The sequence below is a fragment of the Prinia subflava genome, chromosome 13, assembly GCF_021018805.1.
Source record: "Prinia subflava isolate CZ2003 ecotype Zambia chromosome 13, Cam_Psub_1.2, whole genome shotgun sequence".
Taxonomy (NCBI): Eukaryota; Metazoa; Chordata; class Aves; order Passeriformes; family Cisticolidae; genus Prinia; species Prinia subflava.
In genome coordinates this window covers 5,585,595-5,729,773 of record NC_086259.1, presented here as the reverse complement: position 1 = coordinate 5,729,773, position 144,179 = coordinate 5,585,595, and the positions used below count along the sequence as shown (strand labels likewise).

The following is a 144,179-nucleotide window of genomic DNA, read 5'->3' as shown; positions in this document are numbered from 1 at the left end:
GGCCCAAGGGAAGATCCTTCCCAACTCCCATCAACGCTGGCCTCAATACTAAAAATGTTTCATATAACAATTGAAATATATTGAATAATATTGAAATATTATTTCAATATTTACATCTCTGATTCTATCTGGAACAGTTGTACACTTTCACTACATAAAAAAACTTGAGTTTAAAATACTCATTTTGATTCTTGCAAACTTTTGTTTTCTACCATAGATTGTATTGAGGTTGATTACATTTATATAAGGAAAAAAAAAGAAATCTGAAACTTCCTGTACCTGTTCTGAAAGTGCAACCATTATTCAACTTCACTGAATAACTAATTAATCTAATGGTTAGGAGAAGCATATTTAAAGTGCAATTTCTTTCATTTACACTATTTATTATCAATATATGTCTATCGTGTTCTATTGTATTGTCTGAATGCAGTGACACAGTGTTCATTCTTCCCTGCATCATTTCTCAGTACTCCTAACAATTCTCAATACACCTGCAGTATTTTCTCTCAGAATAAAATGTAGTCCTATTTCATAAATAAATAACACAATATCATTTTTCCTAATCCATGTTCTTACCATGCTTCTCTCATTCTGCATTTTCCTAGATTATGCAGCAGATTTGCAAACTTCTGTATTCAGAGGGTCAAAATGTCCCCTAGGGCTCCATTTCACAGGAAGGGTTCCCACAATGTCAGTCTGATCAATCAAAGTACTTGCACAATACCTGTACACCTATGTGAAAATGTGTAATTCTTCCATAATGTTCTGAGGAACCAAACATTTCATTTTTCATATGATAGTGAACTGTATCTTACACACTCTAAAATTCTTTTTACCCAGAAACAAGACAGCTATGAGCAGATACAGACAATATGAAATGCATTCTGTCAGCCAAAAAGAATTTAAAAAACTAAATCCAGGCTTCTGTGTTGTAGTTGGTCTATAAAGACAGCAGAAAAATCCCTAATTGCCAACAATACTGTAATGCAACAGCAAATTCCACCTTTTTATGGTGGATCTACCTCTCAATAAAGGTCAATTCCAGGCTACCAAGAACTGAAAATGAGGTGAAGTATTAAATTAAAATTCTCCTTCTTCTCATGCCACTCCAAGTGCTCACCCAGCACTCATGGCACTGTTCATCCAGGAAGGGATGCACAGCCAAAGGCTCCCTTCCAACCAGGGCTCCATGCAAGGCTCACTTCTGTTGTACACAGAGCTACAAATCAGTTTATTTAATGCCCACTCAATAAAGTCAGGGACTCCAGTTATATAATACTTTACAATAATGTGAAAATTATAAAGCTTTAGGAATGGTTTGGGAACTGCCAGGCATGAAAATGCAGAAAACTCATGGGCTAAATTGGATTTTTCATTGACAATTATATAACTCATTGCTGGTACAAGTCATTAATGAAAACAAGCCTAATTGTTCATTTGATGACTGAAAAGAGTTTCAAGACTGAGGCCACAGAGACTAAACAGGCACCTTACAGGAAAGCTGCTACATGTAGATTTCTGTTATTTTAGAAGTGTACACAAAAACCTCTGCACATTTTGCATGTTTTCACTTCAAGATTGCATCTCTGCTGATATAACTCGAAATTCACCTGGTGTTTCTAGGCTATGTGTTACTCTTTTAAATTAAGCTTATAATGTTTACCATAAAACTCATGCCACTGACATTCTGTACATATTTACAGTACTTAGGAAGCAATTTTGTATAAACTTTTACAAAAACATCAACATTCTAAGCATATTATCCCCAATACAAGAGTCTCATCTCTACTGCTCAGGGAGAGGTGCCTCATCCAGATTTCATTTGGTTTCGTGTCTCCTTCAACTTGAAAGCAATGAAAATGAAAAATAGGAAAATAACTTTGTGAATTAAGAAGCCTTTCAAATTAATGTAAAAGTGTAAAATCTAAATCTGTCTTTTTGTACAATCATACCTGCACAGAGAATGAAATCTCTAACTTAGTCCAGGTTTAATTACAACAGAGAAAAATAACAGAGTGTTATAGAGATGATTACTCATTATCAACCCAGTATTTTTAATTCAGATCTATCAGATCCCAGCATATTTTGATTGGGAAAAGGAGGGTGAGAGTCCTGGATCTACAAAAGTGATTCAATTCAGGTAAGTGGTTAATTAAACTATGAATATACAGACGTAGAAACAAAGCTTTCAAAGCAACAGGGTACAAGAAAAATAATAATTGTCTATGAAAAGGCTCTACTTAATCCAGCAGAAACAGCTGAAACAAGTTGCCATTATTATTACTACTACCTTTGACACTTTGATGCCATACAGTTTAAAGTTTTACTTTTATTTTCTTTAAATGCATTTAATAGGTGTTAAGAAGATAGGTTGTATCCTTGCATTTTCCTGACAGCAATTTATTTTTAATAAAAAGTCTTATCAAAGGCTTACCAAGTTTTTCTTACCAAGTCAGAGATTGTAGGATAGGGCTTGAATTGTCTTAAAACTTTATATAATTAATCAAAGCTACATAATTCAAGGAGTCAAAGAGAAAAAGTAAAATTAGAGATTTTGAAAGGATGGTCAAATCCGTCTCTTGAATACCTGATTTGACAATATTTTGAAAAGATCATATAATTCAAAAATACCATATATCTATGAAACAATATAAAATCATTAACAAATGTGTCAGCTGTGGGAGGTAGTGACTTTGCAAAAAGTTTGTAAAATTTTATCAGATCCCTCCAAATCCAAATCTCAACATCAATGCACTTCAACCCCTGTTCTGGAAATGAAGATTGGATTTTAGTTGCCATCACCCAGCCACTTCTGAAATCACTTCTGAAGCTGATGATTCTCCTGACTTTTCAGTCTATAGGAAATCTCTCAAATTCACCACATGTAACACTCCTGGTACGCAGCTCCCAGGTAGCCCCTGACATGCAGTGTATACATAAAACTCTGAATTTCTGCCCACTTAAAACTGCTAACTTCTTCTTGATAACTTCAGACCCAAAATGTGGAGGTTGTTGAGTTTTTAACTACAGGTGTTTACCATTGAAAACCGTGCTGGAAAAGCCATCTTTTGGGAGAATCCACAAAGTTTGGAGCACACGGTGCTGCCAGGCTCGGCCCTGGCTATGGGATGGGGAGTTCTGGGCTGACAGAAACCACATCCCATCAACAGCGGAGCTGCAGGGGCAGCACTGGAGACTGACTGAAGGCTCAGTTCACCCGGACAGCCTGGGCGGCCCTGGGACACAGCGGGGCTGGGACACAGCGGGGCTGGGACACACCGGGGCTGGGACACAGCGGGGCTGGGACACAGCGGGGCTGGGACACAGCGGGGCTGGGACACAGCGGGGCTGGGACACACCGGGGCTGGGACACAGCGGGGCTGGGACACAGCGGGGCTGGGACACTGCAGGGCTGGGACACTCCAAGGCTGGGACACAGCGGGGCTGGGACACAGCGGGGCTGGGACACACCGGGGCTGGGACACAGCGGGGCTGGGACACAGCGGGGCTGGGACACAGCGGGGCTGGGACACAGCGGGGCTGGGACACAGCGGGGCTGGGACACAGCGGGGCTGGGACACTCCCCCGCTGGCACACACTGGTCCTGGCTCCTGCCCCGTGTCACCCCCGGCCTGTGACACACACACACAGAGACACAGACACAGACACACAGACACACACACACACCCGTCCCCTGTTACCCCGGCACTGTATCACACACAGATACACACAGACGCACACACACAGACACACACACACACACTCCTGCCCCGTGTCCCCCCGGCCCGGTGTCTCTCTCTCCCACACACACACACACACACACTCCTGTCGCCTGTCACCCCCGGCACAGTGTTTCACACAGACACACTGACACCCTCCTGTCCCGTGTCCCCCCTGCCCTGTCTCACACATACACACACACACACATACACACACACATACAACACACACACTCTCACACTCTCTCCTGTCCCGTGTCCCCCCTGCCCTGTCTCACACATACACACACACACACATACACACACACATACAACACACACACACTCTCACACTCTCCCCTGTCCCGTGTCCCCCCCCACTCACGGTCACTCCCCGTCTCCATGGCAACGGGAGGCGGCGCTGACGCGGGGCAGCGCCCCCCGCCGGTCACCTGACCCGGGCCCGCGGGTCACGTGACAGGGGCTCCATCGCCGCCATCTTGAAGCGGTGGCCGGAGGTGAGGATAGCCGGGCTGTTTCCCCGTTATTACCGGCCAGCGGCCGCGCGGGGTGGCCCGCGGCCAGCGGGCGGCAGCGGCGGCGCCGGGCGGGCAGCGCCGGGCCGCCGGGTGTCAGGCCGGGTGCCAGGCGCGGCGGCGGGCCGGCCCCGGGGCGACGCGCCGCAGCCCATGTGCGGAGCCGCGGGCGGCAGCGGCTCCCGGCGGAGCCTCCCCGGGCCTGGGGCTGCCTCCATTCCCTCCCCTCCTCTCCCCTCCTCACCGCCTCGCCGCTCCGGCGGGCCAGCTCCTCGCTGCTCTCGCTGCTCTCTGCCCCGCGCCCGGAGCGCTGCCGGAGCCGCGCTGGCGGCACCTGCGGGCAGCGGGGCACGGGGAGGGCACGGAGCGAGCAGCGGGGCTCGGGGCGGGAGCGGAGCGGGGCGAGAAGCGGGGCTCGGGGCGTGACGGGCGGCAGGGCTCGGGCCGGGCACGGAGCGGGGCTCGGGCCGGGCACGGAGCGGGGCTCCGGGCGGGCGGTGGCAGCGTGGCCGGCCGGGAGTCTCCCTGCCCTCGGGAGCCGCGATTCCATCACACCGCTCTCTGCCAGTCACTCTGTGCGGAGCGCGCTCGCTTTTCCTGCCCGGAGGCGTTCCGCCCTGCCTGGGCGCGCTGCTCGGCCGGGTTGCAATGGGCAGCTCGGGGCTTCTCCTCGGGGCTGTACCTTCCCCTCCGCATCCTTCTGCCATTCCCAGACGCTACCTTTGAATCATTCCGTGGGTGGCTTGCCCAGCGCTCTCGGGTACGTGTGACTCTTGGGGATGGTCCTGTGCAGGGACAGGAGCTGGGCTCGATGATCCCCGTGGGTCCCTTCCAAGTTATTCTGTGATCATTTGTGTGCAGTTCTTACCGTCTCTCTAAAAATCAAAGTATGCAACAGTAAGCATTAAACTCTAAGCAAAGAGTGGCCTAACACATGTATACCAGAATTATACATCTGGTACCGGGGATCAGCTCCAAGCATCCCACATCAATACAGGTGAAGGGACTCTCTCTGTTCGCCTTTTTGACATAGCAACAGTATATGGCAGCATATTTCTTTTATGATCTTTTGTCAAGGATTTTTCCTCCTAGTTGTTAAGCTGCTTTCAGGTGTTTTCAGGTAGGGAAAATATTTGCCTATTTAGGATTACTTTACAAAGTTTTAAAAGTCCTGAGGATAATTTCAGGTAGCACAAATTTTCCTAAAGTTATTTGCAGATTAAATTGAAATATTTCAAGTAGACACTACTCCTTTGATCATTCCATTAAATCTGCTTTCAGGGGGAAAAGCAGGTTTGTTCACTTTACATAATGATTTTGAAACATGTTACAGACGATTTGAAACAAACAGCAACGTGTTTTTATGTAACTGAAATCAGATGGTTTTCAAATAATACTTTTTAACTTGAAATATTTAATATGAGGTGCAGATGATACTAAAAAATTAACATTGCTTATATTGATAGCTCTGATGATAATGTGAATTGTAAGTTGAATGGCAGAGGAAGGTAATTTGAGTGGTTCTGTCCAGAATTTTTCTGTACTGGGAAAGGGGCACCACAGACCTGGCTCTCGTATGTCTCTGCATTATAATGCTGTCACTAAATCCATAACTAGAAAGAGTGGATTTCATGGGGTTTTAGGACCAGTTCTGGAAATTCTTTTTTAGCCTCTTTATCTTAAAAAAAAAAAAAAAATCCACGTGAATTAACTTGGCATAATTTTTTCAAGGATGACTGATAAATATCCCTCATCCCTTTATGTTCTCAGTTTTATACATAATATATAAAAACTTTGTACAAAATATGTGTTTGTATATGTAGTGGCACTTGAATAGGTTATTTCTAGACATTTTTTCAGAAGTAAATTTAACTGTAAGACCTTTGTCCAGCTCCTTCACCCCCCACCACAGCTCTGCCCACATCACAAGGTATGTTTTCATGAAAGTTTTTGTATATTGGCTTCTAATTTGACCTCCAACACTCACATTATTGCCTGTGGTTTATGGTTTGATATTTTTCAAGGAGGAGTAATTGGAAATAGTAACTGCCTGTAGCTTTCCCTCAAAACATAAAAGAATTGCTCTTTATGATTTTAGTACTACTTGATTTTCCCTACAATAAAAAAATTGTGGCAACAGCTGCAATTAGTAAATATTCTAGAAAATTACATTTATAATGAGAAGCATGATTTGAAATTTGAATGGTCTTTAAAATAGTCATAGTGGAATGACTAGTGCAAATAAATGCCAGAATTACTGTCTTCTAACATTTCAAGGAAAAAACTGCTTATTTTTGTAAATTATATTGTTGCAGATTGTCATTTGCTTTAGGGGCATCGGTGTATCAAAGTACACTGGGAATATATTTTCATATTATACTGTGCTTTTAAACATCAGTACACCAGTTACTGTCAATTGATATTTTAGTGTTTGGCATTCAAATGTATGATGCTTGTAAAGAAGAAGGGAATAGCTGTAATGCTTTTCTTCAGCTCACACTTGAAAATACTTGTCTTGCCTTTATACACCTTGGGGACAGCCTGTTGGAGGCTCTCCTGGAATTATTCTCTCCAGCTGTATTGAACAGCAGCCACAGTATCCACTAAAAGTCCCCAATATCTTTGACTATTTTTGTAGCCATCTGAAGATTTTTAGAAGGTTAGTGGAATTGGGCTTCTGTGTTTAGTAGAAAGAGAAATGTAAATAGTACTGGGCTGTATTTTGCTTCCTGTGCAGGTATAAATCTTTATTTTTCATGACCCCCATTCTTCTAGGTATTATGGAAGAAGGAAGCAGCATCGCAGTATTGATGCCAAATCTCGGGGAACAGGAGGCTGTGCTGATTTCTGAAACAGTCATTGGCCCAACCCTGCAGAGCAGCGAAGAGCAGAGAAAATGTCAAACTGACCCCCTGATCCACGTTATCCAGAAGCTGAGCAAAATAGTTGAAAGTGAGAAGTCTCAAAGATGCCTTTTAATAGGGAAGAAACGCTCCCATGCCGATGCTTCTGCGCAGTCCTTGGACGCAGACGAGCTTTGTGAAATCCCAGCTAAAGCAATCGAGCTCTCCGTGATTGCTACTCAAAAGACTGAAGAGTTACAGGCAGATTATTTTGTGAGTGAATGTCTTCCACAAAGCAAAAAAAAGGTGACATGCTACCAATGTGGTCTCTGTAAGTTTCTATCACCTTCGCTCTTAGCTCTGCAAGAACATATAAAACAACATGGGCAGAAAAATGAGGTGATATTAATGTGCTCAGAATGTCATTTTGCCTCCAAAAGCCAAGAAGAACTTGAATCCCACTTCCAAAATCACCACGAGAACAGTGGTAAAAACACCATCCAGACAAAAGTGCAGCAATGTGTCAATGTCACCAGTTCATTTCTGCAAGGGCCAGCAGAGGGAAGTGTCAAATCAGGGACTGATCAGACAGGAAATCTGGAATGTAAGGATACAGCTCAGTCTGCTCCTGTGCCTGAAATGGGCAGGAGGAAATGGTACACCTACGAGCAGTATGGCATGTACAGGTGTTTGATTTGCAGGTACACCTGCGGTCAGCAGAGGATGCTGAAAACACACGCTTGGAAACATGCAGGGGAGGTGGATTGCTCCTACCCCATCTTTGAGGAAGAAAATGAAACCACCAGCTTGTCAGAGACAGTTGTAACTCACACACCTCATAGTGTGGATACAGTTGTCCTTTCTTTGGAAAACAATGAACTTGATATCCATAGTGAGCCTTCTCTTCAGCTTCAGATTTGCAATTCTGAGCAAGTGTCATGTAAATCACCCGTAGAAACAAATGTGAAAGAGGAAGAGATATTAAGTGAGTCTGTGGTGCATTCTCCTACTACAGAGGTTGTAGAGGAGACCGTATCAGACACAGAACCAGATAATTTGATAACGGACAGCCTGCTGTCATCAGCACAGAAAATCATCAGTTGTAGTCCAAATCAAAAGGGTCACGTTAATGTCATAGTAGAGCGTTTGCCAGGTGCTGAAGAAAGTGTTTTACAAAAGCCATTCTCAATGAATACTGACATTGAAACAGAAAAAAAATTGATCTCAGAGGAGTCCTCTGTTACCTGTGAAGAACCTGATGAAGTTTATCATTCAGATGCAATTCAAGAAGTAATAATAGAATGGAATAATACCGAGAAGAAAGATAACGAATTAAGCGCTAATAAAAATGTAACAGCTGACGAAAATGTGCCTCCTGCACGAAGGAGGACAAATTCAGAGTCTTTGCGACTGCATTCCTTAGCAGCAGAAGCTCTTGTTACAATGCCAATCCGAGCTGCAGAGCTGACACGGTCCAGCCTCAGGGCTCTCACTGGAGAAGATGCTGTGAATGCAGGGGCAGGACAGGGAGGAGCTGATGGCCCATGCGTGGCTCATTCTAAAGTGGTGTCCTCACTTAAGGATCCTTCAGAGGAGTTCAGTGGCTTAAACCAAAGTGAATGTGCAATAGTCGAGATTAAGAAAGACAGACCAGAGTTATCGGAAGCACCAATTAAAATGGGCATCAGCATGTCACTGCTCACTGTCATTGAAAAGCTGAAGGAGAGGACAGACCAGAACGCCTCGGACGATGACATCCTGAAAGAGCTGCAGGACAACGCGCAGTGCCAGAGCGCGGGCGCGGCGGCCGTGGCGGGCAGTAACCTGGTGGAGTTCATCCCCAGCGCCGAGCGGCCCTACCGCTGCCGCCTGTGCCACTACAGCAGCGGCAACAAGGGCTACATCAAGCAGCACCTGCGCGTGCACCGCCAGCGCCAGCCCTACCAGTGCCCCATCTGCGAGCACATCGCCGGCGACAGCAAGGGCCTGGAGAGCCACATGATCAACCACTGCAAGGCGCGCATGTACCAGTGCAAGCAGTGCGACGAGTCCTTCCACTACAAGGTGAGGCTCTCTCCAGAACCGCTCAGTAACCCACTCTGCTGCCTTTGTAACTACTGGGGATCTCTCTCTGGCTTGATTCAGTCTGACACCCTGGCTTCGTTGTAATTATTGCCAGCAGCACGTGCTGAATATACAGTTCAACTGTAATTATTCTGCTTTACCCACTGAAATAACCTTGCTTCCTCACGTAACTTTTTTTCCTGAGGATTATTTTAGGGACTTAATAATATTGTGTTGTTTTTCTGCCCACACATAGCAACTGCAGGAAGAAATGGAAACATCAAAGAACTTAATAGCTGAAACTTTAAAATGCTCAAACTTGCTTTCCTGTTGTGAGTGTAGCAGTTGGGACTAACGTGAGACACATTGAAGCAGAATTTTTTTTTCTTTTTTCCATTGTTGTTTTGCTCTGGATGTTCTGTAGGACTTAGATTTGAAAGATTACATACCAGAGCAGAATAGTACACTTCTGCCGTTTTCCTAATTGCTATTTTAAGCATTAGTGAGTTCCTATGTAGTCAGCTCAGTACTCAGGAATACAGAATAGATTGCATCAGTATCCAGCTGTACAGCTGAAACTCTGGGAAGCAGTAGTTGTGCAAATTTTCCCATATTTATTGTCATTTACTCCTAGTTTGAAAAAATATCCAGGTAGGGTAGCAAAAGGCCCTCTCTTCTTTCTCCTCCCTAAGCAGGTCAAAACAGGACTGGTGTATTCTTAACTCAGTAGGCAGTATGAAAATCAAGTAATTTTCACACAAGCCTCTAATCTCATACTGCTTTTGGAGTACAGTAATTTTGGAGGAAGAACTGTGGCCACTTGCCTGTGGGAATGGGGAAAGAACTATTTTCTAAATAAACACAAATCATAGAATCCTCTCAGTCACTCTTATCAGTCCTTTATGTTACTAATTCATGATATTTACTTGTTTTGTTTGTAGTAAAATTACCTAAGAGGTAATCTGTATATATGCTAACATACATTTCCTATCAGTTGTCATTAAAGCTTGAGTAACAATGTCACAGATGATTGCAATGTTCCAAGTGATCACTGTATGTTTGTAGTGTATATTTAAACATTAGGAACTGTTTTTTCAGAGCCAGCTGCGGAATCATGAAAGAGAACAACACAGTCTTCCAGACCTCTTCTCTACAGCTACAGCTAACAAACTAATAGTCTCCAATGAAGCAGATGATAGAGAAGGTACTGTTTATATTTACACTTGAAATTACAAAGTCATTCATAGCATTAGTTGTTTGCTGTATTTGTGTAACTGGATTTAAGATCTCTTGTGATGAAATGTTTTCATGCCTGTTCGTAACCTTAAATATATGTTCTTTCCAGAGGGCAAAATTTACCATAGTCAGTCTTGAGGTGGTGTTTATTGTTGGGTGATATATTTTTAGCCCCAGTAATTAAACCCTGCATTTCTTCTTGTGAAAAACAACTGATATGCAATATTATTCTGGATTTTTAAGATGAAAATATTTTTTTCTTTCCTTCAGCAGCTACAGTATTTTCCAAATGACCTAAACAAAAGAAAGCCTTTTTTTTAAAGTCACCATGGTAATGTAGTTTCCTGTCAGCATATGCATACAATGCCATCCCTTCTGAGTTTAGAAATTTCTGTTTAATTATGGTAATGTCCAAAACGAGTCATTTATTTTAGCCCTAGTGAGGCAAATGTAAGACATTCTAAATATGCAACCTGTATCTGTAAGAGTTGCCAGGGTAACAGTAGGTATGCAATTTCATAGAGACAGAGAATGGTTTGGGCTGGAAGGGACTGAAAAGCTTCTCTCTTTCCAAGCCCTGCCATGGGCAGGGACAGCTCCCACTAGACCAGGTTGCTTAGAGGCTCATGTTTGTTTAACTGTGTATCTGCTTCTAATTTAATAGTGTTTGCTTTCTAAAACATAAACAGCAACAAAAGAACAAAACAAAACCAAGCAAACCCTTGATGCATAAAGGTAATCAAATAGGGGGAAAAATAACCAAATTCTGAGGTTTAGGAGAAAATGTAGCCTTAAAATCTCCTGGGTGTTCTGGAGAGCCACAATGTATCATTGCAGTGTGAATGCATCCTCTTCACTGGTGAGTTACAGCTTCTGAAAATATTTACAGCATTTTTATTTTGAAGGCAACACTGTAATTATTAGCATTTTGCAATTTTAGAGCATTATGGGATAAATAGTAGTAATTAGATAGTCTCTGAACAACTATGAGCTGAAGTATTTCCATTTTGTGCACAAAGCTCTTTTCTGTCCTAACTGTGGTCTCTTGTTTGTTTAGACAGCAAAATGTGCACCCTAGTAGTACTTAGGTTGCAGTAGAAATTTCTGGGTCCTACTCTTTCCTCTACAGCTGCTCAGTGAGTGCACAAGTTGTTGAAATGGATGCAATTTCTTGTGAAACAAGGCACTGACTAGCACGAGCCAGGGAGGATGGGCAATGGTTTGCCCAAAACAACTTTGTACATGTCAGAACAGAATGAGTGCCCAACTTTGCCTTCTGCTCCCTTAGCTCACACTGCCTCCTTTTCTGGCTGTCAGTATGCAAGTTAAATGTTAATTACCTTATCAACCTCAGGTAGAATGACCCTTCCCAGCTCCATTTTGCTCTCAACAATGCAGAAGGCATTTAAATTCAGGAAACTGAGCTGCAGTGCTCAGGACCTAAGCCTGAGAGAGCCATTCAAAGCCAGAGGGAGACAGGGAAATGGCATGGGGATTCTGCTGGGAATAGGAATGTTTCCTATAGTGGGGGTTTTCTGCAGAAGCAACAGCATAAATGTTTTCATGGAAGTGATAGGAAATAAAACATTGTTAATTTAGCAAGTTACAAATATTTACAAGCACAGCTTGGACTATTCTGACAGTGTTTTGTTTGCTGTAAACCAGTGTTCCTAAAGATGTCGTGATACAGGGGTAACTACCTTGCCATGCCTGAAACATGTCAGGTTTGAAGAAATACTGCACTTTTTGAGCTCAAGTCCTGGTAACATGACTGGTAATGTGAAAATCAATAGTCCTATCTGCTTTTGAAATTAGGATATTTAATGAGGTTGTTTTACAGTTTGTATCCTGATTTTGTAATTTAACTTCCATGAAAGGGAAGGCCCTGATCAGGAAATCTGCCGGCTTTTAATTAATTTAGAGATGTTTTTATAAATATTTTTCTCATTATTATCTTATACAAGTGTTCTAGCCACGCACTTTAATTGATTGTTTACCCTACATGAAATTTAGTAATGTGGCTTGAATGAAAACAGTTCTCCTTTTAAACTTTTATTAACTCATCCTGTGGAATGCTTAAATTATTTCAGAACCAATTTATAATCAAATTGCAGCACCACTGCAGTACAGCAATCTCTTGTCAAACAGATGTCATCCCTATAAAGCAACACAAAACAAAGAAGTTTATGGCATAGCATCTGTTTATGTGAAAGATGCCTGAGCTGGAACAGTTTCATTTCTTGTTTATGAAATAGTTAGTCCTAAAAGTCTCTTTATTCATCATGGTTGTACCATAAATTAAAAGGAGCATTATGACACTGGATATGACCGGATTGTAAATGCCTAATAATGAAGGAATAGGGTAATAAGCAGCATCACAGGAGCACCTGTTACTGCTGCTGCAACAAAGATCTGTCATTTCCAGATTCACTTGTAGGAGACCTGATATTCTCCATCCAGAAAGCAAAACAGGCCCCAAAACCACAAGAAATAAACCAGTGGAGGGGCTGAGGGACACGAGTGCTATTTTGTAACAGCAAGAGATTATGTGATGTATTATAATTTATGTGCATTTTGTGGAAGGGATAAATATAAAGTAGTGATTGGTATAAATAATTGCTCCTAAGTGTGTGCTGCTGGGTGTGAGCCTCTTAGAACTGTGCTGTAGCTAATATGTTTGCATAATGCTTTGAAAATCTCATTAGATACTGTTGGTTTTAAACTGCCTGCCCACTGAAATACCAAATTCATAACAGAAAATACATTTGGAAGCTGTTTATTCTAAAGCTGCAGAATTTAAGATGGAAAACCCCTTCAAGCAGAGCACAGCCCCTGCTCTTCCATGGATCTGCAGCCCTGTGAGTGTCCTTGATCCACTTGAGGTCTCCTACATGATTGTGTTTTCATAAAAGGATAATGCAGAAATATAAATACCAAAGTCTTCAAATAAATAATTAGGATTTTTTTGATAATTTTTACATCAAAGGAAAAACAAAACTAAAAAATTTTACTCTATGAGCATATAGTAGGAAAAGTTCCAATATATTTTGCTTTAAGGTTGACTTGCAAAGACTGCCTTTTACATATTACTTGCATAAGAAATAATATTTCTTACAAGAATGCTTAAGAGTGAGCATTGTGTCATGTTTTAAAATGAAATATAGAAAATATATTTTCAGTTATCTTGATACACACAGAAATACTCCAATTTTATTTCACTGTCTTTGCATTCAGAGTGCTATTTTATATGATATACCATATATTCTTCACAATAACCCTCTGGGATTATCAGCCTTACCTAATTACTTTGCATCTTGAACCAAAAGTGCTAAATTTTGGAGTGAAAGTTTAATTAGTTGTAATTTTCCTTTACTGTTGAAGTTAGCTGTCGACTGTATTCATCAGAATAATATATCTAGAACCCTTTTTGGCATAATTCAGTGCCTGCCTGTGGGAAAAGAAATGTCTCCTTAAAAGAGTTTTACCATCATGACTCTTAATTGTTTTGATAATGAGAAAATTCAGCCTAAAAAAAAGTCCATGAGGTACAGCATGATAGGCTGGAATGGGAAAATTACCTGCATAAAAAATGTCATCCCTCTTCCCAAATGTTAATATCTTAACCCAATCAGTCCCATTATTCAGTGAGGGAGCAGGAACAGGGCTGTTGAAGTGTATACACTTAATTCTCAAAAATATTCCGACTGTGCCCTTGTGGGCACACATTTTCCTGTGTTTAAGGAGTCATTAGCCTTTGTCTCTGCAACCATTAATTTTTCAGGAGTCTTTTTCATTCTGGAAGGAAAAAACCTACTTTTGTTACAATTGCTTTTTGGTAATTTGGAGACGTTCCAAATTATTTATTAAGACATCTGGTCAATATCTATTTTTTTTATCCTCTCATATCTTTCAGAAAGTGTGAGTATGTGTGGATGATAAAGAGGATTTAGAGGCTTTGGGAGGTCTTTTGCTTCTCTTTTCTGTGTTTGCCAGTTTGAAACTCATCCATTCTCAGCCCCCATTTTTTCCTTTGATTTGATGCATTCTGCAAAGCAGTGAAACTGCTGGGTTCAGCAGTCCCACATTTTATCACCTGCTGCTGTAACACAGGATTTTACCCAACTGCAGGGAGAAGGGAAGTGTCCACATAGAGAAAAAGAACATGTTTTCCTAAATTTATAATAATTCCTGTAAATGGCAGGGCAAATGCAGAACAGTATGGTAAAATAAACTATACCTTTATTATCTCTATGTCCATTGCCTGTTTCATACTTTAAAAGTATTGAATATTTACAGACATTCAGAACTGCTTTAAAATCTTAATTTGTGTTTCATAATTCTGTTGCGATGAAATTACAATCTGAGAATTCCTCACCAGCTCTCTAAATGATGGCTTTTGTTTCACTAGGAAGCAAGTCCTCCGTGCAGAAGCTGTTCAGGTGTGACGTGTGTGAGTACACCAGCACCACGTACGTGGGCGTGCGGAACCACCGCCGCATCCACAGCTCCGACAAGCCCTACAGGTGAGTGCCCAACCCTGCCAGGGCTGCTCCTGCACAAGGGGAAGGAGTGGTGAAGGACTGCAGGTTCATTCTTGGACTGCAGATTACTGAAGGAGCCACAATGCTGGCTGACTCAAACTGTGTCATTAAGATTTGCTAATTTTTCCAGAATGCATCTTTTGCTGTGGCAGTCTGCTGCTTGTTTTCGCTTTAAAGCATTCACATGTGGAGAGGAAGATAATTATGTTACAATACTGGACTTTGGCCAGCAGTAATAATATAGTTCTCAAAATCCTTGCACACCTAACTTCACGTTGGATTTGCTTTATTGCAAAATGTTCTCCATTGTCATATTACTGCTTTATACATTGGCTGCTACAGAGTGTGGAAAAATTCTGCCCTTGTCACAAAGGTGCCTCATCTTTTTCACTGGTTTCTAACAACAGTAACATAGTCAGGATCATATTTTATAATTTTTCTACAAGGTTATTATATGGATTTATATAGGAACTTGGGTACCTAAAATCACATGTAATGCTACAGCTGAGGTCCCCAGCAAAAAAATAAATCCTGCATTTTTCTATTGGTTGCTGCATGAATTCCCCCAAATTCAATCTGTGCTCATTCACTGTGGATCTCTGTCCCTCTCTAGTGGCTAGAAAATAGATCTGAGTCAATAGATTTTTTTTTTTGAGCTGATCCTTAATGCAAATTCTGAAAACTCAACACCTTGAAATGCTGAGCTAAGCCAGGGACTTTCTCTTCTGGATAAATAAGCCCTGAAGACATGTTGTATTTTGATTTGTGCATTATGATGATATCCCATAACACCGGCAAAAATTCACAAGATGTTTACTCAGAGAGCAAATGTGGAATACAAATAAATTGTTTTCTCCTCAGAACCTTCACTATTACCATTATTTATGACTTAGTGAGGTTGGAGCAGCAGATAGTGTAGAGTGTCTTGTACGTGGTAATTTTCAAATTGGTGTTAGCAGCCTGTTTTGATTTAGGAACCCTTGGAAATTTTCCATTGGTGATACAGACTGCTGCATACTAAATACAAACCGACCCATCTGCCTTGCTCCTCTTATTATTTTTTCATAAACCCCTTAAACAAATCTGCAAACCTGGCAGGATACTTAAGCCACAGTCTGAAAACCATAATGATCCAGTATTTATGGTATTTCTCCTTCTGAAACATGAATTCCTCAAGCCTTCCATAGTATCAAACAACAACCTACTGTATTGCTGCCATTTTGAGAGCTGTAAACATATTTTATTATTTGTTTGACAAAACTTGCTGGAAACTAAGCTGTAGGGCCTTAAATGATATGTTTTTGTAGATTTGATTTGTTCTGGATTTTATTACTACACAATTAAATCCTTTCAAAAATACAGTGAGTATTCTCAGGCTAAGTATCCTGTAGTCTCAAACTGTTTCACACTATAGATCAGACTTGATAACTTGACATTTTACCATTTAAAAAAAAGAAGGAACACCTAAAGTTCAAACAAATACGTAAAAGTTTTAGCTGAGTTTGATGGTTTCTGTTTTAATATGGTAAATACAGGAAGGTTGTGTGGTAGTATATTGATATTTATGAATAACAAGGAATTTGTGTAATACTTTGGGATCTAAATCCATGGATCTGAATTTAGATCCAGACTGCTTTATGTATTGGTTTTATACAAAGATATTGGGACAGAAGTAAAAAAAATAAAAATTTGAATGGCATGATGTGACACGCTTAGGGCACTTAAATCTGAGTATGTTGATCTTGTCACTGACTTGTTTTTCAGCAATAAAGCCCTGGAACTTGGTGTCTTATTACTGGTTTGGCTTTTACAATGTCATGAGAACATTGCTGGTGCATTAAGTAGAGCAGATATTCTCCCCTGCAGCTCGTAGAGGGGCATTGTGCCTTTGGAAGGGCTGCCCCCAGCCACCTGCATCCTCACCTCCCTTGCACGTAGTGATGCTTACCCACATCAGGAGAGGGCCACGAGAGAGATTTCAGGAAGAAACACAATCTGGATGCCTAGTGATGCGTGCTGAAAGGTGGAGGCTTTCTTGGGCTGCAGAAGATTCTCACTGCCCAACAGCAGATTAATGTCATAACTCGGAGCTCTGTAAATACTGTTAGTCCTCAGCTGGAATCTTTCTAGGTACCCTTGCATTCTGTAGCTGGTGGGGTTTGGAGCAGTGTCAGCAGGGCATTGTCAGGTCAGTTCACTTGTTGTTGTCTCTTCAGATGTCGCGTGTGTGACTTCGCCACCACAAATATGAATAGCTTGAAGTGCCACATGAGGCGGCACCCCCAGGAGCACCAGGCAGTGCAGCTCTTGGAACAGTACAAGTATGTAATGGGCTCACCTGGCAAAAAGCTCTGCCAGTGGGGGTTGTGCTACGTTAAAGCAGGGTTCAGGTTCTCCTCCCTTCCCTCCTAGAGTCCTTCTTTGTTCCTGAGAGTTGTTTGGGGTTGTTTGGGGGTTTTTGATGGATTTGCCATGGCATTGCCAGGCAGTGCTTCTGCTGGCTGATTAAACATGTCCATGACTTCCCTCTGGGACAGTGTTCAGCTTTTGCTCTCCAGAATGTGGTGGTTGCACACAAACTGCCTATTGCAATTAGTTTCTGGGCCGTGTTAATTACCTAAGCATGCCTGGAATTTTTCAGGAGATTGTATGAGCCAAAACCATGCCATGGCACTTCTAACATTTAACATTACAGATGGGCAAATTCCAGTATCCGGGAATGTTCCCTGGCTTTGTTTAATATCCCAGTCCAGGCAGAGCCTTGGCATGGACGTGTCAGCTGGAATCCAGGTTGGCATCACCTAGTTGAGATTTAGTATGAATAGTCATGAAGTGATGAGTTTTCCTTTTAGTCTGTCCATAGATATGTGTGGTCTATAGATATATGAGAAAGTTGGCACAAATATGTGTAATTGTCTACTGCTAATTTGCAACAAAAAATAGAAGTTGGGAAGGGAAAGGAAAGAAAATCTGGAATATTCTGAATATTTTAGTGTGAGATTTTAAGGGCAATATGAAGAATCCAAATTAAGCACACTCACAGAGAGATTTCTTCTCGAGAAAAGCTGTTTCTGCAACTTAAAAGTACTTCCAATGCATATTCCACAAAATGTTCCTAGAAGCATTAAGTTCTATTTGCCCAGCTGTCATACTTCCCACAGTATTGCTGAGTGCTCTTGGGATTACCACAGGTTACTGGAAACCTCCACACTTTGGTCCCTGATCCCCCAGGAATTAGTTTATCCAAAGCTGCAAGGTATTTGTTTCCTCAGTACATCAATAGAGAATACTCTTAACCAGTGAAGTTTAATAATTCAGCACAAATCAAGCACTAGGGCAGGTGGAATGGAATTGAAAGGCTTCTACTACTAAACTCAGTGGTAAATGATTTTGTTTCTCTGAGAAAGTGATGAATATACTGTAAGTTATATGATCATTAACTGTAGTGCAGCATGCTAAAAGCTGTTGGAGTTTCCGTGTCTGATTTGAACTGTATGCTAAAATAGTCAACAGTATTTGGCTCAAAAGATTCTGTTCTCAGCAAAGTGAAATTTATTCAGGTAAATCACCTGAGTAAATTAATGAGCTTCAAAAAATGAAAGTATTTAAAAAGGGCTAAACTGGACACTGGGCTGTGGCTTCATCGATTGTGTTCCCAATTGTTGTGTTGTGTTCCAACACTGACCAAGCAGTGTTAGTGGCACAGAAAATCATATGTATGGTGAGACTAGTGGGCAAATTAAATAAAATTAAGAGTATTTGTTGATATTTGTGTTTTACAGAAAAAATTGTTTTGGCCTAATTTTATCAACAAATTAACTACAATGTCTGCCTTTTATCTAATGACATTTTGTAACAACCTTATTAGAGATCTTAAGATTCCCAGCCTGAGAATACGATCACCTATCTTTGAAAGCATCCACTCTCTTTGTAAGGTTCCAAATTAGAAGGAAAAGAGACAAATAGGATCCTGCATTCCAAATCAGTAGAAAAAAGTGAGCTAAAAGGACAAATGTGTTGTTCCCCAGCAGGACAGAATTACCTTGCTCCATAAGCTAGGTAATGTACTGTGCTTTGACTTAACTTGGGGGATTTCTGCTGTTCTCTGCAATATTCTGCTAAGCAGAAAGTTTCTATGATTATTTGCAGGACATTTTGGACTATACCCTACTGTCATTAAGAAAAGTCATAAAACCTGACTGAATTGTAATGTATAATGTGGTTTTATGTAGGCCTTCCTGTGTTTCCAGGTTACATTTCTGAACAGGTCTTAAAATTTACAAAAACTGATTTGCATTGTAGTAATTTTAACAGACTCATCATAGTAACACACTGGGATCACACTGCTTGAGCAGAGATACATTCCTAGTTTTAATTTATTAGCACAAGGTCACCTTTGATTGGTTCTGATCTTTTCCATGGGATTTGGGGAACTGAAGCCTTCCAAAGTAGCAGGCAGCTGAGCAAAATAGCTTTTTTATCCAAAAGACAAAAAGACAGATCCTGCTCTGAAGTGTTGTCATGGAGTATCACTCATCTGCTTCATTCTGAGGTGACTAATTTATCATCATAAAAACCATGTAAAAAAACCTCCTCTGATGTATATTCCTGCATGACAAGGGTTATACAGGATTTGATCAGTCTTGGGTTATTCCTGTCCATAAATAGACACTAGATCTCCCTGTAAACAGGATTTATTCTTCAAGGTTTTGTTCTTTACTGTATAAGATGGTGTTCTACAGGGAAATAGAGACTTTAGTCTTGTGGTACTGGAGCTGATGGAAAACTCTATGGAGAAAATGATCACCTGTCTGAATCTTGATTTGTGAATATATTCAGAATCTGCCACTGCCCTCAGCAACCTGTTGATCCTGCTTGAGGGGCTGGATTGGACTGTGTGACCTCGAGAGGTCCCTTCCAACTTCAATAACTCTGTGATCCTTAATAAACAAATACCTGCTATACCAGGAAAGACTTATTTAGTTCAATTGACGTAATTAGGGCTAATTAAACATGCCCTGCTTGGTTCAGAGCATTGGCAGAGAGAGCTCACTACCTCCCTGCCAGATGCCATGTTTCTGCACTCAGCAGAAATACTGCATTTCTGCAGTGTTTAAACAGTTTTATCAAGCCAAACAGACAAAATTTCAATTCAGTTGTTTGGGAAATCAGAAGAATTAGGTTGAAAAATTCTCAGACCCTAAAAAGTCTTGCATTTCAGGATGAAACTTTGCAAATATGACCCAGTTATGAAACTGAAAAGGGGGACCAAGAAGAAGGTTCATATGCATCTCTCTGCTTACTCATCCTTTTGGAAGAAGTCTAAACCATTACTAAACTAATTAAATTTAACTTTTAAATGTTTCTCTTTTTCCTTCTCCATTTTTCCCCCAGATGTTCTCTCTGTGGATATGTATGTAGCCATCCTCCATCCCTGAAGTCCCACATGTGGAAACATGCAAGTGACCAAAATTACAACTATGAACAAGTGAACAAGGCCATTAATGATGCAATTTCACAAAGCAGTAGGTATGTTGATTTACTGTCAAGCCCTGTTATCTTTCAGAAGACCCAACCCTGACCCAAAATAAAGTTCCTATCAAAAAGCAACAGCTGTATATTTTAATATTTGTTTTGGTTTTTATTATTATTTCAGGTTTCAAGGGCAGCTTACTGACAAAACCTTACTAGAAGGCACAGATGAAAGTACAGTACCTATACTAGGAAGTTCAGACAACTTGGTGTCTTTTACAGAGTCAATTAACCAGACTACAAATGAAATTTCAGGTTCTGATGAAAATGAAAAACCTACCTTGATGAATACCTCATGCAGTTTAGAAAAGAACTCCACTCTACCCCATCTTGGCACAGAATACTGTGTTCTTCTCTTCTGCTGCTGCATTTGTGGTTTTGAGTCTACCAACAAAGAAAATCTGCTGGATCATATGAAAGAACATGAGGGTGAAATCATAAACATCATTCTAAACAAAGACAACAACACGGCTCAGAATACCAACTAGGTGAAGCAGTAAGTTAAGAGAGGATTTCCTAGAGTGAATATTTTCTTTCTTTGCTGATTTTTGCCTGAGAAACTTGCTAAAGAGAAGAACTGCAAGCAAAACTTGATTTCCCATCCTGAGTTCTTGTTTCAGTAGGAGTACAGTTGTTTTAACCAGGGTCCGATGAATCATTTAAGAGATAAATATAAGGTGTGGAGAATAGAACCATCCATTTTAACCTGTTACTTCTTCATATGGTGCCAAGAATGTAGGATTGTTGGTTTTTTCTTTTCCTGTCAGGTACTAGTCAGGAATAATGCATTAGCACAGTACTTTAAAACCCAAAGGTGTGAAAGCTTTGAATCACTTGAAAAGCTTTTCTCTTCCTCCCTCTTTGTTGTTTTCCAAGTAATTCAGCAAAGAAGGTTTTTACCCTCTTTTTTGAAAGATGATCTGGCAGCAGATCAGATAAAACTGTTACAATATGATCTGGTAAACCCCCCTGCCTGGCTTTTGGGCAGGTGGGCAGAGGGGAGGTGGGCCAGGGCATGGGTGTGTTGTGTGCACACACAGGAGTTCCATTTTTCCCAGTCTATTTTTAAGGCTTTGAAACTCCCAAGTCATTTTCCAGCAAAGCCTGCCATCCTTTCCATTGATTTAGAGCAGCAGGAGGTGAAGGGCCTAGAAGCATTTTGTTAATAACTATTTGTTTGATTGGATCCTAGCTACAAAACTCCTGTCTTTTCAGATCATAGTGTGTAACAGATTATTTTTTTATAACAATAACCTGTTGTTGCTTCATGGTTTTCTTGACACATTCAGACGAATTATTTTGAAAAAGAAAAGGTTATCATGTCACTTTCCATTTGTGATGATTACTTTGCAGTATGGATGAGCAATGTTTTTAATGAGAACAAGATATTAACAATAATTGAGAGATTTAGATTAAATCCATGTTTATTCCAAAAGATGTAGGTGAGCACAAATGGGAATTTTCAGAAACACCTACGTTCTTTGGCAATCTTTGAAATGCCACTGGCTGGCCAAATTTCCCACTTGTCTGTCAGAGCTGTAACTGTAGAAATAATGAGCTGAAAGATAATCTTCCTGTAGAAAATCGTATTTAAAAAAAGAAATGGCAAACAACATCTTAAGCCAAAACTGTATCCAGTCCCTAACTGAATAAATTTTATTAGTGCCTATAGTATATATTATTATTATATAGTATATATTATTATAATATATAGAATATATATATTATTATAGTATGTATTATAGATAAAGGGAATTAGAGATTATTTTGTTGTCTAAGAAACACATAAAAATCTCACCCTTTTAAAACCTTCAGCTTCTAAAATTACAGTGTGGGGGGTTTTTTGTTTGTTGTTTTTACAGTTACAGCAGTTGGCAGTAGAAGATGCTCCTCTGTATATCAATGTGGAATATTCTTATAGTGGCTCATTACCTGGCAACTTTCTTGAGGTTATTGATTAAGTTGGCTACTTAATTTTTTGGAAGATTCATTAAGTGTAGTATCACCTCCAAAGAAGCCCTTTGGCAGCCAGATTTAAACTCCTAGTTCAGGCGTGTGTTAATTCCTGCTTTTGATGAATGGTAGATGCACAGCACAGCCTGGTGCTGACACGGGCATGCAGTGACCTGATTTTTAGTAGCTCAATTCTTACAAAGTTCCCTATTCTTGGGAAAACAGTGGTTTCTGGTTCCTTTATTTACACCCTTGTGGCAGCAGAAATGAGCTGCAGCTGGAAAAGTGAGAGGCTGGCACATGGAGTGTCTGTATTGTGCTAGCACTGCCTGGAAGTGGCAACCAGGAAAAGAAAACAGTAACAGAAGTCACAGCTTCATGAAGCAGCACAAATTGTAGAGGTCAGGGTAAAAAGCACTAAGACTTCAAATATATTTGGTATTTGTTTTCAAGAGATTTCCTCAGTTTGACTTCTTTTGGGTTAAATAGGTATTATTTTGTTAATAAATTAGATAGCAGAAAGTACACATTTGACTTGAAGAATTGGTCAGGATATAAGGTCAAAGTGGTTTTGTGCTGAATTTTTGAGATACCTTAAATACCTATGTGAAGTTAATTATACATTATTTTCAGTTAATAGTTATTTTTCATATTCCTACAGATGGATTTTACATTTGAAAAACACATTATTTATTTACATGATCCCAAATTCCAGTGGAGATAGTGAACTTTTAATGGGATATTCATATTGTCATACTGACACTGCTCTTTTACCTTCAGTATGGAATTAATGTGAAAGTACTACATCATCTGGACTATATCTCAACTTTCTCACTCAGAAATCCCATTTGTTGGAAAAATTAAAGGACAGTGAGATCCCTAGTAGTGCTAAAGTACCAATCAGCATTCACAGAAACAATACTTACCCCACTGTAATTTTTGTGTAATTATGTTAAAGTTGCTGAAAGATAAAAAAGGAAAAACTTGCATTCATAAGCTAAGAAGGAGATGGCAGTGAACCAAAATCTCAGAAGCCAATAACCTTGAATCAAAATGAGCAGCTCTGGTGTGTGTGGAAGCCACGCTTGCAGCGTTCTGTGCAGTGCAGGAATCAGTGTCACAGGATTCCCAAGCAGGATGTGTCTGTTCACAGTTGTTTTTGCCATCTTGTTGCTTTGTTCTTTTTGACCATGTGTTCCTGTAAAACAAGGAAAGCTACTTGCCTCTAAAAACCATTACCAGTCCTGACAAATGCCAACAGAGAGTTCTTTCCCATATGCACAGAGATTTACTTTTGCTTTTTTTAGCTGTCTCCATGCTGCTTGCAATTAGTTACCCACTCACAATTCCCAGGGACTTGTCAGAAGTCCTGCATGTGAAATAATTATAGACTTAGTTTTCTGAAAGCAAGTTGTTTCTCAGGTTATCTGCTTTCAAAAGTGTATGGCTGGCTTGGTTGCATGTTTTGTAAGGGGTTTTAAGCATATTTCAAAGTCATTAACACTGCAAATTTCCCTTTTTTTTTAAAGCTTTTAAACTATTTTTGTCTCTTCGGTCACAGCACTACCAGGTGATCAGCTATTCATGTGCTGTTTGTTTAAATTAGATTTTATTCTGTGATACAAACTGTAACAGCTTTGTTTGCAATGCCTGCACTTCCACTAAAGAGCAAACTTCATTCATACTTGGCTGTACTGAAAAATGGGTGCATATTTCATCTTCCTGATTTATGCTTGACCTGGAAAAATAGAGTGGGATTCAGTTGGAGTTATTGTATTTTCCTCTTTCATAAGCACTTATTTAATCATTTGAAGAAATGTACAGTTGGTGCTCAAAGTAACATTTGTTAAGATATATTTAATAGAAATTTACATTTGCATTTGATATTCATGGACATGGGTACATGTATTTTTTTAAGAAAAGGTATTGTAACACTATGGCACTGCTTTTATAGCCAAAGTATAAAAAAATTTAGAAAACTGACATGTAAAGACTGCATTTAATTCTGATACTGTATCTTATTAAATAGGATGAGTTTTGTTTTATAAAGTTATCCAGCACATTAAGCTGCATGCCTTAAGCTCTCTCTAGGATTGTGTTCCTGATAGGCGACTCTTTGGAAGGATGAAGCAAAGTCTGTAGTACTACTTTAACTACCTTCTGGAATACTGTACAATGGTAGAATAATTTATTTTGCTTTACAGGAGTTTGTCACGTATTGACTTTAATATTGTATTTTGGTAATAAACTTTTTTTTGTTAAAATGCTTTAGTCACTTTTATTTGGCCTCTATGAAATATGAATATGGAGAATCCAAACACTGAACCAGTGTTTGGAAAGAGGGAAATCTGTTTGAGTCAAAAAGTATTTGACATACTTTACTACCATTTCTTATTCTTGTATGAAATTATTAGTATTTGTTGTATTAGCAGTTTAAATACTGCTAATACAAGTTTAAGAAATACGAAACTATTAAGTCAAAATATTTTTAAGCCTGCATGCAGTTAGCGTGGCACCATGCTGAAGGAAAGAACTGCAAATTCAAAATTCATAATGAAACTAGTAGGAATTTTTTTTCCCTCATTTAAATAGGAGTGAAAGCTTTAAAGAGCTTTATTTCAGGTGATTGACTTTTGCTTTCCCATCACATAAGCTAAAACGTATCTTGAAACCTATTTTTAAATATACAGCATATTTCATGGCCTTGCTGGAGCTTTTCTTCTCATCTTTCTCAGCAAAAATTAAGTCAGTTGGTGTTGCTGGGGAGAAAAGAGAGAGTATGGCCAGGATACCCACTGCTGCTATCAGCATGGTTTACAGTTACATAAGCAGGCAATCTTTTGCCATTTTCTTGTTATTATTAGGGCCCTGGGCCAAATATTTTGAAATAAAAGCCAGAACTACAAATGGGTTTAGATGCAACACTATAGAACGCTGTGTCACGCAGCTTTTTCACATTTTCTCTAATGCAAAAGCTGGGAAAAAAGCTCTTTGTAGTAGGATGTGGCATCCAGGTATGATCCTGCTCACTGGGCTAAAACACCTTCCTCACTTCAGCTGAGTGAAGCACAAGAGCTGCAGCAGTTTCCTCCCCCCAGAAATACCCTGGTCCTATCACAGACAGGACTGGACACGGGGCTGGCTGGGGCGGAGCAGCACCCAGGGCTCCTGGGATCATTGTAACACCCCTGGGAATTGGGGAAAGGAGGAGAGCCCTGCCACACAGCAGTGGGATTCAAACTCTGTCCTGGATCCTTGGCAAGTGCCTCGGGTTGGAATTGCAGACAGCTGATGCACCACGGTGAGCTCCTGTTCTGCATCCCTTCGAGGCATGTTGGAGAAGAGCTGTCACAAGGAGCCACTCAGGAAGGGACACACCAGTGGAACTGACCTAAGATTAGCTCGGTAATGACATTCACAACTGGGAAAATCAAGGGGAGTTTCCCCAAAAGCAAAAACTTCAGGAGCCTGAAAAGCTTTAGAAGTTCAGAAAAGTGAGAACCCAGAAATTTGCCATGTACAGCAAGGCTGCTGAACAGCAACTCAAAACATTGCAGGTTGAGACTTAAAATTTACTGGGGTAGAACTTGAGTCCTCCTGCTTTTCTAGTTCATGGTAGCTCTTTCTACAGTACTGAGTGGGACAGTCCAAGAGGAAACGCAAATAAATGGAATTTAAAGTTTCTTCCAACCATTTCCTGTACACAATAGTTTGTAGATGTTTGGCATTTGCTGGATTATGGGTAACTTGATACTAACATGAACACTCCACTGCTTCAATCTAGTTGGAACAGAATGAGCAAGCAGATTATTGTTAAATATCCTTTTGTTATTTTGGCAAGTAAGAAGCCAGCATTGCAACAGTATTATAACAATCTAGCAATGATATAATCATCAGTATTAGTGATTGCAAGCTACAGTTTGGTGACTTTTAATTTACATTTCATAATACAATTTTCAGATATTAATATCCATCTGGAAGCTCTTCAGTTCTTCTGCATTCTCATAACTTGAAACATTAAATTTTTATCAACAGACATGTTGCCTAAATAATAAATTGTTTCAGTGAGAATATGTTAAATAATAACTTCATTTTTTTTCCTAGTGTTGTACTTAAACACTTATTGCAACAGGAAATGACTTGTTAAAATATACAGAATTGAGGAAAAATGCATTTTTATTTCCCCTACTATCTAATCTTCTGCTATTTGAAACTTAAACAGTCAGTGTTAGTATTTCAGAAGGAAGGTGACAGCTGAGCATTTAGATACATTAACAACTGTGTAAGGCTGTGTAACACTTTTATATTAAGGAAACTTTTTAGTTCTAATAACACAATTCTGCGTAGGTTGTGTTAGTACTTCAGGAATGTCAGTGAGATTTGTACTGCTGGTTCCACAAAATGGAAAACTTCAGCTGAGCACAGTGACTTATGTACAAACCCATTGCATCCGTGCACGGGGTCATAAAACACAGGAGAATTAGGACAACTCCCCCTTCTCAGAGACTTTGAAAGCTCTTCACTGATTATATTTTCTAAGCCATTTCCATAACTGCTTCTTGTAGAATTTACTTTGCATTGACCTCTTTACAAGTAGTGCATAAGTAGAACTTCTATTCCAGGAAATATCTTCCACAGCATCCCCTTTCTCAGAAATGTAAGTACATTATCTGCTTTACACAAAAACCTACACGCACTCAAGGTGTTTATCTACACTGTAAAATTTCTTGTATGGATACAATGTGTTCATTTCAACAAACACTGGCATCTCTGATGTGGCAGTGGTAAAAGGAAGGGAAATCTTATGGTCATGGTAAAGCCCATATTTATTTTAATTCTTAGTTTAAGCATTCCTCACAAATGTATGACCTGCCTTACTGCTCAAAAAAACCAAACCCAGAAGAAGTATGGCTGTAAACTGGTTTACAGTAGAAATGTTTAACTATTTGGAGGGCTTGATCAGAAGAATATAATCCTGCTGGTTCTAAATATACTTACAAAACAAAATTAGCATGCACAGTAGATACTGAAAAAATTCCTGACTTTTAGTGTCAATGGCTTTGAAGTTCAGAATGGCCAGGATGATTACTACATAGTTTTCTTGGTGTCTGAGCATGCTTTCTATGAATTTCATGGCTCTTCCTACTCAAAATACTAAGTTTTTCAATGAACCAAGGTTGTGGAATGAGAAAAAAAAAATAAAAGTATTGCTGTACTATAAAATTGTGATGGAAAATCAAAAGAATATCGTCCTGCAGAAGTGATCTTTCTCCCTGCCAATTCCACAGAAATTATATGGATTATTGGGAAATCGCCCCTCTGTGAGAGGAGCTGGTTTGTTGGTTATGGCTTCATGGGGCATGGTTTTTTCTACAATTCCTAAAGACGGTGCAAATAAAACTTATAATAAGGACTTACTGCAGGGGTAGGTTGTACCCATTAAGTAGAACAAAGTCTGGTATTGCCGTAATCTTCCAGCTACAAAAGGTCTTTTCCCCCTTTAAACCTTTATGGTGCAGTTAAGCAAGAAATACAGTGGTGCTTATAAGGCGTTGAACAGAACATGCAGCTCTAATTTCAATTTTAAAATCACACATATATATGCGGGGGGGGGGGGGGTGAGAAATACATTAAAAAAAAAAAAAAAAGGCACTACAAATAAATTCTAGAGCATTATTTTAGCAAAGCGTCCTCCCCATCTGCTGAAGCCCGGCGGGACAGCGCGACCCTCGGGGGGATCGGGCCGCGCTCCCGGCCCCACAGCCACCCTGCCACCAAGGCATGGAGGGATGGAAGCCCTGGCTGTGCCCCCATGTGCCGGATTTCCGCCGCCCGCCCGCCCGCCCTGCCGAGCTCGAACCAGCGCTGGAGACGCCGCCGGGCCGGGGGCCGGGCCTGTGACGGGCGGTGTGCCCGCCCCGGCTCCCGGTCTCCGCCCGGCAGGGCCGAGCACCCGGCGCCGCGCCCGCCCCTTCCCCTTTCCCTTCCCCTTTCCCTTCGCTTCCCCTGTCCCTGCCCGCGGCGGGGCCCGGGCGGCTCCCGCAGCAGCAGCGGCCGCAGGTAGCGGGGCCGGGCCGGGGGAGGCGGGCGGGGGGAGCCGCGGCGGGGCGGCGCAGGCCGCGGGGAGCCCCGGGCCCGGCCCTGCCCCGGCCCTGCCCTGCCCCGGGCTCGGGCCCGGCCCTCCTCGGCTGCGGGGCCGGGCTGGGACGCGCCCGCCCCGGCGGAGCCGAGCCCTGCGGCAGCGGCGTGTGAGGAGCGGCTGGCACCGCGCACAGCGAGCGGGGTGGGGATGAGCACCTTGCCTTTGTTAATTAATTGTCAGGTGTGCTGCAAACCGCCTCTTCCGAAGCGTGAGCTCGCCTCGCTCCCCGTGTGTTTCCCCAGGTGTGTGAGGAGGAGGCGAGGCTAATCCGCTGCAAGAGCTTTAAACAAAGTTGTGAGATTGAGGCGTGTTCCTGCAGCGTTGCCAGCAGCAGCAGCCACGTACAGCAGTGGAGCACAAGGAGCAGCTGTTGCTGCTGGGATGGAGAGGTTTGTACCTCAGGGGGGGAGCGGGTTTGGGTTTGTACCTCAGGGTGGGATGGAGCGGGTTTGGGTTTGTACCTCAGGGTGGGATGGAGCAGGTTTGGGTTTGTTCTCCAGGTGGGATGGAGCAGGTTTGGGTTTGTTCTACAGGTGGGATGGAGCGGGTTTGGGTTTGTTCTGCTGGTGGGATGGAGCGGGTTTGGGTTTGTGCCTCAGGGTAGGATGGAGCGGGTTTGGGTTTGTTCTGCAGGTGGGATGGAGCAGGTTTGGGTTTGTTCTGCAGGTGGGATGGAGCGGGTTTGGGTTTGTGCCTCTGGGATGGAGCGGGTTTGGGTTTGTGCCTCAGGGTAGGATGGAGCGGGTTTGGGTTTGTTCTGCAGGTGGGATGGAGCAGGTTTGGGTTTGTTCTGCAGGTGGGATGGAGCGGGTTTGGGTTTGTGCCTCTGGGATGGAGCGGGTTTGGGTTTGTGCCTCAGGGTAGGATGGAGCGGGTTTGGGTTTGTTCTGCAGGTGGGATGGAGCGGGTTTGGGTTTGTTCTGCAGGTGGGATGGAGCGGGTTTGGGTTTGTGCCTCAGGGTAGGATGGAGCAGGTTTGGGTTTGTTCTGCAGGTGGGATGGAGCGGGTTTGGGTTTGTGCCTCAGGGTAGGATGGAGCGGGTTTGGGTTTGTTCTGCAGGTGGGATGGAGCGGGTTTGGGTTTGTTCTGCAGGTGGGATGGAGCGGGTTTGGGTTTGTTCTCCAGGTGGGATGGCACTCTCTGCCAGGTGCAGAGTGGCGGGGTGGGTGTCATTCTGTGTATGGACTGTGCTCAAAGAGCCGAGAGCACCTGGCAGTTGACAGGGCAATGACTGGCTGAGCTTTCTGTCTTGTGATGTTCTCAAATTCTATGGTGTGTAAAACATCAAGTATTCTTTTAATGCTGTCTCCAGTTTTTTTATAACACAAGTGTTCTCTGGAATCATTTTTGCATCTTTTGGCCGCTTTTTTGGGGATTTTCTGAAAGCCAGGATTTAAATGACTGGTTTCGTATTTTAGGCACCCAGCTAAAATACACTGAAAAGACTGGTTTTTCTGTGAAGGGCTTAGACTTTTTAAAAAAGGGGAGCCTGGTGTGCATTTTGAGTCAAGGGCTAAAAAGTGAGGGCAGTCAAAATAATGAATCACTCTGAAAACCTGTTCCAGAGTATGTAAAATGGTGAACATTAGTCTTCATAGTTCCAAGATAATTTTTTCTATACTTTCATTTGCTGAGGGGTACAGATTAAAGGAAAAACTGTGCATTTAGATAAGATAGACTTTATGTTCTGAAGTCAGTCTGTGATGTAGTAAGATGTGGTTTTACATTCACATATTTCATACAGTATCAAGTGACTGTTTGGGTAGGAAGATGCATTGCCTGTGTGTGTCCATTTAGGAGTCAGGCTGAAGAATAATGAATTAAAGTGACTGACATCATGACAACCATAAGACAGAGAAGGGTTGGAAAAGGCACAGAAGCAGCTGAAGATCAGCCTTCAGAGGAGACAAATGTGAAGCCTGATGGGAAAATTCCACCTGGTGGGTAATAAAAAACAAAGTGACATTATGACTTCTTAGTAGTGTTTTGGTTTTGATCTGTCCTAAGCACAGCTCAGAACTAGGTATGTGCCAAATGCATTTCCATTCTTTAATATCACCAAAATCAATTGGATGAGACAGAGGGTCTCATGCAGATTGCTGCATGTCCATTTGTCTCTGTTTTAAAATCCTAATATGAATTGTTGAGAACAATTTTTTAAATTTATTATTGGTGACACACATCAGATTGTACGTAGCCATCCAAAGTTATTGAAAGAATCCAAATCAAAATCATTGCTAACATAAAAGGATTTGAAGACAACTGATAAAATTTGCTTAAAAATAGGCAGGTTGCATATAAAATCTGAATTTAACTACAAACTTTTGCTTTTTAATCTATAGGACATTGGTTAGGTAAATTTAAAAGCGAGTCATTAAGTATCTTAATTCCAGGATCTGTTTAAGTAATGAAATTCTGACAACATTTTCATATGGAATTACATCTTTAAAGCTGACAAAATTCCTTGTTTTTTGAGGGATTTTTAGATTAACTTGTTTTAAGGGATACTTTGATCTAAATTCTAAATGTTTGCCTGCATTTGGGCATATGAAAGTTCCACTGTTTCTGCACAAACCAACTTAGGCTGTGCACAAAAAGAGCAAGTGATCCTAGTTCTCCTGCAGCCCTCAGTTCCATGGAACTGCATCGTTGGAACCCGTAAGTAGATGTCACACACAGTATAAAATGCTCATTTCAAAGATACAATTCCAGATGACTAATCCATCTCAAACCTGATATTAACATTGTAAATACAAAAACCCCAACACAGCCCCGGGCATGTAAGTGCAGAGCGGAGGCCTGGAGGTCCCAGCACAGTCCTTCCTTTGCCATGGTGCCATCCCTGACCTTGCTGTGGTGGCAGCAGGAGCCCATCTGCAATTCAGAGCATGACACCCTCATCAAAGGCTGCTTTGGCTGCTGTTCAGGCTCTTTGTGGGCATTCAGTGAGGCTTTCGAACCTTCACTGTTTTTTACAAAACCAAGCAACCCTCCCCAAAAAGGCAGCTATTTTTAGACCTGTGAAGGAGATGTGACTTTCTTACTTTGTTATCAGTCATGCTGTATTGCTGGAGTTTGGAAAGTTCTGGAAGATATTCCAGTTCAGATTTACAAATTAGTTATGGCATTGAGCTAAACTTGTATAGGATCATGGTGTTCTTAAATTTAAAGTACACCAATTAAGGCACACTTTATTTCACTTTGTATGTAAATAAATTACTCGGATTTTCCTATATGAGAAAATAAAAACCTCCATAAAGATGTGTTAAAGCCAGGTGTCCTGTTACCTGCAGAATGTGAACTGTACATAGGCAATGGATAAATGGCTTTCCAAAAATCCCTATAGGTTCAATAATGTGTTACAGACTGAAATATTTTTCTTCCAAGGTCCTCCAGGTGGAAAGCTGTGGAACATACTCTCACTAACCATTGGTGGAATTGTTGCCATCTCCCTTGGACTTCTTACTTCTGTTTATGTGGCTACACTACATGAAAATGACCTGTGGTTTTCCAATATCAAGGTAACAGTCATTTTTCTAGCTTCATCAGTAGTTTTGTGGAACATTAATATGAGTATTAGTTGAAATTTCGATTTTTTGTGTATTTGTCTTGTAACCTGCTCAACATCCGAATATTTCATTTTTAAAAATTCAATTTAAAAAAAGCTGTGCTTCCCTTCCCACCATACTTCATCGGTTCTATAAATACCTGTCCCCAATTTTTTCTCTAAAAATATTGCTGGAGAGCTCCTGACTGAGTTGTAGCTATGGTTCTTCCAAAAATTGATCTTTATCTACAATAGAATTTCAGCACTTTACTATATGTTTTTCTATAGTCATCTTACTTTTATCCAAAGCAATCTAAAATTAAAACAAAACCCAACTCTTAAAAGAAACAATATGCAAAATCCTGGCATGCAGTTCTTGAATTGTATTTACACTGTGATATTGTAGTACAGTTTAGGGACAGTCTCTTGGTATTCAATACTAATTTTATATAATGTCATTCTAAATGTGTAAACCTCAAAACATATTTCTGCCATTCACTAATGCAAACCCAACCATTCCCACGACCCAGGACTGACTAGGTTTTTTGTAGAATCACTGCAGAGAAAATAATACAGCTGTACCCACAGCTAAATTTAACCAGAGAAAAGAACAGGTGAGTCATTTCCCTTTCAAATGCCTAAAATCCATTCTGCTAGGTCTGTGTATTGTGTTGTTCAAAGAGTGCATATATTTAACTGGAATACTTGCCTTGCAATATGTCTTTTCTATGCTACACACTTTTTATAGGCCAGAAACATTTATATTCCTCTAATGCAAATAATTTGCATTTACTGCAACAATTGCTGTTGTATTTTTTGTACATACTGTGCTGTACCCACCCTTATCTTCCCTTGATTATATAAAGATTGTACACAATATATTGAACCCAAGGTGCATCTTGGGTTTGCCTTTTCCTTCCAAAAGCAAGTAGTGAATAATTTCAAGGTGTTGTATATTTTGAAGTACAAGCAGGCATGGGCTTGTGGCAATGAGGATGGATACATATTTTTTATTCTGTGAGACTGAGCCAGAGAAGCACAGAGTTCACTGAATTAAGCAGTTTCGTAGCTGTAATAAAGTTATCCTCTCAGTGGGTGAAACCATAGTTTTATTTGATAATTATTGTTTTCATTTATAGTACACTGTCATGCCACTAGATATCAGAACTGAAACAAACCCCTCTAGTTTTCTGTAGTCTGGTTTCTGTTGTCTCTGTTGCTGTTATTTCATCCCACGGAGGTGATGGATAGCTGGTAACACTGCAACAGGAACAATTTCAGCCAATTTGATGAAAGATTCAAAAAGCATTAAGTTCATTTACCAGCAGGGTAAAGGACAAAGAGCTGCAGACACTCTGTGATCTCACAGTGCCCCTCCTTCAGTGGGATGTGATCTCCACCAGAGCATGCACGTGGTGCTCATTTTAAACAAAATACTGCTTTAGGAGTAGTATAGGAAGAGAAGACTGCATATGAAGAGTCTGAAATTTCCTGCAAATCTGAGGCAGGAAGGCTCATCCCAATATCTGTAAAACAATCCACAGATGTCTCTGTGCCTGTGTGTAGGAGTGTAGTCTCTCCAGGGGTATGTACATGTTTTCCAGCACTTCTGAATTGGTTAATCTTTTCATTACAGCACATACTATATCTTAAGAAAGACAAGACCCTCAAAAATTACATGGAAAATAAGTGGAAAATTTGCTTTTTTCTTTAACATTTTATAGTTTGGCCAAAGCATTTATTTTGCAGGTATTAACTGAACTTTCCAAAAGTTTGAAAAGAGTAAGTGTTATTTTAGTTGATACCCCTGCCCAGATTCTCAGAAGGGAGAACTGTAGTCTAATGCTTGCCCCACAATTATTGCATGCCTTGCTTAGTGAAATGCAGAGTGATCTCATTTAATGATATTTTCAATAAACATAACATAGAATAAATGGATGCATTACAAATGCACATGCAGTGTTTTATTAACCCCCATGCCTGTGAAATACACTAGAGCGTCACCACGTTGCTCTGCAACGTAGAAAAGAAAAATTCTAAATCAGTTCGGTTTCCATGTTTTAAACTGCTAGCTTCAGTGACCCTGAATTGGCTGTAAATGGGGCAAATTTGAGGATTTGTGTTGCTGAAATCTGATACAAAAATTATATAACAGTGCATTATTCTCCTGAACTTCATTCCTTTCATCCAGTAAGCTACAATTAGTCAGATGATAAAAATTCATGCCCACAAGGATCTGTGTAGCAACTTAATGAACACAGAGATGTAATGGGAGACCTATTTTGTCATTTTTTTCTTTTATATGGAAGTGCTCTTCTATTTGAAGATCTGCAGTGTTTTTCTGGCACTTTTGCACCAGGCAAAAAATAGATGTTTGTACCTGCATCTTTTAGGCGCAAAAGGTGGAATTTTTGTTCTGAAGACCCTACTGATACATAAACACCACAAGTGCATAGTATGGAGTTGTACTCAACTCTAAAAATTGGAAGTAAAAAGAGTTCATTATGCAAAGTCATGACTCCTAACTCCTAAATAATTGGAGTCAGGACTTGCACACACACTTGCAATGATTGCCTTTCTGTAATTTCAATTGCAATTCATGAAAAGGCAGTTCAGTTTTGGGTGTCTTCCAGCAATGGTTCACCCAAGTAGAAAAACTGTCTGGTCGTTGTTAAACTGTTTTGCTGTATTTTGAATATGGCTTTCAACAGTGCATTGATTTCAGCTGCTGCTCTGTGTGTGAGTCTTGTTCTTGTTTGCTGGTAAATGTGCCTGCTATTATCAATTAGCCATGGTCACAGGAGAAAGATGTACAATTGTTTTCTTACCAGAAAAACTGAAAAAGCACATCTTGAAGAGTGGCTTATGCAATGAAGGAGGTACACAATTGGTATTTTTTTATTTGAAGACTTCCTGAAAGAATGACACAAAAAAAAAAAAAAAAAAAAAAAGAGATTCAGCATATCATGACACCTAGCCAGAAGCTGTGTTTGTCTCCCCTTCCAGCAGAGATCACAGGTTATAATCACTTATCTTGTTCAAATAACTTTGAAGAAAAAAAATTGAACCCCTTCTGATATACGTTAAACCAACAAACATTTCTGTTTGTGATGGTGGAAGTCAAAACAGATTTCTTATCCAAAAATCCCTTCTCAGTTTTCTGTAAATGTTCTGGCATAACACATCTGAAATGGCTTGTCTATTTTCAGTGATTTTCAGTAGCACTTTAGTGGCTGCCCCTTCAGTGCAGCATTTTTTGGGAACAGAATCTGCTATGCAAATAACAAAATGGGGAGCCACCTCTCCTGTCAGCCATTGCATTGCTTGTTCAACTGCAAATTCTGAAGAAACTTTGAACAGGAATGAGCCAAGGCCATGTAGCAAATTAATACTGTAAGAAAAACAAACTTCAGAGCATTCATTTCTTCTCTACCCCTTCTGAGTAAGCATTTAGATACTTGATTATTGATTTTTCCTGTAATAAAATTGCTGCTTGCAGGAAGTGAGGAATGAAAATATAAGATTGTAAGTCTTTCATGATGAGAATACCAGGATTTAGTCTGTGAGGTGCTCATACTTTACCTTTTTACATTTTGAATACAACCCAAAGGTCATTGCCCAGAGCAGCTGTGGCTGTCCCTGGATCCCTGGCAGTGCCCAAGGCCAGGTTGGACACTGGGGCTGGGAGCGGCCTGGGACAGTGCAGGGGGTGGCACTGGATGAGCTTTAAGGTCCCTTCCAGCCCCAAACATTCAAAGATTCTATGAGGAAAAGCAGGGAGACAGGTAATGAGACCTGCACAAAGTGAATGCTCAGGCATGAAGGGAGGGAGGGCCCCCAGGACTTTGGCAGGACTTTTCCACAGAAGTGCCTGTTGAGGTGTTAGGGGTGCTTTTACTCTGGATCAGATCTGATCTGGAACACTCAGACAGATGGGCTCGAGGTTACCCAGCCAGGAGAGCTGTCCAAGCATTAAACAGCTTTGCTGAAGGCTTGTTCTAACTGGGAACGTTGACAGCAGCTCTGTGTGTTGAGTTTCCACCTGTACACTTGAGAAGATTTTCAAATCTTCCTGGTCTTAAATTGAAAAACTAACAAATAGTTTCAACTACACAAATTTTGTTTTAGCTGTGTCAAAAAAGGAAAAGTAGTTGGAGCTTTATTTATGCTCATTATTTATAGAAAAACTCAACTCAGACTTTGGCTGCTTGCTCAGCATTCTGAAGGACTTGCTTAAGGAGTCTGAGGAATCATAAGCTCTAAATTTTTGCACTGCCCTTGAGAGAAAGTCCTTTGTATTTGGTTGTGAATGCTTAGTATTATTAGGATACAATTGCATAAATTGAAATCGTAAGCAGCTCTGTGTGTGTCCCAGAGGACAGTGTTCTTTATTTTTCCCTTGCAGCAGTGATAACTTCTTTGTTACAACCTCACAAAGTGAATACACAGACAGATAAGCATGTGCTCTCACTATGTTTATCCACAAGTCTGCATGTTTTTATTGACATGGAATGCTAGGAAAAGTATAAATTGCAGTAGAACTGGAAAAGTATTTTGAGTGAATAAAACAGATGTTATCTTAGCATGAAACAGATGTAAAACTCACTACTATTTGTCTCATAAAGTATAGCATTTGGTTGAATACAGCTGGTGCCAGGATTACAAATTAATCATGTTTGAATGCATTTTTGCTAATTAGATCCCCCTCTGTGATTCCTCTCTCCCCCTTAATAAATTCCAAATGTTAGCATTCCCATTTTTTTTTATGAACATTTAAGAGTCAGCCATCTTTTGGTACTGGAAAACTTTTCAGTAGTGATGAATTTGAAACTAGAGCTTCTTCAAAATCCAAGACTCTCGTTTTGCTAAGTGTGTGGGTTTTGGTATGATGATTTATACTCACAGGGCAGCTGGAGAGTTTAGTTGTGAACTTAAATTGAATCACTTGTGGTTTTATCTGTTGACTCTTCTCAGACCAGAATATTGGTTTGTCAACAATTGACTTCAATAAAATACATGATAAGATGTGTTCTTTGAGATAAGCACCTTTCCTGGGCAGTAGAGGAGAGAAGAACATGATTTTTTTGTCGAGCTTTTTATGTTAGCTCTGACACAGAATTGATTCTGCTCCAGCATAAGAGTTGGGACTGTATAAGAAAGTTGGAAGTCTTGGGGTTCTGTGCAAGGTTGTATTAATAAGAATGGCATCCATAAAAGACACTGAAAAAGCAATGTTCTGTTATTTCAGTAACATTCTTTGTACTGAAAGATGAATTCATAAGATTATTTTTAGCAATGACACATTTTTTAATGTCTTGCATTTACCACATAAAGGGATTTCACTGGATTTTCAAATCTCAATATAAACTTTTCCTAACTGGATAGAGACGTTTTCTAACTTCCTGCTTAGGAGATACATTTGCTGGGATGTTATTTTACAAACTACTAAAAAGATCACTAATAGTAGAACAATTCTGTATAAGAGGATTGCTAGTTCTCATCAGATTGGTTGTTCATGCCATTTTTGTTTTAATGTGCTTGCCCAAAGCAGTGGGTTTGTTAAATTTCATTAGATCTTCACAACTAATGAGGTAACAAAAGGAAGTGCATTCCAAAGCAAAGAGCTTTCTGATCTTACTGGACTCCATCTGCTGCAGTATCAGCCAAGAAAAAGGCATAGTTTGAAATGTGCCTGGTTCAAAGTGCACCTCGTTTAAATAATTTGAACATTTCTAATCAGAAATAAGGAGTTCATCTGGCCCTAAAAGCCAAGTCCCTTTTCCTTTCACCTCTAATCTGAAAGTGAAGACAGCTGGCTTCCTGTAAGAAGCAGTGTTGAACAAGTGGGCAGCAGCATGCCCTGCCAGCTGAAATATCCGTGGCATTCTGGTGCAGCCCCCACATAGCACACTGAATTAATTGAGCCTTGAGCTGGCAAAGCCATGGACACAATGGGATAACTACATCTGGGAGAAAAGGTTAAGTGCACAAAGCAGGGATGTGCAGCTTTACGGTCCAGCTGTGGGCCACTGTGCCAAGCTAAGCTTGTCATATTACGAAAAAAAGAGTGAAATACCCAAAATATTTCCAAGCAGCATATCAGAATCACAAAAAACATATACATTTCCCCAGTTAAAATAGTCATATACACCCCAGCCATTTGCTTCTCACCCTTTTAGTTGAACTAAGTTGCTTAGAATATGAAACCCAAAGACTGAAGCCTCTCTGAAACTCAGTTTCCCTGGTGCAGCAGGAACTGGGAGTTGAAGGCAGCCTTGGATGATGGTGAAAAGCAAATGGAAAGTGAATTTACTGTTGAATTTCACTTGCAGGAGGTCGAAAGAGAAATTTCATTCAGAACTGAGTGTGGACTTTATTATTCCTACTACAAGCAGATGGTTCAGGCTGCTTCCATACAGCAAGGTATTGTAAACTGTAAAGTAAGTTTTTTGCAGCTGACTATTTGTAGGTTTGGTTGGGATTTTTTTTCACATATAATTGAGAACAAGGCATGCCATAACAATGAAAGATAGTGTAACAATTGTACTGGAGACAGATTTATTCTGTTCTATGCCAGGGAGCCCCTGAGTTATGGACATAATAAATTTCACAGTGATGCATTGGTTTCTGTGCCACACCTTCACATGCTGATGAAGGCAGTCACTTTGAGGGACAATTTTTATATGTGTTAGGGTTTCAGTTTGGTGGTTTATTCAGTTTATTACTTTTATTTTTATTCTTCTCTTGTTTAATTTGAGCTATGAGCCATTTCTGGGAAGAGGCAATTTTTTTGCTCTATTCCTGGACAGTGACACAAGGAGCAGCTTCCAAGGAAGTCGTGTACAGGGATGGGGCTTTCTCAGACAGTCTCATGTTTTCTAGATATTTAGCTGTTGCTCCCTAGCAATTTTGCTTGTACTACACATTTCTCAATATTAACTTCACCTGTGATTAAAGCAGTGCCAGGAACAGTTCTCAGGATCCAGAATGTACCACAGATTCTATGCTGGGGATGGAAGTATAAAAATAAATGTTTTATACACTACTAAATATACAGTACTTGAATTAGCACTGTGAGTCACATTTCAAGCAGGGAAGCTGAAGACCTCAGAAGGTCATGTTGATTCAGAGGTAATCTGTTCTGAATCATTGACTCAAAGTTTGCAGTTTCTGATGAGAGATCCTAAAATACCTTTGAAAAAGTTATTCACTGTTCAAATGAAGATGGAGGGGGGAAAATGACAATCTCCTATTTCAATTTCTCTTTATCATTAAGGTTTACATGGTTTAGTATATGACAATAAAACTGAATCTGTGAGGACAATTAACATACTTGAAAGAATGAATGTTTACCAGGAGGTGTTTCTCAGCATTCTGTATAGGATTCTTCCAATTCAGGTAGGCATTTATTTATGGCTTTAGATTGTAAGTGCATTATGAAGATTACAGTGAATCATAGCTCCCCTTTGTAGATATTTTCTAATTAGAAATATTCCTGATGTCTTTTTAATTTGTAAAAGCAAAACCTAATTCATACTAAGTATAATCTCCCCCCATGAGTGTTTTAATGTCAACATCAGTATTCTTGTGTTTTACAGCAATACCTAGAGCCTGTTTATTTTTATATCTACACTTTGTTTGGACTTCAGGCAGTTTATGTCATTGCTCTGTATGTAACAAGCTGGCTTCTTAGTGGAACATGGCTTTCAGGGTTGTTGGCAGCTTGCTGGTATATTACAAACAGGTAAGTGAGATTAAACATTCAATCTTTCTGAAATTGTACCTAGTTTCAAAGGTAAGGCATTGAAGCTTTAACTGCATGATTAATTGGACAAAACATTAAACTAGAAGGCCTCTCTCCAATTAGCCAGAAAGTAGAAAAAATGTTTAAACAACAAAAAATAATTAGAAAACAGTCAGAAATGAGCTGACATGTCAGACTGGGTTTTTAAAGGTTCAGGAAGTTTGAGTAGAAAATTTTGTCTTAAATTGGTCTCTGAAAGTGGACTACATCTTTGAGGTGTGCCTGGAGCTCCAGGTGCTGTACCCTGTCTTCTCCAGCCTAGGATCTCTCAGGTGTTAGAGACACCTGCATGGAAGCCCTTCAGCTGTCCCTCACTACCCCACACCCCAGGGGTTCCTTCCACAACCTCAGCTCATTTGATGTTCAGCTCCTCTCTCCCCTTATTCCTGTAGCCATCTCCAGCACTAAGCCTCAAAGCAAAAACGTGGTAATTGAGCTGTTCTAGTGCTTTATCACTGGAAGAATTATCAGTTTGGAGATAAAACCCTAAGAACTGGCTTTATGCCAGAATTCAGCTGCTGGCAGGAAGCTAAAATTGGTGACATTGGCTGTTACCTGTAAATTACTCAAGAAAATAAAAGTACAGTCTTGGTTCTACCAGAAACGTTTGATATGTTAATGAGCAGCTCTAAAGGAATTTGTCTGCAAGCACATCCACTACAGAATAATTACAGGTGTATGGAGGCAAGATGTTTCTTTCTCCAACTATAAAAGTAATTAAAAGCCACATGCAGTGTTTCACACGTTTCTTTCATGAGGTCATCTCTTCTATTTGCAGAATATTTGGAGCAAATTTGTCCATCTTTCTAATGCTGAAGAATGAGCGTTTTTTTTCTTTATGCAATATAATAAGTGCATGGAATGGATTTGGATAAAGACTTTCTGTGCAGATGAATTACTTCTGAGGCCACTGAGTAACTGCATTTAAACACGTTCTTCCTGCAGCTGAGCATGTCTCAGATATGTTGCTTACTGGCCTTTTTAGCAAATATTTTCTCTACACCAGGAAAAAGAGAATTATTCTTTGTTTTTAACTTTTAAATCAGGCTTTGCAAATGACTGGTTTTTAGGGAATTCTTCCATCACATACTTCTTATGTTCAAAAGCTTCAAAAAATGACCAAAAAGCTCATAAGCAATTAAACTGTGTTCAAGCTCAAGTCATTGGGATCACAGTGAAAATTATATTCTGTTTATATTCTGTTTATATTCGCACATGTGCATTTGCAAACCAAAAAATGAAGTAAAATGACTTGTCATGTTGAAATCCACACGCTGGATTTTGGAAGTGCTTTTAGTTTGGGGTGTATTTGTCATTTCTAAATTACCCAAGCTGTGCTTCATAAATAAGATGTAATCCATAGTATATTTTTTTTACAGTTAGTGAAGCTGAAGTACATCATTTGAGATGCAGAAACAATGGATAACTTGCAGAACCTTCATAGTGATTTATTTTCAGAGCCAGGTGTGTTGAAGGAACTGGAGTGTAGAGCCTCCATTTTTATAAATAAGGAGTTGAAATAGCACAAAGATGCCTGTCATTGCCAGCTCTCTGTCTCCAAGTGACTGCATGATTTTCAATTTGTGAAACTCTCTGTTTTGTACAGAGTAGATACTACAAGGGTAGAATTCACCATTCCTTTAAGGGAGAACTGGGCACTGCCATTCTTTGCTGTTCAGATAGCAGCCATCACATACCTGCTCAGAACCCATTTACAGCCTGCTCAAGAAGTGAGTATTTCTGACAAGTATGACACAATAAACTTAGTAACAGAAAACTGTCCTGATCTGCAAGAATTAAAGCAAAGGGGTGATACAGTTTCTTTGACCAACAGTTCTTAAGTTAGTACTCCTTATCTTGATCAAGTCACTGCTATTTATACCACAGTAAAACAGGTATTGCCTTTCAGTCTGGGGGCTGAAACTGTCTGAGATCTCACTGTTTTCTTGCAAATGGTATTACAGTGATAAAACACAGGCATAAGTCAAGAATTTGTAACTAATGAAATGTTTGTTATCCTCCGAGCTGTTAATTGTAGTTAGAAAATTCAGTGTTTTAAAAGTGGTTTTAAAATAAAACCAGATTAAGGTGGGCTTTGGTTGGGTTTGTTGAGATTTCTTTTTGCTTGATTTTTTGTGTTTTAACAAAGGAAACTATAAAGTAAAATAAAACTTTCTTCCCTCCTTCCAGAGGCTCACACTCATTGCTATATTCATAGCAACGTTTCTCTTCAGCCTGACTTGGCAATTTAACCAGTTTATGATGCTGATCCAAGCATTGGCATTATTCATACTGGACTGCTTGGACATGATTCCCACAGCAAAGGTAACTTTCTCTTTGGAAATAACCTACTTTTGTCTCTTTGCCTTCATAAAGCCAACAGTTGTGAAGATGTTTTCCTCAGCAGTGGCCTGGATGCCCAGAGTAATACAGATTATCTAGTGTGCCTTGTGCTTTGAAATGATCACAGGGTATGTACCCTGCAAGAGTAAAAGTGAATGATGCAAACACCATTTCTGATTTTTGTTCACTTCAACGTAGTTCATGTCTATTTAATTTTTGTCTGCTTTTGTTTAGACACTGTTTGACACTTCCAAACACCATCCTAGCAGTTGATCTGATACAACAGCTTTAGCATGGCCTCTCAAAGTTGCCAGAAGGAAAAAATCCCCCAGGAAATCTTTGTGTGACTTTGTGAAGTCAGAGCAGTGTCTGAATTTTGCCTCAAGCATTGTGCATCCTCTCATCTGCCAGTCAGGGCCAAGCTCTGAGCACAGGAGGAGGATGCAGAACACCAGAACAGCTGGGGAGAAGCAGCTGTCTTGTCTGCATTGACATTCACCCCAAAATAACAGCATTGCCCCTGCTGTGTTGCTGAGCTGGATAAGCCAGAAAATAAAACCAGTCTTACTAAGAAGGTCAGGGATCATTGACAGTCAATCTTACAAAACAGAAATGTGCTCTAGAAGATGATGACACTGTCTTTGACATTAGGGTTGCTGTGAAATTCTACCAAGACCATTTTAGGCACAGTGAAACTTACACTGGTTGAAAAAGGTTCTAACTTTAGGAAAGGTTATAGGAGGATGAAGGAAAATTCATGTAAATTCATTTTAAATTTGAAGCAGACTTGAATTTTACTGATTGTATTAATTTAACTGAAAATGAGTATGGTGCCTGCATATCAAGATAAATGTGGCTTACTTAAGTTTCTGAACTCTTCATTATATCTGCAACTGCAAACTGAAGTCAGTATTTAATGTGACTGGTCAGGTACCTTAAAAGTCAGTAAATTACCAGCTTCATCCTGAGTTACTCCAAAACAGACTCACCACACCACTGTGTCTGTACTCACTTTCAAAAAAGCACTGCTTAGAATTCCTGGAGTTTGTTGGGCTCTTTGATACTGATTTACACCATGGCTGTAATACAAGACTGAACTTGGGGTCTTTGTGTGAGGTAAATTACATCCTTTGGTACCCCTTTTGGTGTCAGAAAGTCAGCTGAGGTTTAGTGTTTACATTGAGCTGAACACTGATAATAGTTTAGCATAGCCCAAAAGGGATTAACTGAACTCTTACTGAAAAGCTGGGGAAGGCAGGGGATGTTTGGTTGCTGAACTGCACTGAGCCATAACTCTTTAGTCGTAAAAACATCACTGAGGCTACAGAAACACCTCTTGGACTAAAGAAAATAAAACCGTCTTCCAAATATTAAGTAATTAATATTTTCCTCACACTGCAGTTATCTGCTTGATTACAGGATCAAGCTTCCTTAAGTATAAAGTAGGCATAAAATACTAACCTAAGTAGTTCAGGACATAAATATAAAAGGGATACAGTCATGACTTTAAATGTAATGATCTACTGCAAGATGATGTGTTCTTTGCAAAAATAATTGATGTTGTAATAAATTATAAAGCATACTCAGAGAAAAGCAGCTATGACTATAAAGTTTTGTAGACATAAAAATCTCATTATTGTTACAGGTTACATGGCTCTATATCATTCAGATTTCTGGGTTACTGCTGGTCTGTGTCCTACAGTTCTTCAATTCTATGATTCTTGGATCATTGCTTATAAGTTTTAATGTTTCTGTCTTAATAGCAAGAATAATCCAGGTAGGTACCAAAATATGTCTATAATACTAAATAAAGAGTATTTATATATATATATGTGGGTGTGTGAATGAGTAATTTAGATTCATTACAATTTTCATTTACTAATACTAATTAGAGGAATTACTATAGCGTACAGCAACCCAAATGTTGCCTGATCAAATAATGAATCCCATTACTCTAACTGCAGCTTAGCCAAGCACATCAGACATCATAATTCCACGATTTCTATTAACATTAATGATTGTGCAAGCTGCAGTTTGGACCCTGAAAAAAAAAATGGCACAAATGGACTTTACACCTGTTCCAGCAGGACTTGAATTTGTGGATCTGCCTCCAACAAAATAATCTGTAACAACTAGGACAACTAGGCTCATGTCGAGTTCAGCTTCCTGAAATCCATTGTTTCTTTCAAAGATCAGGTTTTTTAGTGTAGTTACAGTTCTCTTTGTTCTGGTTCTGGCATTGGTGACAGCCTCTGACCACAATAAAGGTGTTTACAGGGCCATTCCTATTGTCTGCACCTATTCCCAGTTGCCTATGGGCAGCTCATCTGGAGCTTGGAATGGAAAATTGCTCAAAATCCTATCAGAAGATCCCTTTGCCATGTTTAGGTGGAAGATGTAATGAGTAGGTATTTCAAAAGGCACACAGAGTTATGGAAATTAGGGAATAAGTTCTGTAAAAGAACTGCCAAAGAAGGGCTGTTTGGCTGCTTCCAAAACTCTGCCAGATCAAAGCTTTTATGACATTGTCCCTTCAGGTCTGTGCAAGAGGTATATCTTTATTCTGGGTACTTGGTTCTGTATCCATTTTTGCTTACGTGAGCCTAATACAGATTTGGTGCTGCTCAGGACTAGCAGATCAGCTGTTTCAAATGGCCTGTGATGTTTTTGTTCCAAATACATTAAAAAATGACTGAAATACTAATATTTTCTTCTTTGTAGAAAAATCTAAAAAAGGGTGGCTTGCTTAATAGGCTTGGGAAACTTATCCTCCATGTTCTGCTAGTCTTGTGCTTGACTCTCCTAATAAATAAATTCATTAAGGTAGGCAAATAATTTTTGGTATCAAACATTACACAGTGTATTATGTTAAAAGCTATTTGTTAACCATCTACAGGAGTATCATTAAATAAAAACTGCAGTGAGATTTCTCTGCATCTCAGAAACTGCATTTTAGAAATCAAAGTTTGTTTTGCTATTCTTTGATATATGGATTTGAAAACTCCATAAATTAACACCAAATAATTGGTGTTAACTCGAAGCTCACCTGTAATTTTATATCAGTTGTAGATCTATACTGTTGAGCATTTGCAAAGTTTTTCACTGAATTTTCTTTTCAATGAATGCAGTTAAAAGTGAATGCTTCTGTGATTGCAAAGCACCCATCTTAGTAAACTTATGTTCTTTGCAGTTACATTTAAATGACAAAAAAGCTGTTTACTGTGCAACATTTTTCATATTTAAAATATAATTTCCTTTCTCTTTCCACACTCTGTAGAAAATTCTTAATCTTGAGTCAGATGAACATATATTCAAATTCCTGAAAGCAAAATTTGGATTTGGAGCAACAAGGTATGATTTAGCTGTAGTTTTGCTTTTTGTTTGACTTCTTTCATGAAGCCTTCAAGTTGTCCTTATTTCAAATGTGTGCAATAAATCACAGAGTTTTACCTCATGTTTCTGTCGTACTTGCCCTAAGTGTAATCTGCACAACTGTGACATTGTAATTTGTTGGGAAAAAAGTAAACTTCTGTCCTTTTTGACATCAAGTTATGAAATACATGATGGACAAAGATGTTTCTTTTTTTTAGAGATTTTGATGCTAACCTGTATCTTTGTGAAGAAGCCTTTGGTTTACTACCTTTAAACACTTTTTCAAGACTCTCCAGTACGTTGCTTTTTTACATCTATGGATTTGTTCTGTTCCTTCTGACAGTAGCAGCTGTCATTGTTGCCTTTCGGAACCTCAGGTAAATACAGTTTTAAGGTAATTCACATTTTTATCAATTTTCTTCAGCTGGCTGAGGAACTCAGAGGTGAACACAGCAGCAGTACAGGATTGCTTTGCACATCTGCTGAGGAGGAGGGTGTGTGACAGAGAAATCAGGCAGAATAATTAACTTTCTACTGAAGCTAAAAACGTAAACAAAGAAATATCTTTCCCAAGATTAAGTCAAGCTCTTTGCTGTTGAAGTTTTGCAGTATGTTTAATGTTGGTTGGGTTTTTTGGGATGAGGGAAAGCAGGGGAAGGATGTCTTTATCTAAAATAAGTTTATTTTCTTTAGTTCATCCCACTTTCCCTGTGCAAAGCAGATTTCCCAGGTTTTATCCTCAGACTGCCCAGAAATGAGGCGGAGTGGTCTGTGCTGAACTTTGTGATCTGTGTGAAGGAGCAGGAGCTGTAACTGTGCATCACTGCTGGCATTTCCCAGAGCTAAACTCTGGCATTCTGAGGGATCTACAGAACACAGAAAACGAGATAGAACTGCTATTCAAACAAAATGATTCATTAGAGAGCTCTCAGTTTTACATGTACAACCTGGGCAAAAAGTAGAAGGGATCTTATAAAATTGATTAAGCAAAAATTCAAGGAGTGTCTCCTGATTAGTGCCACTAATTAGGGAAGACTGGATAAAAAGGAGAGAGAGCAAGAGAAAGGGAGAGTATCCAAGACATTCCAGAACTATGTTATGACAATTACATATTACAATAGTAATTTCAAATATCAGTCATCTGTAAATAATTTTGGTACTATTCAGCCAGCCTCTTTGTAAACTTACTGCATCAGTCAATTTCAAAAAATAAAGATTCTGCAGCTCTTATTTTCTGCAACCTTAGATGTAATCCCACACGTCTCTAATTTTTAATGCTTTTATCTCACTTATCCCCTGCCCTGAAAGAAATGGGAAAACCCCACACACTCAAGCAGCTTCTTCTGTGTTTTTGAAGGGCCCTCCACATATTCACAATGGATTCAAGCAATGGCCACTCCTTTCAGGGCTCATTTTCCTTAATTCTGCTTCCAATCTATGGCTCTAATAGCATCCAGATAGACCAGCACAAGCCCACAAATCACAGTTAAATTCTTCACTCTCATCAGAAGCCCTCAGAACATGGAAGTAGCTGCATCCTTGCTGTAAACAAATTTATCTCATTCTAATCCAGCTCATTTAACCCATTGCATTCCCAGAAATCTGCCCATTGAAAGAAATACCTGATGCTGCATCAACTTAGTGGCATCAGGCTAAATTATATAGTAAATGCAATAGAAGATTGTGGACTTGTAGCAATGGTTGTTGTTTCTGACCCCAGAAGGACTTGATGCTTTTTAAAATGCAAATAATTATATGAAATATGGTACAGAACTTAATATAACACTGTTTTTTTCTTCAATTAGTGGTTCAAATCAAGTCCAGTTAAAGGAAAAAATGGAAGAATACACAGTGACACTGAAGCCTGATGCTGCCTACAGCTTAGTTCACACAGTTCTTTTTGGATGTCTGGCATTAAGCACAATGAGGTATATTTTTTTGATTCTACTAAGGGCTTGTTTAGATGATTGAGTATATTTTTTGTAAGAGTGTAAAATATGTTGGCCACAAACTGATAGGGTCATGAACCTTCTTTCTCTCCCTGGTGTGTTTCTGCTTGTGGACTGAGGCATGTCCCAAAATTCTGCCATAAAGAATGGAAGTTTGAGAACAGAGATGTTCTCAAGAGCACATAGCAAAGTGCAGTGTCAGTCCTGTACTCAGTTGTTTCAGAGGCCTGGCAGTCCAAGAGCACTGTGTTCAGAATTTCTCTAGACATGAACTGCTCTCAGAGGCAGCTTTGCAGAGCTCCAGATGATGATGCAAAGCCTGTGTTCCTCCAGGATGAAGTACCTCTGGACATCCCACATGTGTGTGTTTGCGTCCTTTGGCCTGTGCAGTGCAGAGGTTTGGAAACTGCTGCTGAGGTGTCTCCATCTCTACACGTCCCAGAGGGTGAGCCCTGTACTCACAGCATTTCACCCCCGGGCTTTGGGCTGTGTCTGAGCCAGGTCAGGGCTCAGGGCTGAATTTGGTTTGTAGTTCTCTCAGACCAGCTATGTCTCCTCTACATTTGTATCAATTTAGTAAGTAAAATGGATTTTCTGGTGGTTTCTATATTAAACAATTCCATTGGAATACACTAGATGGCAATGTAGATGTGGCTATGAAAAATAACCACAATTTTACTAAAAAGTCTCCATGTTGAGAAATCATCAGCAGTCTGAGAAGACCTTTGCAGTCAATTATATTGAATGACAGTGTTTTCCACCTTGTGCAATATAGATCTAAAGATATAATTCCATCTTTTGTGATGGGTCTGTAATTAGGGTTTTACTTGAAAATAAAATCAGAATATGGGCTTAAAATTCAGTCTCTTAAATTGCACTACATGTTAAATATTTCAGATATCAATACATTAAAATTAAATTTATTAAATGTATCATCAAACTGACCAATTTTTTTTTTCAATTTCTTGTAGGCACAGGTGATTAAGTATTCTGTACCAATAATTACATTACTGTACATTTCATTTAAGGTAAGAAATCTTTTTCTCAACGTTTTGGCATTTTTTTAGTTGCATGAAATTTTTCCTTTCTCCTAGAAGAGTGTTGTCTTATAAGCAACTACATACAAGAATTGTAACTGAATTTTAAAAATGAGGATAGCTGTGCCTGTGAAATTATCTGTGAAGGATCAGTTGGGCTTATTTGATCCAGAGTAGTTGTTCATAGACACAAATGTTTATCTGACTGTATGTGTAACTACCAGGTGTTATTTAAATGCATGATGTTATGGAAATGGGAGTTGCCTCTTTTGGTTTTAACTAAGTTGTGGATAATATGCAGATTGTCACATTGTGTAATGATTTATTGGTGGAGCAGAAATAATCATAATCTTTACTGCTGTGCCTCATCTCATGTGTTTTAAAGTGCAGAATTATTAAATAGTCAAGTTCTGTCTGTTCCAGAAGCCAAATATTATTATTGTTAGACACTTCAATGTACATGCATCAATAAATCAATAACAGGTATAAGATTATCAGTCTGTCACAGCAGTGAGATTTAGAACACTCATTTAGTGGGCAAACCATTCTTTTAATCTGAAGTCACAAAGACAAAAAATTCAGAGTCTGCTTTGATGGAGAAGTTGTTTCTGCAATAACTAGTCTGAGATGAAAATATGTCTGCTAAATAATTCCCTTCAGGAAAACACAAGAATAATTTCATTGTTACAGTTCAAAAGGCAGTAGTGAAGCAATTAAGAAAGCTGCTAATAGAGTTCACTCCAGTACTGTGTTCCTCCCTCTAAAACTGAAACAAAAAGCAAAAAAATACTGTTTTCCACTTAAATTGTCTTATTGTTCTGTTGGAGGACTTTTTTTGTCCTCTGATGTGATGGTTAGGAAGTCATTTGCCATTTTCATCATCTCTGCATATGACAGAGACAATGCCATTTCTTTTGACATGGGGGATACCAAGAGCATGACATTCTGATAGTCTAATGTGACAGATCACTAGGAATAATTTTCCTCCCACTCTTCATGAGCAGATGTAAAGTTCCTAAATCCTGTCAGATTCAATTCCAAAGTCAACAGAAACCACTGATTTCATGGGCTTTAGAGCAGTCATTAGTTGTGCTCAGTCTGCCTGAAAACCATCATTTTTGTATTTCTTATAAATAGAGGAAATAATTTTTATTGACATTAAAAATCCCATTTTTCACATCTCTCAGTAGGAATGAGAATATCATCACCTCTCAGTGTTCTTTGTCCTGAGTCAGTTCTTGCAGTTGAGCTTCCAGAAGAGTGGATCTCTCTGGGGTCTTTTCTGCAAAGCTGAAAGAGTTGATGAGAAGCCTGAGGCATCACAGAATATTCTGAGCTGGAAGGGACCCACAAGGCTCTGCCCTGGCAGTGGTCAGATGAGAACTCCTACAGACACATCCAGGAAATACCCATTGCTTCTGTGAGAATGTGGTTTAATATTCTCCCTCTAAAACCCTGTAAACAGACAGTGGAAGGAGATTTTTGGAACAGAGACTTACCTACCTTTCTCTTTTCCAGACAAGAATTTATCTGTTCAGTCACTGACTGCTCAGATTGCAGGGACAGTTTCTCTGTACACCACAAAGTTAAATTTGGGTTGGCCATCAGGGCTGGTTTTCTTGAATTTGTAGGAGGACAGTTTGGTGTTTCATTATCTGTTACATTTGTCAGAACTATTCTTCAGTGCAGTTCCTCAAAATAGGACTTTTATGGGATTATTAACCTAATCCTGAATAAGCTAATGAAAGCCTCTTTTGAGGCATGTGGTTACTACAGCCCCAAATACATCACTTGAACAATGATTTATTGAGATGCAGATGCAGCTACAATGCTGGCTTTCTTTCAGATTTCAGGTTTTGAGACCAGTAAGACATTTGTATTCCTGTTTACATGTGGTTTTTTGTTATTATAGTGCAAACAAACATCTCTCAGATAAAGTGAAAATGCTGAAGTATTTCCATGCCTACTTTCATTTTCCAGGCCTATTTTCATGTTGTGCTGCAGATAAAACAACACATACATAAAGCAGTACCAAGTAGTATTTATGTTTCACTTCTTACATTTTGCAGATAGATTTCACCTTTATATGTGTTCATTGTGTTTTAACTTCACAAAAATGCTCATCAATTTGTGTTTGCATGTCAATAATTCCTGAATAAATTGTTGGTACTTAAGGTGAGCTCTTGAGTTTAAGCATTCTAATTCCAAGAATTGCCAAGTAATCTTGATTTCTCTCTAATAGTAAACTCTCTAGTCCTATTATTTCTCCAGCTGCATTTTTATCTTCATCATGGCCAAGTCCTTTTGCTCCAAACGTGGACATTTATTACAGCACATATTGCAGCATATACCCCTGAGCTGAGCAGTCTCTGGCTGTACTGAACAGCTTCAGTTCAGGGCTAATTTAAGCCCCTGTCCACTTCTTTTGCTGAAGACTGACCCCAGGGACAAGCACCATTACAAGCTGGACACCTCTTTTCACATTTCCCTCACTCTTCTGAGCAGTTTCTTACATCCCTGATGTGCTCCATCTTTATATCCTCTCCGTGTGTCACCAGACTTCTTCTCAATCTGACATCTTTACAAGACAAAGTTCTGTCAGTGTTATTGGCCCATATTTTCATATGCTTCACTTTTTATTTGTCATTCTCTTGTATTTGGAACTCCTGAAGTACCTTAGTTTTCTCTTGGTTCTACTAATCAAATTTAGTGCTACCTGGAAATTTTTCAATTGAGTAATAGCAAGCCCCATGACCAAAATTTTCCTCCAGTGGAAACTGCTTGTACTCACTCAAAACTTGCAGTCCTGTGACTTAAAAAACCTTTACATTATGAATGCCATGGAATAGCCCCAGCACTGAGCAGGGAGCTGTGCCACAGGTTCCTCAGGAGGTTCCAGGGCAGGGTGCACTGACTGAAAAGCAAAGCAGAGCCAGTTCCTCCTGTCTCCACCCTGCAGGACTCCAAGCTCTCAGAATGTGAAGCTCTCCAGGGCACTTTAGTCATGAAGAGAGGAAGTTTTGATTCATTATGAGACTCCACAGTGTCCTTTCACAACAGCTGAATTTACTGGCCTCTGGGAGAGCTTCTGAAGAGCAGAAATAGATCTGTTGTACTGCTGTACTTCCCAAAGCTTCCCCAGGGTTGTGATGCTGCTGTGGCTCCAGCTGGGAGATGCCAGGAGTACTTGAGCAAGTGCTTTAAGTGAGCAGCTACACCAGTGAGAATCTTCACTGGCCCAGTTCCACCTCCTGCCCCAGTGCTGCCACGTAACTACAGTGAGTGAAGGAATGCCTGTGTTTGCTAAGGGGCCCTGCAGCACCACATTCAAATTACTCTGAACTCGTGGGTGAGCATCATATAAATGGGATGATTAATGGCTTTTTAGATTATCAAGTGGGTTTTCTTAGACTTTTTCCTGTAGCATTTCAATTTTCAAACCAGAATCTTTATTATCTAAAGAAAGCAGGTTTGGAATAGGTTTCACCATGACATCCTCTGTAGTAAAGACTGATGCACAGCAATCTGTCATTAGCATTGTCATTATCTTCCTTAATTGCTCCCTTCTACCCTGGAATATTCACTGGCTTAAATAATAAACCCTTAAATAAATCATTGTTCCCTTAGCTTTTTGGACAGGAAGGTTAAGCTTTTCAGAATTGGTTTCAATCCTTTTTTCTCTCTTCCAGATTTGATTTATGTATTCTTTGTCTGTAATAAATTTTGAAACGCTTTCCCCCGGTGCTCTGTTGGTTGTTGTCATTCAGTCACAGTTTTATTTTTGCCTTCAGTGACTCTCTTTTAATTCAAACTTCTGAAATACCATTAACAGCATCTGCAGCACATCTAATAATCTTTACTTCTGATACAGATTTCCTACCTTTCTAAATTTAGTTTTCTGTTTCCTTTCCAAACTTCAGGTTAATTCCTGGGCCCTTCCTTTCTCTTGTCACCATTGACAGTGGGCAGTTCTGGTCCTGCTGGTCACCTGGCAGGAGCTGCAGATCTCAAACTCTGAAACTGTGTGTTCATCCTGCAGTGACAGCCTCTCCCTCCTAGGAGGGGCAAATACACTTGTGTCTTGCAATTTACCCATGAGCTGGACAAGATTATTTGCCAGCTAAGAGGAGCTGATACAATTCAGCATCCAAACTTGTTTTGTTCATTCTGTCTTCAGGTTGTTCTATTTTGTTTCCATTTAGTTCTGGCCAGGCATAATGGATGAACTGTCAGAGCTGAGAGAGTTCTATGACCCAGACACTGTGGAGCTGATGAACTGGATTAAGTAAGAGGATTTTTTCTCTATTTCAGTTAAATGCTATTTGTGTAGATCTAATGTTCTTAGTTATAGTGTTCTCCTTATTTGTCCCAGCTCAGCAGTGAACTCTGGTGACCCATGAGGAGTTAGGGTGAGGGGGTTATCAGGAGTTGGGTATGAGCAGCTCTGTGCCCAAATTCATTGTCACTGCTGTGTCCCATGTGCACCAGGGAACCAGCTGATCCCTTTGCTCCCATAAGGACACAGTTCACCCAGCCAAATGAGGTAAATTTGGAATTGTCAAGCTTCTGTCATCATATTATAGCTACTTCTTTACATTAATAGACCTCTGCAGTGAAATAATTTTATTTCCCTTCCCCAGCCTAATGTCCTTTAACTCTATAACGTTAAAAAGCTTGGATATAGTGCTGGGAAATTCAAACTCTGCAGTCTGTTTGTTGGACTTTAAAACTATCTAAGTTGTTTCTGCTTGTTAGAATTAATCCCAACATGTGTTCCAAACTGCAAGGAAAATATTTTTAATTGAACTGTCACAGCTAAGCATAGGTGCAGTCTTTCAGGAGTGTGAGTTAATCATTCCAACCCCTCCTCATCAATTCTGCTTTCTCACGCAGCATAGGAAGGTATTTTTTGGGTGGAAATAATTTGGAATACTGCATGTAGAAGGTGCTGAGAAAAAAAGCCAGATTGGATGTTCTCTGGAGGGCTGTGAACTGAAGTTTCTCTGTTAACACAAAGTAACCACTAAAAACTTTCAGGTTAAGTTTCTGAGCAGGGAGATTCCTGGGACTCGTATTTATTTGCAACTCTGGCAATTATTTTAAAGAAAGAAAATTGGTTTTGTGTTATGGAGGAAAACATTCTGAAAGTAAATCTAAATATACAACATTAAATATTGAACTGTTTGAAGCATTTCCTTGGAGTATTCCCTTCATGTGCAATGAACTTCAGTGAAACCAGTCACCCAGCCTGTTCTCCCCATAGCAACATATTTACACTCCATAATGTTGCATTTCTTTAATCCATAAACTAGAAGGAGTAATTTAGAAGCAAAATATATTACAACCCTTCACTGACTTATTTTAAAAGCAGGCCATGATTTTTTCCATCATTTAGAATCTTTGCAGCCTTATTGACATGTTTTTGTGACTAATGTTTACCAGCCAGTTCCATTTAGTACTACTGTTTTATTAAAAGATGGTAAATGTCTGATAGTTCAGGTCTCCTGTGTGCAATATATAGAGTTATATATAGATTTATACATAAAATATGCATGTGGAGTTATTCCCAGCCATGAACTGGATTTGACTGGCTCCAATGAGAATAATTTTTCATGTGTTCTTAGTGCTGAGAATGCTAAACTGGTGCTTGTCATCTCTTCATTCCAAGTCATGACAGACAATTACAGAGGGGCATTTTTTAACTTAGAATTTATTGTATTTATGAATATTATTCCTGGGAAGAAGAGTTAATTATGTATGCTTGAAATACCAGTCAACAAAATTTATGGTAAGTTTCTCAAAGTGGGACAGATTTTCTTAAGTTTGATGTGTAAGAGAACACTTTTACTGTACTAACACTTGATAGTTTGCTGTAGTTAATGACCTGTCAAGGCTGGTGTCAGGAACTAATCATTCATTATTAAAACTCAGTATGAAAAGCTCTAATTTGTCATGTATAGCAGTGAATTAGGAATAACTTATCTGTCTTGCAATCTCTCCTCAACAAGAAAACCCTTCTGTCTGCCTAGCTCTAAATGCATATTAGCAAATATCCCATCTGAATAATGGCCAACTATTAGTCTGTCCCCTGTGAAGTGTCTGCAGATGCATTTCTTCCTCTTGCCCTCACTAAAATTGCCATAGCATTTTCAGGAAAATCTTCTGGTTTGTATCTGTACAGTTGCAGAGCACAATTTTTTACATGATGACCTTGCATACCCCAGAATTCTGCTTTTTTTTCCTACCCACCATCTCATTTTCTTAGCTTTTTTTCCAACAAAAATGTCAAGAAACCAATGCTCCGGGGATAGTTCACAGCTCTGTTCCCAGCTGGGAGGTACATTAAAATTCTTAGTTTTGGTCTTTCTCCCTAAGACAGCAGGAACAACATGCTCATTTGTGAGATGGGGAAGAATATCAGTAGAATGAGCAAATCAATAGCGTGAACTTCCCTACTCTGTTTACTCCTGGTAAGTGTTAAAGAAGCATTGTCTTCTGCCTTTAAAGGGGAAATCTGTCTACAGTCATGGAATATTTCAATGGCAGTTGCCAAAACTCACAGAGAAAGTTCTTACAAATCTTGGGCAACAGCCAAAACAATGGAAAAGTTAACTGAGACTGAGGTTCAGCAGAGCATTGTTGGATGTCAACTGTACCTGAACCAGGCGTGGGGACAAGCAGGCAAATTTCTGTATCAGTGGAAACCCCACAGATTTCCAAAAAGCTCCTAAGGTTATGCAGATGAAACACCCATGTTTCAATGGTGGTTCTTTCCTTTAGTAATTTATACTAATTTATATTAATGGCTATATTTTCATTTCAAGCTAGCTTTAAAGTTGATTACGTACATTCCTGATTTTCAAGGGTAATCCCACTGAAATCAACACATATTCCAGACTTTAAAGGCAATATTACACTTTTTTTTTAATTGTTGTTCTTAAATTCTTGGGCTTTTGTCGAACAGACATGTGAGTAAATTTCAGGCATGAGTTTGAGACTGCCTGAGAAGTAGGTTTATACCAACTGTGTAGGTGCACTCCTTTATGTGAGCATAATCTGCATGCATAAAATTGAAGCTGGGACTCACAAAAACGCATCTTGTTGTTCTTTCTTTGTGGCTGTCGTTTTCCATTTTTGCAATTTTCAGTCTTTCCAAACCAGAGGGAAAAAAAAGAACCATGACAGTGTGACTGAATATGCTTTACTGCCTGTCATCTGCAGCTAAATCTGTGATATTTTAATATTGCATTCTGCAAATAAAAAGATTTTCTTTGAAAGAAAAAAAAATCTATCATGGCATATTCCCCAGAATCTCCTTTTCTCAAATCCTTTTGCTTTGTTGATTCATACCATACTCAGGCACTAGTAAAGGAATAATCTGAGACTTGTCAGATTTTATGGCTTTGAAAGCCAACTTCAGAGTTCAAGTCTAGAGGACTTTTACTAGAACTAGCCATTTTATTTCTAATGATGTAACCTGTAATTGCAATGTTGGCCATTTCTTCCTTCGTGCTTCCTAAAACCAGCTCACAATAATTCTTTAGCAGTTTAAGAGAAGGAATTACTACCCCTTTCAGAGTCTGTAAAAGTCCTTCCCGTAAAACCCTTTTATTTTTAATGAGTTATTCTTTAGTATTTATATAATTCTCTAAATTCTTAAGTGTAAGGTGAAGAAAAGGTTCCTACACTGTAATATAGTGCTTATTTTACCCATTAGCTCAGCTGTAATTAACTTGTTGAAAGCTTAGAGCTTCAAAAATAAATGAGATTATTTGTTCAAAATGCCATCAGGTCTGCTTGAAATGGCATTTAAATTATATAATGTAAATCAGTTTGACCTGTAAGTCCTTGTCATTATTTAGTGACATTTCCTAGAGAATAAATTGTTTGCAGGTTGGGCAGTGTGGTATGGAGCTTGGCAGAGAGCTATAAAAACAAATTATCCTTTCATTTTATACATCATTTGCTGAGACAGTTGTAAGAATGGCTTGGTGTTTGTGTAACAGAGAAGTGTCACTCAGGGGTGGCAGCACAGGAGGTGCCCTGGCTGCAGGAGCCATCCTGGCCTGGGAATGCTCCTCGGGGCTCCTGTGTCCCCAGAACTCAGCAGTGGCACCCACAGAGCTCTTGGGGAGGGAACTGGAGAGGGCAGACACTGCCTGGGGCTCTGTGTCACCTCCCAGTGTCACCTCCCAGCTCTGCCCAGGGCTCCTGGCACTGCCAGTGCAGCACAGGGAACGAGGGCTTCCAGTATCTCCTGCTGGTCTGGGAACATCTGAGCTGTGAAATACGGACAGTGATGTGTCTGAAGGAGCATCACTGCCTAGGACTGCACACCTGTAAATCTCAGGGAAACATCTGCCTTTACCTGGAACACCACATTTTAAACTCCACCCCGGACCAGAGCACTTAAGGGCATTGTTTGAAAAGCAAGCAAGGGTCACTCGATTGTCCTAAGGGATAGGGAGAGCAGGAAGTGCTGGCAAAACTCTTTCTATCTGGTTAAGAATGCAACTGAGCTGTACCTCACCCCTTCTGGGCAGGAGGGAATGCTTTTGGAAATGGGAGAAATGGAACCCTGAATCTTCTGCATGATCCATTTGCTGAGGGGAGATTCACTGGGGGCTGCAGCTCTGATCTCTGCTCCCTGTGAGGAGAGCAGGGTTAGGTTGGATCTGAGGAAAAATCCTTCCCCAGAGGTGCTGGCACTGCCCAGGGAATGGGCACAGCCCGAGGCTGCCCGAGCTCCAGGAGCCTTTGGGAGCTGCCAGGGGGGCACAGGGGGGATTGTTGGGGGGTCTGGGCTGGGTGAGCCCTGTAGGTCCCTTCCAGCTCAGTGTATTCTGTGATTCACAGTTTTGACAAGCATTATTACCAGTAGGTTATTGATAAAGGGCACTATTACCCTTTAGCTTGCTTTTTAAAGGAAAGAGCCTGCAGGCTGGTTTGGCTTTTTTGTTTGTTTACCTTTTTTCTTGTGGTTTTGCCTTTGGTACTTGTTGGGAGGGGCCGTGTGAGTGGGTTTAAGTAAGTTTGAGTCTGCTACAGAGCCCATTATAATGCAAATCTGCAATCAGAAGAGCAGGGTTGCCTTGGTAAGGCCAGCCAGGTTTTAAAATTTGAACTAATCTTGAACAAGCAGAGAAACCTACTTGTCACACTGGAAGTTGTCTGGCCCAGGCATAAACACAGAAACATGTTGAAGATGCTTTAAGAATCATCATTTTTATTTGGGTGTCTAAACTCTCCCCAGTGCACCCCATGTCCTTGGCAGCTTATTCCTACAAACTTGTGCTTTCCCACAGCTCCAGGGATAAGTCCTGGCTGACAGCCTGTCAGGGACATCCCATATGCATAGTACTAAATTCCAACAGGAATTAATTTCTTTTAATGGAACATGTACTTCAGGACACTTGTGGCTCTGAATATTTTAAGTAATAAATAATTTCTTAAGAGATTAAATATTTTCAGACTTTAAAATGAAACTGGTTTTATAAAGTGCTGAAGGACTACTCTATCAGTAAAGTTAAACTGGCCTATTAAAAATATTATCTCTGGCCTTCCTAGATGAGATTAATGTACCAGTGCAAGATTTTTAGGAATGGTTTGTAATTATTAATTCATTTGCTAAGCATAATCTCTTGAAAGGCGATAGTAAAACATAATACTTGTCTCTCAACATTTTCAAGCTGATCATGGAGCTTAAAGATGACTGAGTGTGTGGCTGCAGTTTCCAAAGGCTCCCTGAGGTGCACCCCAGAGTGTCACAGTTGCTGGAGTACTTCAGTGCATGCATGGGGATGTTAGGCACCTATTCACATTCTAATTTCATTTCAGCTGATTTCATGTGTGCTGCTTTCTGTTGGTTTAGTCTTCCCAGACCCTTCCATGGTTATGTGCCTACTAAGCACTAGAAAACACTTCAGCATACTATGGCCACTTCCAATTAGCCTGATTATGGCAGTGTCCATTGCCTGACACTTTTACCTTTATTTTTGCTCTGCCCTTCTCTTGTGTCTTTGCAAATATCTTAGATTGTAAACTTGTTGGGAAGAAGGTCAGCAAAAATAATTTTTTCATTAGTGGTATTTGAGTGATCCTGAGATACCAGGACTGCTGTGTGGAATTTCAAAGGTTACTGTAACAATAAGTGACAGCATTATTCTGGAATCTTCTGCATCCCCCTGCCCCAGTGTTTGGCAACTGGGGTGTCTTTTTTCATAACTTCTCTCTGACAGTTGTCAGAATAGGAAGATTAATGTCTCATGGAACAAAGTTTTTGTTCCAAGTGAATGGTGAATGCTAGGACAGGAACAGAAAGTTTTACCATTCAGATTAAATTTTATATAAAGTACCTTATATATATCAGACACAAACCTAAGTCACAATAAGTTTCTTGAAATATTAAAAGAATTAGAATATAGAAACCTATAAATATTCAGAGGCTTTATGAACCTGAGACATATATGAAATATAGAAATAGTTTGAAATTGTCAGGATCATGTTTTCCTTAGATTTCCTCATAGTGCTTAGTAAATTTTTTATTTGCAGTTGAGTATTATCATAATTTATCCACTTGGCATTTGAAGAAAACACAGTTGCTTGAATAGTTTGCTCCCTGAATAGAGGAGAAGCAGAAAAATACTTTTGCAGTCTTTTTTTTCCTTCTGATCTGTCACAAGCATTGCAAAAATGCCTCTGCAGAGACTTCCTCAGCCTTATCAACGTTTGTTTAGGTCAAACACTCCCAGCACAGCAGTGTTTGCTGGGAGCATGCAGCTGTTGGCAGGAGTCAAGCTGTGCACTGGGCGGACCTTAACCAACCATCCCCACTATGAGGATAAGAACCTGAGAGAGAGAACAAAGCAGGTGAGACATTTCTGATTTTTAAAGTAATCCTTGCCCATGTCACCGACTCCACTGCAGAGAACAGTGCTGTCCTAATGCACACTGCAAAAGGCATCCTGCTTTATCAGCAGTAACTCACTGTCAGGCACGGGCCCAGGATTGAACTGCTTTGGGCTCTCCTGACTCCCTTCTGCCAGCTCTGTGCCTGGGTACCCAGCCAGTCCAAGGGCACTGGATCAGTAGCTCCTGGTGCCTGTGTGGGTGTTAAACCCTCACGGAGCATTCCCTGGTACTCCCTTCAGCTGCCAGAGCAGCACACAGCATCTCACACAGAAACCGCCCTGAGAAACTGCGGGTGGAGCTGGGGGTCTGTGTTCACCTGCCCTTCTCTGGGCTGGGGACATTCCCAAAGCCTGAGAGCAGCCTGCAGTGCTGTGCAGCCAGCAGCATTCTCACCGTAACACACATCTCCCTGTGGCTACTGAGTAAAGCATTCATAGACTGTTTCTGTAACATTTAATTCACGTGGTTCCTCAGGCTCAGTTCTTTGTTTGGCTCACGGTAGAGGAGCCACGACAGAGCAGACAGAGCAGTGGGGAGTGGTGATGTGTGTGTTGGAGCTCGGTTTCCTGCTCCCCAGATTTACCAGATCTATGCCAAGCGATCTCCCGGGGACGTGCACGGCATCCTGCGCTCCTTCGGCGCGGACTACGTGATCCTGGAGGACAGCATCTGCTACGAGAGGAGGCACAGCCGGGGCTGCCGCCTGCGCGACCTGCTGGATGTAGCCAACGGCCACGTGAGTGTCACAGGCTGACAGACAAAACAAAATACAGTGTGTGACCTCGCTCGGAAATCCAGTACTGACACCTGAGGTAGCTCAGCCTGTTTGCACTGTGGGAAGGAAAACCTACTGAGCCTTTCTTTTGGCACTCAGAATGGCCAAATTAACACTGCTTGCTGTGAAGGGTAATTGAGAATAAAAAGGGGAATTTCAGCTTGGGCAGGATAAGTAATCACTTCCTGAGGAGCTGCAGGTTAGGAGCACACAAGCAGAGTTCCCTCCCAGGTGTGAATCCCTTCAGAGCTTCAGGTCCTCAGGGGCAGCGTGGTTCTGTCACCACTCTGTGTCAGGGCAGTTCTCAGGCGTTTCTGGGGCTGAGGTGGAGCCAGAGCAGGCTGCACAAGCAGATCTGGACCTCTGACAGAGCAGTTTTATCCATCTAGAAACAATACTCTAAGCCTTACTGGTTTACAGCTGTTTGCTTCCCCCACTTGTTTCATACTGTGAACAAACCTGGCCAGCCTGACGCAGGGAATGCATTGTGGAGGTTGTTATGGACTTGTTATTGCCTGTCACTGTGAACTGGCTAAAGAATTTCACACGTGTTCCATTTCATTGCAGATCATGGATGGCTTGGGAGAGAATGAACCTGATTTGAAACCTTCACCGTATCCTCGCTTCTGTGAGGAGATTAAAAAAAACCTTCCTTCTTACACCGTGCACTTCACCAGGGTGTTCCAGAACAAAACATTCCATGTTTACAAACTCGCCAAGCATAAATAACCTTTCCAAGCCTGACTTCACGTTCAGTATTTCACACAGGACCCACATTAGGAAATGCAGATGAAGTTTACAAACAGGTTACATTTGTAAGACATTTTACACCGATGGTTTCTTGTTTAATTACTGTGATTCTTTTTTCTTAGACAGTTTAATTTTGATAACGTTACTGATGTTGCCAAAATTTTCATAAATTCATAAATAAATGCTAGCAGGGACCATTTCAATTACAAATTCTGACCCTCAGAACACTTAAGTTGTAATTGTTTTCCAGTTTCAGCTGATTGGAAGACAAAGGCAGCAGCCTGTGGGAGCACTGCCGAGTGCCTGCCTGGGAATCTGCTCAGCAGTTCAGATTTTCCTCTCAAATGGTAGAAATTCAGTGAAAGCAGCCCATGCTGCCCCTGCCCTGAGTAGGCATTGCCTTTGTGAATCCTAAAAATGGTCACAAAATGAAGTTCTGTCTTTCTGTCTGATCCTTTCTGACAGATCCTTGTGCTCTTTCAGTGCCTCTTTTTTCAATTCTTTGGGAATGTATGTGGATATGAGTTTCCAGTCTTGTGTGATTGCAGAATCAGTGAGTGAGGATTAAGCAAATAATTTTGAAGAAAAATCTTTAATCTTTGGTCCAGCATTTTTAGTGATCAGAAACAAACTGGTTTATAACATTAAGTGTTTAATGATGGAGTGTTACGTACTTCTAGTGAGAAAAAAGGCTGGAGCATGCTTGATACATGTTGCATGTTTGTATTCTTGTAAAATGCTCAGAACAAACAAAAATCCAAATTTCTCAGTTTGGATTCTCACAACACTTTTCTGTATATACTTTCTGAACTAGAGGGGATCCTTTTTCTCCATGTTTGAATCCCACTAGGATAGCAAAATTGGACAAAAGAAAAACTCATTTCTAAATCAGCAGGAAAGCAGGATTTCAAATACAGACAGTAGAGCTTTGTTTTATATTATTTCAGACACAAAGCTCTATATTTTAGCACAAAGTCATTGTGTCCTTGCTCTTTAACCTAAAACAGAGGCTACCAGTATTTTAAAATAACATGGAAGATTATGTGAAGCCAGACCTTAATGCTGAGAATTTTGTGATTTGTTTGTACCCTTTGTCTTTTTACAGCCTGAACTTTGTGATTTGTATCGGGTTTCTAAATGTTATGAAGGTACCACATGGCTTTTGCTATGTTTTTAGCACTGCTTTGGTTTTAGACTGAAAGCAGAAATCAAATTTGGAAGCCTCACAGTACTCTCCATCTTGAATTAGACTTCCACTAGGCTCATGTGTTTCTTAAGAAAAACAGAATTGTAATAATCAAGTGCCTCTAGGCCCAGGTTGAATTAACATTTGAACACCTATAAGAGTGTTTGTGGCCTATGCAAATAACTCAGTTATAGTAATTACCGCTGCAATTAATTTCTAATGATGGGAAACTTAAAGTGCTGCAGATAGTAAACTCCACATTTAATTTAATCAAGATGTGTAATGAGATTAGCTGTCACAACTGAGCTGGGCTCCAGTTCCAAATGATTGAAGTGTTTTCCCTTTCAGTTGTACCAAGGTAAATTACCGAAGAGATGGAGATGGTTCTGTCACATGCTCAAACAATTTTATATTCAGTAAATACTCATTAAACAATGTTCAACATCCTGCTGCCTTTCTCTGTGGCACAGAAGGCTGTGCTGTAGGCAGGCTGTGTTAAATCACACACTGACAGGAGCTGGGTTGTTACACTGAGCAGCTGAAACTCCTGAGTAATTCCTAGCCTGTATCCTTTAATGAGGTTGGAGACCACTGCAGTTTAACATAATACAATAATAAAACATTTTAATCAGTATTAAAACTTTAATTAGGCCTGTAATGATGCATGGTGGATCTTGCTGCAAGCCTGGGTCAGTGAATCCCTCAGTGAGTGCCTTCAGTAATTGAAAACAAGCACAGAGAAGGTAAAAGATGTCTGGGCTGTCTGGCTTGTTCTAGGATGCAATTGGATCTTTCTGGAAAGGTGCAGTAACTTTCCTTTGATGCAGGGGAGGGATGCCCAGGCCCAGTGCTAGGCTGTTGTCTTCAGAATTTACGTGTAGTTAACAGCTGAGACTAAGAAATCCTGACTGGAACAGTAACTATTTTTAAACAGACTTATTTCAAAAATGCAGTCTGATATTGCCAAAGGAGAAATTTAACCTTTTCATAGGAACTACCAAGTGCAAACTGGTTTGTTTGGGGTTTTTTAAACGGAAAGATGAATTATGAGAGATACTCAGAAAGGTTTAAGGGATCTTGCAGGGTCTGCTGTGCAGCGTTCAGACACCACCGTGCTTCAAAGGGTAAATCCAAGTGCAGAGGGCCAAAGGCATTCCCAACTCCTCGGGAGCGGCTCCTCCCTGCCCCTGTGTGACCCGAGGGCTGGGAGGGGAAGGGCTGCAGCTCCCGGTGCCGAGGCACCGCTCTCACTGGTGAGCAGCAGTGGGAACGGCAGGGACAGCTCCTGCTGAGTGCCACAGGCTCCTCCTGAGTGCCACAGGCTCCTCCTGAGTGCCACAGGCTCCTCCCGAGTGCCACAGGGACTCTGTGGGAATGGCAGGGACAGGCTCCTGCTGAGGGCCACAGGCTCCTCCCGAGTGCCACAGGCTCCTCCCGAGTGGCACAGGGACTCTGTGTGGCACTGGCAGGGACAGCTCCTGCTGAGTGCCACAGGCTCCTGCTGAGTGCCACAGGGACTCTGTGCTGCCTGTGATCAGTGGCAGTGTAGTACGGATTACTTTTTTTTAGATTGCAGAGACAAAATGGTATCAAGGAGCCAGGACGTTTTTAGGAGAGAAGAGCTTTTGAGATCCATAAGTGTATTTTCATTTCTTGTTTCAGTGTTCTGCTGGTGGGATCTAACATAGTTATTTTATAATATGTTGTTGTAAAGAGATGTAATGACTATTGTATACTAAATAAATTGTGTAATTTGAAAGTCACTTTTTTTCTTGTTTTTATGTTGGGATAGGTTGAGAAAGACCTGGTTAGGGAATCAGCTTTGTTACAGTCCTTATGGAGGAAAGCAAAATATTTTTCATGAGGAATTTTTCAAGCTCATTATATTGTATATAGCAGTGACTTTATGTGTTAAAACACAAAGGAACCACCTTTGGGTTTTAACAGCTTGCTGGGCTTCCCTTGTTAGAAGCTAAAGGGGCCCAGCCATGACTTTTACCAGTCATCACCCCGTGCATGTCAGCTCCAGTAAGGCCAGTAGACTGAGGCAGTATATCCATTTAAATAAATATTAGTTCTTTATTTATTAAGTGTATTATATATGTATAAAATCATACATTAAATGCTTTGACCAGCAGGGACCTGCTTGTTTCCACACTGTAGCTCAAGTTTAGTATTTTTAGTGAACAGAAAGGTGCATTCTTTGGGAGTGAAGCAGCTCATTTCAAGGGCTGTGTGTGCAGTAGGCTGCCCTGGTGTGACTCCTGTGGCAGGAGCTGCAGATAAAACTGCCCATGTGTAGGACTGGGGCTGGGGGGAGTTTGTCTCCAGCATTAATTAGGGATTAATGTAATTGATGGGATGTGAGCCACGTGGTGTTTCTGCATAGAGGGGATTCTGGGCTCTGGGGAACCTCTTCCTTTAAATCCCCAGGAGATGGCCATGGGTTTTAGCATTCTTTTAATTAAGAAAATGCTCAACTTTCTTCTGCCCACCTAATCCTGCTTCTTTACAGCCCTGTTTCCCCTCCTAAACCTGCTGGTCAGCAGGTCAGACCTAAGGACAATCAGCTTTCCTATGGCTTGGCTCCATGTTATGTACTTGGAATGTTATTTTAACAGGGGAAGACCACAAAGATTAATGTAGTTGACGGGCAGACAGATTAAATACTAATATCCACATGATTATTTAAATTCCAGACCTTTACAAACATTTTATGCTGCATAAAATGTTCTTACTATATGTTTAAAGTCTGTAAAGAACATGGAAGAAGATTAATAAAAGTACTAGATTACTGAAAATCCCACTACCTAGGGACCCAGTGGTTTTTTTATTCAATATTTTTCCTTCCCCCCCGACCCATGGCACAGCTTTCTGTGGAAAGCCAGCTGTTCTCCCTGGGAGCCGTGGCAGTGCTGGGATAAGCCTTTCTGTAGAGGCACTGAAATATTGGTGTCTGTGTGAATGCAGAACAAGTGAGGAGATGATTTCAGCAACTCCACAGTAATTAAAGAGCAGTGTGCAAATTAAAACAGATAAATTAAGTGAACTAATTAGTAATCCCTGGAAAGAGTGGGCTTTAATAGGGCATGACAGCTGCAATGAGTGTGTGCTATAACTGAGCCTGTATCGACACAGGCTCCTGGAGCAGTGTCCTGCCCTTTGGTTGTGCCCTGTGTGTCCTGGAGCAGGAGGGGCTCCCTGGGAGTGCAGAGGCAGCTCCCGGGCTCTGGGGCTGTTCTCTGTCTGCTCACAAAGCAGGGACACAAATGTAACAGGACCAAAGCAGCAGCAGGGCAGCAGCACTTGGAGCTGCACTGAGACATCTCAACAGCAGCAGCTCTGTGAGACCCGTGTCTGTCACCCACAGGGTCCCTGTCCCCCAGGGACCAGCCCAGTTCCTCAGGGTGGGGAAGAGCTTTGACCAGGCCCTGTTCCCTGGGGAAACCCCAGAGTGTTCTCTGGGGGGGGTAACTGGATCCTGAGCTCACCAGCAGAAGCTTTTCAGGCAGCACAGCACCCATGACTCACATCTGCTCCAAACTGAGAGAAATAATTCAACAGAGCCACCCTTCAGTCATCCTTAAACACAAAAGGCACAGACACCTGGGACAGAAGGCTGGTTTATTATTTATGTGGTGCCCGAGAAAGGCAGGACACTTCACAGGCAAATAAAGACAGTGCTGGCCCCAAGGAGCTTACAGGCTAAATTAAATTAAAACCAGCCAAAGCAACAGCATGTCCATAGCTATGGGAAGAACACAAGGTATGTAGACAAAATTATTGCTGTTTCAGGAAGGAGTAGATTTCTGTGCACAATATATATTTAGTTCATTTTCCATATCCTGTTAGTGACTGCTGAGAACATGGAGTACAGGAGCTGGCACACTGGACTGGTGAACACAGCCATGGTTTCCTCCCAGGCAAATAAATGTGTTAGTAAAATTACAAAACCACAGACTCTGTACTCTGTGAACCAAAACCATTGGGTGTGAGTAAAAATGGGCTTTAGGTTTTCCAGAGGACAATGCCCACCACCTGCAGAGTGTAACCAGTGCTCAGTAGTGCACTCCAGGTTTCCCGAAGGTGGCACAAATGCACATGAGAACAAGTACTGTGTGAACATTTCTCATTTGGGAAACGTGCAAACTGAGCTGGCCTGCACGCAGCATTCACCTGCTCAGGGGTTTTCACAGATGTATAAAAAGAGAAGCCAGACCTCCCAAAACAAACTGCTGTGAGCAAAGCAGTTTTAATGTCTGTTTACAACACATTGCTTCATGCTTTGTGTTAATGAAATGAATTGTTAGAAACTAGGACATATTCATATTATTATCTTATAGTATATAATGTACATATTACATATAGTTTACATATTAGAATAGATATAATTTACATATGATACATAGAAGAAACAGCACAGCTTAAGATTTTGGGGTTGCTGCACTGTACTCTATTTATCTGTACAAGTGGTATCAATTTAAAAAAATCAAAATTAATTTAGTGGCAGCTTCTCTCTTCCAAATAGTGTCAAGCTTAAGAAAAATCCAGCATAGGAGCTGGACATTAAATGGTTTGGAAAAGGGACTGATAAATTTAGAGCATAATACTCCACCCCCTGCTACTGCTGTTAGTTTTTCCCTGTTTCTCTCTCCCCAGGTATGTCCTGCAATGCTTCTATCAAAGGAGAGTTAACAAACGTGAGGGACAGAGCTGTAGATGCAAATGGCACAGTTCAGGCTGGCTCAGTTGGGCTCAGTTTAGCAGCTCATTAGGAATGAGAGATTGTGACCTGTGCTGTTTGCTGCTGAAATTCCTCACCAGCCCCTTTGAGGCAGGTAGCCAGGACGCCTGGCCTTTTCCTTAGGAAAATTACGTAGTTGTAAGCAGGTGGGTTCAAGTGTTATGCCTAAATCCAGTTTCTGCCCTTGTATGGCAGCATAAAGGGATTTCACCACAGTGTAAGTGAAGTTCCAGTTCATCCTTCTGCTTCTTTCCATGCCCTGGACTGGCACCTGCGCTGTGATCGGTGAGCAGGGCCGGGCCACTGTGGGAACAAGAGGGATCGAACACACACGGGCTTCATTTACATGAGAAAAGGTGGGGTTTCTTCAAGTCACTGTTAAAGCACCAGAAACAGCACAGCCAGCATGCTTCCCTCAGCTCCAGCACAGCTCGGGCCGTGTGCACCGCATCCCTCACGAGTCCCGCATGACTTCAGTGATAAAAAATACCCGCAGCCCTTAACCAGTGTGTGAATGACTGCACACCCCAGATTCTCTGCTTTTCCCGGTGAGTGTATATCCCAAGGTGAGCTCCTACTCATCTTTCAACTCGCTGCCAAGTGTGCCTCCGTGGGAATCTGAATCCCTGCTGTAAGGAGGAAAAAAGGCCGGGCGGGGTTACAGAGAGCGGGGTATAACAAACTGCTTCACCTCTGCTCCCGGCACGGAGAAGCGCAGCCTCGGGCAGCTACAGGCCTCCCGCCTCGCCGTGCGAGTACAGCTCCCGCAGCTTGGCGAACTTGGGCCCCCACTCGCCGATGTCCTCGCCGGCGCTGCCGCCGCCCGGCCCCGCGGAGCCGAGGGAGCCGAGGGAGCCGAGGGAGCTGAGGCTGCCGGCGCTGGAGCCGCCGCCCTCGGTGCAGAAGACGCGCAGGGAGTCGTGCGGCGGGGCGGGCCCGCGGCGCTCGGCCTCCCTCAGCAGCGCGGGCAGCGCCCGGCCCAGCTCGGCCCGCAGCGCGCCCGGGCGCCGCGCCGGGGGCTCCGGCCGCCGCTGCAGGGAATAGGCCGGGCTGCCCTGCACCGACACCTGCAGCTCCGCCATGTCGTACGCGTCCTGCGGAGAGAGAGAGCGGGCACACGGAATTAGCGCGCTGTGGGTCGGAAAGTTCCTGTTCTGCTGGGAATAAAGGAGGGACCCCGAGTCAGTCCGTCCGCTGTGAGCACCTGCAGGGCGGGGTGTTCTGCCAGCTCTGCAATGCACCTGGGAAAGCCTGGGAGGAACGAACACCTGTGCACTCTGCACTGCTGCGGCCACGGCCAGAATCGAGTCTGATTCATACCAAAACTAAATAAACCTGACAGAAATTCAGATCTGAGTGCCTTATCATCACTGGACACTGATACCACAAGTGTGGCAGAAGAGGTGAAAAAGGGCGTTCACAAAAAGCATGTTGAAGAAATCTTTCTGCAGTAGTAGTAGTAGTAGTAGTAGTAGTAGTAGTAGTAGTAGTAGTTCAAAAATCTATTATGATTTCTGATACAGTTTTACCAGTTTCTGGAATAATGCCTAATTGCGTTACATGGCAGTGGCACAATTGTAAATGCCAAGTAAAACTACCTGCTCCCAAAAAAGTCACTAATTCCCCGCTCAGCTGCAGTAAACGCTGTCTGGGAGTTGTGCCACAGCCTCTGGCACAAAGCTGCCAATGCCAACAGTTAATGGCATTCACTGCTCAGGATCTTTGTGTCACCTGCAGTGAAGTCCTGTCCCCAGCATCCTTCACCTCCCTACAACCCAAAGGTTGTGCTCCTGGACTGATTTACAGGGCAAAGAAGACAATTGACAGGTGGTGGGAGACAGAGTTCATTAGAGCAAACAAATAATCACTTGTATTGCTAATACTGTTCGTGGGAACAGGAGCCATCAGTGACAGAGTGTAGAATCAGCACTTCCAAAAGATTTCTGTAGTTCTCCAGCATGTGGCATTGTGCATAACCATGTTGTAAGAGATTAACCGAGGTAATCTCAGTGAGCTTTGCTGAATTTCCCCTGGAGGCAGAGAACAATTTAAATTCCCCCACCTGCGATCAAGAAGCTGCCTAAGTGGCAGGATGGGGTTTGGGGCAGGAGCTGTTTATTCCCATTCCTCCAGAGGCTGAGGAGTGCTGGTGATGAACACGGAGACCCACAGCCCAGACCCCTGCCTTAGGCACATCCTAAGTTAGTGCAAGTCCAGCCCCACTCTGGGCGTGGATACCAAGAGAATCCATGACATGGAGCAACCTTTCAAAAAGACACAAGTTAAATGGGAGCTTGTTCCAATACAGACCTGAGGACCATCCCTTCACTGAACTATTAAAAGCATCCTTCACTGCAACTAATTATTCATTAAAATGACACGTTTCTTCTGATAATAAACCCTTCTTGGCTGGCCATCCACAAACTCAACTGAAGCCCTGCCTCTGGGTCCACAGCTGGCTTTTAACATCTCGTGGTCTGTTGAGTTCAGTGTGTACTCAACAATGCACTGACCTCCTGCAGTTCTTATGAGCTCCTGATTTCTCTGGGGGAAAATTTTATTTATTTCAGATGCAGAAACTGCCTCATATGACAACCTCTTGTCCCCACAGCCCTATCATCCACAAACATTACAAAAAATGAAACTCTCTTATCCAAGCAGCCTCATGATCCTTCTGTTGAGATAACATTACAACTAAGCTGGTGTAAATTCTAGGTATTTTGGGGGCTGGTTTGTTTGTTTGGGTTTTTTAAATTTAGACAAACAACTAGGTTTTAGCTTAAAAAGTTTCAGCTGGAATCCCAGCAACTGTTCAATCTGAGTAATTTAGAAAGAGAACACAGAACCCAGAGAGGCTTCACTCCAAGCACTGTTTCTTCAGGCACAGTAATAGCCTCAGATGGAGATCATCAAGCCACTAATTTGATTCCACTGCTTAAAATAAGGGGTGTATTTTAAGAACTCTCCACAAGTAATTAAACATGTCATACAGTAACTGTAGATTTCCTCAAAGAGACCTTCTGGGTGTAAAATTGCAAAATATTGCAGAGGAAGTTAATCTGATTAAGGAAAACAGGATTTATAGCTGTCTATGTTATCACATGGGAAATGTCTGTGTTTATTATGTTCCCTCTAATTCACCAAGAAAATAAGGATACTCTACAAGCAAGAATATTTTTAAATCACTGGCTTTTTTTGGCCCATCACATTGGCACCATGACTATTATTACCTCTGCAGAGTCACACCACCCCTTGAATCCATGAAATGAACATTTGGCCATGAAGTTTCTTACCTTTTATAAACATAGAAGGCATCTGTAAGTCAGTAAATTATTAAGAGTACTTGTTTATAATAGCCACAGTTTTCCTTCAAAGCTCTACCTTTCACTGACACGTGAAAACCTTAGAACAGCCAGCAGGAATGTTAATAATACCTGCTCTGGGGTATGATCTGCTCTACTCTAAGTATAAACAGCTTGTGTTCACTGGTGCATTTATCTCCAAAACACAAAACTGCAGAAAGGTTCTTCCACACCCACCACATGCCCCAGGGCCTCAGAGGAGCCAGCTGAGCACATCTCCTTTCCAAGAGGTGTGAATACCTGCTGCTGGGAGCAGGCTCTGCAAAAGCCTGGCCATGAGGAACAGTCACACCAGGCTCTTCCAAGCCCTTGGAGCTGCAGCAGAGATGAACCCTGAGAACCTCAGTGTCTCCTGAGCCCCGAAACCAAACCCAGCAGCTGTTAGTCTCTACTGCCAAACTCACCAACATGCACTCAGGATCACTGGCCCTAAGACAAATTAAAAATGGATAGGCACTTATCTCTGCTCAGGAAACATGCACCCTCACGTACAAACCCCTCCAAATAATTCATCTGCCAATTGCAGGGCTGAATCAGCAGAAGGACGGCTGAGGACAAAGCACAAAATGGATTTTCCTTAGCACGGTGAGGCACCGATCTGCTCTTAATTGTAACGTAACAGGGATCCTTACTTCATCTTGCTCCCCACCCCCTTCTTCGTTGTAGTTGAGGATGTTTTCCCTGATGTCCTCCAGCTCCTCGGGGTGAGCAGGTCCGTGGCAGCCGCCTCCGTGCAGCCCCTTGCGCGCCTTGCAGTGAGCCCAGAGGGCGCCGGCGCTGAGCAGAGCTGTGGGGACACAGGAGCAGAGCTCAGTGAGGCAGGCACCAGCCAGCCCCAGGGCACCGCGGGGCCGCACGGCTGCACTCCGGGCTTCCCACCAAGTGTCGGGGTTTGCACTCTCCAGGGCGGTGAACATCAAACACAGGAGAGGAACAGCCTTTAAAGAGCATTTTGCAACACCTTTAAAGCCCAACTGGAAGTTGGTTAAAGACCAAGTGGTGTCTCTGACCTGTCTCTGACCTGTCTCTGTCCTGTGTGAGCTGAACTTTGTCACAGAAAATTCATTACAGAGGGGACAAAGAAGTAATAAACATGCTGACAATAACAAGACACAATTACACACAAATGAAACACAAGAAGACACAAGACAGAAGAGGAAATGACTTTTAGATGTTTTACTAGAAAACAAGAATCAGGCACATTTTGCCTTAGCATTAATTTAAACATTTTTCTTAAATGCTGAAGTGCATTTACAAAACTGACAAGGTTCAACATCAGATACTGAACATTCTATAAATAGAAATTTGTGTATCACTGTACTACCAACTCTATAAAAATCAATAAAAGCTCAGAGTATGACCTCAAAGCACTGAATACCATAAATTACCAGTGCAGTGAACTAAAGAAACTAAAATCTCTTACAGAACACCTACATGGCAGCAGTTCTGTGGAGCAGCATCTAAATGACCTTGGGACTGAAACTGGGGTACACAGAGGTCATGCCCTGCACTCTCTAACATAAAGATCTTTTATCAACCTCAGCTATCTGGGATTCCAAGAGCTGTGACACCACTTAGCTTCCCATTAATTTCTTGCTCATATTTGCATGGCAAACATAGTATCTAGCAGAGCTGGGGAAAATTATGGTATTTCCATACTCTGACTACAACTTCTGAATGAACCTGCATTAACACTAACAGCCAGGAGAAAAATCCTGTCTTTACTCAGGCAAACTCCCATGACATTTGAATAAACAAGACTCCAAGATATGATCATTCCTCACTAGCAAGACCCTTCTGGTTTTTCTCTTTGAGATCCAATGCCTAAGCCTGAAAATGGCTGAGGAAGACAAAATCAGCTGTTCAGGAGCTGGGACACAACTGGCAAGATGCAAAGTCTGCTCTTGCCCAGCCAGTGTATTCCTATGAGACTGAGATGAGAAAGTTTCTCCTAGACTGAAAAACCTGTTTCATGCTCAGCAGTATTTTAAACAATGCGTATCTGGTAGCAATTTCCACTCTTGCTGCTCAAATGCATTTGCTTCCACTTATGCATCTGAACAGTTCCTCTGCAATGACATGAAAATGTGAAGAAAACAAAACTGCAACACCTCCCACAGCTCACAAATGTTGATTCACTTAGCAATGGATGCACAGACGAGTGAGAAATCAGTGATGGGAGCACGGCAAAGGAGCGAAGGCAGAGCTGAGTCTCCCTTGGGAGGTCCCGGCGGGAGATGAGGCGGCGGTGGCTCAGGACAGGTGGAGGACGCGTGTGCTCACCACAGGTAATACAGGACGTAGTTGCCGTAGCTACCTAGGAGCGCCAGGAAGCAGACGCAGATGGCGAAGAGGGAGGTGAAGCTGAGGCCCGTGTCCCTGTGGAAGATGGCCAGGGTGATCTCGCAGCGGTGCCCCGCGTAGCCGTCGGGGCAGCGGCACTGGAAGGCGCTGGGGGACAGCGACACGCAGGTGCCGTAGTGGCAGGGCCGCTCTGCGCACGCCGTGTGCACGCACTGCCGGCCTGAGGCGTTCTCCAGCACCATGTGTCCCGCGGGGCAGCTGCGCACAGCAGGGCAGAACGGGGTGTTAGACTGCAGAGAACAGCCCTGGCAGGCAGCACTGGCCATTTTAAAACACACTCTGCTGACGCTTTTTGCACGGTTTCCAAAGCAGCTACGGGGAGTAAGTTATGTGTAATCACAACACGTCATATCCTTCCTGAGGCAGCCATAGCATGAGCTCCACAACTTCAGACCCTTCTGTCTGGGCCTTCCAGAACTCAGCTAGTTCCACTGTAAGATTACCCTTGTGAGAACCAGCTGGCTTGGCATCTGCAGTTCTGGCTAGGCAGGACAAGCTGTGCACTGTTCTTTGAGTTTCCAGAGTTAGAGAACTCCATTTGTGTGGACAGTGGCAGTGTGTGCAAACATTAAAGTGTGTTTAAGTTGTAAAGTGCTCATTTTGCACCACAACCAACAGGAATTAGTGTTGTCCTGACCCCAGCCACAAACACAAGAATCTGAGCTCAAGGGTGTGGTGTTCCTACAGCAGCTGGAGGAGCCGGGAGGGAACAGAGGTGACAGACAGCCTGGGGCAGGGTAAGAAATCAGACCCTGACACGAGAAAGCATTGACACTGCAGAGCAGAAGCTTCACAGCACAGCCAGGGAACTGTGTCACTGCAGCTCACACTCCTGTCCCGGTTCCAGGGTTTACAGCATTCTGGATTTGCTGCTGCTCTTTAAATGTTTTCCAGTAGTTCAATGTTTTTGAACTTACTCCAGAATCCCTGGAGCCAGGCATATTTACATCAACTGTGGTGGCCTCGAAGGACATAGTAACCTGCTCCATGTGCAGGTGTCCAGCTTTGTGTGCCTCTGTGGTTCCTGGGATCTGATGGGATTGCCAGTGCCAGCCTTCGACCCGCACACTTCAACATCCACCCTCTCCCACCTCATTCTGAAGGCTTTAGTGCTTCTATTTCCACCAATTACCTGCATTCATGCATCATCCACAAATCAATACAAATAAACTCCTGGTTGCAAGGGTTATTCCGACAGGCCTCCGAAGAACAGCCTTCTTTGATGCCTTGGGCACTCAACACTGACACCAGCTCCTTCCCGTGAGTGTCCAGAGGGATTCTGTAGTTGTTAAATCTGACATCCTTCATACATCCTACCGCAAGGCACAAAGAGACAGTTTTAAACAACATTCAGCAAGAATCATTCAAAGCAGCTGTAAGATTTGGCAGTTTATGCTTAACAAAGGACACAGGGTATCAAAGTTTAAATCCAGCACTGAATTCACTTAAACTTTCATAGCATTGTTCATCATTTTTGGACTGAATTTGCTGAAGTTTTAGATCAAGATTGCCACAGTGTTTTCCACAATAATCAAGTGCTGCTGCAGGCCTGTGCTGGTTTTGGCTGGGGCAGATTTAATTCTCTTTCCAGGGGCTGCTGTGGGGCTGTTTTGGATCTGTGCTGAACACAGGGTTGATAACGTGGAGATGTTTCTGTCATTGCTGAGCAGGCTCACACAGAGCCACGGCCTTTCCTCTTTTTGTAGGGCTGTGCTGGGGAGGGGCTGGGGCTGCCTGCAGGACTGGAAGGGACACAGCCAGGACAGGTGACCCCAGGAGACCCCAGGGATGTTCCAGACCATGTGAGACCCTGCTCAGGGTATGCAGGGAGGGGCAGGAGGAGGAAGGGGAGGTGTTTGGAGAGATGTTTGTCACCCCAGGTAACCATTCCAGGGGACATGGCCCTGCTCTCCTGGAGCTAACTGAACCTGCCTGCCAGTGGGAGGCAGGGAATTCATTCCATGTTTGGCTGTGCTTGTGTGCAGGGCTTTTGCTTTCCCTGTTAAACTGTCTTTATCTCAACCCAGGGGTTTTCCAGCTTTTACCCTCATGATTCCCTCCCTGATCCTGCCGGTAGGGAGTGAGTGAGAGGCTTTGAGGGGATGGAGGTGGATGGGGTTAAACCATGCCAGGGCCTCTATGTGCCTAAGGCAGTCAGTGGAATATGTACCCCTCCACTGTGATTTCCATAGAAAAGTCCAAATATTGTGGAGAATCTCTTACATGTGGATAACCTGTTCTATTCTTCAATGTACGAGTAAAAATTGTGTTTGGCTGATTTTAAATTGTAGCTTATGGCTTACCTTTATTATATGAAGAGCAAACCACAAGTAATGGTGAGAGAGTCTTCAATCAGGGATAGAAAATATGTACTGAAGATGTGACATTAACTTTGTATGCATGAGATGCCTCAGCATGAAAACATATACTTTGATTAATTAAGTACATTTTATGACTTTGAAGTCCTTAAAGTTTCAGCTACTTAGCAGCAACATTAATAGTCCTAATTAAAATGATCTTTATGCAACCATTTGACTTCTTTATTTACCTAAAAACAAACACTATCACTCCCATAAATAAAAAATTCAAAATATGCTCCCTAATTCACATCATAAACTTTATTTATTGGAATACTTCTAGTAAAGCAATAGAAAACAATCTTTCTCTAGATAATTTGTGATACACTTAGGTTGTAAATTATTACTCTATTTAATTTTTCTCCAGGCACTTTTGTATAACTCACTGAAGCACTTTTGCATGGTGAAAAGATGACCAGCTTGCTTTGAATGGATTTACTAGGACCTGGTTAAAGAGGTGAAGGTAATGGGAGAGAGGTGACTTTACTTTCACTGTGGCTTTAGGCAAAGGCCAAACTTCCAGCTGAGCTCAGAGTAAAGCACTGCCATGGATATCCCAAACTTCCAGTTCCTTATATTTCTCCTTTGTGGAACTACTCAATTTCCAGGCTGAAAACTGATTTGCTTTTAACAGACACTGTGGCCTTATCCACTCAGTTGCTAAAAATTCTGATTTTTAGCTCTAATTCAATAAACCATTTCTAATTTTAGTTAATGCTTTGACTGAGTGTGAAATCCAGTAATACTGAGATAATAAACCAGGGTTTGGTGGGTGCTATGAAACGTACATATAAAATAGAAAAATTCCTTTTAGCATAGGAACAGATGTGTTTGGGAAGGGAGGAGAGCTGCCAAACGAACTGGACAGAACCATCACTGAACCAGCTCTGTCTGTCCAAGGCAGGAAGCCATGCCCAGTCCAGCTGGGAGAAGCTTCTGGATCTCCAGGTACAAACTCTCTGCAGCCAAGGCAAGAGGTGACCATCATTGTTCCAGGTCCAGTAGCCAAGTGTATTTGCAGGCAATTCCCTGCTGTACTTTCTCCTGGTCAGAACAGCTTATCTGTCCCTGTTGCAGTATCACACAAGAAATCTGTGTACTTTGGGCTCTACATAAACAAGAAAGTTTCCTGCAATGTGCCTTTATTTTTACAGGTCCATATCATGAACAGTGAGGTCGAGAATTCCTACCTTGAAAACTCTTGTTTTGATTGAAGGGGTAGGTGTTTCCAAGGACCAAGCTGCTGGGGTCTATGACAATCTCTTTGTATATTCCTGCTGCTTTAGTAATCTCTCTCTTCCCACCTCCTTCATAAAGGCGAAGAGTAAACTCATTTTCATTTCTCTCCAGTGTGATGTGATGCCATTCACCATTATCAATGGGGTAGGATGGCAGGCTTACAGAATAGTTTCCATCACCCAGGTTGTATGAGACCACTAAGAGTCCCTGAACAACCTTGTGAACAGTTAGGAAATAGCAAGAAAGAAAAGTCATTGCCTGGCATTTTGTATTGACCTGTAATTTAAATCTTAAAGCATTTGTTAAAATTTAGGGTATGTTTACACTGTACATTTAGGTGTAATATAAAAATACTTCAGGTGCTATGGAACTAGGCAACCTAAATGTGGTAGCAACATACTCACAGTAGTATCTAAGTCACCTTAAGAGTAATTTTATCCTGATCTCTCTTGCACAAATGTACGGGGTTCTTCAAATAGTTAGAGTCTGGTGTATCACAGCTACAGTGACAGCTCAGACCAGCTTGGCTGAAGAGGTGATTTGTTGAGAGGTGTGTATAAAATGAGCAGGCTGTCACTTTGAGAGGCTGACACCATTAGAACTGCCACAGGCACCTTGCTTGGCAGAGTCTGAACTCTGCAGAAATGGGCACATGGTTCAAAAGGACACCAGGTACACACCCTACTCATCCTGTTTTGTATAGAACCTGTGTTTCTCTGCAAGTGGCATGGAAATCCAGTGGGATCCCACAGCTGAGCGGTCAATATCACAAGTAAAGGATCAGACATGTCTACCCATGAAACAAATGGCAGAGCCTTGGTGCTCAGCACAAGGTTTTGTTCTGTTTCCATCCCCTGAGCTGTGTGTGGCACGGTGTCCCTGTGGGTGCCCTCACCTGCAGGGTGATGTGCTCGTCCCTGCCGCGGGAGCGCATGGTGGCGATGACGCTGTCGGGCTGCCGCGTGCGCACCAGCGCCTGGAACCGCGTCCTGCGCGCAGACACGCTGACAGGCAGCTGGTACCGGATGTGGCTGCCCGCCTCAAACCTGTACTCCTTGGCCACTGCAAGGGAGACAAACCTTTCAGCCATCTCCTGAGGAGAGGGACACATTAGTATTGCCCTGAACGTCATTGTAAGAGTTGGAAGTAAAAGGAAACAATTGCACAAGCATGGATCCGTGAGACAATTTGTCCTTTGGGACATACTCCTGTATTTATCTCCACAGCTTCTCCAGTCACTCTCATGCTTAATTTTCCTCTGTAAAGAGGTGTTCTCCCACCCCGATTGATCCTGCTAATGCTCATATGGGGTGACAGCCAGGAAGCAGCACCTCTGACCAAGACAAGAGACTGCAGACCAAGTATGAAGTACTATAATCAAATTTCACAGCCTGCTATTTTATAGTTGTCTTTCTGCTGCAAACTTTGGCTCCATGAGAGCCAAAGATCCTACTATTCCCAAAGCACAGCTCCTTATGCCAGCAGAGTCTCTTCCTGACAACAACGGAGCAGTGATTTCTAATTCCAGTTGTATGGTTCTAATTCTGCACAGAAAGTGGTACTGGCACACTCATATTTTTTAGGTTATTAGATATTTCTGAAAGTGTAAACAGATGCAAATCAAACAGCCGTAATAAAATAAAATACTTTTTTCACAAGTTTTTTGTCATGCAGCCATGTCATTATACAGTCATTGCACAAACACCCTCAGGATGAAAGAAATGATCCTGTACTGAGAAAGCAATTTCTCAAAGGGAATTAGAAAAGAAATTGTTAACAATCACAGGCAACTGCACTGCAACATGGCTTTACATAAGGTAACGTAAAATCACCTCAACAATGATTACCTGCAAATACTTGAAGTGTGCTGTGCTGTAAAATTTAGCAGCCTACCCTAATGGAAGAGAGAAGCAGGGTTCACCTTTCTCACATCGGTAGCCGTGGTAGCCGGGCAGACAGTGGCACGCGAAGGAGCCCCAGTCCCCCAGGCACCGCCCGTGGACACCGCAGGACGAGGAGCCCATGGTCTCACAGCTCCCGTCCGTCAGGCTGCAGCCAGGGAAGCTGTTCAGGGACTCCGCAGGAGACTGAAGGTCGTACACCTTCAAGAGACAATTCATGACACTAAAATACCACTGAGAAACAAATCCCATTTTTAAACAGAAATAGCTGCACCACTTCACTGTCTGTTCCTCATCTGCATTGCTTAAGTTACTAAGTTTGCTTTTTGACATTCAGACTTCAGCTGATTTTATCAAGAGCGTATTTTGCCTTTGAATACTCAACTGACTATGAAAACAAAAAAACCCTAATACTTCCTAACAAAGCAGACAGCTGGCATAAATATACTGTTATACAATTGCCATTCAGAAGTTCCCTGAATGCACAAAGAAGCTTGGAGAACAGCTGCATGAAGCAGGGGATAAGAAAATACACAGCTCCTGCCTCATTAATATATCTCCTTCTATTGAGAAATAACTTTTCAAGGTACTTATTCTAATTATCATAAAAAAGCACAGAATTTTTTTGTATTTTACATTGATGCATGTGGGCATTGAATACATTTATGGAAGCAGAAGTTTCATGTCTAATACAAATCTCCCAAAAATTGAATAAAGACGTTTTCTTCTCTGCTAAAGCAAACATTTCTCTGCTCTTACCTGAGTATCCAAGACAAAATTGCGCAAGCAACCAGAAAAATGTTTGTGCAGCAATTGTGGGTAGGAATATGGCAACGACTCTTTCACACCACCCAGCTGGAGAACATGGTTCACATCCAAATACCTTTAAAAATCATATAAATAATAATAAAAATGTACATCTACCTTCAGACATAGGCAGATAAATAAATAAATACACTACATTTCCAAATAACATGGGCTTTATAACATAACAGTAGAATGAAACTACTTTATCTTCTCTCTCTGAAATAAAGCCTTTTAAAACAAAGGGTATTTTTAAACACGACAGTGAAACCTGCAGGAAGTTTAACTGTGGGACACTATTACATTTTGGGTATGTTTGTGTTTAAGTCAGAAACAGCTGTGATAGTCTAGACACCATATTCTCCTTCAAGTGCTCTGTGTATAGAGACAGACAGTACACAGACATCCTATGCTTGTAGGAGTACTACAATAAAGGTTGTTCTGTGTATGACAGAAGTCAGAAATCTAAAAGTTGGGTCCATGTGGTCTAAAAGGCATGGCAAACATGTCCAAGCTCTGCACTGCCTCCCAATCATCTCTCCAAGCCAAAGAACTCCATGTATTTTAGTCTCATACTTTCTTTTTCCCAGAGTTATCAATTCATTTCTTTTGTTTTCATTTGTCTTTATTTTTTCCCCGTTTTTTGTGCTCCTTTCATGACCAAGAGAACTCCAAGCAGCTGTGGACAAGGCTTAATCCCAATGCTCATCAGAATGCTTGCTTGGACTATCTATTCCACAGCTGAAGTATCTTTGTTAGTACAAAGGTTTCCTTAAAATATAACCTGAATATTCCTGACTAAAACTTCAGGCCCTGTACAGAAGAGATTGTCTAAATCCTCTTTGTACCATTCTTTCATACACACTGAGACTTATCATATCCCTCCTTCATTCTCCCTTCTTTCTGTTAAGTGACCTCAATTCCTTCATCCTTGATTCTTACTCTCAGGGTGAGTTGATCAGTCACTGTTCCTCCCTGGACTGTACCCAGCTGCTCCTTGTCCACCCTGCACTGTGGGGCACAAACTGGACCCAGGACTCCGAAATTCATGTGGTTTTAAAGAGCAGGCTCACAGCAACTTGATCAACAGAGAAATCCTGTGGGTGGAGGGTGGGACACAGGACCCACAAATGCTCCACTAAATAGCCGCAGTATTTTGGGGTTGTCACTTAGTACTGCAACACTGATGCCTTAAGTTTTAGCTTTCATGTTTTCAGATTCTGTGCTGCCCAGGGGTGCAGTTCTGAGCCTCACACTCAGTGTCACTCAGCTCTTCACAGAGCAGGGAGACAAAACAAATCCTTTTCCTGCTGGAGATCAAGGACAGCTGGTACAAGTTTTCAGGTCCAAAAGCACAAACAACAGTGGGCTGAAAACAAGAAGGATGGGACTTCATAACCTGAAGCTGTAATTGGACAATTAACCCCAATATGCAAATGGACCAAAAAGAAGTGTGAGACCTTGTGACTGGTTGTCCATTTTCTGACCATCTTGGGGTCCGCCTTGGGTGTAGGCCTGGCCAGGCTCTTGTCCTGCCCAAGGTGGATTCTTAAAGGCATTTTAATAAATATATACTGTATTCTCTTAGCTCTGCCTAGTCTCTGTTCCAGGTCAGCCTTCCCAAGGCATCAACACTACTCAGAAGAAGACTGGTTCCTTAAATTTTTATAGTTCTGTAAGGTCCAGGCCTGAGAAAAGAGGAAACACTTTTTATCATCCTAGCCACCAATAACTTGGTTTCCATCTCCCAGGCCTGAGAACCAACTGCCTGCCAGGGAATGTCCAGGAATGTACCTTGCTCCCCGTGGAACAGTCCCCAAGACTTCACAGTCTGTGCGATCTTCCGTGGACAGCCAGCGGCCAACCCCTTCTATCTCGGACACCACGGCGGCGCTGCACTGGTCCAGAGTGAAGCGGACATCCTGCACCAGAGCACAGCACCACTGAGCTGGCAGCTGCACCACAGCTCAGTACACCCTTACATCACAGCCCCATCTCTTACTTCCTCCATTCTCTCAGGCAAAAAGGGCTGGCTTGTTCCACGTTCTGTTTATCTTGCAATAACCACTAGAGCTAAAATGGAACCAGTTAGCAAAAGTAGGCACTTCGCAACTTTATTTGTGTTTCTGAGTATTTTAGTCACCCACACAAGACCTCTACCTGCATTTGCAAGTAAATAAATACCTGCTTTTTGTGCATAAGTAACGGATTCCAGTGACCACATTCTACTTGTGCTGCAGCAGAGCTTAAAAAAGGTAAAGATTGCAGAATGTGGATTACAACATCAGTGGATTTGGAATTCACAATGAGCTTGTCCCAAATTTTCTATTACTCATCAAACTACATAAATAGTTAGGACAGTACATATTGTCTGTTCTTTATTGAAAGGCTGCTCTTTCTACCCTGCTGTCTCTGCACAGGAAAATATTTTTAGAAATATTAATATCCTGATGGGGAAAAAAAAATCCAGTAACTGACCTGACCATTGGTCCTGACTTCCAGTCGATGCCACTTCTTGTCTGCTACATTCAGGTGACTTGGAAACTGCAGCACCACAGAACCTGAGCCATGGCTCATCTTCAGCACAGGAATACCACCAGACAGTTCTAATACAACATGAACAAGCAATTAAATTCAGCTACAAAATGTCACTTTTGGGTATCTCGACAGTTAGTGACTGTACTGATTTAATGGTTATTGCTAGTCACATACAGGGGTACATTACAGAAATAACTAGAATTATGCCCTATGTCTTCTATTAAGCAGAAGTACTCATTCAGTATATTATTTACTTATAAACTTTAGATTATTCCCCTTCTCTGTCAAAACACAAACTAATTCCTGAGAAGCAATATGCAATTTTATGGTGCTCTAAAACAATTAATACATGCAGGCTTCTTCCTTTCCATCTTCTACTCAAATTTACAAGTAACTGCAAAGCAAGGCAAAAAAGAGGTAAATTATTAACTATTCAACTGCATTACCTTTCAATTAATCAGGAGAATATAAACCAACAATACTGTGCATCTTCTATGTTAATTCACAACAAAATAAGCAGCAGTAACCTTAAATATGTGTCAACATAAAGCATTGAGTTCTGCTTGTGGATGAATCTTCCCACAATGGCACGTGGGGTTGGATTCATCCATCACATCAATGCCTGTTCAAAAAAATGTGCAAAAGTCCCCCAAGACCAAAGGGAGTTTAAATGGATTTCTTTTCTCACCAAATTAGATAAGAATGACATGCAACTAAGACTGCACTACTCATGTAATACCTATCTTCAAAGCACCTAAATTCCTTTATACAAGTACAGTATTTCTAGACAGATTTTTTTAATATATATATCAATCTGTCTGTTTTGCTTTCCCCTTCATTTCTACAACTCTGTGATGAACCCAAAGCCAGAGGTGCAGGCTACAAAAATAGACATCAAAGGAGAAAGAGTTATTAGGAAATGCTTCAAAATATTTTTACACCAGAAAATAAGTTACCTCTGTAAATGGAAAGACAGAATTCATAACCTAATTGTTACACTGGTCACAAAAAATCCATTCCCAAAAGGCATTTAATTTTCCACCCTTTTGCAGAAGTACCTATTGCAATGAAGTTTTCTGTACTCCCAGGTTCTGGGTTTGATAAAGGGCCACTATATAGTAAAAGTCCATCTGGAACCACAGTAATAAACTCTAGAGAGAGTGAGCTTTCAAAACAAGGTCTGATGGGACGAAACCATGCATAACCATTTCCATGGAAACTGTGCTTAGTCTGCTGGCAGTCTGGTCCATGAAAGGAAGCAGGACAAAGACATCTGCAAGACCATAAACAAAAGCAATAGTCAAAATTCCCCCATGTTCAGCTTTTTTTTTGTTTGTTTTACATGCAGCAAATGCAGAACTTAAATCACGGTTAAGAAATCAGCAAAACAAAGATTTTAGCAGAATCTTAGGGGTATTTGGCAGTTATTAAAATGCTCTAAGAGTACAAAGTATTTTTATTCCCTATACTAACTCCCTCAAAAAAAAAGTATTTTTGAGACCAGGTGTTTGAGAACAATGAACTTTTTCCAAAATAACACCAAACATCAATTTATTGCAGAGTAAACATTGTGAGGTTAATTCCTAGCTGGAATTAATTTCACTAAGGGAATACTGCTGGATGCTAGGTGATGCTATAATAAAGCAAGTTTACTATCTAATGCTTTTTAGGTTCCTTATTACCCATTGTTTGAACTACATTTCACTCCTACATCCCTGCTGCTACCACTGATATTCACCTTTTTTACTATTCTCCTGGAAAAGAGGAAAATACCCAAGGCACACATGCCTTCATCCTGAATTAGGTGCCCTTAAACAATAACAAGTGTTAATTATGTGTTCCCCAGGGTTTTCTTTGCTCCTCACGCACTTTTTGGTACCACAGCCCATTGGGGTGATCAGGAAAGCCCCTGCTGCCATTAGGTTTACACCGCAGTGCACTTGTGGGGTTTTTTGTTCCTTCTCCATTCAGCAGTACATCTGTGGTTATTTCAGAGCAGTACCTCTGTGGTTATTTCAGAGCGGTACATCTGTGGTTATTTCAGAGCAGTACCTCTGTGGTTATTTCAGAGCAGTACCTCTGTGGTTATTTCAGAGCAGTACCTCTGTGGTTATTTCAGAGCAGTACCTCTGTGGTTATTTCAGAGCAGTACCTCTGTGGTTATTTCACAGCAGTACGTCTGTGGTTATTTCACAGCAGTACGTCTGTGGTTATTTCAGAGCGGTACATCTGCAGTTATTTCAGAGCGGTACATCTGCAGTTATTTCAGAGCAGTACCTCTGTGGTTATTTCAGAGCAGTACCTCTGTGGTTATTTCAGAGCAGTACCCTGTTAGCAGCACCTGAGGAAGAGAGGGGAGCAGTGCAGCGTGTGCGGGTCCCCTCACCTGTAGCCGCTGCGCGTGTCCGTGCAGACGCCCCCGTTGAGGCAGGGGCTGCGGGCGTAGGAGGAGCAGGGCCGGTGCGGGCGCTCGCGCGCTGTGCAGCCGCACACGCCGCGGCTGGAGGCCGTGAGTGACACCAGGGACACGCTGCCCGTGTCCATCACCGTGGGGATGTCACTCACACTCAGCTGGCTTGTGCAGCCCTCGCTGCAGTTGGCGCTCCTGCACTCGTCCACATCGATCTGGGAAACGTTCAGTTGTAGAGCTGACTGCATCTAAGAGAAAAGCCAGTTCAATACATCACCACTCTCACCCTAATGAGGGCTTTCACCTCATTTCTGAAAAACCAAAGCCATCAGAGAGAGACTTAATGCAGTGTTTAGTTTCTTGAGCATTACTCAGTAACATCCCTGATTATACAGGTGAGAAAAATAATTTGAAAAATTCAGGAAACATTTCATTTAAAAAATCACAGCAGCAGCACTTCCTAAGAACCTAATCATTGACATGACTGGGTGTGAACATGTTGCATCTGCAGTGGTCTAATGACATCATTTCCAAGGACCAAAGCTCTGAGAGCAGTGACACTCCACCCTCCGAGCTGCAGCATCTGCATCACACCTCTCTGCACTTCAACAGCAACAGGAGCATTTCAGCTCAAGCCAGGATAAATCCTTCCTCGGCAGTAATACCCAGATATTATTTCTCACATTCTCTCACACAAAAGGATACAGACACAGGAAAATGCAGAGCTGAGCTGCTTTCAATAATCATGTCCACAGACAGTGACCTGGTAAGACAACTTTGTAGCAACTTGGATTTAGTCTAATGATTTGTGCCCCATAAATTCACATTTCATGTCAAGCTGTCTGCAACAAGGCACAGTCAGTTCAGCATACTGGATTCTGTATTCTATGCCACGTTAATCTTTACTAGTTCACTGTTTTTATTGTTAACTGGAGCTGCATCTGAAAGCCCAATTACCAAATAAAAAGAGCCTCACTGTGACCACAGGTCTGGTAATGAAGGAATAGTGACTTTGAGATCACATCTTCCATTCCAAATGGAGAAAGGAATTATTGGCAGAGAGAGAAGGAGGAGAGCTGCTCACAGTGTGAGGCAAGAGCAGAGCTGCCATTAGTCCTGGCTTTCTGTCCTTCAGCCTGCACACCTAAATTATCACTGTTTGTTCCTTCCACTTACTTGGGCATTTTGCACTGGTGTCTGTTATAAAGCTTCAGAATTTGATCTGTATTTGGTAATTCAAATATACCGAAATGTGTGTTTAGTACCCAAACCTGAGTTTGAGTGAGTGAGGCAAAAGAAGTCACTTCTCTCATAGTGGTACACAAATGAACAACGTATACAAATGTAAAACTTATCAACATTAGAGCTTTATATATTTAATATGGGGTTTTTTTCCAAATGGCAAGTATCTTAAAAACACGCTTTGAAAAGATCAAAACAAATACATAAATACTAAAGTGCTTCTATTTTTTTCCTCATTTGTGTAGTCATCTCAGTTCACCAGTGTAAGAACTTTGATCTTTATAATCCTTTGTCTCTATATTCTCAAATATCATAACATGCATTGACGCCCATGCCCCCAAAGGCACAAAGCATACTCTATAATGACATGATGCATCCTGTCAATGCAGGTCTGCCTCTGCTGCCCGTGTTTATCACCATCAGTGGAGAGTCTGTAATGCACATTTAGACATCTGTGTAATACTGTTATTGAAAAACTGTATATAAACAACCTGGGCTCCTTTAAAGCATTAGGATGGATTATTTTTCTGCCAAATAAAAATTGCTGTTGTAAAACTGTATCCCCAGGAGCTAATGTAAACATATTATTTATGTAGCAATTCAATGAATAATTCCACTGCTAATTACTTATTTTCTACATTTATAGTTATACACATAGAAAAACTGCTGGAAGAATTCTCCAGCTATGATTAGTTTTCTGTAAACTATTGGAGATTACTCACTAGAACTATTCATTAAATATTGAAAGGTGGTGTATAATTAATAAAAACATATTTTTTCATTAAAATATGTGAAGCAATCCCCTTGTTACCACTTTGATGAATTCAGGTGTCATGTATTTTGGCAGAGAAGATTTGAAATCTATAGGATTTTCTATATTACTGTTGCAGTAATTCAATAAATATGCAAAAGAAGCAGTCATTACACTTCAGGAATACTCTCTGTCTCTGGCATTCCTTATTTGGTCACTCTGAAGATAATCCAGAGCCATCCAAGATCCACCAAGAAGGAGGCAGGTAGTCAGTTAAGACAGCCCTGTTTGGTTCCCAGCCTCAGGCAGACTCCACCATATTCACACAAATGGAAAGTGTTGATTTCTCTTTGGAAAAATCATCCATATGATGTACCATGTATTAAACCCAAATGTGGCCAGGGCAAGTGAAAAGCTGAGCACTGTCACTTTGCCTTTGAGCAGGGCTACAGAAAAATCCAACACAGACTCTGTGTAACTGAGTTAGAGAGCAGGACAGTTAGGGAACACCAAGAAGGGGAGGAAAACAGCTTCCATCCAAAAAATATCTTCCCCTTGCAACAGTAAAACAAGTTGGGGGAAGTGTCACTTTGTATTTGAAGCTGTCCTTTGGTGAGATAAGTGCAACCACAGGACTGGTTGTCTCCATCTCACCCTTTGCAACTGCTCCCTAATCCACACATTACTTCCAGGACTTTTCCTCTGAAGTGTCACCTCTTTGTGCTGTAGAATTTCACTGTTAGGGTGCCATCCAGCCTCCACTCTAAGTGTCTAAACAGAAGCTGATTTAGGGATTACACAATGAAACACTGACTGGAGAAAACACAGGTATCTACCCCATGACAGCAATGCAGACCCATTTCTCTGCAGCTCTCCTGACTATTCACTGAACCAGAAGTTAGTACAACCATACAATATCAGTGTGTGTGGCACTAAAAAGAACGGAGAAAGCTTGAATTAAGCACTTGTTTTACAGTGTTTTTGTCCTGAGGGAAGCAATAAACCCCTTATCTGCAGGTGCAGTCTATTTTCCCACTGAGGTTTGGGATATAACCCTGCAAACTCAGTGTTTGGGTGAGCTCCACGGGTGACCCCAGAGAACAAACCTCGGTTTTGAACGCTGCCATCTCTGCATGCAGTTTCTCAGGTCTGTAATAGGCCGAGCCAGCACGGACTGCAAACCTCACGTCTGTCTGTCTGCCGCCCCTGCTCATCACACTGAAGACAATCACATCACTCAGCCTTGCAGGTAACAGCTTTGCAAGGAACTCCTTGAACTTGCCATGTCTCGTTTTGCCGTGTTCATCTCTCCTTATGAACTCCTCTGCTGTCACATCTGGTCAGGGGATGCAAAAACAGATAAATGTGAATACCTGGGAGCTCACAGGTTAATTTCTCAATTAATTTCTTATTTAACAATATGGAAACATACCAGAAAGTGCCCTATAGTGACAAGCAAGTCAAGTCTTGATGTAATAATATCTACGCCCCATAAACATTAAGTTAGCAGCTAATCTAAACTCTCACCAGCAAATAAACTAACCTGAGAAACGCACAGTGGCTGAGTTTTGTATGGCTTCATTTTCCAGGTCAGTGACGTGGATTTGTACTGTAGATATAACATCAGGACAAACTCCATCAGAAACTCTAACTCTTAAGTTGTATATTCCCTGAGGAGTGTTATCCACCATCAGCAAAGACCCAGTCCTCTGATTTAATCTGAAAGATCTAGACAGAAACTTTCAATTAGGAAATCTTAACAAATCAAAGTTGAGGACTCACTTTATTCATTAACACCATTCAGAAGGCCTTAAATGTCACTGTGAAGGTTATAGGGCCAAAACATACAGGAATTATCCAACAACCTCAGAAAGGCACCTCAGCCACCTTAACTGGGAAATGACAACCTGCAGATCTTATAAAGAGATATTCCAGCCACTCAGCCTTTCCCAGAGTTGAACAAAAGCAATGTGCAGCTGAACCACGTGGTTCAGCACAGGCAGCGTGGGCACGTCTCTGAGGGAGTGACAAACCCAAACCCACAGTGATCATCCCAGGTTCTCACATCTCTATCTGGAACAGTCTGTAAAAAATCTCTCACAGAATCTTCACTGAACACCTCAAAGGGCCAGTAATCAGCAATTATGGAAATATTCCATGACCATTATTATGGAACAGTGACCTCTAGGCATGGAAGCAGGTCCGGGGGCTGCTGATGGACAGAAAGTCTTTAATTCAGGGCTACATAAAGCTTTTAAACTTTTAGTCACAGCAGAGACTACAATTCACATTCACTTTCACATCCATTCTTTCCCTTTCAGACAGCATATAATTATGCCATAAACCATCTCACCTTATGATATAAACATATAATGTCTAAGTAGGAATTAAGGGTCCAATTCAACATTTCAATTAACAGAAAAAAAACTCCACTAATCTGAGTCATGGTTTTCACATGCAGTTGTAAATTTAGCCATCAAAGGAGAGCACCAAATTCCCTTCCACTTTTGATGAAATTACTCCATTCTTTGCTTTTAAATTCAGGATTTGTATTCCATCAGCCGTAACATCTGAGAGTAAGCGTTAGGAACTCTGCCTATTTTTAAACTGCAGCTTACAGAATGCACATTTCTAAGTAAATTAACTATGACATCTGACTAAAAATCAACATCATGGTGTGATCCTGCATTGTCTTGGAAAAAATATTTCATGCAGTAATTTCTTAATACCTAGTAAGCCAAGCAAAAAAGAAAAAGAGCATTCAAAAGGTACATTCCTTGATACACTCAATAACGCTGGCTTTATGCAGATCCTGAACACAGAGAAATACATAGTGAGCAAAATAATTACACAAGCATAAATATTACTCATTTTGACAGAAATACAATCCTCACTTGAGCAGTTTTCCTTCAGAGAGAAATGTTTTATTGTCCCAGTCATCCTGATCTGGTGCAAACACATCCCCAAGCACTGTTGTTGACCATTTTCCTGTTGAGATAAATTATAATAAATCTGCATTTAATTTTTGCTTTTCAGTGCACTTTATATTCTGTCACATTCATTACTGCATTTATTATTTTTAGACTTCTGCTCAATTTAGTGATGATTAGGATCCAAGATTCTTAAAACAATGCATAGCCTGTCAAATGATTTCTGCCAGTTCTGGCAATGTGAGTACACTGGAGATGTCACATGAAAGAAGAAAAGCTGGAAACAGCACAAAACAATACCAGAATCATACATAAATACAACTCTCAAAAAAAGCTCTCAGACAAAAGAAAAATTAAAAGTCACCATATCAGGAGTTAATTGCAAGTGTTTCATTGCTACTCTATTATTTTGAATTATTGAACCCAGCAGAAGAAGGAGAGCATCTTATGGGGCACAGCTGGGAGAGAAGGACATGACTGGGAAAAGGAAAAGGGCAAGAAGACACCAAACTGGGCCACATCTTGGTGATTTTTCCAGGCTCTTGAGGGCTGGCACAGAAGAGGACCATCCAATTAATTTTTCTAAAACAGCAAGAGGAACAAATCCAGGGCAGGAGACTTTTGAAATCCACAGTCCAGGTTCAGCAACATGGGAGATTTTTAAGGTTCAAATCTGGAGCCAAGCCAATCTAGATGCTTCATTTTCTCATTTCTACAGTATGATCTGGTTACATCTGGTTTTTCTGGTTTAGGCATACCAAACTCAGAAATTGTAACTGCAAAATACCTTCTGTAGGTGAACACTCATTAATGGAAAATAGATTTTATGGGCCTAAAGAAATACTGCTTTTAATGTAAGTTTAATGCATACCTGCTTGTAGCTAACAGGTTTTTGGTAGGTAATCTTTTACACAAAAAGATCTGAGTTTTACAAATGTATTTCACTTATTCCACTTTAGTTAGTTGTTTACAGAACAGGAGCTGCAGTTTTGAAGTATGTAAATCATTAAAGAAATAGATTAACAGATTGCAGGAAAGAAATTAAGTGTAAAACTCTGTTATTTCTTGAATCCGATATAATACCCAGAATCTGATCTAACATGCAGCTAGCCCTTACCTTTGTAGCTGTACACATAGACCTCCTTGTGCCCAGACTCGTGGCAGTTGTCGTTCTCATCCCCAACTGTTATAGTCAGGGTGGTTGTGGAGCTCATTGCTGGAATCCCACTATCTGTTATAACTATTGGCAGGTGGAACACCTTCTGCTTTTCTCTGTCAAAGGACCTCAAAGCTGTTATAGTTGCTGTGCTATTTCTGTTGTCAGTAAGAGAAAAATCCAAGGAATTCTGATAATCTGGAGGCAATGAATAGGTAAAGGGTGGCCCATTCTCCTCCCCATCTGGATCAAACGCATGAAGCAGCTTTGATGTATGGTTCATATGCACTATTTCAGGCTTCAGCGTGTTTTCCCAAACTACAGGCATGTATGGTGCCTCAAACCTTGGTCCATTGTCATTAATATCAAGCAAGTTAATTAAAACTGTAACACTTCCAGTGCGGGCAGGTGTCCCCTGATCTGAGGCTTGTACAATTAAAGTGTATTTCTGAATGGCTTCACGATCCAGCGCATTGGCCACAACCACGTGACCAAACTGGTCAACCACAAACTGTCTCATAGGATCTGAATCTGACTTTATAGAATAGATGATCTTCCCATTCAAATCAGAGTCCTTGTCTGTAGCCCTCACCGTAGCTACTGTAGTACCTACAGGCACGTCTTCAAATACAGGGTTTGTCTGAATAAATTGAGAAGGGAAAGCTGGGCTGTGGTCATTTGAGTCTTCAACTTCAATCAGGCACACTGCAACACTAGAAAAATCCAGATCTTCCACAGTAATAGTAAGATTAAACTGTCTTTCACGGGCATTCTCAAAATCCAACTTCTTCTTCAGTCGAACGGTGCCACATTGCCATTCTTTGTCATTCTCAATATAAAACTTCTCATCTGGGTCTCCCCCAATGATGCTGAACATCAAATCTGCATTTTCCCCAACGTCTGCATCCGTAGCACACACTTGCAGGACTTCTGAGTCGATGGCACTGTTCTCAGGAATTGCTGCCTGCCACAGCGTCTTGGTGAATTTCGGAACATTGTCATTGACATCCGCAACCCACACAGTGGCAGTGCCAGTTCCTGTTAGCCCTCCCCCATCGCTCGCTTCAACAGTGAGAAAATAACTCTCAGTGCTCTCCCTGTCCAGCAGTCCCCGTGCCACGTGGATGGTCCCGGTGTTGGGATTGATGTTAAACATGTCAGTACCAAACTCGTTCTTCACGTTCTCGGTTATCCTGTAGGTCAGCGCTGCGTTCAGACCAACGCTGGGATCGTCGCGATCCACTGCAGCCATTTCCATGACCAGGGTGTCTGCAGGAGAGTTCTCAAAGACGTTCCCATTGCAGTCATCAGGCATGCACGTGAACGTGGGTGCGTTGTCGTTTATGTCCCACACATTGATGATCACATCTGCAAACCCTGTGAGGCCTCCTCCACCTTCATCGGTAGCCAGCACAATGAACCTCCACAGTGCTCGCTCCTCCCGGTCCAGCCTCTTGTGGCAGTAAATGCTGCCTGTCTTCTCATCGATTGTGAAAATATCAGCTGCACCATACCCATGCAAGGAGTACCTCAAATCTCCTCCATCAGCACCACTATCAGGATCCCTGGCCAGAACCTACGAACGTTTTGGAAAAAAAAACAAATATAGAAAGTATGAAATATACAGTGATTGCATCACATCCTATGTGCTGCTCCAGTTTAAAGGAGTCCAAGCAAAAGCATGCGACATGGTATTAACATGTGCATGCCAGGGAATAGCAAATCCAGGGACAATTCGGAGCAGGCAAATATGAATTTTTAACAATGTCAACAATTTAGCAATTATAGTACTAAAATAATGTTATATTTTTGATATTCATACAGGTAATTTAAATATGACATTCTGGTAGGTACTTTAAATTGTCAGTTATTTGCTTTTCAGGATCAACAATTGATCCATCCTGTTTATCCTGCTTACTATCCCTGTAATTTATTTTTTTTTTCACAAAAGTTCATTTTTTCTCTTCAGTGACAAAAAAAAACTTAGTCAAACTAAACTTCATTAACATATATGCACTGAGTTATTTTTAACATAATTGTACCACAGTAATCTGTGCTCTTTCATTGAAATATTATAATCTGTGAAACTGCATACCCTACCTGAAGTACAAAGACTGGTAATGCATCCAGTTCCTCAATTATACTTCCATAGTATTCATTGATAGAAAAAACTGGAGCCTCATCATTTTTATTCATGATGTTGATGATGACAACTGCGTAATCCTCCCATTTCCCATCAGAGGCCAACAAGTGGATCTCATACATTTTTGTTTCTTCATAGTCCAGTGGTTGGGCAATGAAAATGGCTCCTGTTTCTGGATCTACATCCAGCACTCCTCCTGTGTTCCCAGCTGTGATCTGATACCGGAGTTTAGCATTTGTTCCTGTCAATTACCAACAGTGGCAGAAAACACACATTTCTTGAAGTAGACTGATGGTGCGATGAAGTTCAAATCATACAATAACTGGTTAGTGGTATTATTTTTATTTTATAGTTTTTGTGGTCTTTTAAACATGTGGCTATGTCAAACTACTGGCAGCATTTTCAATTCTGGTGTGTCCAATTGTAGTTTGTCTCTACAAAATGTGCCTACACAATGAAGTCATAATTCTGTTTTTACTTTATTGAGAGGGTAGGAATGAAATGCCACACATCAATCACATCAGGTGCCCTGTCCAACACTACAGAGCAGATTTACAGGCAGCCTAAGTACCAAACGAAAGTTCCTTGAGTAGGTAAATCCTTCTGCAGTACATCTTCATCATATTTGCCTCCTACACAGTGGAAGGAATCCAGTGCAGTTAGGATTTCCTTGCACTTCACAAACACACAGAGAACAGTCCTTGGGACTTGCGCAACAACAAAAAAAACAACGTTTCACCATACAGTGAAGCTGAATTAGCAGTGCTCCATGGTCAGAAGATGGAAGCATGTACTGATCCCTCTCTCTTTTTGTGCACTGGTTATGTACTTTTATATGATTAGTGGCTGAATTTCTGGTTGGTTAGTAGATAAAACAGTGTAGCTAAAATTCATCATATGCATTTAAGAATTCTAGATTCAAATAAAATAAACAAACCAAACACAAACTATTCTGTCCATCACAGAGAAAGCACATGAATTTCACTGAAATCAAGTCTGACTTATTCTAGTTAACCAGGACGTTTTTATTGGCACCCATTTGTAAGAAAATGATCTGATCTATAAAAACTTTGTATCTGCAGGCACAGAAATTATCTCCTATCATCCCACATTAGTACGTGTCTCCTGAAATAGGAGATTGTGCCTCACAGCTCCCTTATGAACTAATGTTCGTGCCTGATCAGCGCACACTTAAAGAAGTTTTAAAACCTAGAGACAGAATGACATTTCCCTTTCTCACACCACCCAGTTTGTTTTGGTGTGCTGAGATCAACTGATTCATATTTTGGGCAGAGCTGTGGGGGGTTGCAGTGCTGTACCTTCATCCTCATCGTGGGCACTGACGGTGAGGATGGTGGACCCCACATCCTGGTCCTCACCCACGTTCACCTCGTACACGCCCTGGGCGAAGACGGGCTGGTTGTCGTTGACGTCGCTGACGGACACACGCACGTAGGCCGTGTCTGCAGAGACAAGGAGCAGAGACTCAGACCCCAGCTGTGCCACTTCTGTCAGCCACAATCCCCTCACCTGTCTGCCTGCACAGTCAATGGAGACAAATATGCAGACAATACAGAAACAAACCCTTGGGGTTGCGGACCGCGTATATACCAACATGATTCAAAAGCACTTGGGTATCAAATAAATGTCACATCCAATTTGTTGCAACACATACTACATGAATAATTGAATAATTGATGCCTAATGTGGCAGTTGTACAGTGTTTAGTCATAACTTTTCATCCTGAAGCCACAAAATTTTAAGTTTTTATTTAAGCAAGGTGATCAATTAAGAAAAAAGATTTTCTATCTTGCACATTCCTGCTTTGTAATTACTTTTGACTGAATACTGTATCTTATGCAATGCTTTGAGAAACACTTGCACTGCCCAAAGATTTGCATCCTGCAGATAATAGGCACATCTTTGTTTGCTAGAAAACACTCTCTAAACTCTAAATATGAAGGTCTGTAGGGGTTTTTTTATTTCAGAACAAAGAACTTGCTTGATCATCATCTAAAGTATCTTCCAGCTCTGACACAATTGTTGCACAGGTGAATGGCAAAAAAGCCACCCTGAAACCAGAACAACAGACACTCTTTCACAAGGCATGGAAACAAAAAAAGGAAATTACCATTTAATCTTCTATTTCAGAGCTTCTGTTTTCAGACACAATCCAAGTAATATCACACTTAGCACAGCCACCTGTCTCTTACCAGAGTTTGGTTTCCCATGCTTTCCAGGTCGAGCTGATTCAGAGCCATCCACTGACTTGACTTCCAGAAGGTAGGAGCCCTTCTGCTCCCTGTCAAACACTGAGGTGGTGTAAATGGAGCCTGTCTGGGGGTCCAAGCGGAATTGGGTGTAGTCTCTGCCACTGTCATGTAACAGGGAGTAAGTTATCTGTAGGATTAAAAAGAAGTTGTTAATACATAATTTCCTTCTGTTGAGTAGTTCACAAGTAGAATAGTACTAAAGAGAGGAAGAACTGTCCCAACTGAGTACTTGATCAGGCCAAGGAAGCTGGGTAAAACTGCAGCTTCAGCAATCTGATCTAAAGCCAATTAACTTCCTTGACTGCTGATCTGTAAAGGAAAATAATTTGTCTAATCAGCTCCTGGTTTCACCAGCACACGTTTGTACAGTGCTTGTGCTGCAGCACTCAAACTCAGCTAAAGGTCCCAAGTATTTCTACAGCAGCCACAGGTGAGCTGCATTTCAGCCTGCTCAGGATCACAGACCATGTCCTACTCTCTATTATATGCATGGTTTTGTGGCCTGACTTCAGCTTGCACTCTTGTTCTAAGGATTTATCTATTTTCAGGTTTTTTAATCAGCAAGGAATACATCCTCTTTGGGTGTTAATTTGCCATATTTTGTAAGGATTCAGTGTGCAGTACTGCCAATGATTTCCAACTCACAGAAGCTTTTAACACATCTTTTCTTCCATTCATTTATCCAATCTCATTTTAGGTCTATGTAGAACTTTCCAAACACGGGAATTCTACAGCAAGCATTTCAGCTAAGCTACAGGCTGTGTAAATATTTCCTCTTTGTCTTCTGCCTCACACCTATGAGTTTTAGATGCATTTCTCACATGGCAACACAGAGATGGATGTAATTAACTCCTTTATGTCATTCTACATTCCCCTATTAGTCACCCCTTTGAAAAAGTTGAAAGTTTCCAGACTATTTAGCTCATGCAGAAGTTATTCCACAGTTTTCATCAGGGGAGATGAAGGTCCCCACTTTCTTACCTCACCATGCTGACCAAGGTCAAGGTCGGTGGCAGACACCTGAGTGACAAATGTCCCCACATCAGCTCCCTCTGTCACTGAGGCTTCATAAATGGATGAAGTGAAGAATGGGACATTGTCATTGACATCTAGAACATCAAACAGAGCACACAGAGAGAAACCTGTACCACTTGAAAGGACAGAAGTGCAGGGTTGTACCGTGCCACACACTGAACGCTCACACACCTGTGACATTAACATAGACCGTGGTGAATGCTGCCAGAGGAACTGCAGCCACGTTCTGTGCTCGCACCCGCAGCAGAAAGCTCTTGGTTGTTTCATAATCCAGGGGCTCAGCTACCAGGATTGAGGCAGAACCATCCTGTCTGTTTGGAGTCAGGTAGAAACGAACTGGCATGTTGGTCTCTGGGACAAGCCCCTCTTCCAGGTTGTAAGTGACACGGGGATCTCCAAGGGGAGAAGTTGCTTTGATTGTCTGCACAGTTCAGAAAGTGTGTGTAATCAACCCTTCTGTAAGTACAACAACGTTTCTAAAAGCTTTTGTGTTTGGATTCTCCCACATATTTAGATACAAACCACAAAACTCTTATAAAAGCTCACTACATTCAAGCAAAGAAACAATGTTCAGTTCCTCTGCAGCCTGAGAGCTACAGACAGACAGACAACCTTACCAAAATTGAGGCATCCCGTGTCGTATTCTCCGGAATAACAACTTCATAGCTGTCTCTTTCCCACTGTGGAGGCTGGTTTTTTGCACTGGTTACAGTTACAGCAAGTTCAACTTTACTGCTCCTGTTGCCTCCATCTGTAGCAGTAATCTCTCGAATTATAGATGACTTCTGAACAGTAAAAAAGGTCTCATTACAGAAGGTTTTGAGCAGGCCTCCAAAATGAATTAATACATAAAATCAAAGGTACACTTTAAAATAATCTTCACAGAAGAAAAAGATCTGAATCTGAGCTCAAAATATGAACTAGGTGTAAATTTGATGAAAATTCTATTTACTTTACTGAAGATGGTTGGCAGATTTTGCTATTTGTGTCAATAAACTTAAGCAAATGTCACACAAAATTTAAAACCAAACAGAATCAAAAAACCCACTTCATGAAGGCCCTGAGTTCTTAAGCTTATCTATTAGCAGTTCTTGTTATTAGGTCTGTAGGGTTCTTAAATTCATTAAACAAAATACATTAAAAGGATACACCTTCACCAAACTTTTGTGTGTTAGCTACTTAGAAGTTAAATGTCAGTATTAAAAATATCTATTTGAAGACTGACATCTACAACAATAGTTCCATTTCAAAACAAATTACTTTTAAACCTGAAAATATCAAACTGCCTGTGCAGGTATTTAGAAGTAGCTGAAACTGATCAATTTTAGATAAATACATGAATTATGCTTTCACCTTCCTGAGGGACAGCTATGCTTAATGCAGCACAACTGACACAGATCAAGCTGGGAATCTGTATCAGGACCAGAACTTCACACTTGTTCCCATTCAGGTTTGTGTCTTGACTCATTTCCTCTTAGCACAATGAAGTCCTACACTTGGGTTCTTGCTCCCTGCTGATGACCTCAGCCCTCCAGCCCCTGGGATCAGCATGCCAAAGCCAGGGAAATAGGAAGAGCAAGTCTCAGAGGCAGTGCTGTGGCTGCAGCTGCCCAGCTGAAAGCCCTTATGCAATTCACAGTCCATGAACCCAACAGCTAAAAGCCTTAGACTCATATTTAATTTAAATACATGCATTGATCCTGTAACCTGAGGGGATAACCCAAGCTCATGACCTCAGTCCCTCCTGTGATATATTGAAATAGTCAGCTTAAAAAGGAAAGCAAGCACCATACCTGAGATATGGGTTGGTTCACAAACACCCAGCCTGTGGTAGGATTAATCTGTAAATAATTTGGTTCCTCACTTGCTATGGAATATGTAATGGCAGCATTTGAGCTGTAGTCATCATCACGGGCTGCAACACGCAGGAAGCTGGTCCCAACTCTTGTGTCCTCTCTAAGGAAATCTAATGTAAGGAAAGGATATTTGAAATTGAGTATTGATTTGCTAAACTACCATGAACATTTTAGTAAGTCATAAAGAACTGCCATACATTATTACTTTAGTGTAGTTTTGTCTTCCTTGGAACAATGGCCATACCCACTGAGTATGTTAAAGGGCTGCTATCACTCCAGAGCTACAGATCATATCAGAACTTCATATTACCCCATTCATAACCTGGAATTCTTATTTCTTATAAGATACTTCTTTTAACTGTATTTTAACTCAGAGAATAATTGCTCTGTATGAATGACATGGCTATTGTTTCAAGGAACTTTCCAATAAGGCAGGCCTATGAGCCAAGGCTGTACATGTTACATCACATGTTACACAGAGTAACAGCTCTGCAATAAATAAGCCAAGTGCATCTCTGGATGCATCAAAATTTGTCACATATTCTACTGCCAGGATAGGCAAACCCCCAAAAATCTGAGAGACGGGGCATGCTCACACTCAGGGCACTGAAACTCTACCCAATGACTCTCAATTACATTCATAGTGGGTGTTTTCAAATCTGGGGTCGTTGTCATTTTGGTCCAGGATGACAACATTGATCTGGCATATTCCAATGAGTGGCTCCGCTGCCTGATCTGTTGCTGTCACAGTGATGGGATATTCCCTCTGCTTTTCTCGATCAAATACCTGAACAGTTGTCAGAACTCCTGGAAACAAATTAAAGAGCAAAGAGTTAAAACTCTGTGCATCTGGCAATATTCTACATGCAGATATTTATTTTTCTGTCAATACATTGGGATACAAGGCAGTAGGTTAAGGACATCCATAACATCAGCTTCAGGTTCAAGGATCCAACCCCAAGATTTAACAAATGCAACAGCTGACACTGTACTGCTCAGGCAGACTCAAACTTCAGTTACACTTACATCTACACAAAATAGGAATTGGAATTAGAAAATAAATTGATTTTCTAATAAAATAAATTTATTTAATTAATTAAATAAACTTAAGTTACAATTTAAGTTTAGAAAATGGAGGTAAGTACAAACAAAGAGAATGAGTTTCTCAAAAAAATATTTCTTTTGAAAAGCTGTAAGTACAGGGTAAAGAATGTTTCAGAAATTCAGCCTGAACTTAGTTTTGGCCTTCTAAGATTTAGTTCTTTTGCTTTTTATAAGACTTCTGTCATTGGGATAAATCACTTAGATGTCATTAGCAACGTTGCAAGATAATGTGCACTTCAAAACATGTTTGGGTTTTTAGATCCAGTTACAAAAGTTACAAGTACACAAGTTACTTCACAAAGCAGAACTTCCACTTTTCAAGGAAAACATCAGTTTTAGTTCAGTACTGGACATGTATGAAACTTAGTTTCATGGAGAACTTGTTCATGCAGTTACTACAGTTTATATTTGGTCTGCTGCCAAAATACTAAATGAAAAGGCAGGAAGTCTGATTTTATTATCTAAGCCTTTCCTCCAACAGTGTTACAAGGTGGTTCCTCCATGCCACTATGAGTTCTGACATTTGCTTTACCTGTGTCAGGATGAATGCTAAATGCTGGCAGGACACCATCTCTGTGCATCAGGCCATATTTCACTACACCATTGGCCCCCTCATCAGCATCAGTGGCTTCAACCTGCAGAACAAAAGTCCCTGAAGGCTGATTTTCCAGGACAGAAGCATGTTCCCGATAATACTGGCACTAAGAGAGAGGAGGAGAAGAAAGAAAGAAAGATTTAAAAGAAGAGAAAAATCAAGGACTTCCCTTGCCATTTGATTTGAAGATATACTAGCAGGAGGAAAAAAGAATTATTTAGCTACACTTGCATTGACATGCTCTGCTGTTAAAGTTTTATCTGTACCATGATTAATTTGAATTTCCCTTGCTATTCTGTGGTTATACAAACAACACAGAACATGAAGCCACTGAGCATCTTCAGTTAATGCAAATATTTGGAGAAAAAGTTCAAGTTGCTTCCAAATGCGAATTTTTCTATATTAGCAAAGGTCTAATAAAAAAGAGGGCATACACTTGCCCAAACCACAGAATTGTTTTGATCAAAAAGGAATTTCTACACAAAGTAACTTTCTGAAGGAGAGGTTACTGAGAATTTTTAACACTGACATGAATAGTTGCTGACTTTTCAAAATATGCAACACTGCTCATCAACATCTGAGCCATCAGTACCAAACCTGAAATTTCTAGACAACAGATCTTCAGTATGAATTAACATTCTAAAACCAAATGCAAGCATTTATTTTTTACAGTACTTCACTAGTTAAGCTAAAACACTCATTCTTCTCTCTTTCATTAGTTCCAGGCATGCAATCATCAAAGGAAGCCCATGTAATTTAGGTATTCTGGAGCATTCTGGAACAAGCCCACTGCATGGACAGCTATGCCCATGGATTCCTGCTCACATGGGATTCCCAAAAGGGTTCACTTGGCCTCACCCTCTGAAGCACCAGAGATGAGGGGTGGTTCAGGGAACAGACAGGAGCTCACAGAGCTGTTCTGCCACAAGAGCAGAACAAATCCTGAAACCCTTAGGGAGGGATGGAAAAGACAGAACTCAGAGCAGGTCTTGACCAGCTCATTTGCTGCAGTGCCAACAGTGTTAAAACATTTTTACACGGTCCAGTACAAATAACAAATTTACCTTCTGAAAGATGGGTTTGTTATTGTTGACATCATCAATTTTCACTACAACCTGGGCAGTACTTGTGAGAGGATGGGGCCCTCCAGAAGCATTATCATCAGTAGCTGTGACATTCAGAACATATTCTGTCCCCTGCAGCTTAGGAAAGGGGCTTGCACGAAGTCTAATCAGTCCTGTAAAAACAACAGGTTTTGGGGGTTTTGCTGCATTAACCCATCCCCATTATTCTTCTCACTAGTAAGCATGACAACAAACCATTCTAGCTTGCCTATTCACCAATAAACCATAAGGCTGTGCTGTTTAATTTAACTACAGTGTTTTTACTGCAGTCCCACATTCAAACAAAATTAAGACATCACAACAGGTTTGTCTACAGAGCAAACTAAGCCAACAGCCACAGCTCAGCTGACCTGCACATAATGGCTTTCATCCATCTGCAGCTGCCACGGACAGCTCACTGAAACTGCTTCAAGTTTAGCTTCCTGCAGCTCACTCACACAGCACTGAGCCTCAGAGGCACGGGCTGAGAAACCTTCCTGCCACCCTCAGAACTGCCCACAGGACACAGCCTGCTGGGGGGGACACACAGCACTGGCAGAAAGAGAGGTGCTGCAAGAGCAAAAGGGAGCACAGCTGCCTGAGATCCTGCACAAAGGGGCTCCACCATCCATCACATCTGTTATTCATCGGGAATAATCACAATTGTCATCACAACAGAGTACTTTCACAGCATCAGTCTCACTCAATTGGCTTGAAAATGTACTGTTGTAGCTGCAGCACTTATCTTTGACACTCCTCCACTTGACCTCCACATTTCTACCACAAGAGGGTACAGACTATTCCCCTGACATCATTCCTGAAAAGAAACTGCTGTAAGCCACTGTATAAACTTTTATTGGTTTATTCAGCAACAAAAGCCTAAGAGTGCTTTGGGAAAAAAAAAAAAAGCTACTGTTCCTAAAATTAAGTTTCAAATACTATAAAATTAATTAGCAAAAAAAGTATAAATACATGATAAATACCTAAACATGATTTTCTATATTAAAACTGTGGAGCTAATCCCAAGAGATTAGCTATCAATCAAATGTTAAGATGCTTTGACCAAAAAATCTGTTTCTTACAAAAAAGATTTTAAGAAGTGTCAGGTATATTAATGCTGTAGCATTTAGACACTTTGAGAACCTTTCCTCCTCTTCAGGTGCCAAAGCATCTGTAGAAATTTAACTCTTAGAACCTACAACTCTATTTTTAAGTCAGAAAGGAATTAAAGGAGCTCACAGTAAACTCGGGGTCATGATTCAATGCTGTCAAGTTACCTGCAGTATTTTTGGGAACATTTCAGAATCTAACATTAATATTGCAAAACCATGATTGCACTGAAATTAAAATTTTATGTTAAGTGGACCCTATGAAATAAAGTGAAGGAATAACTAAGGGCAGCTTACTCCTTCCTATGTATTCAATGCTTCTGCTTTGGAAAATCTAAGTTCAGATTCAAAATACAAAGGAGTTTAACTGAAGTTAATTAAGTTAATTCAATCCTTCAATGGGATTTCAATTTGTTTGCCTGTTTCAATCTCAAAACATCCTCTTCTGTTTTTTCAAGCAATCAACAGCAAATAAATCCTATTAATTTAAAGGGATATGCCAACCTACTCAGATGTTGGTGTTTGTGCATTTTTTTAAAATTTCTTTTTACAATAAGGACACAAATGTAGTGGGAACCTTTTTTCTTTTCACGTTTTGAAAATATGTGACTATTGAAAAGAACTTAAAAGATGTAAAAATTGGCATTTCAGAACAAATGCCTTAAATTGCAAAGTATTCTTCACACATCTTTTTTTCTTATGCATGAAGTATTCTTGGCTAAACAACTCTGGTCATATGAATGATTTTAGCCTTAAATGAAACATATACTTCTTTAGTTGAGATTTTATATATTTTTACCTTCACTGAAATAAAACAGTGGTAGCCTCATTCCACCTACAAACACATCATTTTGTGTCAGCACAACACAGATAAGTTCAGCCAAGAAATGTTTGATCTCACCAGCACAATCAGGACATCAACATAAGCATGGGGTGGGAAAAACCTCATTTAAAATCTCAGATGTCCAGTTCTTATATTAAATTCTATGCAGATACTTGTCTGACATTTTGGAATGTCACCCTGTTATCAATAATAACATTCTCCATTAAGCTGCTGTCTCTTAAGCTACCTGTTATCTATAATAATGCCCTCTATTAAGTTACTGACTGAAAGCAAACACTGAACAGGTAAGAGAGGTCAATTATACACAGATTCTTGGAAATGATACCATTTTTTAATATTGTAAGATAGTAAATGCATTCTTTCCCTGCACTTATTAAAATTAGCTTCAAAGATAGTGTATGGTATTCAGTTTGATAATAAGACCAAATTCAAGGTGCATCACAACAGAATCAGCTTTATGACCACAGCAGCAAAGAGCTAATATATAATTACCTTTCTTAGGGTCAATTACAAAGTTCCCTTTCTGATTCCCAGACAGAATATCATATGTCACACCATCTCCATCAGGATCAACAGCATTAACCGTGGCAATCAGTGTGTTTGGGCCTGCATCTTCAGAAACAAAGCTCCTGTAGCTGTTAAAAACCCAGACAATAGCAAATTCATGAATTTAACCAGGATCTAATATATAGGGAACTCAGCTTTACAACACCTACCAACCACGTGTTCAAAGGGCACTGCAGGAATTTGTAATTTTCTGACACAATTACACTGACATGATGCTCTTTGGTTAAGCAGTGAAATGATAGCATTGATGATCTACCCAACCATCCACATCCTTCTGTTGTAACCCCCACATTTCCACTCCAAACTTCCAGCAGTACCACAGCCTTGGAGATGAGCTGTGCAATGAGACTTGTGCTAAATGCAGAATTCATCTGGGCTTTTTAATTTAAAAAAAAAAGAGCTTTCTGATTCACAGCCTCCAAGCAAACACTTGCTAAGTTAAAGCAGTTCTTGTTAAAGCATTTTCTGACAGAAGCCCTCAAAAGCCTTCCAGTGCTGTCCCTGCCCCAGCAGGACTAAGATGAGAGTGAGATGTGGAGGATATGTGCATAATGTCAGTTTTACAAAAATCTCTGCTCAACTCCAGACACATCACTGACATTGTAAGCTCTTAAGAGGCATTATCAGCCTAAGCTTAATGCTCTCTGGAGTAGAAAAGCCCTCTGCTTTAGCAAAGTCCCAAATATTTATTATTTTATCTGACTGGATTGAGCGTGTGTCAGACTAAGCATCCACCAGGGCTGCCCACAGCAGCTATCCCAAAGCTCAGCTGGAGGATGAACTGCAGCTGGCTGGGTGCAGCATCACAGATGCACCACTGGGTTACAGTGCTCATGTCACACTGGCCACAGGCTGAGAACAGCAAAAAATTTAAAGGAAAAGAAAATGGATGCACAGAAAACCTTTTCCTTTGCTCTTCTTGATGAGGTATGTGTGTTTGCTATGAAACCTCTACAGAAACAGCTTCTTTTCTTCCCCCAATTTCAGATGCAATGAAGTAAGAGAAGTAAATCTTTCTGCTTTAGCTCAGTCACAACCCTCAAGACACTGTCTTAACTCTGCATCTCAAAAGCAAGTGAACAGTAATTCTGATAATTTTTACATGAAATACAGGGAGAGAGGAGTTCAGAGGAGATCTCTGAAAAAAGAGAAAGTAAAAACTGACAACATGAAACAGAGTGGTAGCCTTAAGCATTTCATAACTGAGATAAAGAATAACTGTGATGAAAGGGAGCTCATGGCAAGGAATCATGAGTTTATACTGGGCTGTAAATCTGTTTAAATAAGAGGCTGGAAGGACATCTTCACCTAGATTTGTATTAGACTGCCACAGAGCACAACATTAACTGCAAACAGTCTCTCAGCAGGCCCCAATTTACATGTGTTCACAATGGTTCTATTTCATGGAAAATTTCAACTAAGTTATGTCTGAAATTTACCTCTGGGTTCAAGATTTTTTTTTCGTAACAGGAAAGATAAAGCAAAATCAAAGCCTAGTTAACCACAAATTTGAGATAATTTGTATTCCAGGAGATGAATTCCATCCCAATGCCTATCTACACATACACAACAGCAGTTTCCCTGCTATGCACAGAGAACAGAAAAGCTGCTTGTGAAGTTTGAAAATTTAAAATAATAATAATTTTAATCATATTCCTCAGTAAACTTTAGGTACAAGAGCTGGCAGGGATTTTTTTAAAATTATGTTTTCTGTTTTAAATTTGTTAGAGATGTTTAGAGCATCTTAAATAGTATCACTTGCTTCTGATTAAAATATTAGTAACAGATGCAGATAAATATTCAACATCTCTGAACAGCAAAAGAAATAAATAAATGAAAAATAGGCATCGGGGAAGAGTCAGAAACGTAAACCTGGTTTAGTATTTGAAAATATAAAGAGATCCAATAATAAATTACAAAAGATAAAATTTTCCAAGCCGTATCTCCTCAGCAATAGTTAGAAAAGAAAGGAAAGCACAAGATTTTGAAGCCAGAGGTTATCTGCATATAAAACAAGGACTGTCAGAAGGCTTTGATGTTTTGTTCAGCTAAACCCCAAGCTCAGCATCACTGAAATCTTTGCCTCAGTTTTGTTCTGAGCATTGAGTTTGTTCTGTTCTACTGTCAAGAGTAGAAGGTTGGTGCAGAAGCTGACTGGAAATTCCATCACTATGTCTCCAACATCAGTGCAAGTTTACAGCACTTGTGGGATTGCTTCGGATGCTTCTGAGTCCCAGCTATGGAAGAAAAGTGCTCACAGGTATTTAGAAGAAAAAAAAATATACATACAGTTTGTAGGGCAGGGGACTACGTGACATTAAGTGAACTCCACTAAATGGCATTTATCTTGTGGGTTTTGTAATTCAGTTGCCATTTAGGATTGTGTCATCTAAGCAGTTTTCTTTGACAGCTAAAACCAAGGATGCAGACTGCTGAAGCGAAGTTTAAACTGCCTAATTAAAAGGCAAAATTCCCCCATTTCTCTGGATGAGGGCTGATGGCAACAACTCTGTTGCCTGTTTTTTCTGCCTGATTTCCTTTGGTGGTGGAGGGCTGCTGCTGAGCTGCATAATCTGAAATTACTGCACCGTATCTTTCAGTACATACTAGAAAAAGTAAAAGTGCAAGATCCATCAAAAGAGATTGTCTATATACTACACCCTTTTTTTTTCTTTTTAATACTGGGAGTCCCAGAGTCAGAATATTAGCCCACATTTGTCAGTCCAGCTCTCAGCTCTGACTGAACCAGAGCCAGTTCCCATCCTGAGAGCAGCCTTCCAACCAAAATACAAAAAGCAACAGTACAAGATAACAGAGTCTGAAGAATACGTATTTACACTGTCTGAGAAAACTCGGGTCCCTCATCATTCACATTGGAGACGTGGATCCTGACAGTTGCAGTCCCAGTCCTGGGCTCTTCCCCCTGATCTACAGCCATGATGATGAACTCATAGAGGTGGTTGGGGCGCTCATAGTCCAGCCGTGTTGCTGGAAAAACAGTGCCATGAGGAGTGATGCTGAAATCTTGGCTCAGAGTGTAATACAGCAACTGGGCATTCTCCTTTGAGTCACAGTCAGTGGCTGTCACTGTTAGAAAAGAAGAGAAAGGCATTGTGGAGATCAAAGTTAGAGAATTGGAATGCTAAGTACATTTACTGCTACTGTAGCAAGACTTGACTTAGCAGGTGGTGCTTGAAATCAGTCAGGAAACTCTGCTATCCCTTGTGCTTTTTAGGGAACTAACCCTTACTTAAAAATAATTCATTACAAAAAAACCCAGAAGTGGAGTCCCTGGAAGAATTTAGATGCTAGATCTTGACTTTGTTGAAGAGTCCTGTACCATCAAGAATATATTCCCCCACAGAGAAGTATATTCTCACATCCACCTGACCTACACTTGCTGACTTAAAATCACTCAGATCACACACTATGCAATTAAAGGGGGAATATTTACATGTATTATTCAACTGATGCCCATTGTGTGTTTGTCAGATCCTATTCATAAACTACAAAAAATCTATGTTAAAAGCACAGTTACCAGACCAGTAACTGACAAACTACCATTAGTACAGGATAAATCACTAAGTAGAACAGTAGGAGGTTAGGAAATCCTATTTACCAGGGAAAAGCAATTTTCCTGCAGTTGAATTTCCTTTTCTCCCTCAAGATTTAGAGAAAGTTTATGTAAGGGTTAAAGACTAATACAAGGCCCTTGTACAACTGCTTAATTGACACAAATTGGTTTTATTGCTGCACTTTACAGAGCACCCCCACCTGAAGCTCAAGTTCTTGGTGTCACTGGGAAGAAATAAAATCTTTTTGTCAAGCATCCAAATAAAACCTCACACAGAACAGTTAAACTGTACAAGAGGCTTTTAATGCAAGAGAGCAGAATTCCTACAGTGGGCCCACACAGGACTCTCAGGACAGGCAGAGAGGGTGAGCTGAGGTGTCCATAACTTCTGATCCAGGATCACTCTCTTCCTTCAAGAAACGCAGCAAGACTGCTACCATGAGCCTGCTGCTGCAATACCAACCACAACAAAGCTCCGTTACTTCAAAATTCCACAAAGAAAATCTGTTTCTTTGCCTTCCTGTCCCCAAAATTGTTTGGGCTGTGGCAGTAGTAAAGAACTCTAACATGAATCTACAAGGTGTCATTTGCCTTCAGAGAGCTGCAGCTACCCATGCTAGGACAGGTAATTTTGCTTTCTGAACTGAATTTTAAGTAGTGCAAGGGAGAAAAATACAGTGAAGGTAATAAATGGCTTCAGGAGCACTAACCTTGGAGAAGTGCCGTTGTCATAGGAACTGTCTCAGGAACACCGACTTTGCTGTAAATCGACTGATGAAATTCGGGGGCACAATCATTCACATCTGTGATTACAACCAAAACCTTAATGGGGAAGAGGGAAATGTTAAACAGCAAAGGGAATCAAGGGAACAACCTCAATGCTCTGGAAACATCACGTGGAAGAATTTCCCAAAAACACACTTTAAGTCCTCGGCAGCCATAGGATAAGGTATTTTTCTTAGATTGCTCTTTTTCTGCTGAGTGCCATTGAAATATGACATTCCAAGGTACTAGCAATTGCCAAGTCCCTGACCCTGCAGCAATGTTTTCCACTCACCTTTTATCTCCATTGATTATTCCTCATTACTAATTTAAAGGAAAATGGACCATCTGCTTGCCAAGAACCCTTTTTCCATTATCTTATCTTGCAACACTTCTGTGATTTGTAACACTAAAAACTCTACTGCCAAGCATATTATATTTTAGCAGTATAAATCTCTAAGACCAAGTTCTGAATTCAATTACAGCAGCACAAATCAGATAGAAGACCTGATCTCCAGGGAAGTGGTCACAGCCCCAAGCCTGACAGAGCTCAAGCAGTGTCTGGACAATGCTCTGAGGCATAGGGTGGGACTGTTGGGGTTTCTGTGCAGGACCAGGAGCTGGACTCAATCCAACTCAGAAGATTCTATGGTTCTGGTAAACCAAGTAAGAGAGACAATTTTGCCTCTAACATCCTTACAAATGCTTTCTTATTCCTGTGTCAAATGTGAGCCTCCAGTTGCACAGCTGACACTCCCAACAGTACGGAGTGTGTAGGGGAGCCTTGCTGGTGGCTCATCCTGCTGCACCTCATGCAGTTATCTGTGGCACTCTGCACCAGAGAGCAGCAGGCAGAGGGGTATTCCATGAGCTCTGCAGAGCAGAGATGCATGAACTAGAGCTGCTCTCTCAACTATTGAGGCTGTATCAGTGTAAAGCAGGTACAAGTTAAACTACCTCTAGATTAAACATATTTGTAAAATCATCTCATAATCCCTTTTTGAGATTTTTCCGTTCTTCATCTTGTAGTACACAAGGGTGAAGAGAAACTATCAGGCTCTGGTGTGGCCCAGCCAGTGTTTGTTACACTGGCATACTGCTTCCTGTCTCTCTGTGTCCTCACACTTGATCCTAATAATTCTGTCTCCAGTTCCCTGTCTTATTTCCTGCAGCAGGAACAAACTCATATAGTATGCTTTTCCTAGCTCAGTGAATCTTGGAATCCAAATAACTGTAATAATTATATTAAGAAATATTTTTGCTGTCAAACAGCTTTCTAAAATACTACAAACCATCAGTTTTTAATATCAGTGAATTTTTCATTACTTTCTTGTTTTACGAGTTCACTTTGTGCCCTTTGATGCAAAACAAATAATTCTTTGTCCTCCTTTAGTTCTAAAGTGGAATAATTTCAAATGTACCCCATAGTTGATGAAAGTAGAGTAAGACAAAACCTCATGTCTGGCTTGGCCACATCCATTTCCATGTGTTACCAGACAAGGCTTGGGATCTATGATGGGATGGCATATTGATCCCTCAGAAACAGCCATTAGAGCATCTGCAAGAGTAAAATCTAAGAGTACCTAAACCACTCCTCAACATCTCCCAAAGACAGAAGGACTTTTAAAATGGCCAGCAGAACGCCCAGCATGGGGAAATGGGAGCTCGTGGTGAATCTGTGCAGAATTCAAAAGGATGAAGGGAAATGGAAATGCACCCAGGCTGCCAGATGGGAACACCTACCTCAGCAGCAGTGCTGGACTGCTCCTCATCCTCCTCTGCCCTGACCAAAAGGAGGTGCTGGTGGGGGTCACCCTCATAATCCACACTCCCAGTCAGACTGATGGCTCCAGTTGCCCCATCAATGCTGAACAGACCCCCAGGATTAGTGAGCAAACTGTAGCTCAGGGATTTCTTTTGATATGACACAGCAGTGACTGTAAGAAAGCTGCATTAAAAAAAAATATAAAAAGAGAGGACTCAAGGACATAATATGAGATTCTGAAAAATATGACAAAAGCGATGCATATCAGAAATGATGGTGCAACCCTGCAGGTCTGCTCAGAGGTATCCTCAATGCAGTCAGTGACAGCTGTATCTAAACTCCAAATTCAAGCATTTTGTTACACAGTGGTTCTGTCACCTTGGGGTTAAACAGATAAAGACAGGATTCTTGGAAGCAGAACACAGTAAGGATTAAAAATGCAGGAACAGAGGATTTAATTTTTGCTGCAACTGAATTTGCCTACTTCAACTTCCTTCTATGGTAGTGATGGTTTTCAGGCAGGAAAATAAAAGATAAAGCAAGATGAAAAAGATTTGTTTTAATAACAGCACAGTAAGTTTGCTGGAGTCCTACCATCCTAAAGTTCCAATAGATAACTGCAAAAGGATAAGAGCCAGGCCCTAACAGCAGTGTGTGTTACAGCTTACACTGGACGTATATTTTTAGCTCATCTGGCACTATCTTTTTTCCACTGAAGTCCAACGTGTTTAAAGCCTTCAAGTGGAAACACCCACAGAAAGAAGTAAAAGAAGAAATTTAAAACTGAATGTTTTTAAAGTATTTAAACCAGAAAACTAATTCCTCAAGTTCTCTTGCTTTAACATGCAAGTTTCTTAGGAAAAAGAATTCCATTTCCCAGGAGAACACACCAACATGATCCTGTGGCAATTACAGTCACAAAAACACAAACTCATTTTGTGCAAACTCCTTTTCCTCCCCCCTGCATTCCCATGCTGCTGGGTCTCATTTCCCTCTGGTGCACTACTGAATCAATGGACAGCACTGCTGTAGGTCATTATCCCACTTAATTTTCACCTGTATTTTCCTGTGCTGAGGTCTCACAGGCAGTTCCAGCCAGTGCATGGCTGCATTCCTGCCCACAGGAACCATTTTGCTCTCCTTCCAGCTCCCTGCTGCATGTTCAGGCCACCTCTCCTCTCCTGCCAGCACTGAAAATCTCAAGGCCATGCTGGGAGCACATTTAACAACACAACTGAGAACTTTTTTGCCTTTTTTGTCTTTGTATCTCCTGGGCTCTGCCTGCCCATGCAGCTGTGGCTCGTTGGTGTCACAGGCAGACCAAGGGAAGGGAAAGTTTTGATGATGCTCCTCTGCTCTGCAGAAGCCTTAAAAGAGGCTCCAATCAGGAAATCCTAAACCCAGAAATCCAGTGCATGACAGCAACTCTGCTCTGGTTTGGGGAACCAAAACTACTACACCTGCATAGCTGGGTCATTGGTCCATTTAAATATGAGAACTTTAGGATTCTAAATGGCTGTTTCTGGCCAACACATTACAGAAACAACTTCCACACTTTCATTGTGTATATTCAAACCTTTTTAGATGTAATAACCACACAAAATTCTTCGTTCCTTTTGGATATTACCAAGTCATTTGATCACCTGACTAATCTACTATTGTCTAAGGTGTGCAAACCTATTTCTAATCGTAATAAAAAGGATATGAATGATTTTATTTTTAATTCTAAATGTTATTGAACCAAAGACAGAAGGTACCTGTTAGATATTATAGTATTTTGCAGTTATTCCATTTCTTTTATGCCTGTGCAATTTAATTTTATTGCAGTTTTAAAGAAAAACCTTATCTACTAATAATTAGTTTAAAATCTTAACAGTCCTTTGTTATTTAGACACTGTAAAACAATATTGCAGACTGAACATTAACACCACAGATAATACAATATGAATAATAGTTGAACTGCCAGAGAAAGAACACGCTGACTGGACAAAAGTATTCTCAGTTCAAGTGGAAGAGAAAATATTTGTTGTAAGAACAAAACTGTTTGGAAAAGAAGGCACTGAGTATTCAGGTGGACATTACTAAATGTTACTAACATTTTCTGTGATATTTCAAATGACATGGTTATACAAAGGATGGAGAAATAAAATGACAAGTTCTGTGGCATCTTTATTTTAGCTCAGTTTGTCATGGTGACGAAGACAGGAAAAAGAACCTTGGTTTTTCCAATTTTCACTTGGTGGAAAAGGCACTTCTCCAAATTTTACATGCAATATTAATGTATTCTTTCACACAGGATATCTTTCTTCATGATGTAACAGTACTAATTTGTATTCTGCATTTTGTTTGAAAATTAGGAAACAATCAACATCTAATCCTATCCACATCCCCTCAAAAAGCAAGAAAGCACAACTCTTCAATATCACTTTTCCCCGTAAAAGGGCGACTAAAACAATACATCATCAAACTGTGTCTGGATCACTTCTTTTTAAAAACCTGAATTGCTTCTCACAGTATTTATTTATGATTTACAAACAATACCAAGGCTCTGGGGAGATCACACAGGAGTCAAAAGCAGGAGCACACCGTGCCTGCATTCTCTGGAGCTGTTACTTACGGCTCTCCTGGAGGGGTGCTCTCAGGGACATACACGAGGTACGACATGTTGGTGAACTGTGGTGCTCGAAATCCAGCAATGACAGACACAGAGGCTGGGGACCCTCTGCTGCCAAGTTTATCTGCTGCCACTACGGTCAGCAAATACTCCTTGTCCCTCACCAATGGCAAACCTGTTGTTCTAATCCAGCCAGTGTCCTTCTCAACTTCAAATCTGTCTTCACCACCTAAAAGGAACACATCCACAAACTGGCATCAGCAAGAACATTTTTACATGATTAAAATTAGGAGGGGAATACAGTGCTAATTCCCAAGTGGGCTTTGGCTTATGATCAGCATGTACACTAAGGTTCCAAGGTTTGTTTAGAAGTTAGAAATCAGTCATTACATTCATCATTCATGATTGCATTTCAAAATTCCATTTCACTCTCTGGACAATTATCACTCTCCTTTATCATTGAATTATAAAATAGTTTGGATTGGAAGGGATCTTAAAGCTCATCTCATTTCACCCCCTGCCATGGGCAAAGACACCTTCAACAAGACCAGCTTGCGCCCAGCCCCAGTGTCCAACCTGGCCTTGGGCACTGCCAGGGATCCAGGGGCAGCCACAGCTGCTCTGGGCACCCTGTGCCAGGGCCTCAACACCCTCCCAGGAAATAATTTCTTTCCAATATCCCATCTAAACCCACCCTCTGTCAGTTTAAAGCCATTCCCACTTGTCCTGTCACTTCAGGCTCTTCTGAATGGCCTCTCTCCATCTTTCTTTTATCCTTCAAAACTCTGCTGTTGCTTGACCCCAAGTATCCCTTCTCCACCCAACAAACTCCTCCTCCACAGACTCTCATCAATACAGTCCCCTCTTGCCAAAGCCTTGGGATTCCTGACTGCTCCAGTCTCCCTCATCCCCAGGGATATATATGGGCAAGAACTCAACTTTGCAAAGAAATCTGTCCATACATCAATAAAAGCTGACTTTTCTCACACACAAGCTGAAGGTTTATGAACCTTTTGCACGAAGAAGGGAAAATAAAGCTGAGGATAAAAAAGCCACAATAGTGAGGCGTAACTCATAGGAGGAGAGGATTAAAATTTACCTTCCAAGAGAAAATATTCTACAGTTCCATGGATCCCTTCATCAGCATCCACAGCAAGCAGCTTGTACACCTCAGTCCCTGCTGCAGCCTCAGGGGAAACCACAGCCAGGAAGGGGAAGGGCTCCATGGCCCACTCAGGGACGTTGTCATTCACGTCTGTCACAGTCAGTGACACGTGCACCAAGTACCAATCCTTCCCTAAAGGAGAGGGAAGAAACCATTAGACAGCTCCTTCATGGCACTGAGAGTAACAGAAACCCACCACGACCTGAGTGTGCACTTCCTGCAATACTGTAATCCAGAAAAACCTGGAGCCTAAAGTTCTTCTGGAATGAACAGAACCCAGACAAAATGTGGGGAAGAAATAACCAGCACAAGCAAGATTGGGGCCACCTATAGCACATTCTTCTGAGATATCTTCTTAGGAAAAATCACACATTCTTAAATTTTCAAATTTTAAATACCTGTTTTCTAAAAAGTGTGGGTTTTTTCTGAAGAAGGAAAAAAAGTATCAAATGTTTTGTTTATGCAAAGCTACAGCAACTTGGAATTTTGAAAATTAAATACTTGCTGCCAAAAAATTCTAATTACCCTAACCAGTGATTTCCCCTTCTATAAAGTTCACTGAAATCCTAATACAGTTTTCACTCCTATTTAAGTTTAAATATTGGAAAATTGGAACTATCAAATCTTCCAAAAATTAACAGCATAAGATCCTTAAAAATTGAGGAAAAGATATTTATTATACTTTAACCTATATTAAATTAACCCATGAAATAGCAGAGCTCCTAACAAGTAATAAGTATCAGCCAGGTACTGCTGAAAAGGTGGCAGAAAGGACACCTGAGACAGTGATGGAGGGAAGGGGTTTTTTTTAACTGGTAATTATCAGTAATATCAGAGAGCACAGTATGCATAAAACTTTGGCCTGTGAGCCAGTCTGGCTTCCAGCAGAACTTGTAAATAGTTCTGCTACAGAAGCCAAGCTGAGAGTTCCTGCAGGTCACATTTAATGCCTCTGGCTCCAGGAAAGTGAGCCCCATGTAGCTCCAAAGGCAGCACAACTACACTGGCACTGCACTCTGCTCCAGCCTGGAATGAAAAACAGCCTTCTACACCTACAGCATGACTTATCCACAAGCTTAATAATAGATGTGAAGTCAGAATTTTTGAAGTTGATGGTGTTAATACTTGATTTCAGTGTTGATTTATTATTTATACATACATAAAAACATACAGACAGGCATTTATTTTCAAAACAGCTCTGCAGGAATTGAAACAACGTGCAAAAAAATCAATCTAAAACTACCAGTTTTAATGTAAATATAATGAAAAATACAGAGACCTTAGTATTTAAGTCTATATTGAAGTAGAAAGTGCTGCCAAAGTATCCAATCTTGCAGACAGTGCTATGTTGCTAAGGAAGCCTATTCTCCCAGGAAGTTCACTTAGGCTGAACTGCTGCACTCATTCCCCTCTCTACTGCAGTGTGACATCCCTCTGCAAGAAACATCCATATTCCATCTAAAATCTGTTCCTTTGGGTGAGGTGTGCATTTACACAGGTTATCCCTTCACTCCCACACAAGCACCACCTCTTGCAGCTTCAGCTTTCCACACTCAGAAATTCCTGTCTGCTGGCACACAGCAAGTTTAGCTCAGCACAGCAGAATCTGCAACCTGTGAACAGCCAGTTCATGGACTGTTGGAAAGAAAACTCCTTGGTGTTGGGACTGACAAAGTCAGATATAAGTTTCTTAGTTTAGATTCCTGAGACTTAATCCATCATGACCTTTGAGTACATTCTATTTTTACCCAGAAAATTCTCTTAACAGAAGAAATCAGCAGTCACCCAGGCTAATCACTGAGGCCCTCTTGAGTTCACCTTGTAAAATTGTATTAATTCATCTGTATTTTAAACCTCTGAGTACATGGCCTTTTTTTTTGTTGTTTCTCTAAAGAGTAACAAAAAGTGTATTGACAGCAACTTGTTAAATCCAAATTAATTTCTTTGTATCTATATCCTGTACTCAGAATCTATCGTTCCAGGGAATATAATATCAGTTTACAGTAGCACATATGAAAAAGCAGTGCCTACAACAAACCCTAATTTAATTCAGATAATAAATCAATAAACCCTATTTAATTTATCAAACAGTAAATTACAGAAGCGATCAGTTTCCTGAAAAAGAGCCTGTATTGGGTTTGCCCATTAAACATGGATACATGCAACATGTGTTCTGACATTTTCATAGCAAATTTGAATGTACATTCAAATCTTACAGATTTTCCTGACTATGAGACCTCTGTGTGTTATTTATTACTGCACCCCTGCAGACAGAAGGGTAAGGATGCTCCATTCAGCTTCTCTAGACAGCTGTTCTTTAAAACAGTGCCTGTGAAGCCAAAGTTTCCAAAGAACCTCAAACTGCCTCACCACAAAACACAGCTGACACTGAGGTGAGAGCACAGTCCCCACTCTGCTCTTGACTTCCCTTGTACTTGCCCAGGTATAATTCCCTTCAGCATTCAGACAGACTGAAAGAAGCTGATCTGCTTTCTCCTCTGTGTAGCACAAGAAAAAAGCCACAAGAAGCTGAAAAAAACCTTTTAAAAAACCCCAAATATGTCAAAAGCAGCAGCATGTGTATTATTTCTCACTACTATACTAAAGAGTATCAGATGTGTTATAAATAGAGGTGTTCTCATGTCAAAAGTCCCAGCTCAGCCAGTCCAAGACACCTGAAGAAAATGCAGAGGAGGGAAGATGCTGGACCTTGACCCAAGGTTAAAATACACCACAGCAGCACGCATCAGGGTGAGTTCTGAATGAGAAGTGCCAAATGCAACCAGCAACTGCATGAACACTCCCAAGATTTTAACCTAAAGGTGTCCAAACAGAGTAGTTGCAAAAGGGAGAAGGTAATGCAAAGCTGCCTGTCTCTTCTCACAAGAACAGCTCTGGTGGAAGCTGTCCCAAGTTTGTAAATACCCACTATTAGCCTAGTTTGCCTGGGCATACTGTGGGCTTAAAGTAGCAGCACTAAATTAGAAGCTGGGTTAAGAACCTTTGAAAATCTGCCCCTATAATAGCAAGACCTATTGAGGATTTGAATGCTACCTTGGTAACCCTGCTAGGAGTGGAAGGTTACTGATATTGGTCTCTCTGGAAATCACTCTCCTAATCAACACCTGAACTCACTCTGGTTCAAGTCCTGCTAGAGTTCCCAGTATGCATTTATTATGTATTCCTCTGCCAAAAAGTAAAGTCAAAAAGTAATCCCAATTTAAGAATAATTCATTTTTATTGAAAAAGTAATAATAAATCTGGTTACAAATCCCACTTTCATCACTTAACCAATGCCAATTCACTGAAAATTAATATGCTGATACTTGGAACATACTTGTAACTGAGAAGCAGTTTTCAGAAAACCATGTAAAAGTGCATAAGGACCAACTTAATCCTCACATGCTCTAGCAAACTTTATTGCTCAAAAACTCAAAGGACATTCTGCCAGGTAGTTGTATTTTAACATTTAAGAGATCTTATTGTCATTCTGACATCTTGGCAAGACCAAAGCTTTCAGCAATATGTTGGTTACTTCTGAAACATGGGAATAATCCTAAGAATTGTGTCAGGACAGTCAGCAGGAACTGCAGTGCAGGTAATGAAAGAGAGAGGATTTCAGTGTTTCTCTTGACCAGCATCCATTTCCACTGCATATGACTCCACAGTTCTTACTGGTATATTATCTTCTTCCATCAAGCCCAGACAATCTGATTCATAAGAAAAAATGCTGAATAAATCATCCTCATCTCCCAGATAAAGGCAGTCTAGGGGAAAATGACTGCAAGTAAGTTTTCCCTTGACTGCATACCATACATCAAAGGAAAAACTACAGCAAAAACAATGAACAGGACTGGGCTTCTCTGCAGGGACCTACAAATGTGACCTGACAACTTGTGGAAACAGCATCAGGGTATCCAGTGAAGCATGACTGGACAAGGACTTGCCAGAGGACAACAAATGTGATGAAGAGACTGACAGCAACAATAATGTCTGTGTAATATGTGGATGTCTAGCAGGACAATGCATTACAGATTTCAAAGTACATGTTCCTGAACATGAGTTTTTTTAAGCGTAACTCCACATTCTAATTAGCACAGCAAGCATTTCCAAGTTTTTGCTTTACTGTAATTACCATGACACAAAAAAGGCAGTCTCTTGTGTTTTGTAACTGACACAGCTGCTTGCCTGCAGAACAGACCTTAAACCAGATTTTCAACTCCTTTTGAATAGGGTACATAAAATTAATTTTCTCCCTTACATATGAAATTTTTTTGTGCTTCAGACAGTGGATGAATAGAAATTTTAGAAATATACACCTCTATGGTTCAGGTGTCTCAATGCCTCTGTCCATCAAAGCATCCCCCATATGTACCTTACACATACATTAATTATGTATGTACATCAGTATATTAATAGTAACAGTACATGATCATGAAACTGCACCCAGATGTTATGATTAATAGTAGTTTATTAGTAGTGTATGTGCAGTACTATTGCTACATTATGGAAGAAAATTATATGTCACAATTCCACTCAAATCTTAGCAGAAACAGCTTAAAACTGATAATCCTCTGTGGATTTGGGTTAAGTCCTACAAACACACAGAGAGGTTCTACTGAAATTATCTGTTCCTAATGCCAGGCCCTGACAACCAGTGGAGATACCTGCCACTACATCCAGCAGTGCAAGTCAACCACTACTGAGACCTTAAGTCAGGAATCTGACCCAGGCTTCATCTTCCCAAAAAGAATTTTCAAACTGTGTAACACAACACCAATTACAACTGTTTCAATATTAATTAAATGCTAGGTGTCTGACTTTCAAGCCAGGCACACCAAAGATATCTTATACAATGTCATCCATTCAAAAGAAATCCTACTCACAGAATGGTTCTACTAATTAGATTGTTGGCACACACATGGATTTTGCATTTGATAGATTTTCTTCCCCACCTTCAGACAACAGAAAAATTTAAATTGTTTTCTCACAGATACTGGGAAAGAGGAGCTAAAACACAAAATGGCCCTTGCTGATCATGAACATCATTGTAACATAACACTGGAACATCCTATGTCAAATATGCTTTTAACATTTGTGGTCACTCATTTTACATTACACATAACCATAAACATTTCAGTAGCTGAAAGAGTACTTTTAAAAGTCATAGAAAAAATAATTCTAAAGGGTAAAATCATCTTTTTATTTAATCAGAAAGTATTTTTCCTCTTATTTTTCTTCAGTGTGGAAACTAATGAAAACAGGTTCTGTAAGCAGATTGCTTTTCCCACGTATTTGCAAACACCACTTATTTGCCCTTTGCAGTATCAAATCTGAGCCCCCTCTACAGCTCCCGTTTCAATTTATACAGAAAACTAAAACTAAAATTTTAAACTCTAGTCCAGAGGTTTTTCCTACTTTAGCTGCTTAATTCCCTATTAGAGTCAACTCGTGTATCATCAAAAATCCTTCTTAGGGCAGCTCATCCTGAAGTCTGCTTTTTTTTCTCTCTGATATTCCCTCCAGTTGGAATTACTCCCTTTTAGCTTAATATTACTGACAAAAGCTGCAGCACGGAAATTCATTCCCTATCACCAAAATCGATCTTCATAATCCACTGCTGAAGCCTCATCATAGGTATCTATCTATAATTTCTTATTTTTCATGCCTATCAGTGGCTGAAAACTGATAAACAGCAGGATTTATTATCCTGCCTTGCTCTGAAATCCAGCCACATTAGGTAAGGTAATACACTAGCTGGCCATGTTTCTGCTCACAGGAAATATAGGATGTGTCATCACTCTTCATTTTCATCCCTTGGAAAAAGAAAAAAAACACAAACAAAAAATTAAGTAACTTGCTAAGAAGTTTAATCATAGTAAAAATGGAAATAAATGGTAATGAGTCAGTCAAAAAATAGCTGAAGTCTCAAAAACATTTAAACCGCAATAGCAACAACTAAACAAACAAAACAGGAAAAAGCCTTAATACTCATATACTAGGAAGACTGGGTTACACGTCTCACATCAAATTTAAGAGCTATAGAGGAACTTAGGAAGGGAAAGCCCTCTCAAAATCATGAACTTCCTGGGACAGTTCAAGTGCAAGATTTGTCAAAATTGAAGAACATACCCAAAATTACAAAAAGCAATCAGGGATCTTGATGGGATAATGGTTCTCTTCTGCTTTAGGTTCTTTAGAGCTTTACTGAATTCAGGTTTATCTGAAAAAAATCTCTTCTGTGATGTTCGCCATTCATTTTCTGGGAAGGGATTTTAACATAAAGTAACACAGACCAGTTCCTCCAACCTGCTATTGCAGCTGGTTATAAAAGTTCATTGGATTGCAGAGAGATATTGCAAACTGATAAATCCTGTCATTTCTTACAGCAACTAGAAAAAAACATTCCCTCACCTATCAATAAAGTTACAACAAAAGTGGCAGGAAGAAGGCAAAGGATTTAATACTTAATCATTCAGTTAACAGCAACTTTTGAAGGCTCTTCTGGTTAAAGCAAGCCTTGAAAATCCTGCCTGCTGAAACACTCTGGCTGCAGTCTCAAATACTGGGGATCAGAGCTGCCTCTAAACCCATCTCTTTTCACCACGTCAAAGTTTAAAAGATGCTGTCAATCTGTGAAATCCAACATATTCTCAGACTTCTGATTGCATTAGGATTACATGACTGTCTTTTCTCTCAAAAATCCAATGGATAATTCTATAAGATGAGACTTGAAAATAAAATCCTTGTATTCATTAAAAATGTAGGCTTCTCTGCATCAGTGTAATTGATAAAACTGACAATGGCAGACATTCTGATTAAAAAAATCTGACAATAGACAATACGTAGTTGACTGAACATGTCTCTGCAATTGTAGACAAACATTATACATTCCTTGAATGTACTGAGGGAAGAGGTATTATATTATCATGATTAAACAATAATGGGTGAGAAGCTAGGTTGCTCCTGGCATTTTCAGGTCATTACAATTTATTTTTAAAAGGAGATTATGAGAGTGTTAAAAGTCTTGCAAGCCTTAAGGTTACTATTGCTATTACATACTGCCCTACATCCATCAGCATATTAAGTATTCAAGCTGGTATTTTTCTTTATGGCTCTTTTTTAGGTTGTTCCCACTTCTTACCTTAAATAGACAATTTTTTTCTTTTTTAACTCAAGATGTTTTTGTTTGGGTTACTCCAAGTTAAATGTTTGGAGTTAGTTGAGAGGATATTGAGGTTTTGAAGACTCACTCCAAATATCATACTGTGCTATTTTAAAACCTCACTCTATAATATGTCTTCATGTAAAATACCTACTGACATAGGGTTTGGGAAGATACATTTTCAGAAAAAAATCTTAAAGCTCTAAGCCTCTAGCTGCAATCAGGAGAAATCTCTTTTCCCATTTTCAAACCATAACATGAGATAAAAGCTACTGGTTATTGTACCCAGTCCTACTGTATATCCTTCAAAAAATAGGACAATTATGCACAAACATTTCTCTACTGTCATTTCTGAAAATTCCTGAGGTATATGATGGGCTACTTTTAAGTACAGTAGTTTTCTCATTCATAAAACATAAACCTTCTAAAGAGATAACTTTGATGGGCTCAAGCTGGGGACAGCCCACGTTCTCTCCTAATATGCCTCATCTTTTTTGCAGACAGAATAATGACAGCCTGGCATGTCTCTGCTCCTTACCATCATACAGCTTTTAAAACAGAAGTTAAAGCAAACCAGAAAACAAAAGTAAAAAAGCATCAGAGGAGCTCAGTGGTCATGGCAGAAAGGATATTAGCATAAATAACCAATTAAAAGACATTAAGGTGATGACCACGTTATCAGGGACTTCTCGGTGTGGCACCAATCTTCTGAGGGTGGCAGTCAGGGAAACTAAGCATGCCCAGATGTGAAATAATGACTGCAAATTAATAATCACAACAGACATCCTTAAATAACAAAACGTGTCTTAATGAATTACTACTGATTGCCAAAAAGCATTATCCTAAGTAGAGAACTTGGCTAAAGCAGGAGCAGCTACTGTGCCACTGTAAGATGGGAGGTTCTGTTGAAATGTCCCTCAGAATTTCTTGGGGTAAATCCACCTTGTTTCTCTACAGTCTTTCATATGCAAGGAGGGGGAAAAAAAAAAAAAAAAAAGGAAAACAAAGGTAAAAATGCCACCAAAATCAGTAGCCTCACCAAGAGAGCCTGCTGTACTTCCATGGATCATTATGGAATCACAGAATAATTTGGGTTGGAAAGGACCTTGGAGCTCATCTCATTCCAACCTCCTACCATGGGCAGGGACATCTCCCACTAGACCAGGCTGCTTCAGGCCCCATCCAACCTGGCCTGTATGTTCTATAATTTATTAGTTCTATCAAATTGTCAAATTTGTGCTGAAATTTAGTTAGATCTTGAGATAAAAAATAGTTCATTTCTTTTGCAGAAACTGAATGTTTGAGATGATAAACAGCCAGAAGATCTAAAAAGCTTTGGTGTTCAAGTCATAGCAGTCTCAGAAAGATATTTTTAATCTACTTGGAATAAAAAGCAGAAAATTTCAAAATATTCAGACTGATCAAACATCAAGATGGTGCTCCACAGCTTCCACAGACATTCCTTTCTACCACAAATCAGTAATGTTCCAAGGCTGTAAACACCCATAGATGTCCTGAATGCACACAGAAAACTCTTTTTTTCTTTTTTTTTTTTTTTACTTAATTGCATGAAACCCACTGCAGTTTAATGAAACCCATCTGCTGATAAAAGGATGATGATTTCAACTTAAGCTCAGCTTGAAGTGTAACTGTTGACAGCTGTAATTCATGAAAGAAGTAATAAGAAATGTAAAAGGCAAAACATCACCCAGAAGCTACTTAATTCTTAGGCATGATCCCCCCAGAATCAATACAGCTAGTAAGGGACTAAGGCCTCAGATAAAATTAAAACAGATGATCCTTGACTTCCAAGCACGAAATCCTTCAAGGTGAAAATATTACTAAAATTGGTATCTCCACTCTCTCTGTTGATATAAACAGAATAAATATATCTACAATACAAGTGATGCTGTTAACTGTTGGAATGCCTGTCAACCACCACCCTCAATGAATCTCCTGATAAAAAAAATGAACGACAGGAGATTACAAAGCTAATGCCCCTGGATCAAGTAAGGTCAAGGGAGCTCGAGACAGCAGGATTAGAGCGGAGGGATCTTTAATGCACTTCCCCCAAGCACTAATGGAATAATAATGGCTCCTTCTCAAATTAAATGCTACCCCATGTTGAAATATTAATGTGTATGACAGTCTAAGAAATTGTACCTTCTGCTCACTGGGTAAAAACTTCAAATAGCATTATGCTTTTGCAAAGAATAAATTGTGTCCCAATGAATTGAATGGCATAAAATCCTGAAATGCCCCAAAAACCCGTGAGCATAACCATCAGGCAAGATCAACTGAAGAATACAGCCCAGGGCTGAGTGATCAGTGGGGTCACCAAAGGAAACTCCTCCTCAAGGACCATGTGCCAAAAAACATGTTAAGCCCTGAAATTCTGGCATTCTCTTTAGCATTTCATGATACAAACTAATGCATAAGGTTTTCCTGGCATTTCCCTTTGGTTTGGGGTTGAAAAGTTTGTGGTTTGGTTTCTTTTGGATAAAATGTTTGCTAATTATGAAAAATGTAAAGATTGCCAGGCCATAGATCAATTTCAAGAGTTTTCAGTCTCAAGATGGATCTTCCTGTCCAGTGTCCAGGCAGAACCTCACAGCACCTGCCAGTACCTGAAGGAGCCTGCAGGGAAGCCAGAGGGACACCCTTTGTCAGGAATTGCAGGGACAAGACAAGGAGTAATGGGTACAAACTAAAAGAGAGGAAATTTAGGTTAGGGTGTTGGGAAGAAATCTTTTACTGTGAGAGTGGTGAGAGACTGGAACAGATGTCTCAGGGAGGTTGTGGATGATGCCAGCCTGGCAGTGTTCCAGTCCAGGCTGGGGAAGAGCTCACCTGAGGCTGAAATACCAACCAAGGCTCTATGTCCTCTCTTGTCCAGACCCTGAAACTCCTCCACAGGCACAGAACCCTTGCCATTAACAAAGCACTGAGCACCACAGTCCAGATTCTTCTGTTGCTACTTTCTAATGACTAATTATTGCCTCCAGAAAACAAGAAGTATGTTAAAACTACATCTACAAAGTATCAAAAAAACCAGAAGGATACACAATGAATAAACAGAACTAGTAACATACTATTTCTTCTACAGATTGAAGTTAATTTTACTGTAGCAGTAAAGTAGACCAAATTGTTGTTCCAAAGGATAAAAAAAAAAAAGGTTTGTTTTTGGCATCTACATTAAAATGAAACTATGACATTGATAACCAGTCACAAGGCAACCACAGCACTGGTAATGATAATAATTATAGTAGTGATTTGTGCATATCCCTACCAAAAATCTTAAAGCTCAACTGCAGCTTTGCCAAAAAACCTCTACCCTGAATGCTGAAAAATTCTTCATACTTCAAAAGCCCCTCAAATCTACCCTGACACAGGAAAACACAGACCAGCACAAAGCCTGTGGTCTACTAAGAAACACTCCAGGCAGTGAGGAGTGAGTGTGTTACACTGGTAGGTACTTGCCAGGCCAAGTGGAGTGAGCTCACTCAACTCACACCTTCAAAAAATGCAGCTCAAAGAGAGAAAACCCTTCCTTGTCATGAACATGGGGAAGATATCTGGATATCGAGATGCTAAAGGTCTGGTTGCATCTGGAACACCAGCCCTGCACACACTGATTATCCAGGACAGATTTGAGAGGAAGTAAGCAGGAAAATATTTAAAAATTCTATTTTAGTTGAAGAGGAAAAAAACCCAACAAATATACAGCCTGTTACATGCCACTTGAAGGAAAGTTAATTCAGGCAAAGGACATCTGCCACATCTGCTAAATTAGTCCCATTTACGAACTAAAGAGTGGTTCACAGACCACTCAAGGTCCACTCTTAAAAAGAGGCAGGCACAAACTAGGAAGAAACTGCTTAATATTGCTTTATTACAATATATCCATCTTCTTGCTACTATTTTGAGAATGTCCCGTCAAAAAAAAAAAAAAAAAAAAAAAAAGAAAAAAAAAAAAAATCAGTTATTGTGCCCAGAGATGCATTAGGACCACTTGTGGTACAATGCATTTAAGCCCTTTTTACTGCTGTAGGTAATGAAGTGCACCTTACAAATGAGCCACAATAAACTACATTGAAAAGATAAAGAAAAAGAGGGTAGACTTTATATGCTGAAGTATTTAAACACCTTGTCTTATCCTTGACATCACTGCCTGAGTTGAAAAGAGAGTCATGACAATTATTTATTGGTTCATTTTCAGTTCTCAGTTACCAGGCAGCAAGAATTAGTGGAAAGTGAAAAAAACTGAAGAAATTAATACAACTTTATACCATTTGAAAATAAATACATATCTGATATAATAAGCTTTAATACTAGAAACCCACAGCTACTGAAATGTTTATGGTTATGTGTAATGTAAAATAAGTGACCACAAATGTTAGAAGCAAAGAAAATAAACTGGAGAAAGCATCTGAACTTGCACTTCTATTCACAACAAAATTCAGTGTAACCATCTCCACACTTTAATTCAAACTGAAAGTTCACTTCTGTAAATACTATGTTTTCTTCTGGAGCTTTTGAAATGTTCTGCATCTATTTCAGACTAAGTAAAATACACAGTTATGCTAGGCAACTTTCTCCTACCCCTTCCTTTTGGTTTTCTCAGGTTACTGCAGTTTGGATTGTGAGTAAGGAGAGAGACAGAACATTCTAAATCTCTTTCAAAGTATTATGTCAAATGTATTTTAACTCCTGTAAAAGGAGTATGAAAGCACTCTGCAACTTAAAAGAGTTTTGAAAGTATCAAGTCAATATTAACCTTTAACTGATGAAAACAATAGTATTAGCAAGATGTATTTTGAATTTAGTCTCATTTAAACCAAGAGACTTAAAATCACCACTGTCTAAAGTATGGCATTTGGACTGTCCACAATTAATTGCTGTCTACCTAATCTCAGAGTCAAAACTTAGTCCTACATATTTCTTAGAGATTTATTCTCTTACTACTACATACTACCAGCAGTAATACATTAGGCTAGTGGAAAATGCTCCAAACTACTTAGTGAAACTACATGATAGTAAAAAAAAAATCCCTGAAATTGAGTTAAAACTTGTTTCAGGTTTTTTTAGACTGCACTAGCAAGGATTGCCTTGGAAGTGAAATCTCGGGCATGACAGAATGACAAGCTTTGTTCCAGGCAATATCAGACTTCTGTATTCAGACTAGGTAAGGGAAAATGATCACAAAGGTGAGACCAGCAGTAACCGGGGGCAAGGTTAGCTACCACTTCTCTAACAACATCCTCTTGATCCTTGATCCTGACAGAGGGAACTGTGACACCAGCAAAGGGCTGGAGCTTGAGCTGCGTGCCAGAGTGGGTGAATCTCCCAGCAGCACAGCCGGGTGAGCCGATGGCTTCTGTCCCTGCCTCGGAGCAATGACATTCCCCTCGGCAGGTAGCCTTGCTCAAAGCTGAATAGCCAGGGTAGGACACACGAAGTGCCGTGTTTTGGTAATTGGTCTATCAAGACCTTGGTCAGCAGCCAAAGCTCAGGCTGGAACACAGCGCAAAGCCAGCGCAAGTGGCTGACACCAACAAGTGACAGCGACAGGCACGACAAAACCCCAGAGAGAACGAGAGGAGGATCTGAGAGCTGTTCCTCAGGACCCAGGCACAGGAGCTGCTGACGCTTCACGGGAGAAGTGTCCGTGTCACTGAAACTGTCAGCGCTAATTAGAGCCCTGCAGGCATCCTCAGGGATTGCACAGACACCGAGGAATAAACCTCTCTCCCGTGGGCTTCCCCTCAGTCAGGAAACAGGCGAGATAAGGAGAGCAACGGCGTGGGAAGCTTTTCATCTCTCCCGCCTGCGCTGCTGTGTGGCTGAGTGAAATCACCCCGAGCAGCTTGGCTGAGCAGTTAATCGTTTTCACCGCCACCCATCATGTCAAACCCTTCCTGAACCTTTCCAAGATGAAATCAGGCCAACCAACTCCTTTCTTCTGATAAGATTTTCTCCAGAATACTCATTCTGGGCAATCGTTGGAACCTTGTTACAATCGCAAGTAACATAAAAATTAAAAAAGCAACATGGTGAATATGCAGAGCTATTCACCATTCATACATTAAAAATGTGCTTAAATTAATCTGTATTTTCATAAGTGAAAAATATTAATCAAGAGGACAATTGAAAAGGAAGACAAGTTTTAAAAGCAGTATGTGTAGTCAGTAAATGAAATTATCTATTCCATTTAACTTGAGTAAGGGCTTGTGAAAAATGACAATTTTAGGTGCAGATGTGCCATTTTAATGGTGCACACTGAACTCCCGAGATATTTTTTAAAAAGAACAGCTACCTAAACACAAAGCTTCAGTCCTGTAAAACCCCACATCATGCTCCTGAGTCAAACACGCTCAACTTTAATAATGACTCAAAACTCAATGCAGCTGCACGCTTCAAGTTCGGCACTTACAGGATGAGCGCTACGGGGAACATTTTAATAACACCTGTATGTGAGAAGCGTGCTGTATCTCACATGCTGTGCCTCAGTCACTCACTGACAACTAAGAACTCTAACCAGTGAAACACTTAAATTCTGCTGAACACCTTTCTGCTCCAAGCATTTTCACTGTGCAGTCCAGTTTTCCTATGCTACATAGTGCCTCTTGACACTTCCAGTGTTTTTAATACTAATAATGTACACGTTTAAAAGACCAAAAGTACATTCCACAACACTGCAGGTGACAACTGACGCTAGACCACCGTGAGGTGCTTGTTGTCACCTGGGCACTACCTGTCCTCCGACTCTCTCATGGGACAAGACCTTGTCCCTACTACTTCGTCCAAGACTTTGCCTCACACCCACCTCGGCGCTCCTGGACGCGCACGACGAGCTCCCAGGCGGCCACCGCCTCCCTGTCCAGGGCGGCGCGCAGCGTCACCTCGCCGCTCTCTCGCCCCACGCTCACCGGCGCCTCCTCGACGGGCGGCGACAGCAGCTCGAACCAGGCGGCGGCGAAGCGCGCGGGGGCCAGCGTGGCCAGGCGGGTGCCCGGGCGGGCGTCCTCGGGCAGGGCCAGCGCCAGGGGCGCGGCGGGCGGCAGCGCGGCCCGGCGGCGGCGGGGCGGCGGAGGCGGGAGGCGCTTGGGCTGCGGCAGCACCTCCAGCTCCAGGGGCTCGCTGAGCAGCGCGGGCCGGCCGCGGTCCCGCGCGTAGAGGCGCAGCGGGATGGGAGCGCGCAGGTGGAGCAGGGAGCTCACCAGCACCACGCGCCCGCTGCGCGGCACCACGAAGAAGTGCGCGCTGCGCGGGAGGGCGAAGTAGCGCAGCTCCGCGTTGGCGCCCGCGTCCGCGTCCTCGGCCCGCGCCTGCCACACCTGGGACTTGAGCGCCAGCGTCTCCTCCACGCGGAGCTGCGCGGAGCCGGGCCCCACGAAGCGCGGCGCGTTGTCGTTGTCGTCCAGGACGCGCACGGTGAGCGCGGCCAGCTCGGCGGGCGCGGCGCCCTGGGGCGCGCAGCGCTTGCAGCACAGCCCCAGGCGGAGCGAGTACAGCTCCCGCGCCTCGCGGTCCAGCGGGCGGCGGGTGCGCAGCCACACGCGGGCCGTGCGCGCGTCCAGCGACACCTGGAAGTGCGAGTGTCCCTCGCCCAGCAGCTGCAGGTGCCAGCGGCGCCCCTGCACCTTGGCGCACCAGGGCTCGGGCCCCAGCCGCGTCAGGGGGATGCTGAGCCCGCGCACCCGCGTGCCCGCCGGCCGGTTCTCCTCGACGTGCCCGTCGAACGAGGGTGTCCTGCGCGGGGCGGCGCGGGCGGCGGCCAGAGCCCAGCACAGCAGCAGGCAGGCGGCAGCGCGCCGGGCTCCGCGCCGCGCTCCGCGGGGGCCCATGCCGGCTGCGAGCGGCGGCGGCTGCGGGCGGGTGCGCGGCGCTGCCCGGCCCGGCCCTGCCCGCAGTGGGCGGGCGGGGAGGGGCCGGGGCACGCGGGGCACGCGGGGCCGCTCCCGCCCCGCCCTGCCTTCCCCGGCTCCGAGGCACGGAGAGCGAACCGTCCCGTGCGCCTGCTTTGGCAGGGCCCCACTGCGCCGAGTGCCCGAACGATCCCGCCCATGGAACAAGCTACCCTCGCTTTACCTCCGCCACCTTCCCCAGCAGCTGAGCTCTGCCTCCACCCGCCGCGGGCATCGGCGCACAGGTGATGTCCTGCAGTCTGTCGCATGTCAAACAGGCTCTCGCAGCACTCCAGTGGCCCCTGAAAACATTTAATCGTTGATTTCTAGACAGCTGTCTAGTCTAAAATGCCAGTTTTGCTCTCAGCTTGAGTGCTGTCACTGTATTTGAGCGCTGTCACTGATCTAAAGTCGCATCTTTGGTCACAATTAATCAGCTCCTTTATACCCCCCGATTTGTGAAGGTAAAAAAATTCTTGATGAAATGTAACTTGACTAAAGAATGTTTCTGGTGATAACCAGAGAGAAATATAATCCAACATTTATCTCCCTGTTTGGATTTTTAGAGTAAAACTAAAAACCCGATAAAACTAAATTTTGCCATGTTATGACTACATAAATCAGGGATGTTGTAGAAAAAGTTACTAGATTATGCAATTCCTCTTCAAAACAGATCAGTGCTTTCAAGAATAAAGTCCAACACAATATAAAATGGGAATTGGCTGTGTTTATGTAGAACATGAATCATTTAAGATTAAAGAACAACAAAATAATAAATGGTACTCCATATTGGTCACATTACTCAAATTTCATGAGACTGAATAATGTTTACATTTCTTATAAAACAGTGCATTTCCCTTATGTGTGCCACTCAAGACTGTGAAAAAGTTCATGGACATAAAACTGTGCCTACCTGTAAGCCTTTTAGAGAAATTGCTTGCCTTTTTGGGGAATTGGTAGTCCAGGATCAAGTAGGAAGCCTGTGGGAGACTCAGAATGAAAAATCCAAGTGCTCCACCATAATCAACAGGGAGTGACCTTCTCCATTTCATCCTGTGAGCAATTAAGGTGATACAAATCATCAGCTTCACTTTGGATATATTCTCTCCATTTACACCTCACATTGAAATGTCTCTATGAAAGCACCGTCCTATATGGGATGTTATCTTCAGTGCTTTTGTGGGGGCTCTTTTTTGGCCTTAAAATAGAAATTTTGTGAGGTCTGTGGATGTGTTCAGAGCAAAGGGCAATAAAGAATGGAATGGGATGGGAAGAACCCATCATTTGGTCACAAAGATTTACACGGCTTCAAGATAAAAGGATATTTTCCCCAAGAGTTTCCTAACTAGTAGGATACTACAAGGAATCTACAATTAGTATTTGATCAAATTTTGATCAAACCATTTTGTGACAGCATTTCAGTGAGTTCTGTTTTCTACATCCACTAGGGTTTCCCTCTGTGAAAACATACCAGGACTATATACCAATAGTATACCAATACTATATTTTGCAAGGAAGCAGGACCAATACTATCTTTCACTTCTGCATCAGAAATTCAACAGATAAGTAATTTAAACACTTGTGTGGTGTTAACAGACTAAAGATGAGCCTCATTCACAATTTCAAATGCAGAAGTCAACCTACATTATCCTAATCAGCACACAGACAGGAAACGGGGAGATTGCACAAGGGTTTTTTAGACAAAAATAGAGACCTTTTACTACTGTTTATTAAAAAAATAAAAGGATGTTGTTTTATAGTTCACTGCCCTATGGTAATCACAGAGAAATACTTGAGTCTCTCTAATCCTATTACCAACTCTGTAAATCAGTGGGAATCTGAACTGGTGCCCTGGATATTGTATAGTCAGAATCCTTCTGATTTCAGCCCACCTGCAGAAATCCTGACCACAGTAGTTTGACAGTACAAGCTCCTCGGGTCTTCTACCTCACAAGCTTGTTAAGATCTAGAATATAATAAACTTTACACATCATTTGCTTCCTTTTCCTGACTGTTGAACAGCACTCTCTGGGGTCTCATCAGGGTTCTCCAAATGTTCCAGACTATTCTCCCATTTATAAAACCTTTTATTTCTGTTACCTCTAAGTTTGGATTTGTCAAGATGCACCAGTTCTTGCATTTAAGCAAGATTTTTTTTTCCCAAGGTCCTGCCTTGAGTTACATGTGTACATCTTTTATTACAGTAACTTGAAGTTTCCCTCTTTCCTCTGGAAAATCCAGGATTTACAACCCTCAGGGTACACCTACATACTTGAGAGTAAATCTCCTGCCCAGGGTCACAGGCTGCCCAGATTCTTGCAAGCCTGGAGTGCAGGTGAGCATCATTTCCAGAGATCTCACATGGCCACAGATATCTCCTGGCCACACACAGCATCAGGCTAAGCCAACCTGCTGGTCACTGAGGTTCACCTGTGTGACCAGGTGATGGCAAGGCCAAAATAAAATCAGAATCCCTGTCAATGTTACAAATTCATGTTTGGAAATTACTGAATTGTAATGGTCTGTAACTTAGTGATTTATATATAAACATATATTTTTTGGAAACATCATGACAAGCATTTGATGCAGAATTTGCTGTTTACAAATTAGAATTCTCTGAAATATGAGCAGGAAACATTCTGAGGAAAATCTTGCCTTAACCTTATGGGACTGCAGTGTCAATATTGAGGCAGGAGAGAAGAACAAGACATTCTTCCTGGTTTACATATACCTTGTAGCTGAAGAGCAGGATGGCTTAGGGAAAAGTGGGACAATCAACTTTGCTTTTGATCAAAAGGCAAATATGCCTGAAGCAGTGAGTGCTCTTGACTGCCACATACTCAATAGCTGGCTTTCCAGGAGAAGAAAGGGGCTGGAAGTCCCCTAGAGATCTCTTACTATAAATAACTATAAATATATCATCATAACAGAATTAATTGACCCCTCCGGAGCAAGATGTTGTATGTGTCACCAAGTGCACCTGGCACTGCTCTCAAGCACAAGTTTAAACCTTCCAGAAGGGCTCTGCTCTGCTGCATTTCCAGACAAAGGAAGCTCTTCCTACACTCTTTACTCCCCACTCAGGATTCTGCAAGTGTCTTGGCAAGCAGCTCTGCAGGACCCAGCCCAGAGTGACACAACAGCCCCCGTGTGATTTGAGGTGGTTTGTACATTGTCACTTTTCATAGCAACACTTGTAGCTCCATTTTCTCAAATGCAAGTACAAGTGATAATCCTTTCCTGTATAATTTTGCAAATTAAACCTAAATTATTCAGAAGTACAGCTGCTGTTGTCTAATCCTAGTTCTTTGTGCAGCTTTCTCTCTATAAGTCACACATTTTTCCTGGAATCTAGCGCTGAAATAAGTGCAAGAAACACCTTCTGTCATGCTAAAAGCAGAATTCTTCCCCCAAAAGGGAAAAGCTAGTGACATTTTCGGTATCTTGCATTATTTTGTAACAATTACTTTCCAGTTTATTCCAACCAGCTGGAAGACACTTTCTGCTGTTAAGCATGGTGTGCTATATACAAGTCCAAGAAGGTTGGAGCAAATTTTTTAATTACAATAATGTACCTAAATGGACATACCCATGCAGCCAGAACACCTCCTACATGACTTATAATCAATTTATATCAGCTGTACAGCCATAGCAACAAAGGGAAACCTGAGGTGTGTTGAAATCAGACAACACAGTCACAATCAATTGTCACTGAATCACTCTCTCCGTTTTCCCGGGCTAATGCCTCACTGCTTACCAATAGAAACACATTATTAATAATGTCCCTAAACAGTTTGAAAACCTTTAGAGAAAAGCTTCTCTTAAGGCCCTAAGTCTTCACATGATAAAGTTTTTGACACAGAAAAGGTAATTTAACTTTTTTTAAAATAATGATTTTTGCATGATTTTATCCTACTCTCTAAACACTTTTCTCAAAACTATTTTCCATCCCCATACTGCCTTAATAAAGTATCTGTGAGAAGCAGACTGCTGGTTTCACATTCAAACACAACAAATACACATGCCCAACACTAAATCTTAGTAAACTTTGTTCCAATTTTTTTCAATTATTTTTATACATGCAATAAACATAACAAACCCATTCATTCTTGCTTGTCTTTCCTATTCACAGGCATAGTTCTCCATATTTTCAGTACCTTTTGTTTTGGTCATCACATTTCTCTGTGTGTGAAACCCAAACTATTTTTACCTCACCAGAACTAATTGGAAGAACAAATTACATTGTCAGAATGTGCAGATTTGGCAAAGAAAATGTATCTGATTCCATTTTGCCCATCTTCCAGCAGATGCCAGGCAGGCTTCTGGTGAGCTGCCCACATCTGGCCTAAAGGGCTGCTGAGAAGCCTCATCTTCCAGCTTGCCCCGTTCTGGGAAGGACATCACTGGACTGCAGCCCTGTGGCTTGGGATGTGAAGGCTTCCAGGGTCTGGAGCAGACAACTGCCACAGAATCAGGGAGCCCACATGTGCCAAGGGCAGGAGCTCTGGAAGCCACAGATGGACTGACCTAGATCCAGTGGCCAGTGCAGCCCTCCTCTATAGAGACCTCCTGGGTCTGAGGAGGGTTTGCTCCCAGGCAGAAGGAAGCAAATGGTGAAGTATCACATGTCAGCACATTTAACAGAAAGGTTTCTGTAAACAATCCTTTGAAAATAACATTTGTTTAAATAACTCCAAACAGTGTGTCTGGTTCATTTAAGGTATCTTATACTGTGCATCACAATTAGCAAGGGTGTCAATCAGAACAGTTATTATGAGCAATATTCTGGTTTAGTCAATGATAAAGAATAATATGGTACCAACAAGGGCAAAAATCACCTTTAAAGTAATTATCTCATCTTCATCTTTGAAAATTAAAGAAGCTCAACAGTGATACTAACCCAAATTAATAATCTGATTTATCTAATTTACATTTTGTGCTCTTACATGTTAAAAATACTCACGCATATTAATGCTGGAAATTTGGAAACCAAAGCTTATGGCTGCTGTACAGGGGATACAATGATGATATTGTTTGTACAGCCCAAGGAATCAGTGAGGAATAATGCCTCTGGGAAGGATTCATCTTTCATGTGATATGAAAGTGTGGTGGGACAAGCTGAATGCAGTCAACCTACCTCTTGTTTAATTCTGTTGGAAGCAACTGCAGGTGAAGCACTGCTCAGGCAGCAGCTCCCCTGCTTTCCTCATAATGCAGTTAGGATATTCACTTCTGAATATCCTAGGATATTATAATATCTCTAGGAGAGGGGAGTGGATATCCACTCCTCTCTCCTAGAGCACCTCACAGGGGTGTGGAACAGCCAAAGCTCTGCAGGGTCAGCTCAGGCCTTCTCAGCACAGCTTGACTTAAGCAAAGGCAAATGACAAAAGTAAAACATGAGCAAGAACTACTTTTTACCCCAGTCTCACCTTTCCACTCCCAGCTCTAGACTTTCAATCATCCCCTCTAGCTTACTGTGAAATCTGCCCTCCATTTATTCCTCTGTCTCTCTTTTCATCTCAGTGAAACAGCTGCCAAAAGGGGAAGTACAGTGAGGTAGAGTGGGTAACTTCAATATTTTTAATGTGCATCTTCTATTCCATGGGCTCTTAAATAAAGAATTAGAACCAATAGTGTTCCAGACCGTTTAAAGTAAATATTTTTCCATAGGCTACAGCAAAATTTAATAGTTGGAATGTAATAAATACTTAACAATGAAAAAAAAAGAAATCTATTCCATCTCATACCTGTGTCATTTCCAAAAATAATAAAAAAACCCCAGCAGTAGCTCATGTCTGTTACTAAAGCAAGTACATACTCATTACCAGGAGAGAACTGCTGGCTTAATGCATCTCTTTTTTATGCAGTAGTATCTTTTAATAGAGGCATGCTTCAAACGTATGAAGATCAAAGAATATGGAAGGGTTTATCTCAGGTAGTTTTGATTTTTTAAAAAGGAAAAGTAATTCTGGTGGACAGCAAGGGTAAACTTCCACATCTACATGTAGCAACATTTATAAAATTCCTAAATGAACACTTCTATAAAAGTGAGAGTATCTAATTTTACTAAATGAAACAACACTACTGCAACTGCAAGTGGCTTACCTTTTAGCTTAGATGGATATTTCTAAATTGTCTGCTCCCTGTAATTCATAGTTCACATTTTTGGGGAGCTGGGGAAGGTGGTTCAGAACAAGCAATGTTCAGCTGCAAGGACAGCTAAGGAAGGACAACCCTGATCTTGTCTTACAGGCAGGGCCTAACCTGCTCAGCTGAATGCAAAGTTCCAAACTGTCAATACAGTTGTCCCATTCAACTTAATTCCTACTCTGAACCTGAAATACAGGAAAGAAAGTCTTTAAGAAGGGACAATAAAACAATACAGTCAACATTCCACATTAATCAACCAATAAATGACTAAGTGCTCAATCTTGTAGAAATTTAACAATACAGTAAATATTGTCAGAGGAAAATATTCCAATTCCAAAAGAAAAGCAGGAATTGGTTTCAGCCCCAGTCTATCCTTACTTCATATATGTGCTGATAATGCAGAGTTCCTGTTTTATTGGCTTTGCTGTGCTCCAGCTCATTACACACAGCTGCTTCCCATGGGCACAAGTACAATACCCAGAAGGAGAATGAACAACCTCAAGTGTAAGATTTTAGCCAAAAAACTCAAAGGCTTGCATGCTCTACTTCTTGATAATGGAAAAAAAAAACCCACTAAAAAAGCATTTAACACAGATGACAGATGTTTTTAAAAAAATAAGGTCTAAGAGCATACATATAGTAACAAAAATCCCATTAATAGCTTCAGCCAGGTTAAAATAACGATGGACTCCTGAGTAGCAGAGCAAATCCATGAGTGATGGAAATAAATAAAAAATAGGAAATGTGTGTATATATATATAGTCATTTCAATGGACTGAAAATTACACATGAACTCAAGTAGTTGGCAGGTTGGACTTAAACTCCAATTCAGTTCCTACTGAAATCTGTAAGATATTATCACAGCTTCTGTATCCCACTTTAAATATATCTATATATATAGCATAAGGAAACACCAGAATGTGCTCCTCACATCTGATGGCACTGTATGGATTAAGTTCCTATAAAACATTTGTTATTTAGTCTTTGAAATTAAATGCAATTAAAAAATCTGTCAAGAAAACTGTCAAGAGTAATATTTTTCCTTTTCTCACTCCTGTCTTTTACAATCTGAGATCTCCTCACACATGGACATCATTCCATTTCCAAATCTATTCTACTGTATTTTGCTATTATTGCATACAAATCTTTGTAAAGCCATGATCCAGCCTGGCAATGTTTGTTGTGACACATTTATTTATTTATTAGTGCCCACTGCTGAGGCACCAGAGTGTTGCATTGCAAATAATCCTTGTCTGCATTAGTGTGTTTGTTTATGGGACAATGGAAATTAAAGGGGAAATCTTCTATGGCTTCAGTAAGCTTTGGAACAGGCACCATGTTATTGTATAATTACTAATTAGATGCTTAAAAATCACTGTTAATTACTGAAGATTGTGATTTCTACTCTTGCAGTAAATTTTTCTTAATTTCTTTCTCATCAAACAATTCCGTTTTCTTTTTTTTTAATATTACTTTTCTTGAAGTATCTTACTTCAGTTTCTGTAAGGAGGAAAAATCTTGCAATGCTTGTTTTGAAGACGTTGCAGTGTTTGCCAATTTTTATGGCAACGTTTCTGTGATTAATTTCTATTAAAATTTTAATTTAGGCCAGAGATTACTAAGAAAGGATTTCATCAAGCAAGGATTTAACCAAGCAAGGATTTCCAGTGTCTCTTCCAAGCAGAAGTGCCAAACACAGAGTCTGCAGTGTTGTCACAACTATCAGTATTTTGCTTTATTTATGATTGCTTGAGGAGAGAGATGTTTTGTTCATGACTTTTTCCATACATTCTGTTATGACTCTGATATGATGTTATTCCGAGGATGATTATGAGGTCAATGTGAGCATTACTTAAAAAGACACCATTGATAGTGATTAAAACCTTGGGGAAAAAAATCAGCAGCTTTTCTTGAGCCCTCTGGTGTTTGAAATTGATCCTCCAAGGGCTTGTGAAGGATATTGGAAGGGATCTCCTGGAGATTTTTACATATCTCAGGTAGTCCTGAGGACTCTGCTGAATTTCTAATGTACACATAGTACATTATTATTTACAAACCAACTCATACTGAGCATTTTTGACAGCTGATATTCCTAAAGAATACAGAGTATAAGTTTAAAATATAGAAAAAAAAAGTCTTTTTAAAGCATCTCTTTTCTGTCTATCATCCTTCATCAATATAAATGATACACAGAATTCTGGATATATCAAAAGTGTCTAGAACTTTCAGGAATCCACTATTTCTGCATCACACCTAAAGGTTCTGAACAGTATAAACAACTCAAAACCCAATGCAAAAGCATGGATTCAGGATTCTGGAAAACCTTGGTCCATCCTTCCATGCTTTTGCATTTAGAGCTGCCCAGTTTGTAGAGAAAATGATCTATACCTGGGAGCAGCTGAAAAAGAAACCAGGCAGCTGACAAGCCAAAAATGATACACAACCTAAAGTACTGTTGCCTCCAGATTTCTTTAATGACCCAAACTCTCCCTTTTTGCTTCCTGAGCCTCGTATCATAATTGACAATAACTACAACACCTTCTCAAAACACAAAAACTCATCAACTGCCAGCTCCCTGCTAATGAACTCATCCAGAACAACTTATTAAGACATAACCTTTAAGTGTGTGAGCAAACAATATGCAGCGAAACCCACAACACCAATATCTATAAAGTGAGATGAAGTATTAGGATTACTGCAGCTTTCTCTGAGCGAGGCCAAGCATATGGTGGTATAATGGAGCATGAATTTACAGCAGCAGAGATGTACGATATAGATTAAAGCCTCATCTGGGAGAACATACTGCACGGGAGAAAAAAAAATTAAAAAAAAACCAAAAACCCTCAACAAACCAATAATTTTTTTGTTTTGTTTTCTGGTTTAAGAAAGCACCGAATACTCTTGTGTAGAACGAGGGCTCCCTCTGCTGCCCATGGGGAAGGACGAACCAAACCCTGCCTTCTGAGCCGCTAAAAACGTGAGCCCGGAGCAGCCCTGATTTCCGATCGGGCTGAACACGCTTCTCAGAACACGAGGATGGAGGCGGGCTTTTCAGGCACCACGGATGCGCTCTGCGATCCATCTGGAGCCTGCAATAAGGAAAGATCCCAAGAAAATAAACTACACTAATTTTCTCTGCATTCGCTGCAAGAGTTGCTACAGGAACAAGAACTGGACACATTTTGTTACTGTTTAAAACTAGACGAGAACTCTTTGTAATACATATTTGTTAGCCTGCTTTAAGGGAGTTGTGTCCTATCCATCCTGGTAGAGCAGCTTTTGGGGTTGTTTCTTAGGTTAATTTGAATCTTAAAATACAAGTGGAAAACCTAAAAAGTGTGACTGACCAACAATAAAGGCTGAAATTTGAAAAAGTTCCTTTTCTAACGTGATTGAAGCTATTGAATGAGCGTGCTAGTAATACTTGCACTGCTATTTTGACGCTATTAGGGTGTCTTTGTACCCAGTCTGATGAAGGCCAGTACCTTTGTCGGCTTTTGGGGGGAGTTTGGGGTTTTTTTTCTATTTGATTCCAGCGACAGGGCCGTGGCTGGAGGACAGGATGTCTTTTAGTCCCCATTGCGGTCTGTGGGCCGAAGCGGGGAGCAGGGGGGCTCAGCACAGGGAGGCGCTTCTGGGGAGCGGAGCTGCGGGCAGCGCCACTCCCTGCCGCTCCCGTGGGATGATCCACCGCATCGTGTCCCACGGCTGCCCTTTAGGGGAAATCGGAGAGCCCGTGGCAGAGGCCACCAGCCCACGGTGACATTTGTAGCAGTCACCGGCACAAAGGGACACGGCAGAGCTTCGGTGTTCCATCAGCCCAGCGGGACCGTGCCCGCCCCGCCGTGCCCTCACACACAGCGCACTCCGGGCCGGTCCCGCCGTGTCCTCACACACAGCGCACTCCGGGCCGGTCCCGCCGTGCCCTCACACACAGCGCACTCCGAGCCGGTCCCATCCCGCCGTGCCCTCACACACAGCACACTCCGGGCTGGTCCCGTCCCGCCGTGCCCTCACACAGCACACTCCGGGCTGGTCCCGTCCCGCCGTGTCCTCACACACAGCGCACTCCGGGCCGGTCCCGCCGTGCCCTCACACACAGCGCACTCCGGTCCCATCCCGCCGTGCCCTCACACAGCACACTCCGGGCTGGTCCCATCCCGCCGTGCCCTCACACACAGCGCACTCCGGGCTGACCCCGCCGTGCCCTCACACACAGCGCACTCCGGGCTGACCCCGCCGTGCCCTCACACACAGCGCACTCCGGGCTGGTCCCGTCCCGCCGTGCCCTCACACACAGCGCACTCCGGGCTGACACCGCCGTGCCCTCACACACAGCGCACTCCGGGCTGATCCAGTCCCGCTCTCACACACAGCGCACTCCGGGCTGATCCAGTCCCGCCCTCACACACAGCGCACTCCGGGCTGACCCCGCCGTGCTCTCACACACAGCGCACTCCGGGCCGGTCCCATCCCGCCGTGCCCTCACACACAGCGCACTCAGGGCTGGTCCCATCCCGCCGTGCCCTCACACACAGCGCACTCGGGGCTGGACCCGCTCCTGGCAGCTCCCAAAAGAGGGGCAGCTCAGGAAAGGCAAGGAACTGCTGGAGACGGTCCAGCAGAGACTACAAAGATGACGAGGGGTCTGGAGCATCTCTGTGATGAGGAGGGACAGTGAGACCTGGGCCTGGAGTGAGAGGGATCTCACCAATCCATACCAGTATCTCCAGAGGATGGTGCCAGCTCTCTGCTCAGTGCCCAGTGACAGGGCGAGAAACAATAGCCGTAAACTAAAACACAGATTCCACATCAGCATGAGGTAGAACTTCTTTACACTGTGGGTGGAAGGACTGCCAGGGAGGTGTGGAGTCCCCCTCTCTGGACACATCCCAAACCCACCCGGACTCGTCCCCGTGTCCCCCGCGCTGCGCTCCCTGCCCTGATCAGGAGGCTCGGGCATCGGCGGTGGATTGGCCTCGCCTGGCCCGGGCGCGGCTGGGCGGGGGCAGCGCTCGGCGGTGGATTGGCAGCGCCTGGCGCGGGCGGCCTCAGCCATGGCGGACGAGGAGCTGGAGGCGCTGCGGCAGCGGCGGCTGGGGGAGATCAGGGCCGAGCACGGGGTGAGGGAACGGGGGATCAGGGGTGAGGGAACGGGGGGATCAGGGCCGAGCACGGGGTGAGGGAACGGGGGATCAGGGGTGAGGGAACGGGGGGATCAGGGCCGAGCACGGGGTGAGGGAACGGGGGATGAGGGCCGGGCACGGGGTGAGGGAACGGCGGATCAGGGCCGAGCACGGGGGATCAGGGCCGAGCACGGGGTGAGGGCACGGGGGGATCAGGGCCGGGCACAGGGAGAGGCAGCGCCCGACCCTCCGCCCGAAGCGCTTTGGGCGCCTCTCGGGGCCTGGAGGGGAAGAGGGGAGGCATCAGCGTGACCGAGGCAGGGGGGAAGCGGGAAGAGGCCCGGCCGTGCCCGGAGCTTTGGCTGGAAAGGGCACCGAGCGCAGCCCGGCCCCCTCCGCCACCTCCCTCCGCTCCTGCCCTGGGAGCTCCGGCACACGAGCGTTCCCGCCCCCGACCACTATTCCATGGATTACCTTCCTAGCCTTTGCAGCCATCTCAGTTGTCAGAGCTGAATCACAGAATCACAGAATTGTTAGGGCTGGAAGGAACTTCTGGAAATCATCCAATCCAACCTCTCACCAGGGCAGTCACCTGGGGCAGGTGACACAGGAACATGTCCAGGTGGGTTTGGAGTGTCTCCAGAGATGAGACTCCACGCCCTCCCTGGACAGCTGCTCCAGTGCTCTGCCACCCTCCACAGAAAGAAGTTCTTCCTCATCTTGAGGTGAAACTTGTGTTTTTATTTATGGCCATTGCTCCTTGTCCTGTGCTGGGCACCACTGAGAGGAGTTGGACACCATCCTCTGACACAATCCATATATGGATTTATATAAAGTGGCAATTTCCTTGTTGCTGTGAAGGATCTTCCCTCCACCCAGCCCCATTTCCTGTCTGTGTGGTTTTCCATCCTGCTTGCACACTTGTAAATGCTACCTGTAAAATCTGAGGTGTTGATTCCATATAAAGTTCAGTTTTTTCCTTTTTTTGTCACTTGGTTCTGAATAGTCACCAGTGACTTGGAAGTTTGCCCCCTTTTGTTTTCTGTATGTATTAGTGTTTAGTGTAGGAACCAACTCTTGCAGAACCCCCCTCATTAACTTCTCATGGGTTCCAGGAGTTAGACTTGATGATCTTTGTGTGTTCCTTCCAGCTCAGAATATTCTGTGATCCTGTGATTTCAGCTGCCCTGCTGAGAATGTGTTACATTTGATTTTACTCACCCCTAACTCACTCTAATGGATTTGCAATGCTTCTGTCAGTTTTCTGGGCTTTGGGGAAGTCTTTATCCTAGAGCTAGGCCTGTTCCTGCCCCGAGCCCCAGGAGTCTGTGGATACCCAGGAGCAGCACTCAGCCCATGCTGGCACGGCTGCAGTGAGGAAAGCAGAGGGTGGCACACTGATTTGCTGGGGCAGCACATTCCCATTTCCAGGCTCTCGCCCGTGGCAGGCGGCTTTGGCAGGCAGGTTTATCTGCCATCGACGCTGCTGGAATGGTTTAACTTTCTGTCCTGTGTGCAATGATTCCACATTGTGATATTTGCTCTGCTCTCCTCCTGCAGGATCCTTCTGCTGACCCGTCACAACAGGAAGCCAAACAGAGGTATAAATGAGACTACTGAATTTTGGTCTTGCATCTAATAATTTTTAACCATTTACTCTTCTTTTTTTAATTATTTTTTAGTATTTAATTTCTTTGGAATGCTGCCCCATTTGTTTTGTTGCTGGGAAAACCACCAACAAAGGGATTGAAATGGATCAAAGATTTGATGCAGGTGTGGCTCCCGTGCCATGACCGTACTGGCTGAACCCCGCTGGGGTGGGAGGGCGTGGTGAGAAAGCAGCAGCAGCTCATTTTCATTGGGACTTGTGTGAGTTCAGTAACCTGCTGAGCTGCAGTGATACAGGAGGGTGCTCTGGGTCAGCACCATCCTCCCACTGGCTCCTGCTTCTGGGAGGCAGAATCCTTGGCTCCTCAGGGTCGGTAGGAGTTCATGATCCAAGTCTTGAAAGCTGGCAGCACTCCTCCCAAACTGTGCTTTTTGTCAGTGGTGAGTTTGGGTTGGCTTTGGCTGTTATTGCAGTGGGAAGAGCCTTTCCCAGTTGATTTGATTTTTCTGGGATATCTATTCCAGTTAAAGATCTGAGGCAAAATTGTTTTTGTCAAAGCTCAGTGTTTAGTATTTGTGCTAAGGGGACAATTGTAAACAAGTGTTTGAAGATCTGACTTTGCACAGTCCAAGTTTGTATTAACTAAAGTTTCCCAAACTAAAGTCCAGTTTTGCAGATACTTGTATCAAATACTGTAGATACATAAAGACTTAGTGAAAAGTTCTAAATCCCTAAATGAGCTTTGGTTTACTTTTGGAGATTCATGGACAATTCCTTGTGCCTGCTGTGCCATGCACTGCCTTGGGGTGAATTCCACATGGATAAATGCAGGATCTGAAGGGTAGCACAGCTTTTGTCCCTTGAAATGTAATCATGAGCAGTGAGAAGGTGTAAGTATGAAACTCCACCTTGATTTCTTGGAAGATGTTGCCAGCTGTGGAACTTCAGCATCCAGAGAGTGCCCAGGACAGGAAATGCTGTAAAAGCATGTAAATGTAAGGTTTGAAGTGACCTCAAGAAGCCACTTCCATGAACCAAAGTCTTCTGTAGTTTGCTGTTCTGTGCATGTTATTTTAGGTGTTTGAAATCCCACTTCTTATGTGTGGTTCACTTTTCCTTACAGGGAAGCAGAGATAAGAAATACTATTTTAGCTCAAGTTCTTGATCAAGCAGCTCGTGCAAGATGTGAGTATCCAAGTAACTTTCTAATAAAAAATACTCATCTAAGTGACTCCTCAATGTGTGTGTTGTACAGAGGCCTGACTAGAAAAATACTGTTGTTGCAACTTTTCAGTTGGCAGTATCAGTGATTAAAAGGGAGAGGCTAATGGGTATCTGAATTATGTTAATATTTTGGGGTTTATTTGAATTAGTAGAAGGAATTATACTGAGAGTCAAGGTTGTTTAATCAGGAGCAAATATTTAAAAGTAAGAAATATAATTGTCTTGTACCTGGCATAAATGAAAATGCCTTTTTCAATTATTTCACCACCCTGGCAAGAGGAAGATTGTTTCCTAGGGACATTTCTCACTTTTTTGTTACTAGTGAAGGTATTGGAGAATGTTTTCATCCCAAATGAACAGAGTCTGTTTTTGTTGCAGTAAGCAATTTAGCACTTGTGAAACCAGACAAAGCAAAAGCAGTAGAGAATTATCTTATACAGATGGCAAGATTTGGACAGCTAGCTGGAAAGGTGAGTAGATTTCCTAATTCTTTCTCACATATATTTATTTTTAAAGCAAACTCACTCTAAAAGAAAGACGTTTATAATAGATGTAAGTTAAATTAACTGTAAATAGCTCCTAAAGGCTATTATATAATTCCATCAAAAACCTTTTGTAAGAAAGGAAATTGTGATTCAGTTGTTTGGTACTAAGCATCTCTCAGAGTGTGTTTATCCACATTTTGTTTGATTTTCCCAGGTATCAGAACAAGGTTTGATAGAAATACTTGAAAAAGTGAGTCAGCAAACAGAAAAGAAAACAACAGTGAAGGTGAGTTTCCTTTCCTCAGTGTAATGTAGTGTAAAGCAGAGCAGTAGAATGGCACGTGTGGGAGCAGGTCAGGGTGGAGCTCTGTGTCTGCAGCTCCTCCCCTGCCCTGCTGGAGCTCTGTCAGAGCAGTCCTGCACCTCTGCACTCCCGGGGCCAGCGTGGGACAGCTCTGTCCTGTGCCAGGGGTGCCCGTTCTGCCCAGGCTCTGCCCTCCCTGCACGGACTGGGAAGGGCTTGTGCCAGCCTGGAGTGACCATGGCCCTTCAGTGTTCACTTTCTGTATTCCATTGCAGTTCAACAGAAGGAAAGTATTGGATTCTGATGAAGAGGATGATTATTAATACTACTGTAAGGCTGCCAAACAAGAGCCTGGAAAAATGCTGTTAGCAGGCAGAAAGCAAGACCTGAAAATGTTTACGCTTCTTGACTTTTTTTTTATTATTATAAAAGGCCAACAAATAAACTTGTAAAATAAATCTGAGAAGGGGGATTTTATAACTTAAAAGTTTTGTAGTATAAGAGGCCTGAGCAGTGTGGGGTTCCCTGTGGCTTCGTTGGCATGAATGTTTTGTTGCCCCTTCCTCACTGTAAGCTCTGCTTTCAGCCACTGCACACACTTAACTTGCTGTTATTGGAGATAGCAAACACAGGAGCCAAGTGAGAAACAGGGAACAGCCACTCAGAGTTTGAAGTGTGAGCAGGCTCTGTCACAGAGTGTTAGAAAGGAGATTCCCTGAGTCCCTGCAGGATGCCAGTCCAGCAGCCACCGGCTCTCCAGTCCTTACTGGAATTTAAATGAAGGTATCCACACAGTGTTTGGATCAGGGGATTCCTGTCTGTGTAAAGAAATGTAAACAGCTGAACCGTTCCCCTGTGAGCTCCTGGGCCCTCAAACACAGCAAGTCAACTGTGTCACACACAGCACTGTTCAGACACTTGGTATCATGTATTCTTACAACTACCTCCACTTTTATCAAATGGCTGGAGTGTTTCTTACCTGAAAAAAAAAGAAAAAACCATTTTCCTACCCTCTGCAACTCCTGCATGCTTAAAGTAAAACTGAACTTGTGCTGTACCTTTATTCAAGAATATGGTTATGGAAATCAGTAAGATAAATACTGTAATGTGCTCATAAACTCTCCCACCACAGCCCCCGTATCTCACATAATTTAATTGTGTACAATTCCAACTGCAGTGTTTTTTGGAACAGAATAAACTTGTTTCAAGTGAGCACTAGTGGGTGTGTTTTTCATCTTGTCTGAATGTAGTTAAAAATATGAAAAATATGTTCATTTTGTTTCATTTGGTTTAGACTGTGCATTTGGCTTCTCTGTGTGTGTAATTAGGATGCCTTAGCTTAAGTGATACTGTGCACCAAATTTCTTCAGACTAATCAACCTCCCTGAATTTGAAGCCAAAGTATGGTGAACTGATTTTTCTTATCTATATAGCTGGGAAATCTGAAGAATAGTTTAGTTAAATGCATGCTACAATTAAAACACAAACAAAATTCTCACTCTGTAGTTTGGAAATCAGATCTATAATAGTCAAATTGATCTTAAATATCTGGATTATTCTTCCTGCAGATAAGGACCAATGGCTTACTCTGGGTCACCTTTATAGCATCACAAAGGAAAAACCTGTTTTACCTTTCCTTTTGTGTCTTTTGACTTGTAATAGCTGAACATCCCTTTTTT

General features: G+C 41.5%; 4 protein-coding genes across 9 annotated transcripts; 3 read left to right on the top strand and 1 right to left on the bottom strand.

Annotated features, from left to right (window-relative positions):
* Positions 1 to 4,161: 4,161 nt before the first annotated feature.
* Positions 4,162 to 24,667, top strand: ZNF507 (zinc finger protein 507). Of its 2 annotated transcripts, XM_063410683.1 has the most exons (7): positions 4,162 to 4,216; positions 7,010 to 9,141; positions 10,240 to 10,345; positions 14,786 to 14,900; positions 17,135 to 17,239; positions 20,313 to 20,447; positions 20,575 to 24,667. In XM_063410683.1, the coding sequence occupies exons 2-7, from the start codon at positions 7,015 to 7,017 to the stop codon at positions 20,936 to 20,938; spliced, it is 2,952 nt and encodes a 983-aa protein (XP_063266753.1). In that variant the 5' UTR covers positions 4,162 to 4,216; positions 7,010 to 7,014; the 3' UTR covers positions 20,939 to 24,667. The 2 variants fall into 2 exon arrangements, with proteins under 2 accessions (XP_063266753.1, XP_063266754.1); XM_063410684.1 differs by lacking the exon at positions 17,135 to 17,239.
* Positions 24,668 to 28,023: 3,356 nt separating this feature from the next.
* DPY19L3 (dpy-19 like C-mannosyltransferase 3) lies at positions 28,024 to 63,157 on the top strand. Of its 4 annotated transcripts, none has more exons than XM_063410608.1 (20): positions 28,024 to 28,463; positions 28,788 to 28,934; positions 30,344 to 30,486; positions 31,934 to 32,067; positions 38,426 to 38,516; positions 39,370 to 39,491; positions 39,692 to 39,837; positions 41,504 to 41,627; positions 42,088 to 42,222; positions 43,886 to 44,017; positions 44,962 to 45,063; positions 45,518 to 45,591; positions 45,831 to 45,989; positions 47,418 to 47,540; positions 47,895 to 48,006; positions 48,533 to 48,589; positions 52,801 to 52,883; positions 59,335 to 59,467; positions 60,087 to 60,245; positions 60,852 to 63,157. In XM_063410608.1, exons 3-20 carry the CDS (start codon positions 30,384 to 30,386, stop codon positions 61,011 to 61,013), a joined length of 2,151 nt encoding a protein of 716 aa, XP_063266678.1. In that variant the 5' UTR covers positions 28,024 to 28,463; positions 28,788 to 28,934; positions 30,344 to 30,383; the 3' UTR covers positions 61,014 to 63,157. The 4 variants fall into 4 exon arrangements, with proteins under 4 accessions (XP_063266678.1, XP_063266679.1, XP_063266680.1 ...); XM_063410609.1 differs by having other exon boundaries at positions 28,726 to 28,934; XM_063410610.1 differs by lacking the exon at positions 28,024 to 28,463 and adding an exon at positions 28,483 to 28,686.
* Positions 63,158 to 67,692: 4,535 nt separating this feature from the next.
* LOC134557564 (neural-cadherin-like) lies at positions 67,693 to 127,678 on the bottom strand. 2 transcript variants are annotated; one of them, XM_063410676.1, is made up of 33 exons: positions 126,519 to 127,674; positions 112,462 to 112,659; positions 111,366 to 111,591; positions 108,727 to 108,931; positions 106,932 to 107,043; positions 105,485 to 105,734; positions 102,573 to 102,715; positions 100,089 to 100,261; positions 98,962 to 99,130; positions 97,962 to 98,132; positions 97,263 to 97,435; positions 96,087 to 96,254; positions 95,641 to 95,890; positions 95,416 to 95,543; positions 94,375 to 94,561; positions 93,481 to 93,624; positions 92,119 to 92,402; positions 89,980 to 91,594; positions 88,827 to 88,920; positions 87,476 to 87,660; positions 87,039 to 87,268; positions 83,916 to 84,187; positions 82,588 to 82,802; positions 81,470 to 81,597; positions 80,786 to 80,913; positions 78,947 to 79,070; positions 78,208 to 78,388; positions 77,182 to 77,348; positions 76,238 to 76,502; positions 73,823 to 74,003; positions 72,644 to 72,888; positions 70,959 to 71,113; positions 67,693 to 68,058 (listed from the first exon to the last, which is right to left on the bottom strand). In XM_063410676.1, exons 1-33 carry the CDS (start codon positions 127,537 to 127,539, stop codon positions 67,693 to 67,695), a joined length of 8,553 nt encoding a protein of 2,850 aa, XP_063266746.1. In that variant the 5' UTR covers positions 127,540 to 127,674. The 2 variants fall into 2 exon arrangements, with proteins under 2 accessions (XP_063266746.1, XP_063266747.1); XM_063410677.1 differs by having other exon boundaries at positions 67,916 to 70,874; positions 126,519 to 127,678.
* An 11,089-nt stretch (positions 127,679 to 138,767) lies between these two features.
* On the top strand, positions 138,768 to 143,712 carry PDCD5 (programmed cell death 5). The gene is made up of 6 exons (XM_063410930.1): positions 138,768 to 138,875; positions 140,439 to 140,479; positions 141,611 to 141,672; positions 142,090 to 142,181; positions 142,411 to 142,482; positions 142,776 to 143,712. Exons 1-6 carry the CDS (start codon positions 138,810 to 138,812, stop codon positions 142,821 to 142,823), a joined length of 381 nt encoding a protein of 126 aa, XP_063267000.1. The 5' UTR covers positions 138,768 to 138,809; the 3' UTR covers positions 142,824 to 143,712.
* Positions 143,713 to 144,179: the final 467 nt, after the last annotated feature.

Coding starts and splice junctions, on each gene's coding strand:
- ZNF507 (XM_063410683.1), top strand. CDS start 7,015: ATGGAAGAAGGAAGCAGCATCGCAGTATTGATGCCAAATCTCGGGGAA. Junction 10,346..14,785: donor TGAAGCAGATGATAGAGAAG/GTACTGTTTATA, acceptor TTGTTTCACTAG/GAAGCAAGTCCTCCGTGCAG. Junction 17,240..20,312: donor CAGCTCTTGGAACAGTACAA/GTATGTAATGGG, acceptor TTTTTCCCCCAG/ATGTTCTCTCTGTGGATATG.
- DPY19L3 (XM_063410608.1), top strand. CDS start 30,384: ATGACAACCATAAGACAGAGAAGGGTTGGAAAAGGCACAGAAGCAGCT. Junction 47,541..47,894: donor CTGGCATTAAGCACAATGAG/GTATATTTTTTT, acceptor GTGTTCCTCCAG/GATGAAGTACCTCTGGACAT. Junction 48,007..48,532: donor ATCTCTACACGTCCCAGAGG/GTGAGCCCTGTA, acceptor AATTTCTTGTAG/GCACAGGTGATTAAGTATTC.
- LOC134557564 (XM_063410676.1), bottom strand. CDS start 127,539: ATGGGCCCCCGCGGAGCGCGGCGCGGAGCCCGGCGCGCTGCCGCCTGC. Junction 105,735..106,931: donor GACAACGGCACTTCTCCAAG/GTTAGTGCTCCT, acceptor CTTTTCTAACAG/TGACAGCCACTGACTGTGAC. Junction 84,188..87,038: donor TGGCAGCGTTCAAAACCGAG/GTTTGTTCTCTG, acceptor CTTTTCTCTTAG/ATGCAGTCAGCTCTACAACT.
- PDCD5 (XM_063410930.1), top strand. CDS start 138,810: ATGGCGGACGAGGAGCTGGAGGCGCTGCGGCAGCGGCGGCTGGGGGAG. Junction 142,182..142,410: donor TTGGACAGCTAGCTGGAAAG/GTGAGTAGATTT, acceptor TGATTTTCCCAG/GTATCAGAACAAGGTTTGAT. Junction 142,483..142,775: donor AAAAGAAAACAACAGTGAAG/GTGAGTTTCCTT, acceptor ATTCCATTGCAG/TTCAACAGAAGGAAAGTATT.